The following is a 142,112-nucleotide window of genomic DNA, read 5'->3' on the forward strand; positions in this document are numbered from 1 at the left end:
TCCTGATGTAAAATCCTTTAAAACTCACCTTCCATCCTTTACGCGGTTTTGCTTGTACGTGACAGAAATCCGTCCTTATTGTGAAAACTCAACGGCGGCGTCGTGACGGTGAATGATGGCTCTGTTTGAAATCATAACATTTCTTTAATAAATGAAGTACGGGGTTGCACAGAAAGAAAAAAAAGGGTGAGATGTGATTAAATACTCCGCTCCCCTTGTTAATTAGATTCCTTCAGGTGTTAACTGGAAAAGCCAAAGCCTCCAAAAAAATGCACCGGCGCCGGTGTATGAATGGAGACAGTGACTGTAAAGAGAGGGTAGTTGTCTTGTGGAAGGTTTTGTGGGGGGAGTGGGGGGGTGATTGGAGGTGAGGGTGGCGGTGGTGAGGCTTATGAGGCCTTGATCACAGGAGGATTTGGAGGATTTTCTTTGCAGCCGACGCAGAGAAATCCAACATCTCCATTCGGGTGACCTTTAGAAACTGGAACCTGCACAAGTCACTTTAATATAACATCATCGATCTGCGTGATTAACATTTGTTCCCATGATTGAGGAACTGCGGTTTAGTCGAGTCTGATTTTTGACAGCCCCCACCCCCCCCTACTACCACCACTCACAAAGAGAGCAGGGCTCACCAACCCGTTGCCAAAATTATAAAGACGATCTCCGGGGGCTTAAGTGGATCGCTGCTCCGCTTTGGTGACAAACACATGGAGGCTGCGCCGCCACACAAATCTGTACAGGAAGGATTTAGTTGTTTCTATATTGGATGGGTTTTATTTTTTACTTTTTGGATGAATTTCATATCAGGACAAGAAAATCCGGCGGTCACATTGTTCTGAGCTCGGACACACAAGAATCCAGGGGTATGAAATAATAAATAGATGTGTCCTTTGAGGTGGAAAAGCATCAACTACCTTTGAATATTGAATACCGGCTCTGCAAGAAGGCGACTATTTTTACCCGCCCCTGTGTTGTGTGCATGCATCCAAACAAGCTCTGGATATTCTCCTCAATGCAATGAAGTGTGTTTAATTCTGATCTCTGAGCAGCTTTTGGTAAACGTCAAACGTTTGCAATGCATTTGAATTGAGTTGTCTCTGCCATTCGACAGCCAGGGGGCGATGTGATGGGATGTCCGATAGAGTTTATTGTGGATTTTAATATTAATGTTAAATTAATATTATATTATATTAATGCTGGAGTTGGTGAACCCTAAACTCTCCCAGACACCCCAGGTCTTCTGCATGAGTAACCCTTCGGTCTGACATAGGGGTGAAATGGAGCGGGGCGGCGAACATCATCCAGTCGTCTCGCTTGGTCGGGAAAAAGTCCCAGAATTTCTACTTTGTAATTATGCATGGATTTCTTTTTCTTTTTTTTTTTCTGAGCAAACTTCCGAAAAAGGACCCCTAACATCTACTAGAACAAATTCCGTCCTGAATTAAGTTTGTTTTCCGCCCTTGATTTTTCTCACTTACGTCGCTGTTTTAGTATTTCTTAATTTCACAGGTTTTACTCAAAAATTTTTTTGGACTTTTAATTATTGATGACAACCAACCAGAAGTGGATGAGTTCAGGACAAGTTAAACACCTCAGGGCTGAAAGGAAATAATCAGTTTTTCTCAACACTTTGAAAGCCCACACAGGCCTAGAAGTCAGCTAATTAACTGTTTGATTTAGATAAAGCAAATTATTTACAAAAAAAACCCTAAAAAAAAAATCCATATTTTCTATTTGACTTAACATTTGAAACTAGCAAGAATTATTTTTCCACCATTCAAAAAAGTATTTTCTCATAAACTTTCCTTTGACATTACCGTGACGATATTTTTAGCGCCAACTCAACTCTTACCTCGAAAGCGAGTCGACTTCTAGTGAAATTGGAACGTTTCCACACAACGCCATCTCCTGTGACTTCTATTTATATGTTTCAGCAACATATAATATTTAGCATCAAAGGTTTTTTGTCAGCATATTCTGATTATTTTACTGGGTTGTGCATTTGATTATGCCAGGGTGAGAGGGGAGTGGGACTATTCTTTCTCGCACATAAAAGAAAATATTAATAACCATCTCACTGTTGGTCACTTAGCATGCTGTTATGAGCTTTGAATACGTCCCTAGGTATCTGAGCCAAATGCGGCGCGAAAGCAGATAAACTAACAGAATTCACGACATCCGGAGAGCGCTTCCAATAAGACACCTCTTTAACTCAGGTTTTCAATTTCTGTGAAGGATCAACTTCTAAAAAACGGGGTAAACGCCGTCGGCGAGTCCACCCATCCATCTCCTCACCTCTTCCTTGTTTGTCTTATAAAGCAGGTTGCATCAGGCAGCCCCTGAAAGCAATCAAGCTCCATCTATGAAATGTTGGTTTTATCTAAGCCCTTCCATTTACCAAAGACCTGTACAGCCAGTAGAGGTAAAATAGACCCCCGCCAGCTAGAAATGGCACAAGGAGTCACCTCGCCCACGCTCGAATAGGGAGATTTCTTTTCTACCGTTTCTTCTGCAGCATTTTATGAAGACGACAAAGTGGGAAAATAGATTACAAATTCAAATTGCATTAAATACTTTTCTGTTTGTATTCCCAATCTTAATTTTCTGTTTTTGTCGTCGAGCACGGGTGAGGCGGTAAAAGATCCGTGAAATACAGATGATGGGATTCGAAAATCGAACACATCTGGACGTCTCATACTTTGTGCTTTGTGCTACTGTACTGTCTGATGTACTGCCTGTGTTGTACTGCCTGTGTTGTACTGCCTGTGTTGTCCTGCCTGTTGTACTGCCTGTTGTACTGCCTCTTTACCGTGGGTCAGAGAGGACTGCAATTTCATCTGTACTGTATGTTGTGCATATATGGTACGCTGACTTTGTCTTTTGACTTTAACATCATTAGGGGATGTGCTCATTTTGAATTTGGTGTTTTCAGATGTACTTTAACAAGTTCCTGTTAGAGAATTGACTTCATATTGGGTCAATGGAGTTTAAAGACCTATGAGATGCCGTCCTTTCGAGCTTCCTTCATAGGTTGTGTCCATGGTGACGCCATCATCCCATCAAATCCACCTGAAAAGCCGTTCTATGAATACCGTGTTAACGTAAAGCTGGAAAGAAAAGTATCTCTACCATGTAGTTTGCCTGTGAGAGCAAAAGCGTCAGTCCAGTGTGAGAAAATGACCCAAAATCAGCATTGGTGAACGCTGCAATCCTGATTGGGAGACGTCGCTCGAGGGAGGGCAGGGGGGGGGGGGCATTGAGTCAGATTTATGTGAAATGATTTAGGAGGATGTGCTACATTTTGGCGTCTACATATCCATTTATGTAATTAACTAGGAGTGCACCCCGTTAGCGACAACGGTTAATAAGTTCCGGTGGGAACGGAGGCAGGCAGGTGAACCCGTGGCCCTGGAGATGTTAAACACAGATGAATAGATGCCACCGCGCGCACACACCCCTGTAAATCAGATAAGATGAGCAGCAGAACGGGACGCAAATGGACCTTGCGGTGAAAACTCAATATCACATAAATGGAGCGGCCTCTCATAGATATTGGAAACGGGTAACCTTGCCACCGCACGCTCACCTTTTCTATTGCTCACACACCAACTGCACATTTATGGGTTTTACCATCTTCAGGTCCACTTTAGCCTTCAAAAACCTTTACATGTGCAGGACGGCTGTAATGACCAGGTCGGTTAAAATGAATGAATAATTTTAATAGCTTGGTGGTAGCAAAGACAGCAGGGATGATATTTCATGCAGTCACGTGTGGTATTTCTAGCCAAAAGGAGTTATCAGGCGAGGCTTTTGCGGCATTATAGGGGGAAGGGGGGGGGCAGAAAGTAAGAAAATGCAAGGTTACATGTTTGATTTTCATCTGGAGAGAGGGCGCTGACCTCCTGACCTCTTTTGCACCGCCGTGAAAATAAAAAATCTTTATAGATGGATGGATTTCACAGCAGGTTTTTACGGAGATTCAATGCATCTGTTTGAATGAATGACCCATTTAAATCGTAGACTTTGTAGTTCCTTCTTGTCAATCCTTGACTGCTGTTTCTAGCTTTGACTGAATCTCCAATGGATTCTTCGGCGTACGCCAAGTTTCTCTCACTTACTCTACCTGAGATGTTTCATTATACCAGCGACATCAAAGCCACACCAGACAGAAAAGCAGCTTTGTGGAGGGGATGCGGAGTTTGGAATTTTTGTCTTAAATACATTTGGGTTTCTGTCACAACAGACATAGACAGACAAAAGAAAAAAAAAAAAACACCGTCGTCTTAATCCGAATTTGACTTTGGAGCTAAAAGTAGAAAAAAAAAATCCAGGTAGCGCTGCAAAACTTTCCTTTCCTGTCTCTTTGCGGTTGTCCGATAAAAGCTTTCAGGGAGCGCAAACATTAGTCACCACGACGACGGGGCTTTAAGTGTTTCTGCCTCGTGTCAAATTAGGCAATACCACCTTAATTATTGGTCTCTGGAAACCTGCTCCTAACATTTGGAATCCTGGTTATTTATAAAGGTTAATCAATATTTAATTTTGCCCCAAATCCACCCTGACACAGAATATTCGAGAAATATTTTGCTGACAAACTAATGTTGGCGATCGATGCTTCCAAATCCGTAATAATAATAAGTGACCTGGTTGATGTTTTGACTTCTCTATTCTCTCCGAACCCCAACACCCTGTCATATATCATTAGGAAGTTGTCTACACCCAAATGCACCAGAGAGAATAGACAATAATTAGACTGTCTGATGCCAAAAATATCCATTTAGATTCATAATGAAAGAAAACAGTGTTGAAGACGCCACAGGTCATGTTTCATAGAATTACACTCCTAATTTAAATACACATTTTAATTCAATTTTAGTGCCAAAAATGACCTCCAGTGAGTTCTTCCCGTCGCCGTCGGAACACGGCGATCTGGCGGTGTCGTTGCGCGGTTATCAAACTCGTTTTTATGACCTTTAAAATGACAGAGAAACTTCAGACAGGGTAGCTACCATCCTTTACATTGCGGTAATAATCAAATAAAATCCCATAATAAGCCTTTAACAATGCACTTATGGCGAGAGTGTCTCCCGTTTATGTTGGCCTTAATTGAATAGAGTTATGGTCTCTCAGATCCGGGGGTCTAGAATAGCTGCACTGGACACTTTTATGAAGTGGGGGTGATGAAAATGGACATGTGGGGAAGGAATGCTTTTCATGGTGTTTTTTATTTTATGAGCTTTTTTTTTTTTTTTTAGGAACCCAACCCTGCCCTTTTTTTTTTTTTTTTTACTTCACCCGGTTCATGCCTATGATCTAAATTATGGAACCCCCGGTGTTTTGCCTTTTAGCGGTTCTCTTGTACATCACAGCTGCAAAAGAAGAAGCGAGCTTGGATCACCCGGTTGCTGTCACCGAGGACTTTACTGCATAGCGGATGAAAAAAAAAAAAAAAAGAAAAGACTTTTTTTTGATAGCAATGTCACCTTGGTGGAATACCAGAGTTCAGGATTCCTCCGCTTCACGTTGTGTTTCGAGCGTTTTTTGATGCGGCGTGTCGTGCGAGGCGTGTCGTGCGAGGTGTGTCCTGCGAGGCGTCGGTTCGGCGTCGTCTCGTCCATTCTAGGAATAAAGAAAAGGTTGGTTTTTTTTTTTCTGGCTTCAAATGTTGAAGTCGCTCATCATTTAAGCAGCAGTCAGATGAGACTCCCTCCCCAATGACCACTGATGTAGAACAAGAAGCATCTTCTAAGTTATGTGCTCTTATTTTTGGGAACCTGATTAGCATATACTCTCCCACTGCACAAGTCCCTTCGGTGGTGTTTGGATGATTTGCTCGTCGACACAGATTTGCAGACCCCCTCCCCCCCCCCACACACACACACAACCTAAAACAAGAGTCCGGTCGCCATCCTCCAGCTGGCCTCCCTCTCCCTCCGTCCTCCGATTGGCTCGTCTGCAGCTCTGCAGCGGTAATTAACGGCGGCGTTGCATCTTGGGAGATGCTGCGAGCGATGTCAGAAAAATTAGGAGGTGGAATAATGAGGGTTGAGGGACATGTTCCGGAGGTCTGCAGCACTGCGTTAGAATCAAAGGATTTCCACAACTAATTGGAGAGGGGTTAAATTGCTCGGCCGGTCTCGACTGTGGCCAGAGCTCTCCGCACAAACCTGCCCCCGAGATGCCGACGCCTCCCTTTTAACTCCGATTCTGTGTTCATTTCCATAACAGTGTTTTCTCTCTTCGGTAGGTGAGGATCTCGGTAGTGATGGGAGGACTTTTTGCTCCGTTCAGGGTGAAGTCGAACTCTAGATCAGGGGTGTCAGACTCATTTTCACCGAGGGCCACATCAGCATAATGGCTGTCCTCAAAGGGCCAGATGTAACTTATAAATGTAACTCAATTTAATGTAATAAATAACTAAATTTAACTACAGAACTCCATCAATCAAGGATCAAACTATTCAAGAGAATAAAGAAAAATAACATCAAACACAAGTTAGGACATTAAAGTTGCTCAAAATGAGTGGGATTGCGGGAAATGTAGTTTTGACCTTTTTATTTTTAGACTGACCTTTTATGCTCTCGCGGGCCACATGAAATAACGTGGAGGGCCACATTTGGCCCCCGGGGCCTTGAGTTTGACACATGTGGTCCAGATCTTTTGAAGTGCCACCAGTTACCTCAATGCTTTCGGAGGCAGGGGGCTTCCATCTGGGCGCAGACACGCGCCGCATCAGGCTAATCGGCTAATCACAAGGCAGCAGTGGTTGTTTAATTACACGTTTAAGGGAAGCACCAAATCAAATTGTGTGTTTTTCAAATGCACAGGATCAACAAGGCATCGTATTAGCAGACCAGTGGTTTTACACCCTGCATCAGAGTGATATATTATGATTACACAACTACAGCTACAACCATTTGGCAGCACACGATCATTGACCGCAGTGATAGATGACTAATTAAACATAATAGCATTAAACAAAATGTGATCATTATAACATAACCAGCCATAAATAGCATGATGGCGGATGAATGCTAACAGTTAGGGGGCATTCGATCACGGTAGGAATTTAATATAAGCTCATTTTCCCTCCGTACGATTCGCTCCGGAATGGAAAAAAAAATAGTTAACAGACATTTAGAAAATCAAATTTGAGAAATTTATATGAGGTGTAAAGGATATGCAAATACGTGGAGGTGCTTTCACGTCAAACCCATCAGAGATATCGGAATACAATCAAACATTAGAAGACAATCTTCTTCTAAAAATATTATTTATCATCACACTTCCACTCAGATGCTGCTGACTCATATTTGTGGTGTGATTCACCTCCGGAAGTTATTTTTAGCATCAACATCGTCCGCTTTCGGCATCGGAGTATAAGTATTTTGTCAGTCTTGTTAAAAATTCAATATTTCCATTCAAAAAAAAAAAAAAAAAAAGACAACCGTGTCCCTCATACACATCATCCGTCTCCATCTCCATTGCGCTCGGCTACTTAAAGCGAAGATGGAACACGAAGCTGGTGTGAAATAAGCTTCATCAGCTGCTGGTGTTGGCCTCCACCTCCAGATGGACTTTCAGGTCACGTACAGAAATAATGTTGTTGTTTGTTTGTTTGTTTTTTTCCCATAAAAAGGTGGACTTTTTGACTTTTGCTCAGCGCCACTCGCGCCTTCAAGGGTTCATTATAAAAGTAACCTCGGCGTCTTCATGTTCTGTGGAAGGCATCTGTTGATTATTGATTTGGTAAACCCGACTGAACTAATCATAACAGTGGGAAGTTGTTTGTGTTTCCAACGCACTGCTGGATGTTGCTAAAGTAGAAAAAAAAAAAAAGCAGATTATAATTATTATTGCAGGCTAAAAATAATCCTAAATGATGAGACCTCTTCATCGCTGCTGGATAAATGTCATCTATTCAGGTATAGATCAGTCTAGTGCTCTTTGGTAATTGCTTTTCTATCTTGGAAAGAAATTATAACCACAATCTTTACACATATTTTGCAGCTATTTGCTGTTTTGCATCGTAATTTTCACGATTGATCTTCCCTTAAAAATATTAGATCTGTCAGAAAAAAATACATCATCAGAACACATGACAAATCAGCCCAGCCTCCTTTTATAGATATTCCTAAGGTCTCCATCTATGACTCACCAACTCCCCCTTCCTCCCCTCAACCCCTCCCTGAATGAATCACTTAATTGGTGATAGTCTAGAAGACTATTTGCTGGTTCGTCTTCAAATCTGATTGATTTTTTTTCTGGGCTTTTAAAACAGCTCCTGGTTCCTGTTGGTTGCTGTTCGTCACTCAGCCATCTTTATTTAATTTAATTTTTTCTTCTTTTCCGTGTTCCCAGAATAAAATAAGTAGAGAAAGGTCTTTCCAGAACTCCGTCCGACTGGAAACATTTGCTGTTTTTTTTCTGATTCTTCGGCTTCAGGACATCTTTATTCGCTCATCAAGTCTTCTTTTTTTGCAGATTTATTCAGTTGTTCTTGTGCAGTAGCTGAGGGTTGTGAGCGTGGGTGGAAGTATTTGTGATATAATGTAGTTTTATTTTATTTTACATTACCTCCACACATTATTTTGTGGATTTCACTGTTTGTCCATTTGCTGGTTTGTTAACAACTGGTTTTAATGGGTGAGGAGGGTCTCTGAATGGCAACTAGATTGGAATTGGATTGTTTATTTGGTGAGGTTTGACCTTTCAGTTCATTTTTTCCATTACCTAGTTTTTATTATTAGAATTGTTACGTAAAAAACCGACATGATAGATGCTGAATTTAGTTTTTAATCAATATTAAAGGAATGTGCTCTAAGCGATCTTCTGGCCCCCTTTGAAAACTTGACGCTCCCTCTCAAGGGTCCGTCCATTTAGAAAATCCATATTCGATTGAGAGCGCGTGACCTCCATGTGTGATCGTAGAAAAATCAATTTTAAAACACACCGGGCTTCATCCATGACTATTTAATAACCCTAAATGAGACTTGAGAAATAAGATAAGAACGGTTTGAAGGAATCTTTGCATAGATGTCCCTCCTTTAAGCCTCAGTTTTAACTTTAAATCCAGATTATGATGGAAATGCGTATTTCTGCCACTGTTTTCCACCCCAACTCGCAGACACCTGTAATCCCAGATTGGAATCATCACATCACATTTGGTCAGGAAGCTGAAAAGAGGATACGATAAAGTTGTTTTTTTCTCTTAGGCGTATTGGAGGAAGGGAAATACTCTGTTTTTGTTTTTTTTTTCCTTTTTCTTACGGCTCCATGAAAAGCAGCGATCCATCGGTCGCCTGCGGAGCAGCTGATTCTACGTTCTGGTGACTAACTTTTCACTTTGAATTCCATCTTTTGGAAAGATTGCTTCAAGTCCGCAGTCGCTCATCCTCTTTTGGGTTTAGATTGCTAACACAATAATATAAAAAAAAACACATTTTCAGACTGAGTCTGTTGTATTAGATATTAAAAAGCACCTTGGAAATAGAACTCCTCGTGTTTGACTTTACTAGCTCTGCTGCTGCTATTGTTAGCCTCATCTTATTATTATTGTTTTTATCTGTGTGGGTGCGAACGTCTGTTGTTGTCGTCAGTCATTAACACGAGGCACAATGGGTCCTGATAGATGACAGAAACAAATTAATTTACAAATGATATTAGAATTTGATTTGTTGAGAAGACCTCATCCCTTTAATCTCCTCATTGAACTGAAAAAAAAAAAAAAAAAAAGCATCGTGAGCTGGAAAAGGAGCAAATCAACACGGATGAGCAGGAGGTTTATTTATGCCATAGATGCACGAGACGCTCATCAAAGCTCTCAAATATCAAATGTGCGATGTCAAAACGGTCGATTTCTCTGTGGCGTGAGGCTTTAATTTGAAAAAGATTCACATAGCCAGAGGAAAAAACATCCTGGTATGGGCGCTTTTATGCTTTACATCAAAAAAAAAAAAAAGTATCAACATCAAAAAATTCATTATTTTGTTGTTCAAATGAGGAAGAACTGAAGCTAAAATGTACTTTTAATGCACTAATTCATCAAGTCAATCCTCAAAATGTCATGAAACTCCATTATAACTGACTCAGTCTTTCTTTTCAGCCTCTCTTCTGCCAATTATGTTCCGGTCCAGGCGGTATGGCTGATATAGGAGGGAGGCCATAGCTTAGCTCTGTCCCATAGGGAGGGGGCCAGGTCTATAAGGCTGATGCTACCTTTCTCTTTTGTCACATTTTCTCTTTTTCAATCAATGAGGCGTTCAATGAGGGCCGCTTTTTTTCTTCTTCTTCTTCTTTTCCTCATCCTGATAGCTTTGCATGGAGTCCAGGAGATGGGATTTAATGGGATATAAGATTGTATTCAGAGGACTGCATGGTAACACGAATAACGACCGTATTTCCTTGAAAATAGAATATTAACGCCGGTAATACCCGAAGCAGTGATTTCATCGAGATGTAAAGCCTCACGATCATTCCTGCAAATTAGAAAGAAAAAAAATGATGGTAATATAATTATAAGGGGCTTAACTTTGGACTAGTTTTACGTCAAACCTGATGGAACAAGTGTAAAATAGAGCTTTATTAGTTAGATTAAAGCCTGAACATCTTTTGTTTTCATTCTTTTGTGCTGAATGTCAATTTTACATGCTAGATTCTTTTTCCTATTTGACCTGTGAACGTCTGATGGAAGGGAACATTGTTAAAGAAGCCCATTATCACACTGTCCTTGGACTCTGGATATTGCAGTTTCTATATTACGAACAGATTAGATGAGTAACATGTGAAAGGCGTTCCCTTCCAGTAATGGATTCATAGAATTATCACCGAATTCGTCAGTCTCCCTCGGCTCTTTGGAGAGTTTCAGTTGATTTTCTGTTCCGATGCTTTAATTCAAACTCGTAAGCCGCTTCATTTATTGCTTTCAGCGCAAACACTCTCAAAATCCAGGCTACACCTGCCCGGCATTCAAAGCAACTGAATTGCTGGTAAAATAGTTTGTTGAGTGGCCAAACGTGTCCCTCATAGAACGATGGAGACCAAAATCTAGGTATAAATAAGAAACTTAGTATATCAGGGAAACAAATCATGACTTCATGAAGTCAAACTTTCTTTTTTAAGCTTTAATTTGAAGCGGCGATGATTTCGTAGAGTTCCATCGAATTTAAAACTGCTCAAATTCACAGACAGTTGTGGACTAATCATCTTTGATTGATTGATTATTGCATGTGCCGCCACATTTACGGTCACTTTCATCACTTAGTCCTTGAATCAGGCTAATGCGGGCACTTGCTAATGAAATATTCATTATATGTCAGGTCATTTCTCAATGGTTTCTCGGTAACTGTGTTTTTGCACAGTAAACTATGATCTGTTTAATCCCACAAAAAAAAAACAAAAAAAAAATGACTGAGTGGTCCGTCTCGTTTCATATTAGTGTAAAATCATAACCATCCTTCATTGGGACGTTAAATGTTTCTCAAATGCCAGAGAAACTCAGACGCCACCAGAATTTGCAGAGACAAAAACAGCAATTTAGTTCGCCGCATGATGAGCATTAGAGTTTTTTATTTTTTTTAATCCATTAAGACAGAATGAAGAATGCAAGAAAAAAAAAAGAAGAAACACGGCGGCATCAGCAGTAACTCAAATCTGCATTCAGTCCCGATAATGAAATTTGAACGCGAGCCCTTGAGAGACGAGGGATTCCCCTTCTGCCAACAGATGTTTGCGAAATGAAAGAGTTTTTTGAACGAGAGGCCAACTAGGGGGGGGGGGGCTGGGGGGAGAGGGGGGCAAGAAAACAAACCACAACGTAATCTAGTGAAGGAGAGAAAAACGTTTGGATTCTCTCCGCGTCCGTGAGGCGTGGGGGTAAGATGACAATGGATGGGCCCTGATTTCTACATTGTAAATGTGCAACCCCCCACCACCACCACCACCACAACCACAGCAGAGGAGCGCTGCATCAGGATCAAGACTTAAACAATGTCGCCTCGCCTTTATCTCGTCGCAACACTCTCCAACAAACCTGCTGGAATTGACTGTCGGTCTGTTATTCCCACAAAGCCTTGAATTACAAGCAGCTCGCTCTCATTCAAGTGCAACTTCATTACCGCTTGAAATATGCTCCCATCCCAGCGTACGTAGCTATCATATTCCCTGGCCTTTCCAACACATGCACTCGCACACACGCATTGGCATTCCTTCTTTCTGGAGAAGAAATCCCTGAAAATGTGACTTTACGATAACCCCGGATGACCAACTTTGACTTTGATAGGAAAAAAAAAAATTTAAGAAAATCAAGCGACTCAAAAGAAATGGCTTGAAAATGGATGCAATCTTCCATCGTCCTCTGTTGGAATCCAACCCAAAGAACACCTGTTAAAGACCTTTACTTTATTGGACTGAAGCTGTCACATCTGATAAAGCTCAGAGTAAACGAATGGGCGACCCAGGGACAACCGAGGTGGGAGGGGGAGGGGGGGGGAGATTGGTTCCTGCCAAACTTGTCTGACTCTGAAATGCACCTTTCACTTTGTCGGACGATTGTTTCCGAGCTCGGATTTGAAAAAGAGGTCACGACCTTCGGAGGCGACAGACTTCACGTTTACCCACGATATCATAGTTGTTAAAAAAAAATCATCTGGGAATGATAGACTTTGCCTCAATCGGGGGAGCATCTTTTTTTTTTTCCTCCAACACCTTGGACTTTAATGATGGCCGTGAAACAGCGAGCGAACGTGCGACGACTTCCAGTGCAGAAACGGGGGATGAACACATTAGCCTGTGCTGACAGATGAGTCTTAATTGTTACCTCTGGCAAATGGGACTTAACATAAGAGAGGAAAAGCTCTCCTCCCAACACTCCGTTTGATGCAATGTGACGATGACCTTGCTGCAATGCACCCCTCCGCAAGATCCTTAAGAGTTTATCTTGACAGACTCCCAAAGACCGTCTCTCAGGTGTGGCGCTGATAGACCAATTCATTTAACTCTGTCAGGATCTGGTGCGTTGGAGGCTGCCGCTTGATGAATTCCTATTGTTCCTCTGCCTGTCTGGCTGTTTGCGCTCCTCCAGGCAATATTACTGTTTCAATAGCCTTTAAACTATTACCACGTGAAAAAAAAATGGCACAATTTTTCAACTAGAATTGTCCCTTTCTGTCTTACATTTGATTCCATGGAAACAATAACAGTGTGCACTGCTGGATAAATGAAATGTGGATGGGTTGAATGCGTCAGTGCTTATTAAATTAGATCGGAGGTGTTATGTGTACTTGTAGCATCACTGATTCAAACACAGAAAACTCAAGTCGTATCTTTTCACCATACCGCATAAATTTAATGTACTGCCGTGGCTCACGTCTCAAAGCCTGAACACTCCCGGCTAATAAAAAGAGCCTTGTGGCCAATTTGTCGGAGTAATAATTCAATGTTTGTGGAAATATGGAATAAATAAATAAAGAGGCTTCCAGGTGATGGTCTTAGCTTAGCATAAAAACAAAGAAAACAGCTTTCCTGGCATTGTTCGATGATTAAAAGCTCTACATCGAGCCTAATCCTGACCCTTAAAGGTTAGCGAAGCTAACCACATAAGGTTTAATCTGCAGAAAGTATTAGATCACTCTTCTGCGGTCTTGGAAGTCCTCCATTCTGCAACATATTCTGTCTGTGGTAAAAGCTAATATCATCTGTATTCGTATATTTGAAACCCTGCTCAAATATCCGCATCCAGAACTTTCAGCGTCCTTGAATGCCCCCGTATCTCCAGGGCGCGTCATCATTTTTACACTGGATGTTGACTCGAGCAAGGTTTAGTGAGATAAACACAGCCTTTCAGCTCACATGGCGACAGCATGGTTGTCACCCTTGTACTTGATAGCGAAAGAGCGCTATTAAAGAAAGTGTTTGAGCAAGATTTCTTAAATCCGCCATTCGAATTCGACCCTGCACGTTAAAGCGTCCATATGGCAGCCAGATGTGTCACGCGACTTTTAAATCCAACATGCACAGACGATATGAAAGTGTTAAACTTAACGCCGTATTTCTTTTTTAGAAAGGATCCCAGATGGATGAGAGGAACAAACGATGTGAAAACTGACATGTCCCATTTTCTCTTTTCGAGCCTCTCCCACTCTGATGTTCAATTTCCTCTTAATATTTACGCATAAAAAAGAAAACCTGCCCTTACGTCTCAGTAAAGACTTTTCCAGACAGCTAAATTTAATCTGAGAAGTGAGACGTCACATTTTCTCATTTTGCCATCGCCCTTTCCTTGTATTTCGCAAACTAATCACCAGAAGAGGTTGCATGAGACTGTGCACACTCATTTCAAGCAGCTGGATGTCTCATTGCCCAGCGGGGAGTGTGTGAGTGGGCCCGTCAAGATTGGGAGTGGGCATGTAGGTGTTAGATGAGCCATTGATCCTTCCCAGCACGCTCCCCCACCAGGCGATTCCTCCACTGGCTCAACACCCCCACCCCAACGCCATTGACTTTCTGCCACGATGTTCCCTCCTGTCATGGCAGGACCTGACACGTAATGATCGCCTGATGGAGTAATGTCACATTTATCATTTGTCAGCCGGTGTGACGAGGCATAATCTGAGAGGCGAGCATAGGCCGGAGCGAAAGGCAAACAATATAAGTCAAATAGAGGAGCTGCACTCTAAGTGACACTGGAAGTAATTCAAGATAACGTCTCTGAAACGACCGCACAGGAATGCCTTCCTCAGGTACACCAGATGGAGGAGAATTGATCACAAGTTAAATTTCAAAGGGTAAAAGGTTAATGTCATCCCATAAACACTTTTCTGGGGTGGCGGTAGCTCAGTCCACTGGGTCTTGGGTTGGGGGACAAGAGGGCGGCTGGTTTAAGACCAAGACGCAACCAAGACGGAGCTGCCCACCGCTCTACCGTTCACTATAGAGATATCTGCATGTTTACACACCCCTTGTGTGTGTTTGTTTCAGGGCCTTAGCTTACTTAGCTATCGCTGTGTGAAACCAAAAATCCACTTTTGACACAAAACCAAGGAGAAATGTAGTCGGTGAAAGCAGTAAGGTCCTCAGGCTGCAGGACAATCTTGTGTTTTCTTCTACATTTTATTCTACGGGTGAAGCCATAATTCACCAATTCAACATTCTGCTGTATTGAAGAAGATCTGACATCAGCGGGAAAGTCTATAAACTCCTTTGGAAACAGCTTACAGGGGAAATAAATCAAGTGAGCCGTCGAATAAATTCCTCCCAAGTTTCCTTAGAATGACTCCAGTGGAGCCGTTCTCTTCTGGTGGTCAGATAGAATTCCGCTCCGAGTCACTTCGCTGTTGGTCTCAGAGCTGGAAGCTGTTCGTCTTTTTTGTAGTCGGTGGGTTTCACCAACTTGTGAGGTTAATAAGTTTCTACTGACTGGATTCAAGCATCTCAAGTAACTCTGCACATCCCTGGTCGTGCTAAAATAAAAGCGTTCCAATAGCAAACGAGGAGGCAAAAGTATTTCACCACCTTTTATTTTGACACTTCCAGATCAAGCGACAAAGTATTAACAGGCCTAATATCTCACCGGACCAGCTGTCTGAAAAGTAGAGGAAAGAATAATTAATAATGCATCATTTGGAATCATTTTTGGGATGTATGTGTGTTTCTTGACAAAACCATAATTGTATGTTTAACACAAAGCAGCGTCGAGTTCGAACACCTGAAACAAAAAGTCTTACTCTCTGTGGTAATTTGCATACTATTTGGTGACTACAAAAACATCCCAAGTGTGCTTTAGTGCCTTAAGCAAACGCTCTGACTCGCATCTGAAGGGGAAAATCTGCGCCGTAAGTTAAAATAGTGACTTCAAGGTCGAATAATTACTCGTCCCTCCGTGTTGCATATCATTGTACAAAAAAAAAAAAAACCTGTCGAACACATTTGACCGAGAAGAGGAAGAAGAAGAAAAGGGAAAAAACAATATAGAAGGACACTGAAAGAGATGTGTTAATTTACAAAAGGCTTGAGGAAGAGTTAATTAAGCCAGCTGTGGGAATGGGAGAAAGTGCTGAGTCCTGGAGACACAAAATATTTATTCATCAGCCTATTAAAGTTTAATTCCCCCCCCCCTCCCTCCCTTATTTTTAAATGGATGCAGAATGGAGAAAAGCTTTGAACATTTGACCTTATATGTAAAAGTGTAGGGTGAGTCTTCAGAGCCTGGGGGATTGTTTTAATCATTAAGAACCAGAGAATTAAAAAAAAAAAAAAAAAAAAAAGGAACTTGCTCAATGCTCTACCGGAGCGGACTTACATATATTATTCAAATCAGATTATTGCAGCATTTGATTATTCCCTCTCCATTTCCTGTATAAAAATTACAATCGCGATGGACCGCCCAGGTGAGGAAACAGAATCTGACAGTCGGCGCAGGTGACCTCCTTCTGGAGGTTCTATAATAATCTGAGACAAATGGATTCACGACACATCGCTGACAGATTAAAGATTCCAGCAACCCATCTGTCGGAACTCTACTCCTCATATCCATAACTCTTCTCTCTACTCTAGGTAGGGGCCCTCTTCCGATTTAGGGACGGGGGGCTCCAGCTGGGGGAGGAAAACGGCCGTGCGCTTGATTTGTCTGCAGCCTAATTATATGGCAACAAACGAGTTGCCAATCATGAGAATATATTGTCTGGTTTTATCTCAGGAACTCATCAAGTCAACCCAATTAAAAGCTGCAATGAGAAAGACATTGGCAGCGAACAGGGCTTTCATTCAGTTAATTCATGATTGCCAATTAAAATAGAATAGCGTACAAAGTTGTAAAGCTGTCAGGGGGGCCATGCTAAATTACCCTTTTCCACTTTGAATGATGGATGTGTTCATTGCTATCCCCTTATCTTATTTATTCTCTGGGCAGAGTGGGGTGGAGCAGGTTGTGGGTGGTGAAAAAGCGGGAACGGCCTAAAGAGGGTGTCGCTAATGAAGATGGTTCCTTCCTTTGGAAGACCGAGAGAAGAAGATTGTTTTGGTTTCCGAAGGTAAAAAAAAAAAAAAAGGTAATTAAATCACGTACAGTATCCTGGATCCATGTAGACGGCTCAATTTTCCGATGTGATGTTTTACATAAATGAAATGAAAGACTCTGAGTTCAATTGCAATTCAGGGCGGTATTGTTATTTCTTCATTACAGGTGTTTTGTTTTTTTTTTCCCCAGGAAATGCCTCCAGAATTAGCACACATATCTACTGCATAAATAGTTATTTTTCAGGGACCTGTTTGTCAGTGCAGCCCTTAAAAATACAATGTAAATGTGTCTACAAGACTTACAAGCGAAGGCACCTTATCCTTGTTGTGTCTTCTGCACCATTACCCACTGTTGCTGTACTATTGATGGTGTAATTAAAAAGTGTCAGGTTGAAACGTGTCACTTTTTTTTTTTTTTTTTTTTAAAGGCTGAAATTGATAGCCCACATTAATTTTCACTTTCTCAAAATGACCTTTAATTTCGCTCGCCAAACGCCCAGCTTGCTACTACACCGGCGCACCTTCCCCCAACGTTGAGTCAATATGTCAAGTCAGGCTTCGGCAATACGTGGAAGGAGTCGTTTTTCAGAGATGGGCGTTTAATCTCAAATTGAAGCCGCTCTTAGATTTCATATATCCTTATTAAAATGACAAACCGACGTCTTCCAACAAAGACGAGACCTTTTTAACGTTAAGATAACCCTCCCTTCTCAGAACACTTCCTTTCACAATTTGCTCACTTCTGCTTCATTCCGCGCAGTCCGGCTTTCATATCCGTCGCTTGGGACTATCTCCTTTTTGAAAGCCAAACACCTCCCAGATCCAAGGAAGTGTCACTATGGAGAGCTTTTTTTCCTAGAAACAGCTGGTGGAGAAAGTGATAGTTTCCATTTGGGGCTCCACTAGTCGAGAATTCGCTCTCATCCCCCGCGAGATGTGCTCCGCGGGTCAAGTTCTTTGCAACAGATTAAAAGAGTGTGTCACCGATGTCGTCCGGTCAGGGAATCAATGGCGTGGCGTATGAAATGAAAGCTGTGACGGCTTGTGGACGACCACATCAGCTCCTGTCACCCGTACGTCTACTCGGAGCATTCTCTTCATCCTGGCAGCTGCTGGGACCTGAGGGGGGTCCTGTCAGCCGGGGCCAGCGTTGGCCTGACACACTCCTGAACCATGGAAGGTCCTTTGGGGATCTTTTCTTGAAAAAGGCTTACAGGGCTTCAAACACTCACCACATCAGCTCAATCAACTTGTGCCACTCTGTGCTGAGCTTCTCCACCGGACCGGCAGCACAGGAGGAATTTTCTCATTTTCCGAATGTAGACTTGTCCTCGCATGAAAAATGAAAGTTTGAAAAGTTAGAAATTGGAAAATGAAGTGAAAATGGCCGAGCAACACTTGAAATTATCTGTTTTTTTCTGTTCTCTTCCGTCTTTGTCTGTTTGTGCTTGGGAACAAACATCTCTTGGTATTCAATCCAAACAAAGCTTATTTGCTAACACTTGTCTCCCATTATATTATCGACCTTGTGATGCTTTGTGCTCTTGTGCAGCACTCGCAGGTTATGATGATAATGGCTGAATGTAACGGGAAGACAAAGCAAGGTTTCTTATTTCTGCTTGAGTACTATTGATCTTTTCCAGCTGAAATTAAAAAGATTTCCAAGCATTCAAACTTACAGGTCGCTAACATTAGCGCTGCCTCTTGCTTAAGAAAACCGTTCATTTCTGTCTTTCTTTTCCGAATCAAATAGGAACAAGAAGAATGTAAAGGTCTTAAATATGAACGCAATGCCAGAAGCGTGGAGAATACATCGATGAAGAGTCAAGTGCAGAGATGAATTAAAATCTGACGACAGTAATCCCTTGTGCATTCGTGCATCAACGCTCGAAACTTAACCTCATCGTGAATTTTTGGTGGGTGGTCACGTGATACCGTACGCGCATTCTATTGGCTGACGGCATCCGGAAGTGCGCTCCGTTTCGTGAGTGTCGGACTTACGTGAGACACAAATGTGCTTTAAACAGGCTATAAAATAGAGGATAGAAGGTGGTTTAATAGCAGTATGGGGAGGGTTCATAAACGTTTAAATTACCATAAATAATAAGATAGTTTGCCGCTCTATCGTGGAATTCGTTAATCGCGTGTGATTCCTGGAACACGTTACCCGCGAGGAAATTGGATTTAGGATTTTGATTCCTGCAACTTCAAAACACTTCCTGGTGTTTAAGGATGTTGATTTACCCTTCTGTTGGGCCAATAACTTAAATTATATTTTGGAAACGACCCCCAAACCAGAAGTAGGCAAAGCCTGCTAACACGAAGTACGACAAAACATGTTAACTGGCAAATGAATTGGCCAAACATGTAAAATATATGTTTGAGTTTATAAGTATTCATGCTTTTAAACATCAAAAATGGAGTCTTGGGTATGTGGATGAAACTTGGTCATGTGAAACACACTATTCACAAAAGTACATTCGGTATCTGATAAAAGAATCCGATTTGGAAGAAAGCCATAATCGAAATTGTCTTTCAGGTTTGGAAAACAAAAGAAATGACATTAGCTGCCCGACTAAGTCACAGCGTAATTGTACAATCAGTGTACCGCAGTCTAAAGCCCATGTCTGTGCAGGACATTAACAACCTGCAAATGACAGCTTTGACAGCTTCATCCTCGACTCTTGAGCAACACAAGTAGTTTTATGCTGTTCAACCTGAAAGTCCATTAAGGCAAGCACTAAGAAACAGCATCATTCCAACAAATTGAGCTATTACACAGCTGACAGCAAATATTTGTCCTTGTTTTCTTATTTTAAGCACGATCTGCTCCGGCTATAAAGTCTATTTGTACTTTATCCACAACGGCTTGCTTTAAAAAATTCACTTCCTCTCTTCAAGAAGAGAGTAAAAAAAAGAAGTAGCATGCTCAATAAAAAAAGCCTTTGTTATCCGGTGTACTCGGTCGTCTCGTGCCCTCTCCTGCTCCCATTTGGCAATCGCTGGTTGATCGGATCTGTTCTGCGAACGATGTTCATTTTCCTCTCTCTAGATTGGAGACTCACCTCTGTCACCGGCAGGACGTCTGAGCCAACGAGGGAACGCCGGATTTGACTTGACAGGACTCATTTGATTTTCAGGATCAGGATACTTACCCTGACACAAGCACCACCTGGGTGCTTTTTGTTTTGTTTGTTTTTTGCAGAGCTGCTTGTGTTCACCGGGTGTCTTGCAAGAACAGTGCGAAAAAAAAACAAAAAAGGTGTAGCTTGTTTCCTTGTTACATGGTCGCCAGAAAACATGAGGGCTTGTTGAAGCACAGAGAATGCAGATGCTTGCGGTGTGGGAAATAGGAATGTGGAAAGAAGAAGAGTGAGCAGATGAAGGGATAGGGGGATAACAAGCTCTCTGCCAACCAGGCAACCATGAGTGCTATTGCTCTGCTGGATTGAATGCAACAGGCCTGGCTTTTTCAGGCTGACTACTGGAGCATATGAACACACATCTTCCTCCACCATGGGAGGGAAGACTGTTATGACAAAGCCTTAGCCTCTTTTTTTTCTCTTTTACTGTCCCTTCCTGCTCTTTTTCTTTGTCTCTGTCTCATCTTGTCCTCATTTCTGTCTTGTTTGTGCTTCTTCTTTCTTTCCTTCTCCCTTTCTTTCTTCATCATTGTGTATAACACAAGGTGACATCCTTTTCCTTCCCTTTCAAAATGGAAAGAAAAGCACCTTTTGTGGTGTGCAGTCTAGCAATGCTTGCTGTCAAAAGCTCGGAACATTCGCCACCTTTCGGGGCAACCCTAATTGAAAACTCTGGCTCTGCAGGTACAACATATGAACCTGAATTTTTTTTTAAGGTTCCAAAAGAATTCAGCAGCGTTCTGATATGCATCCACAAGAAATTTTCCTACAAAAAAAAAAAAAAAAAAGATTGTATGGCAATATGAAGGCATGCTTTCGAAAGAGATCCTCATCGAGGTAGGTAACTTTTTTGTGATATAAGACACTAGGTATTCGAAAGTTTGTGTTAGCAAACACTTTCGTAGATGGCGGCAGCTGTTGTCCCTTTGGCTATATGAAAGTTAATGAATGATATATATATATATATATATATATATATATAAATTTAGAGAACATAGTGGACTATTGAGAGGGACTGCTGTTAGCTTTTCTGGCTGCTGAATGAAATTTTGCTCAAAATAAACCCATACAACCAGGACTAGAAATCTCAAAGTGGCCAATTTAGCATGTAAAGTAGTACCTTGACATACGAGCGACTCGACGTACAAGTTTTTTGAGATACAAGTCATCACTCGGTCTGTATTTTTGTTCGACATACGAGCAAAGATCCGCGTTAGGAGTAATGCTTCGTGACAGCACCACTACTTTGGTGGATGGATACAACATCAGTGAGACCGGATCTCCTTCTTTACCACGTGTTGGCGGATGGATACAACATCAGTGAGACCGGATCTCGTTCTTTACCACGTGTTGGCGGATGGATACAACATCAGTGAGACCGGATCTCGTTCTCGTTGGTAGAGTAAAGACGTAGCTCGTGTGTTCTCCTGACTTTTGGATTTCTTTTCATTTCTTATCATTGTTTACATAACTAATATATAATTAATTATACACAGGTAAAGTCTGCATGTCTATTGGTTGATAAATAATGCCTTTTTTGGGCCTTTTTCAGAAGGCTGGAATGGATTAAACTGATTTTAATCATTTTAAATGTGGTAAATGTCTTACGAGTTCAGTCATAGAACAGATTAAACTCGTATCTCACGGTATTTTTGTACTCTGAACTCAAATCCTTACCTTCCACTGTGTATTACAATGCCCTACGTACCATAGCACTTGTGTTACACACACTTATTTCCCTATTGCAGAGACTTTGCAGGTGAAGATGTGAGTGTGAACTGAGAGCTGCCACAGTGTGACACACAGACCATTGAACGGCGGCGAGTCGGCGCGTCATTAGGATGCGGATCAGGACGCCGTCTCAGTCGACTCAAACCGAGGTGAATGAACATGTCTGTCTGCAGCGAGACATTTCTCTTTCAGAACATGCCGTGACGAGTCTGGGGGGAATCTTGCCCGAGGATGACCTCCATACTCACCGGTTATCCATCTCAAGTATTTAACCAGATTTTGTTAGTCTTTGTATCGATATTCGTGAGGAAAGAATGAATCTGGTTTTACTTCTAGACTTCCCGCAGAAGCGATATCTCCTGGTGTCATATTAGACATGCCACAAGTTCATGATAAACTCTCACTAGCATTGATTATTTGCACAGATCCGGAGGAGCGTCCTTGAAGAATGTCTCTGCAGAGTTGGCAGCTAGTGTCACCAACCGCCATGTCATAATTTTGCCTGCGTGCAAAATTGCATCTGCAAGCATGACAACATTTTCGCACATTCCCGTATATCAATGACGATTAAGACGAGTTATATACGAGGGCCGGAAGCAAAAGTACTACTGCAGAATAAAAGAAGAGGCGTTGATAAAAACCTGTTACCTTAAATTATTCCAAACGTAACTGTCTGCAAGACAAGTTTTAAGATGCAACTCAGCAGGATTGCCATTCCTCCCCCGTAATCTATTGAACCCCCCCGGGGACCAGAGGGGAAGGTATGGGGCTAAATTAGTGTAATCTGAATATGGGTTTTTTGAAGGTGGCGGTTTCAGCTGGAGAGGGATTGTATCCGCCTCCAGCTTCAGCGGCCTGACGAACAATGAGGATATGACCACGTGAATCAATAGAGTCAATCCCCCATGATTAGGTCATCCATTAGTTCACTTGATCTTTCGACCCTCTTACATTGCGTCTGATGAAAATGTAATTGCTCAATACTTGTTGAATGATTAGTTCAAATCCCCAATGCTCAGAGGAGGAGTCGGAATGTTTTTGATGCAGTCTATGCAAATAAGTCCCGGCTTTTGTATTTTGGTCGTGATGCCAGAGTCGAGGGGGGACGTAAACTCCCCGGCCTTGTCCCCTAGAACATCAAGGCCCCTCTCCTCTCTCTGATCCACGGCTCTCTGCAGCATCACGGGCGCGGAATGCATCGCGTGTTCCATACATAACTCACACCGGGGCCGAGAAACGTCGCTACAGAAAAGAAAAATCCATCTTTAAAAAGAAAGAAAGAAAAATAAACGGTAAAATAAAATAAAAACAATCAAAGCGACGTTTTAAATTTGTGTGTGCAAATGTCTCGATGCAATTACGGAGCAGAGAATGAGTCAGCAATGAATTAGAACAGCCACTAAATGGATTTCAGTCGGATGATAAATCAGGATCCGCACTGTCAAGATCGCGGTGTAAAAAAGGTCACCGGCTTTGAATCATTGCTCTGCCGGCACTGAAGAACACGAAGGCCGGGTCAGTGTGGCGAATTCTATTTTCATAAAGTAAAAAAATAAAAGAAAAACAGGATTAGAATTAATTAAACTGCAACTCTAAGAACATTATCTGTAGCCCTGAATCACGCGTGACTGGTTCACTGTTGTTGTGGCGACTCATGTTCAGCGTTTTGTCGGCGCGGCGCTGATCTAAAAAACAGAATATGTGTTATGACAGCTCTTTAGTCGCGAGTATAGCCTTATTATTTTTATTTTTAATGTCCACTGGGGAAAACAGAGCCTTGTTTAGAGCTGAAGCCGCCCAGTCGACCGTCTGAATGACAGTAAGAGTGGTAACTAGAATGGTGATGTCATTCAGCAGGTCAAAAATTGACCAGCAATTAAACATGACTCATCCGCTTATTTGCCATCACGAATATTGACCTGTTGTTTATCGATGCGCGCCGTTTCCAGGGAGACGGAGGGGGAACAGTCGCATTAATTCAGTCGTTAGCAACTAAGAAGGGATGAAAACATCTTCAAATAGCAACAGACAACTTTTCAGAAAATGGATGTGTTGATTTTATAATTCCTCCTTTTTATATGCGCTCTATAGTGCAGTAGAGGAGTGATCTACAGGAATGAAGGCACCAAAAAAAAAATCAAGTTTTACTCACTTTAAAATGAAAGTTTTACTCACTTTAATTATTTGTTGCGTCGATTATAATACCTGAATAAATATGTGATTGAATTCCTAGAAAGCTATCTTCACATTAGCCTCTAGCATTAGCGCACTGACATAATGTTTGACTCTGGTGCAGTTTTCAAAACATAAAAAGGAATTTTTAAATCTGATTTCATTTCGCATTAATCAAATCAGATTTAAATAAATGAATAAACACACTTTTAATGACACTCTCTTCTCCCGTCCACACGTATGCAAATTCCACTTGTTATTAAATGAATAGATAACTTTTGAAATTAATGGAAAGTCAGGTTTATATATTTTTTTATTATTTTCGAACAATTTTAATTTGTTAACTTTCAATTGATGAAAATGGGATGTGATGTGGGATCAAATATCTTCATCCAGTTGATTCTGATTCAGTGTGTGAGGATGATGATGGAGGTTTTCTCCTATGTTTTTACAAAAGAGGGATGATGAATATTTTACTCTGATCTTCTTTAATCATCAGTATAAATGTCGCCATAAAGCAACGTTGAAAAAGAACACCACCCCTAAAGATCTGTTATTTCATGCACCGGAAACCCACGTTTGGTTTGATTTAGGTAAAAGATCATGTTTTTACCTCAAAAATGCCATTTTTATATGGTTTCCATGGCGATAACTGGAAACTCTCAGGGGTTGTCATTCAAAATATCCATTTTAGTTGACGTGGAGACAGCTGGAACCTTTTCTGGGGTGACATTCAAAATATTACCTTTTTTTTTTTGGTGACAATGAGAGTAATGAAATATCCCAGCGGCACCTGGAACTAGTTTCTGTGTCAGTTGCAGCTGGTCTGGAGACCCCAGATGTAATTTAATCCAGAAGTATCCAGATTATCATATATGTATAGACTATTAACATTGCATTATGGGCTGTTATGAAGTCCTCAGAGGTGCTGGATTCTGCTTCTGTTTACGATCAAAACCCCCCACCGGTCAAGCGGTGCTTCACTGGCACCACATAACGTTTGTCCAGGTGAGTGGAGGTCACAGCATCCTGATGAAGAGGTTGGGCTGGAGAGGGTGGAGGAGATGTAATGGAGGCATGGCGGTTAAATGGCGGGGGCTGGCTGTGGGATCCGGTGGGGGTGGGGGAGTGGGGCGTGGGCCACACCACCTCAGGCATCTCCTGACCGCCCTTGATTGATGGAGAGCAGCTGATGAGCCGGGCTCCCAATGTGACTCTCCAATTAAATAACTCTCACCGCTGAACTGCAGCCCCCCCCCCCCTCCACCTCCTGCTACACGCCTCCCTCTTCTCCTCCCTTTCACCTCTCTTTTATCACACACCCTCCTCTCTCTTCTCCTCCCTTTAAGTTCTTCCCCAGCTCAGTTTGTGCTCTCCTGCCTTTTATCTTCTTGGCTTTGTCCTCCCCTTAACTTCTCCTCCCCATCACTGCTTTCCCTTTGCCTCAAACATTACTCCTCTTCTTATCTCACCAGAATTTACCGTAGCTTCATTTCACCCCCTTTCCTCTAATTTCTCTTTTACTTAACTGCTCTTCCAGGTATGACAGACAGAGGCTGCTCTTTCTGTTAGTTTGGGTCAGCGCTCCCCCCTTTTCTAAATGACAGGAGACAAAAGGACAGGCGCACTTGTGATTCATTCTGTCTCAAAAGTGTGCAGTTGACATGGAGACAAAAAAAACAAAAAACCAAAAAACCAGAGGAGAATCCTTCAGTGACACATGATGAGGGGTGTGTTAAAATGTCAGATCTATTGTTTTCAGCTGTGAAAACAGGCATGAAGAGAGTGCAAACAAGGCACAATGAGGGGTGGATTCTGGGCAAATGCGCGCGTCATAAGCTGCGGATACTGGCGCTGTGCTTTATGTTTGCTGTCACTAATTAGAATGTAACCGATGCTGATTGGGTTCAAAGGTCTGGAGGAGCCAGACTCCTGCTGCATTCTTCTGTCAGGAGTACAGTTTGGAGCTAATTGGATGAAAAACAAATGAAACTACAGACCAGACATCCGCTAGAAAAAAAAGAAAAAAAACTTTGTTTTTTAAGAGTCAGTCTGGAGCAGATGTCCGACAGAACCTTGAATAAAACTATACACAAATATGGAGTATCTCCTTTAATATGTGACTTGCAAGATTTAATTAGATCTCGCGGTAAAGGCGGGGGGGGGGGGATTAAACTTCCCCTCATTGGTCAAATAATCTTGTATTGATTTTCCTCTCACCAGCGAGGCAATCATTTAACAGTACACATGCCATCTGCCGCCAGGAAACTTGGCAGCTTTGAAAAATCAGTTTGTATTTTTTTCACTCTGCCAAAAAAAAAAACAACGCTGCGTGTGTTCCTGGCTTCCTCCTCACCAACTTATTTTTGGTCAAACTCTTTCGTCAGCCTCTCTCCACTCCAGTTTGGCGCGGCTTTGGCGCACACCCTGAGCGGTGTTCCGATTCTCGCTGCTTTCACCGCTGCTGCGCGTCCCTTGTTGCCTATAGGAGAGAGAGAGAGAGAGAGAGAGAGAGGAAGGGAGATAGATGCATACCCTAAACCCTGCAGCCGGGGTTCCCTGCATGGAGGCAGCACTGCGCAGGATACGGAGACAGAGATAGAGAGAGAGAGAGGGAGAGAGAGAACGAGAGTGGATCAGACCTGCCGCGTCCCTGCCAAGGGTGAGAGCGTTTTACGCGCGATCCAGAAGCCGATCTTTTCCAGGTTTATCCTCCACCAGGACTATTTTTTTTTTTTTACCATGAAAACTTTATCATCTTGCTTCTACCTGGTCTGTTTGCATCTACGTGGTGCGTAAAGAGGGATAGACCTAACTTTTACCCCCAGACACCATCTGGCAGCGGTGAACTTATTCCACCTTCATTCTCTTTTTTTTTGGTGAGTATTCACAGAACGCTTTGGGAAGGCAAAGAGAAGACGATTGCGTTTTATTTGTCACGCCTGATCCATTCCCACATCGCGTCTCAGTTTAATCTATGTTCTACTTTGGTATTCTGTGCGGGTTTTTTTTTTTTTGTCCCGTCGCTTTTTGCGGTAATTAGTATTCCACGGACACAGGTTTCCTGCGGCGGCCGCTCAGAGATGTTTTACTGTCGGTGCTGCCCGATTGCCATCATGTGTTGTTGGTTTTTTATTTATTTAGCACCATCATCCGTCCTCCTCCGCCTCATTTTTCACCATCCCGAAGTTGTTATGATGCCTAATCGATCTGCGTTAATGACGCTGCCGCTGCTTGCTCCTCTCCCCTCTCTTACCGGACGATCGTCTCTCATCGATTCGGGAACAGGTGCGCCCTGCGAACTTTTTTTTTCTTTTCTTTTTCCCCTGCTTTGTACGGGTTGACAGCTAATGCGCAATGACTGATACTTTAACAGGAGAGTCAAATCAGGCGGGTCACATTGGTGCGCAGGAAAGGGGAAAAAAAACGCGCGGGGAGTTGATGATTTACGCAGCACAGAGTCCATTTTAGAGAATACTGTCCTCCTGTATTGTATTTTATTTAATTTATTTTTTTAACTTGAGACTGAAAAGTTCAAGTAGGCGGGATTTGGAAAATGAACTTGGCGTTTTTATTCAATCGAATTACGCATGAATAATTTTGATCTGCCATATTTCAAATATCCCTGCACGTGTTTGGTGGTCATTCATGAATTCTAACAGCTGCAGTGGGAATAAGTGAAGCATGTTCCGCTCGTTTAAGGAGACAGAAATATTGCACGTGGATCGATGGACAATAAAATAACTTCTAAAGATGGTAATGCGGCGTTCATATTCCAGCCAAACGCGTCGCCGCTTATGAAATCTCTGATTTTTGTGCCTGTGACACTTCTGTATCGAGAGGGTAATGCAGCATGATAAAATATGTCTTTTCACAGCCAACCAGCAGCATTTATTAGTGATGTGTGGCAGAAGACTGGAGGAATATTTATGTGGCTGTGAACTGGTCTCCAGGTTGTCCGTTTTAAGACATTTAATAGGCAAGATTCCAAAACATATTCAAGTAAAAACCTCTTTAACGCGCAGCTCCTCCTTTTATTGCTCATTATAATCATGAATTAGATAAGGTTGAATTTCAGATTTAAACTTCAACCTTTTTTAAATTTTATTTTAGTGGGCTAAACAGTGAGTTCCTGCAGAGATGAAACCATAAAAGCTTCCTTTTCTTTGTTGCTTCCTGTCTTTTCCTTGAAGTGAGCGGAATTTTGAAGTCAGGTTCAAATTTATGAGGATGTGAGATGAATTCAAACGAATGCTCATCAGGAATCAGTCGGTGACGAGAACTCTTTTTCATCCACTCTTAGGTTCAACCTCCAGTGTTGATCAGACACTCACTCAAATGTGAGTGTCCTTGAAAAACCCTCCTGCTCCAGGACCTCTGTGGGTCTTTATCGGACCCCTTCCACTGATTTCAACCGGAAAGAGTCAAACGTAAAGAGGAAAATCAAGAAAAAAATCATTCAAGTGCACGTTAGTATTAAATAAAAAACTATTTATGTGACATTTTTTTATCCCAAAATCCAAATATATGCCGGTTTCCTTCGGCGAAATCCTAAACAATTTAGTAAAAATGTGTCATAAAAGTTAAAGGACACCATGAAAACCGTCTCAAATCATAATAAACTTAAGTTCTCAGCAGTTTATGCATTCTGGCCCAGGAGTGAAGCCACTCAGAACATACACAATGATTGAGGAGAATATGGATCAGAGGAAGCGTGTGATTGGTTACTGAGCGCTGTAGCTCTGGTAATCCTGTTGTGAGACTGGCAAATGGGATTAGAACACTGTGTGTAATAGAAACAGAGCCGGGGGATGACTTGGAGGCTTTATATTCACGGCTTTATCTCACATTTTCACTTAATTCAGTGTCATCACTTTGACACCGCTCAAACAAAGAGTCTGCTTCTCTCTACAGAAACTCAAATATAGACTTTGAGTATTTTTTCTTGAGAGGCTGGTTTTTGCTCAACTGGTGAGTGTGGAGAGGATGTTCCAACGCTGATATTTGAATCTTTTCATGAAAAAAAAACACCAGCCTGACTTTCCTCCTTCCGGGGTGGAACTTCCAGCTGACATCTTTGGAGCGTTTGGCGCCAAAGCATCACCGTTGCCCTAAGGCTGAGGCATAATGGGCAGTTTGATATCCAGTAGTTAAAGCACAATGGCTGTTTTCTCAGCTTGCCCTTCTCTCCTTCATTTTATGTCAGTCATCATCCTTGGAGGGGACCAGGGCCTGGCTTTTCGCCGCCGTACAGGAAGAAGAGAGATAATCCATCACAACAGAGACGATGGAGAGTCTCCTTCTGTTTCTGAGTCACTTAATTGTCCCTGAGTGGACTTTTTTTTGTTTTTTTCTCGTGACAACAGGAAGAAGAAGAATCAGACGTTGTCACGAGGAAACAACCATCCTCTCCTTGTCTTTTGTTTGTTGCGTTTGTCTTAATTCGCAGTTGATTTCAAACCGATTTTGACACTTATGCTTTGTAATTAAAAAAATTTATATATATATATATATATATATATATATATATATATATATATATATATATATATATATATATATATATATATATATATATATATATATATATAATAAAATGGCTTCAATCCCCAGCAGGAAGCGCTTTAAAATTCAAACAAGTCAACTTGATAATAAATCAAATCAGTCACATCCAATTACAAGCTTCTACCTGCTTCGTCTGCTGCGCCCACGGCTACGTTAGCGTTAGCTCCTCTCTCAGTCTGATGCTCATCTTTTATCATATTTTGGATTTAGCAAAAAAAAAAAAAAAAAGAGAAGCATGGGCTCCAACTGACCCCGAAAAAGTCTTCAACCTGACTTCAGCTGGTCCCTCCCTGCAGCCAGATCTGCTCCACTTCCCATCCCTACCAGAAAAATGATCACACACGCACACACACACACACACACACACACACACACACACACACACACACACACACACACACACACACACACACATACAGTAACCGAGAGTGTTGGATCCGTGCACGCTCTGGCGTTGGGCTCTTGGCATGTTGAAAGCATGAGCAGATCTTTAATGACTGTCCTCGCTGCTTTAACGCCTCCTTGGATAAAGTTTTTTTTACCTTGAAGGGGTTTGTGTGCATGCATGACCAGAGAAGAAGCAGAAGAAGAAAAAACCTGCAGAAATGATGAAAATAGATCCTCAGATGTTCTCGCTAACATCTAGGTGTCTGCAGAGGTGACAATTGCAGCGATATGATTTATTTCCTTGTTAATTATTAGCGCTTGGATAATGACTTTGCCGTGCAAAGTACAACAAATCACTTTCACAGGATGTGTGGTGCGCTGTTTTGTGTGGTTTTTTTTTGCTAGGGGGAGGAAACAGAGGAAGTAGAATAAATATTTTAAAAAAAAAAGAAAAAAACTGAAGAATCTGTGGGTGGGAAGAAATAGGTCATTTCATGCCAAAGCAATTACCTTCCTCATCCAGGGCCCTGCCAATACTCACCATGGAGGACAGGGAAAGAGAGGTCATGGAGAAAATAAATATACGGTCAAACATCTCGCTTTTTCTAAGCAGCTGCTTTCGGAGGACCTCCTGAAGCTGAAAATGCCATTTCTGATTTTGTATCCTTCCAAAAATGCTGCTTAAATTTCCCAGCGAGCTTTGCGGCGCCTCTACGTGCATTCGGTCAGTTGAAAACGCGTGAAGGAAGTCGCTGAACGAACTTTGCGTGATTCGCCCCGACGTCTCGTGACGATCCAGGAAGCGATCGGCAAACGTCCGTCAGAAGCCGATGCGTCTCCCCCCCCCCACGCCGTTGACAATTCTGTCTTTTCTGGCATCTTGGGTGATCTGTCACAGTCCACCCCCCCCCCCCACATACTCCAGTCCTTCCACCACCACCACCCACACCATCGCATACAATCAGGCCGGCAAACAGTCTGCAAGGAGTAGAGGTCAGGAGCTCTCGGGCCACGGCGCTGCTGACAGTTCAGATTTATTTTTAATCTGGGCGACTAGCGCTCGCCACACAGATCATGTGGCTTGTTAGCATTGAGTGGTGAGCCCCCCCACCCCACTCCCGCCACCATGATCATACCACCATCTCCTACAAAGAAAATGTGACAAAATAATGACCTTGGCGAGGTAAAGCCCAGATAATTGGGCGCCAAACCCGAATGGCGTTTTTCTTTTTTTTCTTTTGTTTTGATTGTTATTCCGTGCAGCTTCTGTTGTGAAATCTCTTTGCTTGTGTGCATCGAAAAGTCCAGGTCATTTTCCCCTCATCATACCCTGATTAACAGTTTGACCTCCCCCCCGGGGCCGTCCTTTAGCTCGCGCGTTGAGCTCGTGAATGTAAGAGGACATTATGTCGGCGTCTGCACCGTGTTTACCATCCATTCATTTTTCACCAATTTCCTTATGATTGGTGAAAACTGTCATTATCATTGCATCAGCAAGCACATTACTTGCTGTCTAAAGTGACTAGCGGTCACAGAGGCAATTTTGCTGACGGTACTTTTTCCTCTTCTCTCCTCTTCGTCTTTGTCTCTCCACTCCCTCCCCACCACCACCCCCTTCCTCTCTCTCTCACTTTGTTCTGATAGGTGCCAATTACAGCGCCCGTGTTAAAGCCTGCCCGGCCTCCGCTGACCCTGTTAGCTGGCTTTAATGTCAACTCCTCGGCTCCAAAAAAGGAGGGAATTACCCCACTATTAGTCTCCAGCCACGAAACAAGAAGAGCAACACAGCAAAAATGCAGAGCTCGACTCTTTTCAACCAGTGTGCGCAAGGTCTGAGTGCTCTTGCGTTCTGGTGAAAACACAGGGTCACGACTGTGTGGATAAAACCCTGAGGGTTTTGACATTTCAGCCTTCCCCCGTCTTTTTATAGTTTGCGCTCCTCTTCTGGCCTCAGCACTTTTTTGGGAGGGAGCCCAGATGATGGGGTGGTGTTGCTCAGGCATATGCAGAGCCCTGGCTCTCCTGGCTCTGCTGTTTCCCTCGTGGGAGAGGGGATGCTGGGGGCTGAATCCCGGTTCTGGGAAGCTGGAGAAGTCCCAGCAATCTGATCCAGACCCCTGGGAGGTCCTGCAGAGGCACAGGCGCAGCTGGGTATGGAACCAGTTCTTTGTACTGGAGGAGTACACAGGAATAGAACCCCTCTACGTCGGCAAGGTAAGCAGTCTGTGACCGTTAATTAATTTGTGTTTGCACAACTTCATCCTGTTGTTTCACACACACACACACACACACACACACACACACACACACACACACACACACACACACACACACACACTAAAAAAAATCACACCTTCTTAAAAAAAAAGATATGACTCATGCAGAATCTTGAAACTAGAGATTCAGCCGTTCTCTATTTTTCCAGACCTGGCCTACTGCACCTGCACAGCAATACACATATTAATACCCACTTACCATAACGACCTACACAATCTGGGGCACTGCAGTGTTCTGCAGATTGTGCATACTCCTTAACACCCTATGTAAAATGTTAAATTAAAGGAGAAAACACAGACAGTGTGGGAAAGTTATTCCGCTTTTTTTTTTTCTTCCCCTAGCCAGGCTGAAGCGCATACAAATGAAAAAAAGTTGTATTACTGAGGAAGGTGTGCAACTTAACAAGGTAATTTGCATTGCAATAATTTTTACAGAAAGGGGTAGATATTGCTCAAATGTGTCTTTTTTAAAGTCAATTTTCTGCCAAGGTACAATGGGATCCATCAAAGTAATGCATGCTTTTGTCAGATAAATAAGTTTAAAACCCTCCCAATGACAAAAGTGGCAAAGTTAATGCGAGAGTTTGCAGACAAAGTGACTACTCGTGCATTTTTTTTACATTTTTTTTTTTGTGAGGTAACGCTGATTTTCTATTAAGGATCGCATTACCTCATCAGATGAAGTACTCAAATACTTCACCTTTGGGAAAGTTGAAATAACACAGCTGTAAAACCCTCATTTACAAAATATACTTTTTAAGAGCTGAAGTGAACATAATTGTGACAATTTATCATGAAGTTAGCGTTTATAAGCGATGTAATAAAGCAGATATAGACGTTTTAAATCTTTGTCGATGTCTGTTTTAATGTGTGTAGATTTAAAAAGCAGGAAGTTACCCCATTTCAAGTACAATTTGACGTTTTATTTGAGTAAAACTCCAGTCAAATGTTCGTAAAGCATCAGAGAATCAGTCAGAAAACTTAAGTTGCCCTCGGTAACTCGCTCCCATCATTTACTAGAGGAAGTTGTAGCACCTTTATGCTAGCTGCTTATCGTAACTCCTTACGATAAGCTTTGTTTCGTTGAAGCGTGGAGGACGAGTCGAGTCTCAGCCTGAGGAAACAATGGTGTCTGTGTGATCCGACAGCGGATGCTTCTGCTAGCCGCTGCCAGTCGGCGGCGTGCTGAAGAGGCGGCGTCTGGGGAGGGTGTTTCCTTTTGGTACAGGTTGGCCTCTGCGCGAGACGCCTCACCCTCCCAATATCTCCCACGCTTGGTAGACGGCGCTCTGCTTGTGCAACTCTCAGCGGAGATGACGTGTGTGATGATTGGCTGGTGAAAATGATGCTTGCACCAGAGCGGTATCGATTAAGACTTCTTTAAAAACGAGTTTAAAGGTCTTTTGGATGCACTCTGATCTGGTTTATGATACTGTGCTGCTTTTTCAGTTGCAAAACCCGTAAGATGATGCACTCTCGCACTTATTGCAGGGAAAAAGTGATTGTTTTTAATCACAGTGTTTGTTGTACACGATCCAGTTTCCACCGACACTGTGTAAATGGACCGATCCTGCACGGGAAAGATGGCTCTGGTATGAGCAGCGGAGGCCAGATGGATCCAGGATCGGTCTCCAGATCCCTGTTATCTCAGAGAATTTTCTGGTCTTATTATTAAATTAGTTTTCATCTTTCCGCTCATCTGCAGCATAATCATTCTCATCTGCATGTATTTGCCGGGTCTGCTCTCACAAGCCCATTTCCTTGCTTGTCTCTGAACCGGATTAGCTTCTCCAGCTGGAATTAGGATACATTTTGACTGTCCTATTGTTCTCCTCAGGTTTTTCCTGAGGGATGCTGGGTGAAAGCATCTAAATCAGAATGAACCTGTTTGTGACACTCTTGGAGTTCGGATAAAGGTCATTCCTCACCCTTGTGCCCCCAGTAAATGGTTTTTTATGCATATTTCTAGACATCTGCCATATCTGACGATGGGAGCAAATATTTTGTTTTCTTATTAAAATATGTTCTTTTCTCATGTTCAAGACTTACAAGAGAAGACCACACAGTAGCCTGGAATTTCAAGTGCTTTTCTTTTACATATGCTTGTGTCTGATTGCTTTTCTTAGCGAATCCCGCTGGATGTGAACAGGCTGATTACTTATTCATAGATGTGTAGAGATCTGCTTATCCACGAGGAATATACGCAAACTCATTTGCAACCTCTTGTCTAACAGGTAGTCTTTTTTTTTTATTTTCCCACCCATACACGTATTGATTGATCATTTGTTGCAGTTGGCGTACGTGTGCTTGGCAACAGGCATGTAAAAAAGTCTTAACTCGTTGACCTCACGCCTATGAGCTCAATCAAACCATCCCAGATATGTGAGAAAATCAGATTCATTTACTTTTCGAAGCAGTCTGTCGTGGAACTCGAGATGCTGTCACATTATTTGTTCCCTTAGATCGCAGTTGTCACAGTATGTGTTTTCAGTCTCACAAAGACGCGCTGGAAAAAAACGAGTCCGGGCAGGATACCTTGAGCTTGTGACTCAGTACAAGCGACATGGAAGGTCAGGCCATGTCGAGAGAATGACCTTAACCAGAATCAATTCCTTTTGTAGCTTCTAGAAAATAAAAAAAAAGGACGAAAAAGAAAATGCATTCACCCAAAGTTACGCTACTCTTTCATACTCTGCTTTGGAATTTCAAGTAGGCGGCAAAAGCAAAAACACCGGCGTGACATGATCTGTTACTGCTTTTCTTCGATTATATCTGGTTCATCTAATATGACAAAGACGAGGATTCTGTGCCCAAACAAAGGCGCAGTTGCAACAGTTTGGTGATTTCTTTTGTTGGAAGTAAAGGAGAAAATGATATAGTTGGGAGAAAATGGGAAGTCATCATTTTGGCCTGACTGCTCTCTTTGCATCTGCAGTCTGCCTGGCGTTAATTCGTTCTGTCAGATTCTGAATTTCACAACCAAATGTCTCATTATGCCTTGGCACCGTGCCTCGGGTAGCTGGACTGGAATCGGCTGCAGTCACATCAAGCCAGAGGAAACATGTTAAAAACCTTAAATTGCACATCCACCGCTGCAAATATTTGAAGAAGCGAGGATGCTGGAGCAACTTCACGAACTTCATTTATATTGGCTGTGTTCAAGTGGCTAAATAGTTGGACTTGCTAATTTGTGGGTAGTGTTGAATTAGCAGTATTTGCTAGGGTTGCACTTTTGACCTTTGTACGCCAACTTTCCTGCCAAAAACTTTCTTTTCCTTTCTTTTTGTGATGCTGGAGAGAAAGACATTTTTAAAATCTGGACAGAGCGCTGTTTGTCATGATGAAAAGTTCAGGAGCAAAGAGTGAATGTCACCTTTATTTCAATCAGGAGAGACAAATGAGCGAAGGGATAATTGTCTATTACAGAATAATTATTAGTCACAGAGTCTTTGGTACTCTATCTCTTCAGGGAAACATGATGAGTCTCCCTTCATTGGAGGCCGGTCACCCATTGTGGCGGTGGTGGCTGATGATTCCACCGAGACTGATGAAAGTTCGTGTCCTATATTGTGACCGGATGATATCTGAATAGACCACCCAAGATACTTAAGACTAAGCATGCATGAGGTGTGAATGATGGGATTGCATGAGGAATAAATGAGGTTTAAGAGTGCAAAGGGATCGTCTTTAAAACAGTCATGTGACCAGACATCAGTGGGATGGACGGGTCAGGTAGCTCCTAACTCCTGATATGGTCCAGAACATCTCATAAATCACTTTTAAAGGAATAAAGCTTGTCTCGTTGACTGAAACAGTGTCTTGAAAAGAGATGCAACACCTTCTCTTCTTTGTTGAGCGTATTTATTTCAGTGTTCGCCAGGCGTCCTCATGAGCAGCCATTATGACTAATGTGTGACCTGGCAGAGAGAACCTGTGTTGTGCCTGACAGTTATTCAGTTTAATAATCAAACAATATGCATCATGGGCATCAGGCGTAGTCCCACAGATAATTGCAGTGGAAGCGACATGACAAGCCGCTATGCAAACGACTTCATTAGCATTCCGTGAGATGTTCTCTGTCAAATGGGTTAGAATCATAGAGCATAGGGCGCCGCTGCAAAAGGTCGGTCTCGATAGCATCTCGCATTCGCTGGTGCCGCAAACACGTCGGCGCAGCTGGGCGAGAGCGAGCGGTGTGTTGAGCCGGGGAGGAGCTTGATTCGAGCTGACAGGGGGGACATCATACACGCCGCACCAGGGGACAGGAACTCTCAGAGGGTGGAACTCGTGAGGCATCCTGGGGACCTCTGGGATGGTGGGAAAGCCTTCATCTGAGCCAAGGAATCAAAAAGGATTACAGCAGTGGTATGAACCACTGGAGGGTCCTTATCAGCGGGGTTATGCAAAGGACTGAAGAGGCTCATTGTTTACCCATCTCACATGCATCATGCAGAGGATGCATGGCTCCAGCAGCAGTGTGTGTGGGGGTGGGGGGTGGGGGTGTCATATAAAGGCCATAAGGAGGAAAATACCACCATTTATGACTCATTCAGGGGCTCAACAAAAATGTCTCACAACTACAATTGCAGGTCGGCTTCTATAAAGATGTCCATTACTGGTTCAGCAAATTATTTTTGTAGCATAAACCTCACCAGGAAGTGTCTGAAGGTGACAACATTAGACAACGGTTTTTGAGTATCGTCATTAGGTAAAGTTTTCATTTGAGATATCTGTAGTTGTGTGATTGGATGATGGATCTTGGGTCGTTTTTCTGCAACACATTCTAAAGGTAGAGATATTACAATTTCCTGTTTGTTAACAGGAAGTAATGCTCCAAACTGTTTCCTGGGTCCGTGCAGCTCCTACCCAACCAATAAAACTAATGTGACTGCAAAAGAACTAGCTTCCATTGTAATAGTTAATGACTGCAACTTTGAAAAGCACAATTTATTTATCACTGACTGAACATTGTGCAATATTATTGCAGAGCTATAGGCGTTTAATGGCCTGGTTGAAACAAGCAGCATTGCCAAGATACATCTTGCTGCTCAGGCGTCGTTTTAAGTCGCCCTACACCAACAGGTGTTTTTAAATCAGCTGATCAGACCTCCAGTCAGCTGGACGCCAGGCCCTAGGCTATATAATAAGAATGTCAACAGCATAAAACCTGCCAAGAAAGCATCAGCCTGGTGAAGAAGATGTCAGTCCAGGACAGTTTTTATATATGCCTGCACAGTCCTGAGAAAGGTCCAAACAGGCAGCGTCAGTAAAAGCACCTGAGCGCGTCTGTAGCAGCTTGCAGTCGCTCCGACCCATAAACCCTAAAGCCAAAATGCGCTGGAGTGGGTAGTTTAAGCTTCACTTTCAATTTGATAAATCTGTCAAATTAAAAAACGTTGTTCTACCGAAACAGCGCAACATTTCACTCACGGTTATCCGTTGTTCACAACCTCTCCACTCAAAAAATAAATCAGCGAAGGCAGTCGGTTCTGTGTTGTTCAGTGATTTACTTCTGCTATGTTTGCATTTATTATAGAAGCTGTTGGTATTTTTTGGCAAATTTAAGTTATTACTTAGCATAGATTTACTCTCCCCTTGTCTCGACCCTTAGCTTCATTCTTTAAAATTATGACAGTCTGTTGATGGCTTGGTAAACATTAGCTTGGCATTAAGTCACACTGTGCAAGAGGAAGCGCTTCTTATAGCTAATAATATCATTTTGTAATGAAATATTGAAGGGTATGGTAGACAGTGGGGTTGTGAGACAGTCTGAAGTCGCCTGTTTTTATTTTTTGGTTTCCTATCTGCATTCTCTTTTATTTTTTTGTTTCTTTTGTCTGAATATGGATTTGTTGAAGTTTCCTGAAGTGCTGACACATCAAGTTTTTCTACACCCCCCCCCCCCAAACAGGTCCGATTGTGAATAATTCAAGAGGGTCTTCAGCCTGCGCTGAGAGTATAGACGTACCATGAATATCCACATACAAGTTACACTTTCACATCTCTCTATTCTTTCTTTACAAAGTGGATAACAGGTGGCCCGGAGACTGTTGAGTTTGGTATCAAGCGTTCTTTTCCATTCCGATGAATAATGTAAGCCTGGCAGTTCATGTATCGCAGAGAAGCCGGTTCGACTGGCTGCCACTTTTTTTTTTTTTTTTTCCCTCCCAGTGTTTAAAGAAGAGTCCACTTGCTACTCGTGAAATATTAAAATCTATTTGGGTTGTCAGGAAAAGCTGGGTAAGAACGCGGAACGAGCGGAGAAGGACGTTTGAATGTAAACTCTTCTTTCATTGGCTCGCTAATTGCATCTGGCGTGGACCAGAGAAGATGCTGCAGGCGTTACAAATATTCCCTGGGAGATTTTGAGGCTTCCAGTCTCTGTTATCCTTTCTTTTTTCGCTACAGATACCTTCGGGGGGGGGGGGGTTCTCATTGTGTCAGTTGTGTTTTTGGGATTGATTTGTTCTATATCACCCCCTCCCCTATCGCTTTACGGGATCTAAAGGTTTAAAGTCTATCAAGCCTCCGCTGATTGAACAACACATCGAAGCTTTGAGTGATCAGATTATTCCCCACTTTCTGCAAGTCGTCTAATTTAAATTGAGAAGTTTGGCTCACCAGTGGAGGGGGGGGGGGGATGATGTAATTAACAGAGCTAGATTTAGGATGGACAAACCCAATTATGTGTTACAGTATAACCTCACTGGTCTCCAGGTTGGAGAGCAGCACTCTGCAGCGGTGATTCACAACCAGTATTTGCACCCCAGGGGCAACAGAAGCTGGAGTGACTCAGCGAATTGGAGAGTAGGGGCAAAAATACTGATGTGACAAAAAATAATGCATATACTTTAGATTATTATGTGTTTCTAGGAGGGAATTAAACACGTTGGTAGTTTCACATGTGTCAAACACCACCTAATGCAATCAGGAATGCATGCGCTTAGCTGGCATGGAAGGTGGAAGCACATGGTTGAAATCTTTCCCGCTCTTTTCCATAGCATGACTTCAGATTTTAGCAAACCTTCAGAAACAAGACCAGACTTCTATAACTTGTATTTCCACTTGATCAGCATTGAAGACACCATGGTTAGTTGAAATTAAATGTTAACATTTGCATGGTAGCATGCTCTGAGGAACCACATGTCATAGCTGGCTAGTACGATCAACATGAGGCTGTGCTAGTAGCCCTGCTAGGCTAAACATTAGCACATCATTCATTCATTCATTCATTCATTCAAATCGTTGCACACAATTCACCGATATTTGATACATGCTTTATAAAAGTGTCCGTCTAATTTTTCAAAACTAATTTTCACACTTTTAGGCACATTTTAATTGAACCAATTTTTGGATTGTGATATTACTCAGCTGTGATAGAGGTTATGGTCCATCCCCATCGGCACAAATTGAGTTTTTCTCACAGGGAGGGTATCCGTGTCCTTGGACTCAAATTTTCTAGTTTTGGAAATGAGAGAGGAAATTGTATAAATGAGTTATCCAACTTTCTCACCTTAACCTGATTACTCTTGGTAATCTGCTTTTATGTGTGTGTGTGTGTGTGTGTGTGTGTGTGTGTGTGTGTGTGTGTGTGTGTGTGTGTGTGTGTGTGTGTGTGTGTGTGTGTGTGTTAGAATTGTAGCTTTGCTTAAGTAACCTGAAGCCTTCTACCTCTATCCCCTCCAGTAAACCCCCCCCATACACACACACACAGACACACACACACATACACATACACACACACACACACACACACACACACACACACATACACACACACACACACACACACACGCGCGTGCAAACCTACACTTTCTATCCACCCAACCCCCATATTTTACATTTACCATCCAATGGATGAAGGACCCTAATATGCTAAAACCAGGCATGCATTGGCCACCTCTCGCTGTAATTAAATTCAGTCATAATGAATCATAGCCCCTAATCCTGAAACAGGCTACATTTCCACAGGGAGGAGAAATGACCTACATGTAATGGAAAGGCTCTTAGAGCAGTCTTTCTACTACAGCTTTCTTACTTGGCATCCTTTCTGAAAGCCTGACAAACACACACAACCCTCACTTTGAGCTGCGTTGAAAGTAACTGACTCGCGCGGTAAGCTTATTTCCATATCGATGCTGTTTATTTATACGTATCACACGGGGCGTAGTAAACAGAAATCAGGTAGCAGCTTCAAAAGATTTATTCCGTGTCATGTGCAAGTATTTCTTAATAATGTGGGCACCTCTTTTTTTTTTTTTTTGGTTCATCCTGGTTTCAGTCGATGTTTGTGACTTGAATAGCAATATGATGTGCGATGGCTCATTGCTCCGGAGAAGAATCTGTGCATGGAGGCAATTAGGATATTGTATGAGCCAGTCATCAGACTAATGTTGGTGATTCACAATGGTGCCTCTGCACCTTTGCTCTTGAAGGTGTATTTTATCATTTGCAGACCATGTTGGTTGCAGCCCAAGATACTGTCGCTGATTCATTGTGCAAGAAAAAAACACTTGGCAGCAGAGAACACAGAGATAATGTGTACTGTGTTTTTTTTTTGTTGCTTTGTATGGCCACAGATACAAGAAGAAATAGTGCATGCGGTTGCACAGATGTGTCTTAATTACGTTTTCTATCTTTGTTTTGCATGTTTGAGTTATTGAGTTGAATTTATTATAGTCTTTTTTTTCCGTTTAATTGCACATACTCACTAATTGCATCATAGACTGTACACTTTTAGCGTGTAAGGGAAGCTTTTATTCTTGTCTAATAACGGGCATCTGCTATCAATCATGTGTGACTGGAAAACAGTTCTTATTGTAGCAGATTAAAAGGTAATTCTGGCAAATAATATATCCGCTCCTTCACTTCATGTCTCCCAGAAAACAGGACACCTTTATTTTTCTTGATTTGAGCTGAAAACCTCACACCAAATTTGAATAACAATTCTATTATCTAGAGTCTGCCTTCAATGTGATCAGACTTCGATAAGCAAATTACTTAGGCGGGGCGAGAACTCTCCTGGTCAAAGGGTAGTTGGATCGGCCAACACGATTTTCACAGAGACAACTACGGTTCATTAAGTTTGAGACTAATTTGTTTGGCTTTCGCACCATTTCCAGACATCCAGAGATTCTCTGAGGAAACGGATTTTCCGATCTGCCGTGCGCTCGATTGATTGCGATCTTTGCTTAATGAGTGTTAACGTTTTTGCTGCAGCTCAACTTGGGTGACGGTCCGACCAGACTGGCATCATTTCCCAGGTTCCACATGTTTCCCTTGATCACATAGGGGTCAAGACTGAACCGTCACACCAGGAATAAATGGTGTCTTGGAGTCGATGCTATGCTAGGACCTTGGAGAGACTATGCTTTGGTCTTCATTGAGGGTGCAGGTGGGGCCTTAAAACCTTACTTTCTTTACTGAACAATACTGGCCCCTCTCACATGTGTCATTTTGGACTCATCGGAGCCCAAGGCTGATTCTTAAAAAAAATAATCAAAGTAACTCTATTGGAAATATCTGCTGGATGAATCAATTCTGTTTCATTTCATTCTCTTACCCCACAGCATTCATTTAATTTCAGGGACAACTGGGATAAGTGGGTCTGAGGTGTTGCTGAAAATATTTTGTTATCATTTTTCTTTCTCATACAGGCTCAATTTTTTTTATTATGACCAGTTAAAAAAATCAGGGACAGATTTCTTTGTGTAAAGTCATTTGAATTTCCTTTCATATGTCATACAGTTTGTGCTACAAAATCATTCCTCTTCCTTCCATTGTCTCATATTTCTGCTTTTTGCCAAACTATGAATTCAGATTTTTGCTTATTAATTACTTGCATTAATTGGTTAAGGTAAAGGACAACAAAGTAAGTGTGCAGATGCAATTTTTTTTTGGAAAATTTCAGCCCGTAGAATTCCATTTAAGGGATCTTTACAAAGATATTCTGCTCCTGGAACCCATTCATTTTGTATGGATGAGATGATTTTATTGTCTGATGGGGTCACATTACACCAAGGGGCCGAGGTTACGCAGAGACGAGGGGATGATTGAGAGATGTTCTGGGCTATGATCTAACGTTGCATTCACTTTAGCTCCAGATATATCTCAGAATAATGAATGGACTGAAGAAGATGATTCAGTCTTTTTCTTGGTGCAAGCCTAAATGGATTTTCCTACTGTAGGGACTGTGTACACATCAAACGTCTTCCATACCAAAGGTCTTCTGTTGATGGGTTTTAATAAGATACTTCCTACTTGAAGTAGGACTCCTTATTTGGCTTGCTAAGAGTACCTTTGGATCATAGCAGTGCAGGTGGTAGAGTAGAAGTGCCATTAGTCATGTTTTCTTTCTCCTTTGCACATGTTTTTGTCTGCATTTTGTTTGCAGATGGGTTTCTTCATCCTTCTCTGATGCATTAAAGGAAGGCTGGAGCCACAGGTCTCAGTGTTCATGGTTTACTGTACACACATGCATGAGGTTGGTGTGCAGGAGCCTCACACTGAATGGAAGGTGAATGAAAAGCCGGGACAATGCGTTGAAGTAATTTTTCTTACTGTGAAGTAAAGGTTGAAGAAGGTCCAGATAATCACGTGATGAAACTCATAAATGCAGACCTTGAACACCTCACGGCTCTGGTTGTGTATTTCCTACGCTTAGACTTTTTTTTAGAACTTCTAAAACTGAATTTCAATTAATTCCTCTTTGAGAGCTTGACTTTGTTTCCAGATGGAGGCAACGGGAAGACCTGGAACGAAGCCGAAACTTGTCACGTCGGGTAGTATTTCATTTTGAGTTAGGGTTTTCCCCCTTTCAAGGTTCAGAAACATGACGTTCCCTTATGCATTTGATCCAGGACTTTATGGCGGTTCTCATTCGTTTCAACTCGTGATATAAACCATAACCAATCAGCACGTCTGACGCTGACACTGAACAATATATTTCAAATCCTGTATGACAGAAATATTTCAAGCCAAGACAAGAGATGAAGCAAAACCCACAAGAAAACAGAAGAGATTTAGATTTTTTTTTAATCAAGTGGTAAAAAAAATATTTTCCATTTTCAGTCTCTAAATGTAGTCTTTTAATTATAATTACTTTTCTTATGTTTGACAGTAAAGGAAATAACTTTGGGTCGTTTGGCTAAAAATGTTCCATAATTGACAGGAACGATGAAGACTGTCAAACTCTGAGATCTTTTAAGTTTTAATGATCGGTTGATTAGTGGATGAATTGATCAAGAGATAAATAATTATCATCTGTTTTGATAACTTTAATAAACTTGCAAATGCAAGAAAAATGTCCATCAAATATGATGATTTCTTCTCGCCACTTTATATTTCTGGACACTGAGATAAATTTGGCTTCTGAATGAGATGTATGATGTTGCCGAGAAACTTTTGATTGACAATATTATTGCAGCTAATAAAAAAAAAACAAAGAAAACACAAGGCAGGCATTAGCTAATGAGAATATTATTATATCCGGTCCTACAAACACATTCCAGGTGAAAATCTTACCTTCAACATTGTGAGTGAAACTTTTCAGCGATGAATATAGTTGTCTTGGAGTTGATTACTTGAGATGTTATACAGATAATTAAAGCAAGAATTAAACCACAAGGTCTAAGAAAAAAAAAAACCCCATCTCCGTCTTGTTTGGAATTACCTGCGACAGAAGCTCGATCTGATTTGATGCAGCTTTTTAATTGCTTTGCTTTGTCGATGTGATTCTCTTTACAAATAAGTAGTTATGCTGCATTAAACTGATGAAACAGAAACAACAAATGTTTGTTGAACCAAATCAGTTTATCAGCCGAGAACAGAAACGGGTTCCTGCAGAGATATGAACATTTTTATGATGCTTCTCTGGACCGGATGACAAATTATTGCACATTCCTGTTTAGATTGTACATATCTGTTTATTGTGCATTTTAGAGTTAGTGTATTAAGTCTAGTTTTTGCTTTTTGCACCCTCTATTTCCTTTTTTTGTGCACCAATCCTGTCTTTTTGCGCCAATACTGCTGCTTTACGTGTCTTCAATTGCTCCTTGGGGACAAATAAAGTTTTTTTTTTAAATTAAACTGAATTCAAATCTCAGGATATTTGGTGTAGACAAATTCCGACACCCCCCCCCCCCATCCTCCAACTCCTGCGTGCAGCAGCAACTATGTGGGCATCGACGAAACGTCCCAAGAATTAATCGATTACTTTTCTGTCTGTGCCAAAACTATTATTTACTGAAAGCATAATTATCTCCGCTGTACAGCCCTTATTGATGGGGTGGGGGGGTAGGGGGGGTTGGAGGGGGGGTTGGCTGTATGTTTCTATAATCTCCACTCCTGTCAAAAACAGCCGAGAAACTGGACTTGATTTTCAGTATTTTTCACACATCTAAAAATAAGAGATGTGGAGAGGAGTGCGGAGCACAGCATGATGTAGTGCATGTGTCACACGGTAGTTATTTAAGAGACCGACGTCAACACGTTGATGTATTATGCTAGCTATGCATCAGCCAGTTCCAACTGCAAGCTATAGGCTTTCATTATAATTAGCTATGAACTGTAACGCTCCTGGATAAGTGCTTTGTCGGGTCATTTACGTCTGTTCCCAGAGATGATCAGATCTACTTTACATGGCATTGTATCAATTAAAGTGCATCATGTAAGGTTGCACGCTTTGCAAAGAGCTGTCGGGGAGCATTTGCATATTTACTGTAAGTGATGGCCGCCGGCCAAATACGTGAAATATGTAAAAAGCCACATTGTGAATTTTATCATCATTTCCGAAACTGTGAAAATATGCTGATTTCCTGCCACGTTAATCGTTTAAAAAAAATGTATTTTCCAAGATTTATTTTGGGAAATCACCCCCTGTTTAGAAATTTAGATGAGATGCTCAGATGAACTTTTTAAAGGTGAAAAACTTTAGCTGCAAATGTCAAGAGAACGTCACGGCTGTGCCTCCGCCCACGCAAACGCAGCTCACACAACAGCTTCAGGTATGTTTGGCCGTCCGTTTTGGACACAATGCGGGAAAATCATTAAGCGCAAAACGAGGAACACCAGGCCAGCAGAGATTAAATGGATGAGGCCATTTGACAGCGTCGAGCATTAATAATGGATGATGGAGCCTATGCTTTTGTTTGACCTCTATGTCGGATAAACAACGTGCATAAATAAACAAATATGATCTTATAACACATCCCCCCCACGTATGGATTCTACATGTCAGTTCCTTGGACACGAGGGGCAAACATGTTGCACCTTTAACCTGCTCCGGTTACATGTGTCAAATATAATTAGTACAGAATTAGAATAATAACCTCATGACGGACGCGTTGCATCTGATTACATGAAGAATAATGTGCTGAATTCGCCCACGCCGCGCCGGCTGCACGGGCGGTGAGTTGCGGCATCAGCAGTTTGTGCGGGCGTCGTATCGGACCGTGGTGCTGAAGAGGAGGCTGAGCTGGAAGGCAACCCCCCCCCCCAAAAAAAAGATGATTGGAAATAAGGGGGGAAAAAAGTTTCACCAATAGTTTGAAATATCGATTAATTTGAAATATGCCAAAGCGAATGATTAATTCTCCATGATCAAAATGCTTTTGTTGCATAAATGTAAACAGAAATCCCAAAATCTGGTGCCAAATTTTGATCTTGAAGGTGTTTAAACAATTGTATTGACAAATTATTTTGGCTATAAAGATGGATATAATCAACATTAATCACTTCATTATTGGCTGACAAATAAACCAGATCCTGACTACATTTCCGATAAGCTACAGTTAGCAGTAAGGATTGATTTGTGCAATTGTTGAATGCACAACAAAAATAGATATTGCTAACAAAGTTTCTGATCATAAACTCTCTGTTTTGTTTGGAATGTTATGGATTAATTCAGTGATAATACATCAATAATAGACGATACTTGCTCTTACAGTTTCATGGGTTATTACAATTATGAAGATTTCCTTTTCTTTATGACTTTTTCTATGTAAAACAAATGCTTTCTATCGAGACAGTGGAATTTTTTTCTTTGTAAATGTCTAAACAAAATTCCATTCGTGTATTGATGTTGTTTTATTTTGTATTACGTGCAGAGGAAGGCGCGCGGCGGTCATGTCGGTCCGGTTTTGATTTGTCGGGGTCGCGACATCATCGTGTCTGACAAACTTCTCCAGACTCTTCAGCTTGTTGGCCTCCGGGGCTTTTCGGCAGACGGTGGCACAAACAGCTGAGATGTCCTGCGTACTCCAGCGCTGTCTGGGGTACTTCAGGCAGCGCCGCCGTGACAGGAACAACATATTGGTTTTCCTCAAGTGGCAGGCGGAATCAAAGTTGACTCGCTATTGACAGCGAGATTCCAAAATGTCATGTGAGGTCTGGCTGGAGCACGACTTATAAACCTCCCACATTGTGCTGAGTAGATGGCAGATGGTGGAAAAATTCCATGTCGCCTCATCATAACAGAGTTAGTCATGCGAGGATTTAAATATTTTTTATTGTGCTTGTTTTGATTTCATGCACTTCCATATTAGAAGTGTGTGCATAAATATATATCATAAAGATGAGTATTTTTACCGACTTATTATTCATTTTGAGCAACTTAAACGCAACCTGATGGGAATTGTGGGGTAAATATAGCAGGAGGCATATGTTGCTTAAGGGTAAGAATTTATTTCAGTGTGAATTAATGATGAAAAAAAAAAAAAAAAAAGCATCGCAACAGTAGAAATGAAGCTTAAATCTCAAATGCCACCCAGGAAAGGGTGCACATCAGGCTCAACTTCTCCTGTTACCTATCCCATCCCATCCCATCCCCATCCGTCCTACTGAGCGTTGTTAGCGCTGCTTTTTGAAGTGGAGGAACATTCAGCTATTCTAATCCTGAAGCACAAGCACACATCAAACGGAGGAGGAACTGCACACTCATAACTCTGATGCAATCTTTTTCAGTTGAAGTTCTGTGGTTCAACATTTCCTCGCATTGCCGTCTGCGGAATACTTCAGAGCAATGAGTGTGCACCCCCCCACCCCCCTTGCAAGAGCTGCATATCATAACTGCAGCGAAAGCAAAGTCCTTGTCGGGGATGGGAAGCGGCGATTGAGCTGATGGTCTATGTAGGGAATTTCAGATGTCGCTGTCCAAGAGGAACGTTTTCAAGGTCCCCCCTGGTGGGAGTTAAATGAGGTACGCAGTCCCTTCGTGGGGGTGTCACAGTCTCCTTCTAGTAGGATGTGATGGGAAAACAGGCACCCAGGAGCCCGAATCACAACCAATGTGACTCAGGCTGTGGCCTTTCTGCTCACATGGGACGCGTTCTGAAAAAGCCAGTCCTGGTTGACGGTTGAGAGTTCAGAATGTTTCTGCTAGAGAAAGTCAAGAGAAGAGATTCTGTCCAACCAGACTGCACCGCATTAGCTTTCGCCTAAAGAAAGAAAAATCCATTATCAAGACTGTTGTGCAGGTATTTGGTCATAAACCAAACCATTGGAGGAGAGGAAACATTAAGGGATCAGAGTTATTACACTTCATCCCGACGGCAAAAGCTGAAGTCTCTGCCAAATTTCACAGCAATTAATCGAAAAGTTTTTTTGGGATATTACAAAAAAAAAAAAAACAAAGAAAAAAAAGTCTTTCTTCTTCCGGTACGACAAACGCTTCTGGAATTGAATGAAATCCTTCCAATAGTTGTTGAAATTGTGTTTGGAGTGGCGTGGTACACCCTGAGGAACGTACCATCGGATTTCAGGGGTGATCCAGATAAATCTGTGACTAGTTTTGTGACTTTTACAAATTGGCGGAGCGACGATTGCTAGCACGCTTAAAGAGAAGTAAACACTTACTTTTCATTCTATCTTTCATTCTGCATTTGCCTCACTGTTGGCTCACCCATGTCTAAGCAGTTATTGTTAAATCTCTCTGCTAACACGCGGTCTCCTGTCGGCTTATTGGCCTAAAAGAAGGAGAAACTTCAAGGGTTCATCACAAAACCTCTTCACGCCCAAGCTATGACTTTTATCAAAGGCCACCTTCAATAAATGTCAGGCTCCAACCGTCGGTAAACAGGTTTAGCTCTGATCAAATTCCAGGGGGACGGTATACATGGTGAGGTTGCCATGTCTGTAGGATTACCAGGGTCCCACTTCGGAAATGGCGCATTAAACAAATGGATCGTTTCCCCACTGGTGGAGTCAGTATTTATTTCCATCACTGAGAAGGCCTGCCCTTTCACTTCACGTCACGCTCATCCAAACGCCGAGCACCCTCATCACCACATGCCATGACACGTTTCGTCGCGGTAAGGAAAGTGCAGCTCTGGAAGAGGAGGCTGCAGACGGCGATGCTGGAAAATGTTGATCTATGGACTCTATAATAAAGAGATTGCATCAGAGTTAATAGTGTGCAGCTCTTCCTCCGTTTGATGTGCGCTCGTGCTTCAGGATTAGAATCAATGAAATCTCCTCCAGTTGAAAACCAGCGCTAACAACAGTCACACGGGAAAAGAAAAACTGGGGGCTCAAACCCTCAAAGCCAACAGGACGCCCCAAAGAGCAGTTATCCAATAGAGCCACAACTGGTTGAGACTGGTTGAGACTTGGGGCAGAGTGATTCATGGGTAATTACATGATGGTTATCACCCTCCTGATCCACGCTTCCAATATTTAGACCGTTCAATGCCCTTGTCGAGGGCATCTGGAGTGATGTACACTGTACAGAACCGGTTTATAATCAAAACTCGGATCGAGTTCCATTTAACTTACTACAAGTGAAGAGAAGTGAAAAAACTGAATGAGTTTCAAGTTCTGAGCTGAATGTTTCAGGAGCATTAAGACAATGAAAAAATGTCTTACACGCTTCATTCCATGGATAGCTACATTTCGAGATTGCAGATCAAGCAAAAAGACAAATAATAAAGGTGTAAAATATGAAAAAAATGTAACACAATATTGAGAACTTTTAGCACAAATGGCAAGCAAAAAATATGTCGATGCATAACTTTTATCTCAACGAATTGCAGAGTCGAGCAAAAAGAGCCATTCCATTTTTGTAGATTAATATGTTTGAAACCCCCACCCCTCTGGTTGGAACCTTCCGCAGTTACTGTTGCAGTTCTTTTGGAGGTTGGTGGTTCATTTTATGTACATGTAGGCCATCATAATGCAGTTGTTTAATTGATATCTTTACAGTTTCCACTCGATTCCTCTGTGTTACAGTGATATGATCCTCTTTATAGCCTCGAGTTTTAACAAAGCTTCTGGGCCCTTTTCATGGGACGGCCAATAGGGAGCGGCTGCAAGACAGATGGAAAGCAGCCACTTTGGACAGACTTGGCATTTTTTCTTGGCAGAGTGTAGTCTTTTAAAGTTGTACAGTATTTTAACTTCATGCAAGCGGCCACAGGAAGTGGCCTGTTGTTAGCGAGCCTGCTAATCACAAGGGAGAAGCGTTGGAGGTTTTACTTGACGCAGCTGGCACGATATGACAACAGCAGCTATGAAGACACTCTACTGGGGTGTTGTGACCCCAGGATGGAAACGCGTCGGTTCCTTTCTGAACATCCTGTTCTTTGATATCATTTCTGCCTTTTTGGCGAGTATTTGACTCGATTGTACAAACTTTAAGTTGCTTCAGATAACAGATTGCCGCAAATCGATGTTTCCTTTTTAAATGGACACTTGTGCTCAATAGGACTCAGGAGAGAATCAATTCAGAGACATTCACACTGGAGGGAAAGGAGCGAACGAGTTGGGTCTATAGCGAGACGCAAGAATCCGCAACAAAAGAAGGAGACACTTTGAACCTTTGCCAAATGTAAGGTTTGTCTGAACATTTTTTATAGCATCTCTCAATAGGCTCTTGGGTTTATTACCACTACTTCAGTATGAATAAAGTCATTATTCTTTTAATATGGACTTGCTTTAACTTGTTTTTCGGCTTTAAACTTTCATACCAGCCTCCAGATATGAGAGCGGTCTCTTCATGCAGCGTTTCAAGACCTCTTGCACACTTGCGGATAATCTAGTTACAGATCATAATCCAGATCTGGAAGCTTAAAATATAGATTTGGAGGAGACCAGGTCTGTTTAATACGCAGCTGAGATAATAGAGCTTCAGCCATTCAAATGGATTCTTATGATAAAACACATCAAAAACTTTTATCGACAGGATCTGACCTCACGTTCGTCAATGTTGCCAAAGTGCTTCCCGGTTTTGTTTGGCGGTTGAAAAATATAGTTATTAGTCTGACGGAGTGTTAACAGTTGTTTTTGTACGACGGTATACCAAGATGATACTTTGTATTGACACAAGCTCAAATAGAAATAGATTTCTTTCCTTGCTGTTCACTTCTTCATTTAGATTGGCCCATCAATAGGCTCATTCTAGCCTGTGCTCACATGAAAGCAAAACCGGCGCCACACACGATGACATCTAAGAAGCCTTTTTTTTTTTTTCTGACAAAAGAGCTTTGATTCTGTCACCCATAATGCTTTGAAAGAGATGCCTATTCCTGTCTTCCATTTATATGCATCTCTGTGATGAGGGCATCTGAGTGCCACACACACACACACACACACAGACAAGCAGACGCAAAATAAAAAAAATGAAGTGAAAGCTCACCCTGATTGCTTGTGTGATTACTTTCATTGATGTGGATGACAAATGGGCATGGTGGCAAGACTGGCGAGCCAGAAGAGGCAGCGGGGGCAGCAGATTGAAAGGCTCGGGAAGCCTGCCTGCACGCCTTTAATTAATATGTCCGTGTCAACGGGGGCGGTCCGCACACCGTCACATTGTAGTCAGATAAATCAGGAAGTGTTTGCGGCATTTGAAACCCATTCAAAGACTTATGTTGGGATGTTCAGCTTCTAAGTCTGTATGGGATGTGTGGTATTTTTAGAGGTGCGCTATTCGTAGCACTCAGGCGGGCACCGCTGCCTCCACTTAGCGCTGGTGCCTCAACATCAGGATGGAAATTTGGCTGATGCCTTTAATGGCTGTAATGTATTTGCTTTTCCATCACTTTTTTAACCCCTGATAGGTTTCATTTGACCATTTTATAAATCGCATATACATCAACAAAATCAATTTGGCGATGATTCGCACGGCCGTATTTAATGATTTACTTGGACGCCTACTGAGATTTCAGTCTGAATGATCAGATATTGTTTTCTATCTATAGGAGAGACAAAAAACAAAACAATAACGCAATGTAGCTTCAAATAGGTTCTGACTAATTAATTAAAGATGTCTGCAATGAAATCATCACATTGATTCATGCTTTTTATTACGCCGACCGGATTCACATTGTAGACCTTCACAATGCATCCCCAGTCATCCAAACTTTCATTTTGAGACAACTCTAATTACTTTTGGAATCGTTAGAATTAATGATCGAGCTGAATGGAAAATCTAATTAGTGAAATGATGACAAGGAGAACCAGACACGGGTATCCAAATAGCGCTGATTATATTCTCCATACAGCTGAATTGTTATTTCTTATTTAATCGGAATGTAATTACAGATCTGGAATTGAAGTTTTGACTACTGTATACACCGTGTGAACGTTCACTGGTCATAATTTGGAATCGGGTGTGAGGTTTATGCTTTAACTGTAACTTTCATGCATTTCTAACTTTTGTCTCCGGGACATATCTGACAAAATATTCCTCTCTCAATTCTAACAGGCACGATCGTCCAATATCTACAGGTAATATATCAATCAGACTGTATTTCATTCACGCTCTCCCATCATGCCTTTGATAAAAAATGCATGTAAGCGTCAACATTTTTTCCCTGTGATCTTGACTAAAATGGACTAAAAGGCCCATTTCTGTGAAACCCCACCCCCCCACACTCGTTCCCTCCACATGGAAACAGAGCTATTATCTCTCGCCCGTTACGACTCAGCCGGCAGGTGCAGACGCGAAGCCGGCGCTGTATGATGGTGACAGAGTGCATAAATGGCATTCGGAATTGTTGAAAAAATCATTCCTGACTTTGATTGAAAGCCGATTCTCTTATGTGAACAGTCACCACATCAGAGGGAGAGCGCTGAACCCTGCCTCATCCCCGCCGAAAAAAAACTGCCTCCCTGCATTTTCATGTTCATCCTCTGAAGAAAAAGCTATCTGCACCGGCTTTGTACCTGCTGTCAAACCATCACACGCGTCTATTTGTGTAGATTTAACCGTCTGTTAAGCAGCCTTTTGGAAACAGCTTATTCAGAACAGAAATGAGATTTTCTGCTTATTTAATTTTTTGGGTTCCTTTTTTTGTTTGTTTGTTTGTTTGGGTTTTTTTGCTATAAATCACCAGAAGTGTGCAGTTTTTTACGCCTACGAGGTTTCGCTTCATCTGCTGTCACTGACGGCGTAACTGTTTCTTCTTCTTTTACCTCCGACTGTCAGTTCAAATGATTTTTTACGTCTTTACCCCCTTTAACAGACAATCCTGGACTCTCAAAGTTGAAAATGTTTTCTTACACCTCGACTTTGACTGACGCCTCGTTGCGGGGCTCAGAGATTTTCCTAGTTCTAGACAGAGATCAGAGCAGATCTGACTGTACCTGCGCTTACTGATAAAGAGTACAATATTTTCCGCACCATAAGGCGTACCTAAAAGCCTTTAATGTTCTCAAAAACTTACATATATATGAAAAAGTTATAAAAAAGGCCATTCACTTAAGGTGCGCCTTATAGTCCAGTGCGCCTTATAGTGCAGAAAATAAGGCGCACTGGACTACAATGTTCAAATAATGCTAATTCTACCAAAGATGACAGGTTTTTTTTCTCTCTGTAGATAATTTAGTCATATTTTAAGTTTTTTTTTTTTTTTTGCAATCATCCACACCACCATGAACTTTTAAACTGTTCCTCTTTGCAAAATATCTGCCCATTTGCTTTGTAGGTGGTGCAAAACTTAGCAGAGCAGACTGCCACACGCGTCTGTAGTAAATGACAAGAGTCTCCAAAATGTGTTAAAGTGACAAACATGACAGGAAAACATTTTCCTCCATCTGTACCAAATCTCTGCATGTGCGCTTTCAAATGTTTCCATCCAAGTACATTTAAAAAAAAAAACCACACACACACAAATCGATTGCAGATAGATCAGAAAAATCTCAAATTAAAAGAATACACAAGTCTTTTTCTTGGCTGCAGGCATCTGTTTAATTTACCACACAAATAAGTTCACACTTAGATGAACAACAGTGTGTTTGTGCTGCAGTGACTCACATGGCCCTTAACTAAAATAAATGTGTCATGCAATATCTTTGTGTTGCTCAGGTGCGTCCTTATGGAATTTATGACTCAGAATTAGCGTCACTCTTTAAAAAAGAAAAGGCATTCGAAGTGCCTTTCAAAATAAAAGTCAGACCACCTGCTTACTTTTTGTCAAAGGGTTTGATAAGAACAGAAACAAAGCTTTGAAGACCTTAAGATAAGAATAAGAACGAGGAATAGTAATAAAATGGTATAATAAAAGGAATATTAAGAGATTTATTAAGGATAAGTCTATGAGCACACATGGTGTGTGTGTGTGTGTGTGTGTGTGTGTGTGTGTGTGTGTGTGTGTGTGTGTGTGTGTGTGTGTGTGTGTGTGTGTGTGTGTGTGTGTGTGTGTGTGTGTGTGTGTGTGTGTGTGTGTGTGTGTGTGTGTACACCACTGTGTGGTAGCTAATAGCTTCTCCATGGTGATGCTGACTCTCCACCCTCCCAACCTGGAATGATAGAGGAGCATCGCTATGGCTACTCACCAGAGTGAATGGATGAAAAGCCAAGCATGTCGAGAGCTCATGTCGGTGACAGCTGCACCGAGGCCCCGTCTGCATATTTAGACTTTTTTTTTTTCTTCCTTTAGCGCAGAATCACCATCCACAAACCATCCACCTCTATTTGAGCTTCACGCGTGTTTCGTTTTACGATTCTGACCTCAGAATCGGACAACCGAGATATTAATGAGCATCCGGGGTATCCAGTTCATTTCAGATGGGTAAATAGGAGCAGGGAAGGGTTACAACGTGGAGTTTTTTCTCATGCAGCTGGGAAATTTATTAACGGGGGAAAACCGTGTCGGCGCAGCCTCATCAGCGTCAGACCTTTTTTGTTTTTTGGGGTTGCTTGTCGAAACACGCTGCGCCGCTTCGCTCGACCCCTACAATTCAAACCGCTCTGCGAAATACCTGGAGGGCGCCTGTTGATTAAGGACTCTTGAGCGGCATCAGCTCAGGCTGTTTTTGGTGCACTGGATCCAGTATCGCTCAGAGTTTCGCCTGTAGGTACTGGGCCGTTTGCTATCCGTTCTGGATTGTGCACAGGACCGTTGAATAGAAGGGTTTGTCATCTCCTGGAGAAAGACACAAATACAATGCTCCACAACATGCATCTGGGGGTTGGAGTGCTTTTTATTTTTGGTTTATTTTTTTTATTTTTTACTCGAGGCCTCTCTAGTTTTTTTTGTTTTTTTTTGTTGGGGGAGCCAAATGGGTGCAAAAGAGGAACAAAACAGAAACTGGGAGGTTTTTTTTTTGTGTGGCGGTGAATGACACAAAAAAATGGAAATTCAAGTGTGAGAAACCATTTGAGTAGATTGTGTAGCGGTTGTGTTGATAGGACGAGCATGAATCGGTGTGTTGTAAGGGTTTCTTTTGTCCCCCCCCCCCCTCCATTCCCTCCCTCCTTTAGCTACAAGGTAAACAAGCAAACACAAAGCTAACAGGCTGCTCCCCAGAGAACCGCCTGCATACAAAGTGATGATAAGTGTCAGCACTGATTTTCAGAAGGGTTTGTGTTCAGATCCCACCCCTCCTTCCCCAATCCCTGGGAGCGCCTTTGAGCCACGCCGCCGCAATGCACGCCGGCGTTGCTGCCGCTGCCGCTGCTGCTGCTGCTCGCCTCAAGGGTAGCAAAGAAAATAATTATTGAAGAGTCTTTACATTTTTTTATTTTTTTATTTTTTATTTGCAAGTGAAGCAACCGCGGCGCTCCGGTAAAAAAGTAATCAGAGTTGAAACTTCAAACATCGGCTTGAAAATGAGAAGTGACTGTTTTAAAATGGGCGAGATTAATGAGAGGGAAAACGTATTTGACCAGCCTATGCTTTTAATAAGCCCCCGCCAAAGATATACATATTTAATGCATTACAGCGCTGGGAGAACTTAGAGGTGGAATAGCCGGGTTGTGGTTGTCAGATAGTGGGAAATGAAGCAAACCAAACACCTCAGTGGAAAAGACCACAGAGTGTGTTTGACCTCTGACCTGGAGCGGAGGCTTTGTGGCCTGTTGCTTTTGTCCTCCTCCATGGCATTTCACTGGAAACAAACTTTCACGGATGGCTAGCTCAAGATTAAATGTTGACTCTTCCACGACTGACAATTTACCTCAAGTTTGCTCCTGACAGCAGGAGATGTTGAATAAACACTACGAGCACCATAAGAGAGGGGGTGGGGGGGTTGCATGCTGAGCCTTGAGGACACAACCAATGCAATCATTATGCCCCTAATGCAGCATCCATCAGCAGGCTGATGGATTCCATTAATAAAAGACCTTTGGTGTTGTATACTCTGTTCGGCATGTACTCCTTCACTGCGACCAATATAATATTGACCTAATCATTCCCCCCCACCCCTGCGGTGCTGATGCGGAACCTGAAATACCATTGTTATTTATCCCATAATGAGATGTTGACATTTACAGATAAATTGAAGGAAGAGTTGCAGCAGCACTCCTGTGTGAGAGTATATATATATATATATATATATATTTTTTTTTTTAAATCTATAAATATAAAAAAAAAATCTGATAAATAGAATTTGGACATTGAGCTAAAGTAATTGAAAAGATATTCTTTTTTTTTTAGTAAAAATAAAATTGTTTTTACATGAATTGCATCATAAGGAAATTCAGAATCCTGTAGTCAAATTCAAACGTTAGCCCGCCGGTTCTCACTGGTGTGATTAAGCCCGGTTATCTCAACAGGAGATCATGCAGTGGTTAAAAAAAAAAAGCAAACAGGGAAGGTCTCCGGGACCCAAATGTCACATCGTCCGAGCCTGAGACGTGTCGGTGAAATTGGATTTACATTACCGCTCACCCCGGCGAAGGGTAGGGAGGTAGTTAAAAAGCAGAGGGTGGAGGAAATTCACCTTGAAATGGAAAGGACTCTGTCTGTCACGGGTAGCATGCCTCCTCAGCGTCACTCCAGTTCAGGAACGGAACCTCAGTCGCCTGACAAGAACATTCCGAGAGAACTTATGTGGTTTCCATCCGCCTCCTGGAAGACTCCATCAGCTTGAAACCACTGCACAGAAATTGTTGAAGCCATTGAAGGTCCAATTTACATGGGTTCGTTCGCTTGAATAATGTGGTTGTTGTATCGACCCTGAAGAGTCTTGAAGGGCCCCTGCATTGTGGCCATTTGAGCAAAAGCAAAGGCTGTTTGTTATTTCTGCAGCAGCTTCATAGAAGATATTATTCTGCTTTAAATTTGTCGACAGTTCTGTTTATTTTCTCAGAAAAAGAGCAGAGAATAGAATGTTAGCCTCGGAAATGAGGAGAGTAGCACAAAGTGTCCCCGCAACTTCTGGGAAATCTAATTTCCTTTTAAATATCTGATACCTGGTTTGAGAGAAGAAAAAAAAAAGGAATTCATCTTTGTTTTAACACACAAAAGCCAAAATTGAAACACATGTTTTCAATTGTTTTTATTTGTAGCCCAAAATGGAGAAGAGAAATTTAGAGTTTCTGTTTTACATAAAGACAAATACAATCAGTACGAAACAGAAATGTGAAGGGTGACATCTTCTTCTTTTCCTTTCGATTTTCCCTTCAGGGGTCGCCACAGCGAATCAGTTGCCTCCATCTAGCCCTGTCCTTTGAATCCTCTTCTCTCACACCAACTACCTTCATGTCTTCCCTCATTACATCCATAAACCTCCTCTTTGGTCTTCCTCTAGGCCTCCTGCCTGGCAGTTCAAAACTCAGCATCCTTCTACCAATATATTCACTATCTCTCCTCTGGACATGTCCAAACCATCTCAGTCTGGCCTCTCTGACTTTATCTCCAAAACCTCTAACATGTGCTGTCCCTCTGATGTACTCATTCCTGATCCTATCCTTCCTGGTCACTCCCAGAGAGAACCTCAGCATCTTCATCTCTGCTACCTCCAGCTCTGTCTCCTGTCTTTTCTTCAGTGACACTGTCTCTAGACCAAACAACATCGCTGGTCTCACCACAGTTTTGTACACCTTTCCTTTCATTTTAGCTGAAACTCTTCTATCACACATCACACCTGACACTTTTCTCCACCTGTTCCATCCTGCCTGGACACGCTTCTTCACCTCTTTTCCACACTCTCCATTGCTCTGGACTGTTGACCTTAAGTACTTAAAATCCTCCACATGCTGGGTGACAGATGTTTTCTCAGAGTTGCTTCTTCTCTTGATACCACGTTTGGTTGTCCCTGGTAGAGTTTCAGGGTCCTGACTGTAGAGTCCTCAGTGTTTCAGCGTTACTCCTGCTCTCCCATTGACAAACCGGCACACCTTGAGTTGTACGTGAACGAGGGTCAGCAGTGCAGCGCTGAGAGACTCGAGTGCCACTGTAAGATTGCAATGTTTACACTCTACTTTAAACTTTATGGAGCCCATTTGTCGCGGTGCAATAGGCTAAAGCGAGCTCGCCTTGGGAGAAGGGAAGAGGTGCTTCATTTTTTTAACCGACAGACATCCATCTGGCTACCCCACCTGGCCCTTCCTGATTTTATTGGTTTTAGCAGCGACAACATTCAAAACACTCAGAAGATTGAGCGCGCCGTTGAGGTGTTGATATGACACGTCCAGAAATGAGAGTTTTAGTCCCGACACTTTTAACATCAACTAATGAGGGGAAAAAAAAGTCAATGAAATCTGGTAAAAGCTCGCTCCGCCTGCCTTCAGTTAATTGAGGTGTTTTGTCATGTTGGAGGTGACGGATTAAAGACCGGCCATCTCTGCTCTGCTAAATGCTGACAGCTGAAAATGGTCTGTCTGCCCATCTTTGAATAACAACGGCGGCCTTCCCTTCAGATATATGGGTATATGTTCTGTGATCGCTCTGATGTTGGGCACATCCAAGCGGTTGATGGCCATCAGACAGTTTTCACTTCAAACGGGATCATTCGAGGTTGGATCCTCGCTTCAAGTCGTCTTTTTTTAGACTCCTTCAAGGATGGGTTTCAGATTGTACTTTGAGGAGGGAGGGTCTTAAAATCACGGCTTATTCTTTTAAGACTGAAGCATGACTGTACGCAAAAGGTTATCACAGGTACAAATGTAGTTTGCCTGACTCCTGTGTCAACCCGGTACGTCTTTTACGAAACATCTAATAATATTCCAGTCGGCTCCATCACTGCAGCCTTCGTGCTTTGAACCGAGAAAAGATTTGAAGTCATGAGCTGAACCATTATTTGGTGCACCGCTAATTTTAGAGAACAATGGGTTACACAGACATTAAAAATGACTAATCTAACAGAGTAGTTTTCCGTATATGACCTCAGCTCATGCTATTAATTCCCAGATGAAGAAAAAAACAAAAAACCTGTAGGATCTGTTTCTATCAGGAGTAGACGGTGAACTCAGAGCTGCATTTTTGCATTTAAATGCTCCGTTCTGTTGAATATTCCAGCCTTCATGCTCCAAAAATGCCACGTAATACAGATGTGTCAGTGAGAAAGTGCAGAGGACGTTCTCATCTAGTAAACCGTTGGTGCTCCTGTTATTCAGAGAATTGATGAAAAGAAGCACAACATGAAAAAAGTCCAGCTTTCATGCATTTGGAAATTGGAATCTTCATTCCGGGCAAACAAGAGTCTTCACCTGACATCATTGTCATTCGAACAAAGACCGCGTACCAAAACTGAAAAAGGGTCTCCGCTAGGGCAGAGTTATCTCTTTTGTAAAATAGATTTCCAGATAGAAAGTAAGTGAAATACAAATTCAGTCGCTCGCCATCCTTTTATTGATTCAATAATAGCTCCTTTCCGTGTGATGAGCTAGTTATTGCTGAAGGTTTGGATTGAAAATTCCTAGTTTAATCATTTTTAATGACCATTACTATTGGTAACTGGCGGTTGCATCGCTCTGAGTGGAGCCCATTCTATTCCATTATTTTAAGCAAATTGCAAATCGCGATGGGACGGCGTTGCATAATTAATTCATGCACAAATGGCGCAGGCTTTGATCCTCTGATCCGATTCGCATTTTTATGCGGTAAACATGGTGTGTTTGTCACGTGCGGTTTTGCACACATGTCAAATTATTGAATATTTAATGCATTATTTGCATGTTTTAATGTTCTGTTATATGAGATACTTACAAATTGAACTAAATACTGCCCACTTTGAATTCCGGTTTAATCAATTTTGCACTGAATGCATAATGTGAAGTGTCATCCTCATGGCATTATTATTATTGAGTAATTACTATGGTACCCCATTGGGTTTGAGGGCCTCCAATCAAACATCAGTGCTAATGGGTTTTTTTTTCTATAAAAGATTATCCACTTTCTAATACCCCCATCTTTATCCCCATGTTCTCATCTTCTTTTTTCTTCCAACAGCTCCATTCAGACGTGGACAAAGGAGACGGAAAGGTGAAGTATGTGTTATCCGGCGAGGGCGCCACCTCCATCTTCACCATTGATGAGAATACGGGAGACATCCACGCCACAAAACGCCTCGATCGAGAGGCGCAAGCCTACTACACCCTCCAAGCTCAAGCCGTGGACAGACTCACCAATTTACCCGTGGAGCCCAGGTCGGAATTTGTGGTCAAGGTCCAGGACATCAATGACAATGAGCCCAAGTTTGTGGATGGGCCGTACGTGGCGGGGGTACCAGAGATGTCACCCTTAGGTAAGCGTCCCTGTTTGTCCAAAAAAAAAAAAAACCCCAAAGATTCCAATTTTATTTCTCCGATTTTTTTCTTTCCATTGCTCATACTCTCTCTTTGACTCGCCCTTGCTCCGACATTTGGGATTGATAATTTTCCACCTCACTGAATTTGTCTTCATCTCTCAACCGTCGGGTCATGGGGACAATCAGGAAGCTTGAAATATTAATTTGAAACCACAGTGTTTGCTTTTGTGAGACTCACTTCATTCCAATCACATTGGGCCCCAATTTCACCTGAACAGAATAGAGTTCATTTGAGACGGAGCATCCAGATTTTGTTGGCTTCTTAATATTTCCCACTACTCCGATTTTTGATTGATTGGACCTTGGAATTTGAAGTGTGTCGATGGACATAGACTCAAAACTCAAAGATGAGTGTAAAAGTGTTAAATGTGATGAAAACATTAAATTTAACAGCAATTTCGGGTTTAGTTGATATATCTATATATCTCTATATAGGTATACAGTATATAGATATAGATATAAATGTATAGTCATATTTTTGATGTAAATAAAGACTCCACCAATTAAAAAAAATTCTATTTGTATATTTATAGTATGATCCTGGAGGGCCGTCATGTCCGAATCTGTGTTCTCTAACGGACTGCTTCTTGCTGCACATCCCAACCACTTCCTGTACGGTTGGAATAGGTCACGCACAAGCGCCAAATGTTAGAAAATGCAAATGAGCGACAACAACAATGTCGCAGGTGCACGAGTGAGAGAAAGTGACCTCCTTTCTGATTAGCTGTGACACGCGTGCTCTTTATATGGAAATTAACATGTCATTCAAAAATATTCCATCACTTTACCAAAGCTGGTTTAGGTTATTGTTGTATTTTCATAATTTAATTTCAACTTTTTCGGTTATCGGGAAATGTGTGGCATTGACCATTAAATGCTGTCATTTTGTTATTTCGAGGTGTTTTCGAGTCAGAATCAGTTTATTTTGATTTGAAGGCATGCTGTCATTTACATATTCATCATCACCAAGTACGGCGGCGCAGACCTCAAGGTGTACAAATGTTTGTGAACAAAGCAAACTTTAGGAGAGTTCAGGTCAGAATCAGACTTAAGAAAGGCGTCATCTTCGTATCGAATGCTAACAGATTAGCCAGTGCTAACAAGAGCTCGAGCTAAAGGGAGTCAGAGTTAACTTTGTTTTAAATGTCACTTAAAATAAATGCAAGAAAAAACGTCTGATGCAATTTTCACTTGGTTTAAAAGTGCTAACACAATGATTTAGACAACTGTGCAGATTTAAATTGAAATTTATTTTCAGGACATGTTTGTTAGTCCACTGCAATCACATAATACTTACTCTAAAACAAAAACAGTATAATTCTATACTTTTGATCCCACATCTTCTTACAGACATGGCTTAATTTGTTTTGCTGTTTCATTCGGTCGTTTGAATTAAAATTCGTTATCAGATTGAGACACAATAATCGGTTCACTTTCAATCTTTTAAAGACAGGAAATGGAGGTAAATCAGTCTAATTTTCATTTCATTTTACTTTTTCCCTCAAATCAGTGAACTGCTAATAATATATATTCTACTTGATTAAACTTATTCTGGTAGTAGTCCTCTCAAATGTAAAGGTATTTCTTTGTCTACAGAAGCCAAAGGTCGGTGTTGTTGCCATCTTCACTTTTACCTACAACATATTTAACTCTTTGAGATCAAGAACATGACTTTAATTATGAGTGAAAAGAGTGAAAACGGCCCCAGCCATGGTCGTGATAAACGCTACAAAGCTTCATAGCATGGTGGAGTTGATTATAACTGCTTTAAATGTCAGGGTTTTCCTGAAGATGAAAAGACTTCCTCACGCCGTCGAGCTCTGAGAACTCCAAAAAGCCCGATGAGAGCGCTGGCATCACCTCAATCGTGTGTGTGTGTGTGTGTGTGTGTGTGTATGTGTGTGTGTGTGGGGAGGTGGATGGGGGGGGCGCCATGTCGACGGAAATAAAAAGAAAACAAAGGTGTTCATGGCTTTTTGGAGCCACTGGAGTGAAAATGGAAATGTCAGCTCGGCGGCGTAGCAGCGGTGGGAGTCGCTCCGGTGGAAGCGGCGCTTTTGCTTTGCGTACTACACAGGCACGCAGATCTGTGAAGGATTACACAGTTGGCTGTCGATGGGGGGGTGGGGGGGTACAGAGCTCAAGCTTAAGGAACCAGAGGATTAGACTACAAGGGCTCCGAGTCTTGTGCCCGACCCGAGATAAGACGGCGAGTCAGACGGAGGATGCCTTCGCACCGCCATCGCCGGGACTCCGGGGTCACCGTTGTTTTATTTTGTTCCCCCGCCAATTCCCAGCAAAAGGTCTCCATCGTCACATGTCGAGAAAGGAACGTCGGTTAAGTATCTTCTCAAAGCAATTATAAGCACGATAAAGGGAGCTGGAAGAACAGAGCACCTCTCGTCCTCAATAATTCTGTTATAGATGTCTTTAAATCATTAACGGTGGCGGCGCCGCACTCCTGATAAATGGGTTCAATTTAGAGGAAAATCGTGAATTAAATTAATTAAAGTCAATTAGAGGCTATGCTCGGACCGATACGCGTGGAGATCTTATGGCCCGGAAGATCTCTGGAGGGTTTTTGTCATAATCCCGACAGGGACGTCAAATAAAAGACGAGAGCGGCGTGACAGTCGGAGGTGTGACGGCGGCGAGCGTCGCCACAGCGAAGGGGCCGAAAGCGGCCATGTGATGGCTCATTACAAGCGTAGAGAATGTAATGTCAACCCAAGGCCACGGCTCCTGAATTTACTACTCAGCAGTTCCTAAACCCACGCTGTCATCGTTCCCGTCTAATTCATGAGAGTGGAGATCAAGGATGGGATGGTCGTTTGATTCTGGAAATGAAAAAAAAAAGGTGTTCTGGTTTTAGGGGAAAGTCCATTCGCGTCATCGTTGATTTTCATCAGCGTTGAAGGTTCCGTGTCATGTTTATTCCCCCCCCTTTGCATTATGGGTTATATTTATAGACTCTCCGGTCACTTTATTAGGGTTAGCTGTACAGCGTCTGACGCGGTGAAGCACAGCAGCGCTGTCCTAACAGCTTACTGTGATTTTGGATGACGTGTGTTTTTTCATTCATGACATGTTTACCCCCCCTGGGGCCACCCAGTGAACCCCCCCCCCCCCAACCACACATACACACACACACTGAAAGGGAGCTCATTGGATTGTTTGATTAGTCTAGTAGCTCTGTAATAAATCTGTGTATTCACTAGTAGTATACTATATAGCATGAATACATAACTATTACTATTTATAGTATTATTTATATTAGTATTCATGATTATATTATGTAATATATTATTTTTATTGATCAATTATTTATGACACCTGTTGCCTCACCTTAACCCCCTTTGCTTATTTATCACTTTTCAATTCAGCGACATTATTGTCTCTGCTCCCGTTTCTCCGTTACTTTTCTATAAGGCGAAATAAAAGCAGCCCCCGCCCTCGCACGGGATGTGTAAAAACAACTGTAAACTGTGTTATCGAACCGTGCATAAAGAGCTGACTCAGTGAAAGTCACCAATAGCGGATTGGTGATTTACAGACTGTGGAGGGTCTACGACAGGTTCCCCGCGCTCAGAAATCTTTGGCAGAGGGAAAGCATTCATCAGAGATAAAAGAATTGTGTTTAAATATGAATTAGTTTAATACATCTTGATGCCGTTTCATCTTTAGGTCACGGTCTCTGAATCAGAATCCCCTCAAATAAAACTTCCTATATTTTTTTTTACCGATTTGTATTTAAATATGATCCCAGGCTACACTTTATTAAATCGAAAAATGATTCAATGATTTGATCTATTTGGTTGTAAAGTATTAGAAATACATTTAAATCTGATGCAGTTCTATGGCACCTGTGATGTTGGTATGGAAACATACTTGAATTATACATCTGTAACAGTGTGAAACAACATAATTGGCCTTATAAAAGTTGTAGTAGTAGTAAGTTTATGGCAGAAAAGTCGTATTAGATTGCACAGGCAGATCCAGTAATTGCACCACGAATGTTAAAAACATCAAATCAAACATACAAGAACAGTAGGTAGTCGGTAACTTTCTTCAGAAGTGTTGTATATAATTCTCTCCCTTGTAAATAAATGTGGCTCAAACTCTTCGCAATAAATCCCACGTATCTGAAAAAGTGGGGAGCAGGTTTGAATAAAATCAATCTAATCAACATCTCTGAATGCTCATGAAGGCATTGCAGAAGATTTTTAAAGTGTTTGTTTGGGTTTTTTTCCCAGCTATGTCGCACTTAAATTTGCAAAATTGCGTGTTTGATTAAATTTGTAACTTTGCATGCACAAGACGGCAGTTTTAAGTTTCTAAAACATTTCTAAAAGTCACATTTTTTTGGTGGCCTTTCTCTAAAACAAACATCTGATGAATTTGCATTGTGAATGTGCGTCGGGAAACGCATATTGCTCTTGACAGTTTGGACGCAATTGTGTATGCAAGCGGGCGGAGAATACCTGTCTCCCATTCAGATTAAGCACGCCACATTTATTTTCATTACTGGCAGATGACAGTTGTTCACCCAAGATGCAAAAAATGATTAGGAAACCTGTTTTGTTGCAAGGCTGCTGGGAATAAATAAATAAATAAATAAATAAATAAAACCCTGCAAAGATCGGATTCATCACATCAATGAGGATGGACAATATTTAAAGGGAGGGAAATGGAAGCCCGGAGGAGCAGAAAGAATCTATTTTACCTCATATTCGTATAATATTGTTCGAGGAGGATTTGTCGGACAAACCCAAGGAAGAACCTCAAAAAAAAATAAATAAATAAAAAAACCTTTAATAGCTTTGCTCCACCAGAGTCCATATTGAAAGTTTATTTACAGCCTCATCTGGCGAGCGCTGAGAGAAGCGATTTTAACTATCAACCTGTAATAGAGATTTAGACATGGGCTGAGTTCTCTTTCATATAGCTGACCTTGGTGTCTTAAACTACCTGTAATATAACCTGTCATGACTAAGAGGTGATGATATAATCTAGGTGTCCTTCTGCGACGGGATGGTGATAACTTCTCCAGCTTTTTTTTTTTTTTTCCCCTTCTATTCTATTATATATTGTTAATATTGTACACATCCAGGGCCAGAGCCTGTTAATTCTGCTTTATGGCCAGGATGGAGGAAGGAATCTAATCTTCAATTTCTGTGATCGTTTAATTCTGTAAAAGCCTGTAAAACACATCTCGCGTTAAAAACTGAGATTTTTATAGAGCGTTTTCTTCAAAGTAAAATACTGTAAGACAGCACTTCCTGTCTGACGCAGCCATGCATGGACCAGACTGCGTCATCGAGCCACTTATATAAGAAAAAGACACTAAAAAGGTGTGTTTTTTTTTATTGATGATAGTTGTATAGTTGATTTCCACGTTCAGACATAACCTGCAAAAACAGGATTGTAATTTTTTCCCCGCAATTTTTCAATTAAATGCCTTTTCCTCCCGGGTGGATATCAATTCTTTGACAAAGATTACTTCGCCTGTAAACAATAAGCCGACCCAGTGGGAGCAGCAAGACTCATTTATAACATAATAAATGATCTATTGAAATTGATTTGCAATGATTGCCGCTGATTATGTTTTCTCTGTTGAAGTCCTCGGGAAAAAAGCTTTTTGCACATTACCTTTCCACGAGCCGCGGCTGTCAGCTGAAGTCACGTCAGCGGCGTTCAGCCGGTGAAAAGAGACGTGTCTTTGTTTGTGCCTCGGAGGAAGAGTGGGAAGAGGACAATGCAGCGCGGCACGAAGCAACAGCCGTTGTCAGCAGGGTTCCCAGCTGAGTGTGGAGACAAATTTCCTTCTTGCAAACTGGGAGGAACTTTTGGGAATCGAGGGGGGCCACTGCTGGGCAGTCAAACAAAATCAGGTTTTACGTCTTTCAAATTACAGGCTCGGTAATCTAAGATGCATCATAAAGGGTAATCAGATTACTTTGCTTTCAGTCAGATCTACCATCACTGGTTGTCTGTTAGCCTGTGCGTTAGCTGCTTAGCATTCCGGTTGACAAACATAAAATTTAACTCAGGTTTTTAGCTCCATTAGCCTTTACAGCTAAATTTTCCTGTAAGCTTTTTGATTCATTTTGACTTTAATTTTCTCTGTATTGGAAATATATTTAATGAACCCTCCCCATACTGATACTAAACCACCTTCTATCTGTATTACCTTTTCCCACTCTCTTATTGACTGTTTAAAGCACTTTTGTTTCTAATGTAAGTCCGAGATTCAAGGAGCGTATCGTCGTCAGCCATCAGCCAGTAGAATGCTCGTACGATATCACATGACTACCTACTAAAAGTCCGCGATGAGGTGAAGTCGCAAAGTGTAGAGAGAAATTTGGCTTTTGGTCAGTGGAATGAGGGGGAGTTTCTATGCAAATTTTATGTGCAGCAGAGAGATGTAATATTAAAGTCATCTAAGCATTAACACTAAATTTACATGTAAATTAAGGCGAAAATCTGCTATGAAATCTACTTGATTTATTAAATGAGAGATTTTCATAATAAAATGTCAAAGCGATAATCCGGTGTCTGGATTAGTTTTTGTCTTTTATGATCATTTTACACATCGTAATAATGCCTCAGAATGATAATTAACGGAGTTGATCAAATATTTCATATGATAAATGAAAGAAAATGAAGAAAGCCCTTAATTTAGTTTGAGTCCTTCATTTTAAATGAGTGCAGAAATTGAAAGAAGTTTTTCTATGGTGTGTTTTCATGGATAAATAAGGGTTTGTTTGTTGTATTTGAGTTATACATGCTGTATATAGGTCACACTGAATGCATTCTAGGGCTTTATGAATAGAATAATTGTGTTCTTTGGGTTAAATGTAATCAGAACAGAAGTGGAAGTCGTTCATGGAACAATAGATCAGTCTTTGTGCGAAAGCGCTTCAAGTTTTCCCAGCATTATAAACAAACGGCACACCGGATGTATGTGCAGTAAAATTTAGTTGTCATAGTAACATTTTCAGCTCTCCACAAATAAAAAGTTTGTGGCCTCTTAATCAGAAGCTGGATTTGTTGCCATCTGTGCATATTAATTATTTCTACTTAGAAATAAAACAGAACAGTAATTTAAAAAAAAGTCAGAAAAAATCCAAGGGAACAATTTTCCAACTACAATAAAAAAAAGTCTGCCGTACAGCTTTTTTTTCGTGTGAGAAGTCAAAGTGAGGCATAATTAGTGCGACACAACGCGGCTCTGTCCTCTCGTGTCATCGCTGGAGGACGAATTCAAAGTCTTTGAATCTTCAAATAAACCTAAACAACTTCGCTTTTTTTTTTTGACACAAGTGTGACACAAGATGCATAATAATTCCTGGCTTTGTCTTTTCCTTTTTTTGGGGGGGGGGTTGTTTGTACAACTTTAAACGCCGCAGACTGGTAGCTGAGCCCATTTGGCTGTTAAATTAGTACAAACAGATTGAAGTTCTTGGAAAATACGCTCTTGGGGATCCGCAGGATGAAAATGAAACGATGGCAAAACAACTATGTCTAAAGGCTAGGAACTCCACTTTTATCCCGTGTGGCATCGCCTCCAACTATGGAAGGTGTTATTTGCTTTTCTACGTCTGAAGCCGAGAGCCTGCACCCAACACATGTCAGATTTTTTGGTGCTGCCGGAGGGATCAGTGGCAAATTGCCTTTAACTCAGGCGTGTTGTGTAAAAAAGCACAACATAATAGAAAACTTAAGTAAACACCAGCTCCAACAAGAGCAAGACAGTGTGATGACTAATGACTAATGAGATTATTTATCGCTTCAGAAGTTGCATTTTTTTTATTATTGTTTCCTCCCATTTTCCCCCCTTCAAGCGGAGTTGGTCACACAGCCTGTTGATGTGATGACTATTTCCACATTTAGCTCAGTCTTGACATGGTTTCTGGATGTTGTCTTGGAAACTAATGAAGGGCTGTCTGCCCACAGGAACAATGGTAGTGCAAGTGGCAGCCACTGATGCAGATGACCCGACATATGGGAACAGCGCCAGGGTGGTTTACAGCATCATCCACGGACAGCCCTACTTCTCAGTGGAGCCCAAGACAGGTTGGTGCAACATATGTTAGACTAAAGGGATTTAATCCACAGATATCACCGCTGTGGGTTCAAAATCGCTATGGCGAATGGGAATGTCTGCCATTAACGCAACCGATGCAGTTGTGCAACAAAGTTGGAGCATTTTGTTTCTTTTAAATAGCAGATATCTGTATTTATGTTTTTATTTACAGTACATGCCTACATATTTGGAGAAAAATGGGAACTGTTACAGTATTTTCTGCACTATAAGGCACACCTAAAAGCCTTTAATGTTCTCCAAAACTGACAGTGCGCCTTATATATGAAAACAGCTTTAAAATAGGCCATTCATTGAGTTCTCAAAAGAGTTCTCAATTCTCAGCTGTAACTTCAATCCACTGCACCTTATATGTGAGTTGTTATTATTATTATTTTTAAATGGGTCATTCATTGAAGGTGTGCCTTATGATCCAGTGTGCCTTATGGTGCGGAAAATACTGTAATCAATCAGAAATCTATCTTTCTTTATCTCCATGACAAAAGAAGAACATTAGAAACTAGTACAGACCCATCAATGATTATATTTTCTGATTAAACTCCAATAAAATGTGGATCCAGAAACAGAACATTCTACACATAAAAGTCATATTTTTGCTTAAAAAAAAAAAAAAAAAAGTTGTATTACATTTCAAAAATGTAGTTTGAGTAAAATGTTTACTTTTTGTTTTACCCTTGTGATAAAGTTACTGAAAAATCCATCTGTCACTAAAAAAAAAAAAAAAAGGATTGTAAACCCAACTGTAGTGTACACAAAGCTTGCTACCATTAGCTTACATTAAGCTACTGGTGCTACAGATTGGTTATTGCTAAAGTTGCAGCGTTTTCCCATTACTTGCGCTGCAAAACGCCCCAAACTTCGGCGCCCGGATGGCCGATGATAAAAACACCAATGACACTTTTATTTTGTCAAAGCACTGAGTTTTAAAGGACGCATCTGGCAGCATTGTTGCCCGGTGCAATAAAACAGTAATCAAATTAGAAAACAGTTAAGCCGGAGAAAAGGGGGGGGCTAAAGCGAAGCGCCGGATGAGATCCGTGGCAGGTTGTTGATTTGTTGTGCAGCACCCGTCCTCGCTGCATCTCATCGCTGCTTCATTAGCCACTGCCCTGCCGAGCCTACGCCACCTCATGTGAGGTACTCTTGCGAGAAAGCAGAGAAATACGAGCTGTCTCGTAATATTAGGCTTCATCCTTGCACAAGCTTGGGTTTTTACCAACATCACTATGTTGTTGGGTTTGGGGTTTTTTTTGCTTTCTAGAGCACCCCTTCACTAATGAATGCTCCATCTGATGCTTTCATTAAGGATCATTTCCATGTTTGCATGTTTTTGGGGCGAACACTTCCCATGTTTTACACACGCTAAATGAATAAATTCCTCATGGATTCCTCTCAAAACTCCGCTGGGATTCCTCCAAGGATCCAAATCTATGATTTTCTTGGAAATTAAGACTTCTCCGGTTAATTAATGCATTAAAACACTGAAGTCTCCTTAATTTGAGTTTGGTTCTTCCTGTTTATGACACAACAAATTTGTGGATGTAGAAAAACGTGGGTTTTTTTTTTTAGTAGTAGTCGTCTTGTAAGCTAAAAATAATAGACAATTTTGCCTAAAACAGCCCAGCTAAAGTCCAGATATACAGTTTGAAACACACAAACTGTGTAAATATATGTGTAATTCAAACTTCTGCATCTTTATTCTTTAATGAGCTGAAACCAATGTCTTTGTCAAAGCTCCATTTGATGTTTCCGACATAACATAACTCTACTGGTCTTCAGTCACTCCTGAGGGAAATCTCTTCTTTTATCAGCGTTTGAGGCTACATTTTTATTCACCAGCTAGATGCTAACTTCATCTGTCATTAGCTGGGGTGATGGTTTGAATCCTTTTTTTTTTTTTTTTTTGCTCAACTCCTACTTTGAATTAGCGCAGAAAATGAAAAATGAGTGGAGAGAAAAACTTTTCGGGGGAAAAAAAAAAAAAAAAAGTGCGGAAAAGCTGCTCCGCTCACAGACGGCTACTTTTTCAATAGGGCAAAAGCTGGTTTATTAACCTGTCAAAAAAGAAACACACACACACACACTTGCACACACACACACACACACACACACACACACACACACACACACACACACACACAGCCAATGCTCAGCCAATGCCGCGGCCTCCTGCTGCCCATCACCGCCTCGCCGCGACTGATTATACTCGGCTCTCTTTCCATCCACGCAGAAAGTGATTGGATCTCTTGGTTGAGGTGCAATATGAGTGTCAGAAATGAATAGCATGAACGCCAGCAAGGCGTATTCGACTCCGTGAGGGAGCCGATGCAGGGAAGCATGGAGACCCGTTCTCTTGTTTGACAGGGCTAACCTTAATAACAACCTCGTGTGAAACTTCCGTGTCAAAAGGGGAAATCCTTGCAGGCTTTACGCCGCCGCATCGTTGCTCCTTACAAAGTCTCTCTAGATTTGCAGAAGTTTATGATAGATTTCTCTTTAGTGGGTTTTTTTTTTTTTTTTTCCACCCCACTTTTCCTTGAAAAAGTAGGAGACACGACTGTAATTGAGAGAAATATTAGGACGCGTTCCCTCGCTTACCTTCGCCTTCATCTTAATTTAGTTACCTTTCAAGAAAAACTACCTTTGGGAAATAAGAATTTATGCTAGAGGAAAATGCTCAGCTGGTTCTTTTTTAAAAAAAAAAAAAAGCTCTCACGGTGTCATTAGCTTTTAACACCCCACTTACCAACATTTGTATTTATTATTCTGTTTGCAGTTTTTAAAAAAATATTTTTTAAGTGCTGCCTCTTCTGTCACTGCTCAGATAACGTGCCCCGATTTCTCTTTATTTCTGGGGCAATTAAAAGTCTGATCATGAAAAAGTAAAAAGAAGAAGGAGGGCCTCATTGATTTTTGTGTCAAGCAGAAAATTCCAAACCGGGGGACGGGCGACATTTTTTGTTCGCTCACAACCCCCCACCCCCACCCCCACTCCCGTCCTGGATGTTCGACGATCTCTATCAAAGTTTGCGAGCGCGCCCGAACCCATCGATGAGTCTCAAGTGAGGCTTCACGACACCGATGCCAATTAGAGCAAGAGCAGACATTTACTTAAGTGATGTTCAAACAGCATGTCTGCCCCATAAAGTCCCCATTACTCCCATGTCATGTTCTTTTTTTTTTTCTTCAGACCCATTCAGCTCGATGACTGGAGCTCATTCTTTCACAGCCTTTGCTGATGACATGCTTTTCATTAAGCTAAGTGGAAATTTTTAAATGCCAAGGTTGGTATTTCAAAAAGCTTTAATGGGTTATCATTGCGTACTGTAAATGGTGTGTGTTCTCATATAGCAGACTATGTCACCAGCCAGAGTTCATTCACACTACATGCCATTCCATAAACACACACAGGAATCATCCAGCATTCCGAAGCAGAACTCTTCAGAAGACAGGCTACCATCACATAGTCTTATATATATTTTATTTCTTTCAGATTTCAGGTTTTTTTTGGTGACGTTTATGGATGTGTGGAATAAAAATGTCAGTCACCAAACAAAATGCTCTCCTATAGACCTTCTGCTTCTTTAGGTTGGGTCTGTTTTTGTCTCAAAATCCAACATCCGCTTCTGCATTTTAACTCAGAAGCACTACTTTGTGATCTTTTTTTTTTAAAAGACTTCTTTGTTTAATAATTTTAATATCATATGCAGAACATTTTACCACAGCTGACTTTTCTACAGCCAGAGGTTTTGAGGTTTTAATAGAGCTACACACAATAAATGTAACATGAAGTTAGTTTTCCTTCTATAATTATATATAACAGGGAGAGAACACATTTATCTGTGATGTGATTCTTTCACACCATCAACAAAATACACTGATGCACAGCGTTGTAGCACAAATATTCCGTATTTTTAAAGCACTTTTCTTGTTTGTAAATGTTATAATAGAAAGTTTTTGTGACCTTTTCCTGAATCACCTCAAGCACTTTGTTAAAAATCAAGTAATTTGCCTGATTTCTGCCCACATCCTTTTTTTTTTTTTTTTTTTTTACCTGACCGGCCACTTTTTCTGCATTTCATTTGGATGATTATTAATGATTGGGTTCATTTTTGTGAGATAAAGGACCTCCTGGCTTTTCCGAATGAGCCTAAATCATCCACATGAGGCACTTCGTCACTATTAACAAAGGTTTTGTAGGTTTATTTTAATAAAATATGGGCAAAAACTCATTTCGTGTCAGATGAGTTAGCATGAGCTAACATTAGCACCACGCGTTACCAGGGGTGAGGCTGCAGCTGAAGACCTCTTTTCCAAGGGAGGTGTCCCAGGTGTTAAACATCATGTCCACCCCCCTTCATCAGCTGCAGCCATTTTATTTTTAGCATACTGTCAATTCAATGCATCTTACGGAAACACTCTAGGGGTGTGTGGTGGTTGGGGGGTGTGTTTGGGGGTGACAGTTGTGCTTCTCTCTTTGCAAGTTACTAATTAGTCCCATTTGAAGCCCACGCCTGGGCCATCGCGGAGGGTGACTTTGACAAAGTGCTCGGGCTGAAATACACTCTAAGCTCTGCACCGCCATGCTGCAACAGCGATTAAGTGGCGGAGGGCTAATAGTCGTGGGGGGGTGGGGGGTGGGCGTGTGCAACCCGGTGTTAGGTGGGTAGCATCTTGGCTCCTTTTTCGTCTAACAAGTCTCTTTACTCCGGTTCTTAATCCTAAATTGAATCTACAAGGTGCCCTTGGGGGGTGGGGGGGAGAGAAAAAAAAAAGTACTTAATCCTGAATAGCTTAAATAACTTCCATACAACGCGTAATGTTGGGGGGGGGGGAGAAACCATAAGCTGCCGCGCCTAAAGGTGCTCTGTTAATACAGTGTTTTGTAATATATATTGATTGATAGCTTGTAGTTTAGTTTTGAAGGTGACGCTTGGAATGGTAATGCCGTTAAGCCCCCCCCCCCCTTCGCATTCTTAATTGATGGCGAGCTCAAGGAGATTTTGAACAGCTGCCTCCAAGCTCCGCACACCTTGGCGACGCGGCGAGTCCTCTAAAGACAATTAGCGCACGCATTAGCACCGCTAAGCATGTGTGCATGCTCACCGAGCTCAATGTGCAGGAGCTGCAAGAGCAGAATTTCGTTAGTAGAGAAACACCAGGTGCCTGAATGAGAGGATTAATTACATTCTAAAGGGGGTGTTTTAGCTCGCCTCTCAAAGCGCTGTGACGTCTGAATCTGACAGGTACTGAGATGTGAGAAGGGGCCGGACAGACTGAGCTTTTTTGTCTTTTTCTCAGCCTGAGAATCTAATTAAACCGAATGCACTCGATTAAAGGGGGGAAATCCAGGTCTCGGCGTAATCCCGCCGGCTCATCGTGCCGAAAACGTCGAGTTTGGGGCAGGAGACGGATCGTATAGCGATGGAGATGTGAGAATCGGCCTTTCCTGGAGTCTTGTGTGCTTTTCTTTCCCTCCACATCTTTTGTCGCTTCGCCTGCACCAGATCTGTGCACTAAATCGAGAACATTATAGCTGAAGGCTGGCTATAAATCTGGCTGCCTCCTGTAATGTTGAGGGTGTGGGGGTGTGGGGGGGGGAAGAGATGCAATTTTTCAATTCCAATCACAAACAACTCGTGCACCTGGACTTGTGGGGCAGAGGAAACACGCTTCCTTTCAATGTTATCCTTTGCAAATGAATAGATACGGAGCTGCGTCAGGATGTTTGATGTAATCACAACACGTACTTCTATAACGCTTCATAATGGAGCCTTTTCACGCTCGGTGGATCCCTGGGTAGCCACGGTGACCCCGTGATTGGAGCGTGATGCCTCAGTGTCACTCGGTAATAAACGACCCCGAGCTGGAGGTTTTTATTCCCTGTTTGTATGGCCTGTTTTTTGTATTATGGGATCCATTCCTTGTAAGTGGGCAGCCTGAGGCTTCGGAGAGAATCACACAGCGCTCCCTTCATGTTTAAGTGTTCATCACCTTCATCACCTCTCGTAGCTTGCATGCAAAGGCCAGAGGGTTTTCCTCCAAAGTTCTTATTTCCCACACCCAAGACAAATGTCAAGTATCTAGCAGGGGTTCTAGCAGGGGGAGCGCGGCCCCACCACCACTCCGTCTGCCGCCAGTGGTGTGGAGACAGCTAGATAAATGCACGGGGCGAGAACACGTCTGGCTCGCACCGGAGGCGAAGAGTCGCAGCACAATGCGAGGGCCGTGCCACGATAGCGACAGGAGGATTTTAATCATCTCCCTCTCCCCAGGAATGACACTGGCGCTACACGGGGTAACAGAGATAGAGAGCGAAGAGGAGATGAGGAGGGTGGTGGTGGTGGTGGTGGTGGGGCGGGGGGGTGGCGCTGGCACCGAGCAGACAAACAACAGCCTTGCAACATCGCCGGGTGGATTAGCGATGTCGCTCGGTGAGAAGTGTGCGTGCTCCCGGCCCGGGCGGGAGGAGAAACACGTCGCCGGTTGGGTTTTTTTTTTTCTTTTTCTTTATTTCCTGCCGGGGTGGAATCAGGATTCATGGCATCATTAACCACAACCAATATCTCTCTGGGTCCAACACACCAAGCTGATATTAAACAAGTATATCAATTGAGTGTGAGGCCCTTTCACCATCCAACATCTTTTTCTCGAGCCGTCCGTCCCATTATCCGGCTTCCACCTCCTCAGCTTTTTTTTTTTTTTTTTTTTTTTAAAAGATGTCTCTTTCAGGTGCGAGACGCGAAGCGAGCTTTGTCCCTATGGCGACGGTCGTATGAAGTAGAGAAGAGAAAAGCTTTCGGCTTTTTGTTTGTGTCCGCTGAGCATTATGGGAGAAGACTTGAAGTAACCTTTTTTTTTTCTTTTCTTTCTGAAAACAACTCAGTAAACAGGGTTTGCAGGTGTCACGGCAGGCGGACACCGGGAGCGGTGGTTTGGTGCTCTCTAATTGGCTGCGAAAGTTACAAACAGTGAAAGAAGTATAACAGTGATGAATGGGTGAGATGGAGCACAGATGAAAAGGAGACAACAGAAGAGATGGGGAGATATCCATGAAGTCTGAAATCTCGACATTAAAGCGTTATCTGTGGAAAAAAAAGTTGTGACTCCGTCGTCGAGGTCAATCTAGACTGTTTTCCTATGACAGTGACCCACTGTTTTGATGCAGAACAGACATGGCATGTTTTGCAGAAGATTATTGCTTTATTGACCACCCCTCATCTCACTGTAAAGCCCACCGGCAGGGACTTTATTTTTTTTTTTTTTTTTTTGAGGAAAGAGGTGGACAAGTTGGGATAATTTAGCTAACTGGGCCATTTAGTCTGAGCAGCCAATAACAGTTTTTAGCTGGAGGGACTGTGATGACATTAATAAAGGATGGCAGAGGGAGAGAAAATTAAGCACTTAATGGAATTGTTTATTTTCAAGTACAATCACGGTCAGAAGGCTTCTTTCATTTTCTTTTTTGTCGACCCGCCTTTCTGGAGTTGTTTGTCCTTCGTTTCTTTTTGCCCCCCCCCCCCCCCCCCCCACCGATCGAGTTTAATTACAAACGCCACGTGAGCGTGTCAGTGTGCACACGCCGTCGCTCGAGCTGCTCTCGTGAAGCGACTCGCGAGGAAAGCCTCGCTCGGGGCGAAGCAAAAAAAACAAAAAACGAGGGCCTGATTAGGCAGACGGTGACGGGGGTCGGGATGGGTTTTTTTTGGGTTTTTTTGGACGGCGAAGACTTTAGATGAAAAGAAAAGAAGAATCACGGCAGGAAGTCAGTTGGAGCAGAACAGGGATGGAGGTAGCGGGCCATTAGCGTGATAATAATTAACATATGTTAGAGATATCCTTCCATAGTGTGCAAATCTGTGCCAAGATAGACCCATCCTACACTTCGATTAACAAAATCTGGATCTGCATCAAAAACACACAATAGATCTTACCTATCTAATTATATTTTCCAGGCTACAGGCGGACACTCACAACCTCATTACTTCGGTTACTATTAATACACTGTAGATGCATTGTTCTAAACACCATACGTAAGCATTGGATCAGGTTCTGCCCCCTCCATAAAGCAGTTTTGTGTATTCAGGGAAATTTAAACACAAATTCAAGTCTTTTGCCAATTTTTTTTTTTTTTTAAATTTTCCGGAAATGTGTTTTTTACATACACCAACAAACGTTTAGATGCGAACACACAACTTCCTTCATGGAGATAATTCATTCAGGAAATGGAGCTTCCTTGAAAACACAATACTGTTTTTCTTTTGTAGCATCCAATTTCAGAATCTAAGCATTTACTGGTGTAGATTAGTCAAAGATATGAAGGGAAAAATGTAAAAAAAAAAAAAAAACCCAAACACATTTAGACTACAATAATGGATGTAGCCTACAGCGATCCAAATCATGCACAAGCAAATTAGACCAATGCATTGCTGGACATTCTCAGTATGACATTAAGTGACATTACATACATAGTTTTGGACACAATAATTCAAATCTATGTAGGCCAACACAAGCCTGAGTGACTATAAGGTACTAAAAACACACGGATGCATACATTGAAATAATTTAAATGATTGCACCGAGGTATTTATTGGCAAGCGTCTAGCTCTGTTTTCAGTTTTACATCTAGAAAGAAAACCTTCTTTTACTCTTGCTAAAAAGTCCATGAAGTCTTCGTTCTGAACTTAAAACCAACAAGATCCTTGTCGAGGGGCAGCTGGTTGAGAATTCTCTCGTAATCTTGTAATCAGCACACAAGTGTTTTGTTTTTTTTATTCCTCATGAGAGTTGACCTCAATTATATGTTGAATTTCTCTATAATTTAAAAGATTATGAGAAATTCTTCAGGTGCCAACTCTAAGAAAAAGATGCTCTTTGATCTGCTTCATCTCACCACGATTGTGATAAAATGATTCATTTATGCAGGAATTGTACGCCGCGTCTTCGTGCCATTCCTAATGAGTAATCTCTCGTATTCTATAGGAATGTTTAATAAACGTCATTAAATGAATGAAACGCATTGTATGTAACTCATTAAGTTTGATTGCTTTTGAACGATAGCACGATTTCCCATGCATTTAGATGCAAACGTGTTAATTTTCCTGGAATTATCATGGCGAGATGAAGTTGTGATTAGAAAGACGTCATTAATGATAATATTTCTCTTCAAGCCTTATGCCATTTCCTGCTTGTGCAACACGCCAGCTGTTTAGAGCGGCGTTTATGCTCAGGTGCCAACAGACAGCTGCGGGAAGTCTTTTGATGCCAGCTTCTGATCGTTTGCTGATACAAATCAATTATGACAGGGGGACAGACAGATAATGCCTCAGCTCCGGGGTAAAATGTTCTTTTGCATGGTCACACTTTTCTAATGCCTTAAATTTAACTTCTTCAACTTCATCATATGTCAGCCTGCTGATCCGTTCAGAGCTACAGCAGATTTGAGGGTTAAAAAAACCCTTTACACTCTTTTAATTACTTACTCATGGAATTAAATTTTTTAGACCATCCATTCTGACATTAATAGATTCCTCCAGGACTTGATTGTTGCACCTGACAAACTGGAAGTTGAATTATTTCCATGGCTAGAAGAGTGAATTTGTCTTTCATGAACCTCTTGCGTGGTTTCTGTTGAAGGCTTTTCATCTTTCTTTTTTTTTGGTATGAAATACCAAAACAGAGATTCTCAACTCATGGTTTCTAACTGCTTAAAAGAAATTAGAACATTTCTGAATTCTTCTTTCAAAATAAAATTCCAAAAACGAAAGGAATTGAGCAAAAAACTGACAGAACATGTTTAAATCATCTCTCTTAGACACAGAGTTAAACAAATACATAAAATAAATATTACTGACAAATTAGAATGAATAAGAAACCATAACAAAAAAAGTAAAGAATGACAAATATTGGTTTTAAAAGTAATGGATACAAATTTAAAGTTGTTTGCTAAATGGATAAACGGTGGATGAAGCTAAACACAACTTCCTCTTATTTGCAGGGAAAAGTCAACAGCAGTCCTTCCTCCCACTCATGATCGTGTTTGGATTTGAACGGTTGGGTTATTACCAGATGGGTCTGTGGTTGTGAAACCGGAGGAGGGACAGGCGGAGAGGACCAAATGAATCCATATTGAATAATAATCACAAAATAACCATATGTTAAACTTAATGTTGTTGTTGCAGATTTGCTAGTATCCCAACTCCTAAGAATTCCATGACCCAAGGGGAAAAAATGTGTGTTGTACAAACAAAGAGAAGAAAGCATGGAGTCAAACCGGTCCTGGTCTCTTATTCCCTTGTGGTCGACTTGTATCGTTATGTTTGTGTATGTTGGCATCACAAAGATGAAAATGAGGCATATTGTCCAGCAAATGTTTCAAGGTTTATCACCGTATGATAGCAATGCAATATTTTTCAATGGACATGAACTGACAAATTGCGCTTGGAGTAGCGTCTATGCTCGGGGGTCAAGACAACATTTGACCTATTCATCAATTTCACAACCCTTGCAAACATGCATTTACGTCACCATCACTCCCGAACAAAGTGCATTATATGAACAAGGCTATAAAGATCAACTATGAGAGCGCTTCCTGAGCAGATTTGCAAAATTAGCTTCTAGAGTTAGCAGTTTTTGATATCATGCTACAATCTAGCATGTGCTTTCATAGAATGGCGGTCACCACAAATGGATGACCCCTAGGATGACCCCTGCACCAATTGCTGTGCTCAAATGTGCAAAAATGAACTGATGATCTTTTGGGTGATGATGGCGTCAGTAGCAACATGACCAAACCAGACGTACTTCCTCATAAAGACATAATTGTAGGTTATCCACTTGTGTGTTTAGTGTAATTAACATCCCATTTAAATCTACTGCAAATGAACGCATTTGAAACATGTCAAGTGGTGTTAATTACTCGTTGCTTGAGTTAATCTGTCGCTTCCACATCATCGTCCCTCTGCAGGAGTCATCAGAACAGCTCTTCCCAACATGGACCGGGAGACCAGGGACCAGTATGTTCTGGTCATCCAGGCCAAAGACATGGTGGGCCAGATGGGAGGCCTGTCTGGCACCACATCCGTGACTGTAACGCTAACTGATGTCAATGACAACCCACCTCAGTTCACCCACAGTAAGCCTTTCACTTTTGATTTTTCTCTGCAGGATCAGCAGCTACTTAGCAATCAGTATAAAATCCAAGCCCTTTGCTTCACTTCCATGCTTTTTTTTTGTTCAAGTTGAATAGATCTATTATCGCCGGGAGACCTCTCAGAGAACCAAATTACGGAATGCTTTGTACTAGTGGTGCATGAAAAAAAAGTGGACTGCTCGTGCATGTAAGAATGTAAGAAAAGAAGTTATTTAAAAATATCCTACTTTCTCTCATACCTGTAAGAACTTTGTTCTTGTTTTATTCCTTGCAATATTTGACTCAGCTGATCAAAATTGTGTTCAAAGAAAACACTTTCATTAAATCCTGATCTTGTCTGTTATGTTAACTGGATTTCCTAACATTTGTATTTATATTTTTTGTGAACATCCAGACTCTTATGACCAAATTACTAAAAAACGTCCATCGTTGCAAGGTGTGCATCTTCCCGCTGTAGTCTTCATCAGAGCCGAGGGCTGCTATTTTTCCCTTGGATACCAGGATCAATCAGCCTCCGTTTTTTTGTTGTCAGCCTATTTCATGGGCTGCTAATGGGTTCCGGGCCAAGCTTTAGGATTCAAAGGCATGCAGCGCTTCTCATGATAATCCGAAAGCGCTCGGCAATCGGTTTACCACTGATAGCCCAACCGCTGTCTGGCTGGTGCACTCAACATTGGACTGCCATGAAGCAGAGTCAATTTGCTGGCCCCCGGGGGGAAAAGAAAGGTTCAAGTTTGCACAACAAGTCATCAATGCAGTTTTAACCCAGTGCTGTCACACTGGGGAAGAAAGAGACTTGGAGGAGTTTGCGGGTTTTTGCTCCCGCTGTCGCGCTGCCAGGGTCATGGGTCACAATCGATAGACCGATGAGGAGTATCGGAGCTGAAGGAGTCGGGGAGCTGGAGTTAGTCCTTGGAAGGAACGAGGGGGGAGGGAGCCAAGGTTAGATGCATGAGAGGACAGGCTACGGCAGGAGGTGTGGGGAGGAGGGAAAAAAAAAAAAAAAAAACGGAGGGAGGAAAGCAATTCTTTGGTCTTTTAAAGAGCTGCTATTCCATGGCAAATTAAAAAGCCATTATAAAGATTACATGGCGGCAAACAATGTCAGGCAGATTAGCATTTAGACAGTGGCTGAGGGAGACACTGTTAGGAACACAGAAAGGTCTGGTAATGAGCTCCGCCATGGTTATTGGGGGAGATTATGATTATGAATATGATTCCGTTCTTTATTCTTATAAGAGTACTTTAAATCCAAAAGGGTCACACAAAAGCTCAAGGAACACAATAGAGAGGTTCAGAGTAATAGAATCTTCAAGTGGACATTTCATCCCATAAAGAGCACAGAATGGATATAATCCTGAGTCTACTTTTTTTTTCTCTAGTTTGGCGCACGATTTAGGCAGTTCTTTATTTTGCTAAATACTTTCCCCCGTGACTGTAAAAAGAACTTCAAGAAATGCGGCAATAAATTAGCATTTTCTTTTTTTAATTGCATATTTTTACTTTTCTATCGCCTTCCCCCGTCGCCATATCTGTAGTACAAAGTGAAAGAAAAAGTGATTTATTCTCTGTTTGTCACCGCTGCTGCCTGTCTGCTATGCAACATGAATTTATTGAGGGAGCCATGCAGTAGAATCAAAGCAGAAGAGATATAACAGGAGCTGAACTGCTTGAAGGTGAGTCGGTGGTGAAATAAGCACATCCATTATCAGCATCTGCCTCTGTTCTTCCTCCTCCAGAGAACTATCAGTATACGGTGTTGGAATCTCTACCCGTGAAATCTGTGGTGGCCAAAATCAAAGCGGCCGATGCCGATATAGGTTCCAACGCCGAGATGGACTACAGGATCATGGACAGCGACGGGCCTGGCATGTTCAACATCACGACAGATGAGAATACACAAGATGGGATCATTATCCTTCTGAGGGTACTGAAAAAAAACATATTTATTCTCAACACATCAGTGGCTTTCCAGAGGAGAAAATTGGAACTATTTGGAGCATCTAGCGTGGCATTGGAGTATACCGATTATTCCTGTCTCCTTGAAATTATGTTTATAACTACTTGTAATTTGAGACGGCACAAAGCAAGTTGTGTTTGTGTCATAGTCAGAGAAAATAAGGCTGATTTCACTGAAGGCGGCTTTGAATTTGTGTTGCACACCGGAGGAACATAGAGGTGGTTGTTAACCATGATTTGAGGCCTGTGGAAAGGTTTAGGCCACAAAAAAAAAACCACTTGACATATACTGTCAGACAATATTTTAGTGATATATATACATGTGGACATACTTGATGCTTACATTTATTCATTTTGTGTAGCTGGACAAAGCTTAGAGTAAACTCTATACAGCCCATTGCTTCTCCGTGGAATTTGAGAATCCACAGATTCTTACAAACTCCATTAAATTCAATCTTTTCATTCCTATCTATAACTTGTGAACTGCTTTTGTACGAGAAATTTGCCAAAAACATCTTGAGGAATGAATAAGTCTCGAACCTCAAGGTTAACATTTTTTGAAACTGAATTATTGAATTAAATTTGTAAAGCATAAATAGTCATAAATAGTCCAAAACCCACTATGAATACATCCTTTTATAATCCATGGTTGATGTGTAGCCCATTCTATGGCAAATACACCATCTATTACAAAGTATGAATGGTAGTGGTGTAGTCTATGACTGAACATAGACATTGCAGGGTGATTATACACCATCAGCTGTAAATATTTGTCAGAGCGCCGATCTGCTTTAATTTGCAGCAGAAAATGTATTATTAACTCCCAGCTGACTAACTAAGAACTACAGCATCCAGCTGTTTCAGGAAGTCAGCTGAGATTAGCCTGTAAAGCATTAATAATTTTCTGGCTTATTTTTAAATATTTACAGTACCTTGTAGGGATGGATGAGCATGTGAGAGCACGGATATTCGAAAATGTGTTGTTCCCTTCAGAGCGACGCCGCAGCGTTTCCCCCCGCGCACACAAGAAGATCGATAATGGGTTCTGTTGTTTCTGGTGCAATAACTTCCATTAACAACCTGCGTTAATGCACTCTCCCATGTCTGATATATGTAGCACAGTGTGTTTATTAATTTTTGCGCGATTGCCATGTTGAGATTTTCTGTCTTGAGTCGACATCTTTTTATATTATCTGAGACCAAAGGTGGTCAAAACGGTTGTTCTGTGCGATTCTATTTGTTTGCCTCTATAGTCATTTTGTCCTCCTTTTTCCTTTTCATTCTTTTGAATGTGTCTCCCCGTCTTTGCAATAAGTGATTACCACCAATGACAAATTAACACATTGATTGATCTAACTAACAAAACAACATAATTTCACAAATAAACCAAAGTTATTGAGGGTATATAGACACTCGAGCATCTAAAAACACTTTATCTTACCATGGGAGCCAAGGCGCTATAAATAATCCAATTTACATCCACCTATGTAAATAAATAAAACCGAGCCACTTATTCGCTTCTGCAGGAAAATCCTCGGCACAAATGCTCCCTCACTTTTTTGATGCACTGGAGCTCACGGTTCATACATCAACATTTCAGGGCTTCAGAGGATTTGAAATGGTCTCCTCGGGCCGTGTGGATGTGACACTTCATTGCTGCAGCTCTTTTTGTAGTACAGATGGGAGCCTCTGTTGGACATAAGCAATTCTTGTGAAACGGGTCAATTTGAACCATTTGTTTGACACCAAACTCAGACAATTACAACATTGAAGAGACTCACTGACAATGAAGGAATCGAATCAATGTTCTGCTCCCAGAATATTATATGTTGCAGTGGGGAGTTGCCTTAAAACCACAACGTGTCTGCCTTTAGATCGATAGTATTGCTTTAGCAGCACTAAATAACTTTAATGCATTGGCAAATGGCTCAAAGTCTGACTCTGTGCTAAACTATTGGGGGCTTTAGAATCAACATGTTTAATTAGGATCAATATCTCAGCGTTGTATAAATGACTAAGGATTACTTACACATGCTCCTCTTTTACCCTCGCTGACTCCATAGCTGTCGGTTTAGCAGTAAAATCTATCCAACAAAAAAACTGAACATCTTTTGACACCTCAAAACCCCACATTTCATACGTCGACAATAAAAGTGAACATCTCTCACATATGTTGATGTATTCTCCCTGTCTGCCTGTCTCCTCCAGCCTCTAGACTTTGAAACAAAGAGCAGCTTTTCTCTGCGAATCGAAGCCACAAACAGAAATATTGACTCCAACTTCTTGAGTCTGGGCCCGTTTAGCGACACGACATCCGTCAAGGTGACGGTGGAAGACGTGAACGAGCCGCCTGTCTTTTCCGTGCCACTTAACAAGATGGTCGTTTCAGAAGACGCCAAAGTTGGCACCTCGATCGGAAGAGTCTCCGCTCATGACCCGGACACCTCCAGCAATCCCATCAGGTACTAACACTCAAGCAAATACAGATAATAAATCTTGTAGTCACCCCCAAAAAATGATCCGTCTTTCCCCGACACGCTCCCTTCCATCATTCATAATTCACTTAAAAGTCTTAAAATCTCCCCAGAGTTGCTTCTTAAAGAATCTGAACAATGAATCCCAATAAAGCCTAATCTATTAAAAGACTAAATGGGTAATCCATTCAACTTTTCCACATTGTCTACAATCTGCGGACCCTCCAAAGTCCCTGTGTGACTTTCACAAGGCTGTGCCAGATGGCAGGAGTGCTACGGAGTGCAGCATTAGCAAAATGGAAAATGCCATCTTGAACAAGAGAAGTGCATTTCAGCAGGAGGGTCAAGCTCAGCACTTATGTTGTGGCATTTATGGCTCAAAAAAAAACAAGCTCCGACACCACCCCGTCTGTGGAGTGCCACCCTTGGGGAGTCCCACCTTTTATGCATTAATTGAATAAATATTGTACAGTATTCATGCTTGCTCTGTTTTGGATTGTTAGTAATCTTAATCATAAAATCAAATTACTCGTCCATTGTAGCTGTAAATTGCCTGTTTTTGCCCTTGTGACTGTTATCAGTGTCTGCAATATATTTCACTACATCAGTTGAAATTAAAATTATTGTGGAACTAATGCAGCCACAAGAGTCAAATTACATTGCAATAATACCCTTTGGATGTAGGTTAATTGAAGATGTAATTTTCTGTAGAATTATGTGTTGCTGCATATTGAATGGGTCTGATCCGTGTGGTGTGCTGGGGGGGACAAGTAGACAGCCTTCAGTTTTATCAAAAGTTAAGCTTTATTTTCATCGCGCTTTAAGTTTGTCCGCTGCATTTCTGAATTCAAAGCAATGTCTGGACTTGTGTTAATTGTATTCACACACTAGAAAAGGTGTGAACGCCATTTGTCAGTGATTGAGTTCTTTCTGTATCTGTTGGATATCTCCCATGATTGTTACTCAGTGTGATGGAAGCAAACTACAATCAAACCAGTAAAATGTCAAATCAATATCACTATATAAAAGCAATTTTAAAACAAATATTGTGGGTAATGTGCGGGGTTTTTTTTTTTTTTTTCTTTGCAGGTACTCTATTGACAGAAATACAGATTTGGAGCGTTTTTTTAACGTTGATGCTCTCAGCGGAGTCATCAGCACAGCTAAGCCTCTGGACCGAGAAGCCAACTCCATCCATAACCTCACCATCTTTGCCATCGAGAGCCGTAAGTTCATTTATTAACAGCTTTCCTGATTACCAGTTGTCCGATCATACACAAACTACCACTATTACACGTCATATTTCAAGGTTTGTGTTTCTTAATATATTGAAGCGATGTCAACTTGGTAAGGTATTAACCAATGCGGCTAATTATCACACTAGCCGGTGCGCTAATAAGGATTATTACTAAGGCCAAGCAGTAATTACTAATGAGTGTACAGGCAAACCTCAGTTTCCAACCATAGTTCATTCCGGAAGGCTGTTCGAATAGCGATTTGTTCCAAATACATTTTAATCCCTTCCAAGACGCTAGAAAACTACCTTTTTTTCAACATAATGTTATTTCATAATGTCATTTATATGTCAAATTGTATAATAATAAAACATATCAAAGAAATGTAAAAGAAAGAAGCAAACACGAGAGAGAAAGAAAAAAAAACATGGACGTAATCAGGTTAGCCTAAAGTACGAGTTACCGTCGTCTTTTGGACAGAAGTTTACGGTACTGTAACTCGTACCATAGGCAATGGAACGCAAATTAAGTGAAAAATTATTGAATACAGTAAACTAAAATAAGTAATCGCTTGTTTTCTCGTTCGACTTCCAAATTTGTTCGACTTCTAAGACTAAAAAAATCCCGAATTTTTTGGTCGAATTCCGATTTGTTCGATGTCCAAAGCGTTCAAAAACTAAGGTTTGCTTGTATTAGCTAGTAAATACTGCCTGGCAATCTGAAGGGTTACGGGTAAATTTAAAAAGCCCCTGTCTCTAGTCTTCTCCTGGATGCCATAGGCTAATTTTAGCATCTCACATCTTATTTCAACCTAATTCTTAACAGTTACACTTTGTAAACACGAGAAACTGTCAGCAAATCGGGGCTATTCTATTCTATTATCTCCATGTCCTCTATCAATCATGTCTCGGTGACAGTGATGACTTTTACGTCTTCATGTTACCCTTTTCAGGAGCTGATTATGGACGTAGCCATCAAATGCATAAATGTTTGCTCTCCTTTTTTTTTTTTTACAACAATGTTCATTTTAAAACAAGTAGTCAAGAAGAGGAAAACCAAAATAAATCCAATTTAACAATAACTGTCCACCCATTACTGCAGCTAGATAAAGGAAGTCCTGTATTCTATCTGTCCTGATGTCCTCTTCTAATCTCCTGTAGTCTTCTGTTCTGTGAATACGACAGTGATTGCTGTCACGGAATGTTAATTCACCCACACGGCGGTCATCTTGACCCCCATGTGTCCCTGAGCCACGGGGACGAGATGCTGACTAAGGGTGGGCGATCTCACCCACGGGCGATCTATGTTAATGCGTTGTGAAGAAGTGGCCGCCTGCATTTTTATCCACCCCCCCCCAGCCTCCACGGACGCCAGCCAAGCGCCTTTGTTATTCCCGATCCTTTCCATCATTTCATCGCCGTCGCGCGAACGCGAAGGACAACAATCATCAACGCGCGACGCTGCCGAGCTCTCGAGACAGCCGCGTCGCATCGGCGTAACTTAAAAAAAGACAAGCAGCCTGTCAGGCTTGCAAGTCTTCAGACTGAACAACGTTTGAAAAGGGGTATTTGTATTTTTTATTTTATTTTTTTAAAAACCTTTTATCACTTTTTGTGCTTCAAAGATGTGTTTTTATTTACATCTAACGGCACGCAGTCTCTTGGTTGATTCCCCGAGTGTGAGCACTTGCCTGATATAGCAACAAAGAGAAGGCGGCGAATAATAAAAGCCATATGAAATGTCACAACAGTCCTTCATGCATGAGGTGCTTGGCTTCTGACACACGGCGACACTCGGGTGCTGTTTTCCAGCCGAAAACATCTCCGAGTTCATGGACTGGCGACGGAATGCACTTCCCCGCGTTGCCTCATGACAGTGCTCATAGTAAATAGCACCTTTGTAACCGGGGAGTTCGTGGGGCTCCGGGTGAAGGATGCTGCGCATCTTGAGCGAAGTTTTGCCCAGAGCGACGACCCCCCCCCCCCCGAGGCTTCCCGCGTCCTTCTTATCAACCATCAAATCAGCCGTTCCTGAATGTCAGCAGCGTCACCGCTGACCGGCGTGGCGGCGATGCCAGGGCGAATCATCATCTTCGCTCTCAAGATTGCGGTCATTTAGCCATCCGAGTGTGTCAGGAGGGACACACGGCGTGAAGAAGCCCCCCACTGTTTAAGATGGCTCGTCAGCCCACGTGCCCCCCCTACACCCCGGCTACGAGCCTACGACGAAACATAATCGACTTTAGGGTTAAGGACGCCAGCTGTTGGAAGCAAACACCAGATATTTCACTGCAGCAGCACCTACTTTCTCTGCGTCTCTGTGATTAATTAAAACATGTGATTAAAATCAATATTTCATCATTTGGGCCAAACTGCATCGATGCAAAGTTGAGGTAAAAATTATGCTTAAAGGAAAGTTGGCCAGTGCTCTCCTACGGGAACATTTCTCTTCTCTTCCAGACGACCCAACCCAGATCGGAAAAGGCATCTCTCTGATCACGGTGCTGGACATAAACGACAACGCCCCGGTGTTCGCCATCGACTACGAGACTCTCCTGTGTGAACACACCATGCCGGGACAGGTAAGACTCAGAAATGCCTCAGATTCTTTTTTCTCATATCCTCTTCCTGTCTTAAAGTTTGTAAAGTTACCTTCCGAAGCCATTAAAACCCCTTTTCTTGTTCCTCAAACGCAGCTCAAGGTCGTTACGGGGAGACGCCGTCATTAGTGTGACACATCCTTAAACTCTTAATGCACATATCGTAGGTGTTACTGTTCATTAGAGATGTTTCTCTCATTTCATACTGTCAAAGTAGAACCAAATTAATGACAAGCGCTCCAGTCTGTCTGTGGCCTTAATTGACAATACTATCAAGGTGTAATGTGTTACCTCGTGCTGGGATGGAGTGCTCAGATGTGGCATGAATCTCTGTTCTGAAGATCAGTGTAATTAGACAATCTCTACAGAGGGCAGTGGGGTAGAAAATGCTTCACAATATCCTGCATAAAGGGACCCTGGGAGATTTTTTTTTTTTTCAGGCTTGGGGATTTGATCCAGGGGAAAAAAAAAAAAAAGGAGCTGTAGCCATGCTTCGCATTTTCCCTGTTTAGCATTTGGCCTCATTGTTGCTAAATGACTTTTGTGTCTGCGATTCGTCTGCTCTTGGCATTTGGAAAATACAATCAGAGGCTCAGGGTAAAAGAGGCGTGTAAGACCTGAATCGGAACAATTGATCAGAATGAAGCATTGAAGCCGGAATGGCTATTAGGACCTTCTTTTTTTTTAAATATGTTATTTGCATTCATATTTTGCGGTTGTTTGTCAGCTTGGTCAAGAGAAGGAGGCGAGAGAAAGAAAGGATGATTATTTCATGCGGGCTTTGGTTCCTTTTTTGTGTTCGTTTGATCAAAATGAAGGCCTAAGAGCTGAGGTGGTTTTTTTGGGGGGGGGTTTTGTTTTGGTCTCACCTTTTTTTCATTTCGCACTTAAAATACGAGCACGACAAACACAATGGAGTTCAAGCTCACACAAAAACATGGAGTTTTCTGATATTTTTAGATTGAAATTTAATCAATTAGTTTAGCCTTAAGGTACAGGGGTGGGGGGGAGGATTTGTAGGAATAAACATTGCTTCTATTTTAGATGCCATCATTACTGAAGAATGCATTCTTCCAGAACTGAATGTCTATTTTCCCGTTAATGATGTTGCCACTTGAGATGATTGTCGTCTCACGGTGACATCAAATTTAGCACAATCCCGCAAACTATCTATCATCCATCAATACCGTCTTGACTTTCAAAAGTCGACACGTAATTTGTTCATTTCTTCCCCAGCAGCACCTGATAAATAATGTCACAGAGCCTATGACAATCCTGAAACAAAGTCATTCCCCGACAATCAAACAGGCCCCCAGGACATAAGCAACAGCCTCGGCCCCTGACAGCATCATCAGCAGGAAAAGGTACAGCAAATCTGTAATTACTCAGCTGAAGCAGACAGATTGCTTACTCAAAGCCAGTGATAGCTGAGCTGTGAGGTCCCCCCTTAGGTGTAGGAGCTCCACGCTGCTGGAAAAGCTGCTGGTTTGAGGTGGGGGGGGGGTGGGTGGTGGGGAGGCTTCCTCCTCCTCCTCCACTCAGCGAGAAGATGTGCTGCATTCCAATTCGAAAAGCGTGGCGGTCACTAGGCGAGGCGCCGCACCTATTAGCTGGTTTGAACATGTTAATGGTTGGAGACGCTATCGGGATTTTTAAAGAAGTGTGTTTGCGCTTGTGTGCAGAAACATTTTGACTTCCTTAAATGTGACAAAGACGTTTGAGTTTGATTAGCTTGGTAACTATTCAGCTAATTAGAATGGGAGGTTTTGCAAAACGATGGGTAATGCTATTTATATAACCCCCACACACATGCACACACACACACACACACACACACACAGACACACACTCAAAAATGTGCTTTTCTTCTTGCTCCTTTATTTGAATGATTCAATTCCGCTCTATAGAATAATGCATGTTCAGTTTTTGACAGTATGAGACTTCTAATCAAAAATATCTTTTCCTGCAAAAAAAAGAAAAAAGTACATCAGACGTGGTTTTTTTTTTGTGTTTTTTTTTTGTCCCCGCTACCGCTAAGCATTATAGGCATTGAACATAATGAGATCCATGTTCTCATCTTCATTTCTCACTAATTCCAATTTACATCCAGTCCCATTCAGATCAAGTCTTCTGTTATAAAGGCCACGCTGTAATTGCGTATCTTGTCTTGATTAATCAAAAAGCAGACAAAAAATGGAAATTTCATTATGGGATTTACAGCCAAAACAAAAAAAATACAGAGAGAGGTTGACATTTGGATGTAAAAACTCTGCTTGAATTACAACTAGCTGTTAGCATAGGGGGCTGGTTGGTGGTGGATGTGTAAAGCTGTCAGGTGTGAGCTCCAACAACCCCCCCCCCACCCAATTTCCTAATTAAATAAAATGCTCCTGTTGCTTCTGGTGTGTGTGTGTCCGGTTTTCACCGGCGAACACTTTGGCTGACTTCTTCTGCTTTTCCCTGTGAAGCTTTTGCGAAAACTTTCCTCGGCCACCCCACTGCCTGTCACGTCCGTGGGGTTTATTCGCAGCAGAGATGAAGATGAAATAATATTTTTGCCGGTCGGGTCCAGGGGTCGGCTCGGTAACGTAGATTAAAAGGGAGTGCAGGAAGGAACAACCTGCCATTTTTAAGGTCTAATTAAGGCCGACTCGTGGCACCGCTTCTCTCCGGAGATGCTACTTGTTACGGATCAGCGGCGCGTCTGTCTTCTGCCATAATATTAATTGAAATTATGACAGGATGGAGGTGGCGGAGGCGGCGAGGAGGGGGGGGGGGTGCAGGGTCACGTTGTACAATCACTTCAGTGTAACCATTACCTACATGAGTGGACTTGACATTTTGCTGCCCCCAGTGTGCTCCCTTACCCCCTCCCTTACCTCTCCATGAAGCATCCCAGAGGAGGCGCAGCATCCTCCAGAGGTCTGTGAATGTTTAGTAGTCAAGGAAATAGCTTTTTTTTTTTTTTTTTAAATGGGAGGCACGAATCCAACGGGAAGGGGGGGGGGGTTGTGGAGGGAGAGACACGAGGCGAAGAAGAAGAAGAAAAAAAATACAGATAACAGAAAAAATTATTGTGGTTTCTCTCGTAGAGGCAGTTTAGCTGCAAAAATCTTTCCCAAACATCATGCTTCTTTTATGAGTCGTAACGCACATATGAATCCGATAAACCCCTTAAATTCAGCGTGACTTTCATTTCTAAAGGATATCACTCATGTCCGTGGGGAATAAACATCCATTAAGCTGCTTTAGAAATCATAGAAAACAAGACTTTCCTTAAAAACTCTAGAGCTTCCCTGAGAGTTTTTTCTGCAATAAAAACTAATCCAGTAAAAGATATTTGCAAAATTCATGGGTACACTCCAAGCTGCGAACTACGAATTTATAACATTTTTGATTGTAATATTTTTAAAGCTGCCAATTTATATAAAGATCTGTTAAAAGTCAAGGTCGATGATGTGTCTCAGAGCAAGAGACAAAGTTATAATCGCTTTAAGTTCCCTAAATGTTTTACCCCACCATCCCCAGACTTGCCCTAGAGGTGAACAAAGCACTAATAGGCTTATCCAGACATACAACACATATTTTATTAGCTTGATTTTAATTTATAGTTGACTTTTGTATATTTTTCTTAAAAGGGATGGCTAAAATAGAATATTTCTACCCATTTTTAAAGTTATTAGGTTGGAAATCAACACCCCAACCCAATCACTGGTGTCCTCAAGTTGTTATGGAAACTTTAATATAATTATTACCACTAAATAAAGCCAAGAAAATCACCTAGAGCACAAATTATCCCTGTCCTACGGTGAAATTCTGGTGCGAAAAGGCAGAAAATCCAAAATTCAAATCTCAAAACTCAAAAAAACGTTTAGATCAAAAGTTCTTTAGTCACCATTTTGTAGCCACTGCTTGGATTTTCACATCAATCACACAAACATTAATAAACCTTCACGCCTTCATCTGTCACTTAAATAATCAGCTCATCATAGGTGTTGCGTCAAAAAAAAAAAAAAAACGGGCCGAAAACAGACACGCTAACGTGTCGGTAACGTGTAAATATTAGCGTGTGGCAGCATACTGTCGGCTCTATTAAAAGACTCGGAGCTCGCCGGGAGATCACTCCAACCTCGGACGCAACAGATCCCTGCAAAGATCTGGGTTGGGATCATCATGAAAAGGTGCCGGCCGGCGTGTTTTGTTGGCGTTAACACGTGTGTGCGTGTGATGACAGCGAGGTTGGGGATGTGTTAGTGGGTGATGTTGATCCGTCGGTGAACCCAGGGGTGTCAGATGTGGGGTGCTGATGTCTTAGGAAGCAGATTAGTGCGAAAACTGCAGGACCATCACTTCCTCTATCACCCCCACCACCACCACCACCCCCCAAACGACAGCTGTCTCGTCCCCGCCTGTTTGATGCGATGCTTATTTTTACCGTTCGGCTCTCGAAGCGGCCGGCTTGTGACTCATCCGGCTCGCTATCTAATAAAAACACTTTCAGGACGACGTGATATATCTTAGACTTGGTAGAGGAGCTGAAGAAATAGATTTTAAAGTGTCGTGTTTATACTGCTCGTGCAAAAAAAACCACAAAAAAAACGGGGGGGACTGGGGAAGCGTAACAAGCTCATTATCTCTGAGTTGTTCGGTTTCTCGGTCTAGCCATGCTACATTAGCTGACAATGCTTTTCCTCATTACGGCGGGGCCACATTTCTACCCGCTGGTCTCCGGTGGGAGCCGGAGACCCAACCGACACGCTCAGGGGAGCACAGATATCACAGGTGCAAAGGATTGTGGTCATTTTTAAATTCACCAACATACAGTGGTACCTCTACTTACGAAATTCATTGGTTCCAGAAGAAATTTTGTAAGTAGAAAATTTCGTAAGTAGAGACGCGTTTTCGGTGAAAATGCCCTAATCCGTTCCAAGCCCCCAAAAATCCTGACATAAATGTTTTATAAAGCATGAAAATGCATCAAAACATGTAACAAATACATGTTACGATTAGATTATTACACAATGAATGAGAGTTGTGCATAACGTAAAAAACAAAGAATAGAGTAAAAATGACGGTCATTTACCTTTTAACTGCTGTCCTCATTGTTTTTTGCCCTCTTTGGTTCATGCGCTCCTCACCATGAACAACAGAGTGAATTCCAGTCCTCCTTCTGAACTTCTCCAACCACCCACGCGATGCCTTAAACTCCTTAAACTTCCTTTTGTTTTAATAACGTGGTGATTGTAGATGCATTACGGCCATATTCTTTGGAGAGATCAACCAAACGCATCCCTTTCTCATGCTCTTCTACTATCTCTTGGTTTGTTTGTACGGACAAAAAAACTTCGCTTTCTTGGGGTCCATAGAGAATACTCAAAAAGTTAATATATTTACGTAAAATTATCAGAACACCTCATGGGTCGAGGGCCAAATGACGAGGACGCTGCATAGACACCTATCTAGCTACACACAGAGGTCCCTCTTAGCCAATGGGGTGCCAGGAAGATACTAGGTAATAGCCAATGGCAGAGCAGCTATGAGAATGTTGCGTTAGATGTGTTCTTTTGCTGGCATCCAGGTGGTGGGACGACGTCTGACGAGACACGCAATCCACGTCTCAAGACGAGCATTCGGTCTCAAAGTACAGACGGGGCGTTTTGGCTTGAGATTAAACGCAGGTGCTCTGATTATAGCTCATCCCTGACAGGCTGTAACAGTTTTCAGATCAGAGTATCACCTGATGTTTCACTGAAAAGTCTTGGAAAAATGAAGGAAATTAAATGCCTGAAGTTGGAAGGTTAGGTCAGTAAGTCGAGTTACATACGCAACTTCAGTCCACTGGATGTTAAACAAGAGACGAAACAACACAAGGAAGATAATGAGACCAAATATAGGAACGCAAATGTTTAATCTGACTGGCATTTTAATATGGACAAAGAGGAAATACATCACATTTACAGGAAGTATGACATCATACGCAATTATGACTCTATGACTTTACATTGAAAAGTTATTGAAATATCATATTTAACATTTAATCAATCAAAATCAAGCTCAAGACTTCCAGCCTTCACGTTTGTTTTATGAATACCTACTGTAGGAGCGCTGGAATCTGATGTCAAACACTTTTTCAACTTTCAGCTAAACTCCTTGTTTTGATTCAGTTTTTATTATGCATTGCAATTGATGATGATGATGATGATGCAATCATATAATGCAATTTCCTCTGGGATTAAATGCAATTTCCTCCGGGATTAATAAAGTATCTATCTATCTATCTATCTTAACTACCAAATAAAATTAAAAAAACACAGATAAAAATAGCATTCCGGATTTCTCATGCTATTCATCTGGCAGCTAATGCTAACGCATGTCACCTTTGCGGTTGACAATGCCTTTGTATCCTCATTTTATCACTTCATCGGAAGAATTACAGTCACTTTTTATCATTTATTCAATGATAATTAAGGTGGAATGAATTAAACGCAACACAATCTCACCTTTTTTTCTTTGCCTTTAAGTTTTTCTTTCTTTGTCTTTTGTTTTTTTTTACAGTCTCCCTGCTTTCAGGAACAGTTCAGTCGGTTTTTGTGCCTCATTCTCATCTAAATAATTTCTAAATATCGACATCAGTCATACCCGCCACAGATTTTGAATGCAACTTTTGTGCGGTGACATAAAATATGCAGTTTATGCATCGCCATTAGAGTAAATGTTGCTCTTTAACTTTACCGTCCTCCTCATCCTCAGCCTATAAAGTGGGAAACATTTGTCCTTCCACATCCTTCCTGATCTGACGTGCAGCCATGTGTAAACTCAAGAAACCTTTAATTCCGGGATTCATAGGCCTCCTCGGTCCTGCCTCCCGACAAGCACCAGTCTGCAGCTACTGTTAATGTCTCCCAGCTAGAATTTATGCCCACATCCAAGCCTCTCTCCTCCTGTCTGCACCAACCCATTAGAGAATTCCCCACCAAAGGTTCTGCGGAGCGCCTTGCATCAGAGCCGCTCTAATGAAAGGCATTATACATTACAAAGTGTTTGATTTAAGGATGATTTACAGTCCTTTCCCTTTTGCAGTGAGGGATGGGAGGCTTCCTAGAGATAAGCTTCCGAATCCATCTGCGATATTCAAAGGACATCAAAAAGGTTCAAATTGTGTATAGGAGGTGTCGCTGTAAGAACCACAAAGATAGGTTTTCTATCAGATGTGAAATTTCCATAACAGAGTGAGGAGGCTTGTGAGTTATTATGATCCCCGAATCAATGACAGCTTTCATGATATGCAGCTGAAGCGTGCACACACACACACACACACACACACACACACACACACACACACACACACACACACACACACACACACGCCACTTGTGTAGGTGCTGGCCTGTTGCGTCTACCTGTCACTGATGCGGCGTGACACAAACATCACTCCCGCCTGTACGAACAGAGATATCCCCAAATGTTCTTGAACTCCAGAACACAACCTTTCCTTTTCATTTTTCTGCCTCTCAGACATATTCTCCTCGTGTTGCCGCGCCAAAAAAGTAAACAAACACACACACACAAACACAAAAAAAAAAAAAAAATCTTTAAAAAAGCCGACCGTGTGATTAGTTTTGCTGATGAAAGAGGAACTATTTTAATTTGGTAAAGAAACAGTAAAATATTCATAAATTTTCACCCCGCCTGCCAGGTTTAATAATTGGCAGGATGTCATTTACCACCTACACCAACCTCTAATACCTGACAGCTTGTAACCAGCAGCATTTAATCACAGCTGACAACTGATAATCCACGTCTGGGCTCTGATGGATCATTGGCTTTTATTTATTTATTTTTCTCTCTCCTTCCTCACCCTTTTTTATGTTTTTATTTCTTTATTTTAGTTTGTTTTTGTCTCATAGCGAGACGAGATGCAGGGTTGTTGTTTTTTTTTTCTTTTGGCAGGGGGGAGATAGTGCGAAAGCGAGAGGAGTAGGGGGTGGGGGGGGCGATGTGATAATTTAGTGTGAATTGCTTTTAAGAAACTCTTGGATCCCGTCCACGGGTGTGAGTTGTCACAGGGTTGACTTTCTAGATTGCCTACAAAGGCTTCAGGAGGCTTCATCTAAATTTATAAGGACACTGCTGCAGTAACACTCACTTTGATGGCCGTGGCTATCATTTGTCGTCCATATGGCATGTGTGTGTGCATGTGTGTGTGTGTGTGTGTGTGTGATACGCTTCTCCTGTATGAAGTGTACTGAGCGAGATTGCTAAGTGTCGCCGCGCAGAAGGCGCCACAATTAAAGCTCAACATTTTTTTGTGAGTTTTTTTTTATTTATTTATTTTTTTGCATCTTTCTCTGAAAACCGATAACTCGATTTCCAGATATTACATTTTTAGGAATTAAAAAAAAAAAAAAATTCATTGCAACTCACGCTGGTGGGTGTAAATAAATCAGTTCATGTGGTAATTTGATTTCCTGACTTATTTATAATCGTCAATGCTGCCATGTAATGAAGGGAGTACAGAGGCAAAATAAAGTGGCCAAAACAAATGGCGGCGCTCCTGTTTAACGCCCAGACATGCGTGTTTGTCTTGCATGGCCCGAGGCGAGAGCGCTTCTTATCATGACTCATTTTCATACATGTAATAATGAAGTGGGAATGCCTGGCTGCATAGCATCTGCATTTAGTTTGAGCTAACGGCGTTCGGCGGACTGACCTCATTATATGCTGGTTAATGCCTTGTACATGCAAGTGTATGTTATGTATTAGAGCAAGAACAAAGTGTGTATTATTCATTAACCCTTTAACGCAGCTGGGCTGAACTCTAGTTGAACCGTCTCTAGAATTATGAATTAGTTGTTAGAATCAGACCTTGGAGTAGAAAATTCACCCGTAGCAATTTGTTTGTGTGCTTTTTTTCTTTCAAAGGCAGCTTTTTATTTCTACTCACTGGAGTTTTGTTTTTAGAGGACTTCTTGGGGTTGAAGGATGCATACGCATCCCCCAGTCTAAAGGCTGATGAACGTATCCTTGACTGATCACAAGAAATGTGCATTCATGGCTAGAAAAGCTTAAACAGCTATGGAGGAACACATTACCTGTTTAGAAACTGTCAGCAGAGTAAATGAAATTATATTATAAAGCAGTGGTGTCAAACTCATTGTCACTGAGGGCCACATCAGAATAATAGCTGTTCTCAAAGGGCTAGATGTAACTTAGAAATGTAACTCAATGTACTATAAATGTAACTAATCCTCAATAAAGAGTAATAAACTATGAATTTATTACATATTCAAGTTACAAATATTACAGTTACACAGAAGAAATATGTTAGTTGCTTTGTTATAACATAAATCCTTTTAATTTGTCAGGTTATGAAACTCGAAGTGAATAACGTTGTCACAGTGAAAATGGGCTTAATGACTGCATTGTGGGAAATGTAGTTTCTGGTCAAAGCACGCTTTTTGAACTATTTATTTTGAGACACTCTGACCTTTTATGCTCTCGCGGGCCACACAAAGTGATGTGGAGGACCAAATGTATAATGGAAATAATGGAAATATGATAATAATAATGGAAATATTTTTCATTATTCATTATTATTCAGGGCCTTGAGTTTGACACATGTGTTATAGAGGATACAGTCACTTACGAGTGAATACTGATATTTACAATCATGACAATACATTTATACATCATAGTAATTGTGTTTCACTTAAATAGATAAGCAGAAGACAAATTCTGAATCTTGTATAAAGGGGTGTTGGGAGTCGACAGGAAGAGTGGTGGGAGGATAGATTGAGTCAGGAGAAAGATTAAAAGGTGATTTTTTTTTCTTTTTAACTTTATTTGTCAGTACTTTCCTTCCTTACAAACAAGTGCTATACCTGGTTTTGGTCTCGATCTACTTTTCTCAGGCTGCTGGAGATTATGCAACTCCTACACACATTTTGTCTCTAAAGCGTATGAGAAATACCGACTTTTATTCTGCCGTTCCATCACCTAGATGAAAATTTAATGGAACTTTACGAAGTTTAGGCATCAAATTATATGTTTACCTCTGCCAATGAGGCGTTGTTTTCATCCACAGCCATTTATTTATTTGTTGGTCGGTTGGCTTGTTAGCAGGATTGCCCAAGAACTACTCGACCTCGCCGTGTTTTGTCCTCTGGAAAGGCGCTCTGGAGGGCGCTTCATCACATTTTCTTCACCGGAAGGGCACCCAAGGGGGCACTTTGCCATGTTTTATCTATCATAGAAACATCCAAGAGGGCACTTTTGCAGCATTTTTTCCCCGAACATGGGCACACCAGGAGAAGAGATTGCCTACGGGTGACATTACTGAGACATGTGTCCATATTTTAGACACTGTATGACTTTTTATGAAGCTAATGGTTCATTCTTATAAATAAAATGGGTTTTACAATTGACTGGCCCGTGGAAATAAATGTGCAACTGTAATATTTTCTTATTTCATAATTACACACACATGCACGCTTGATGTGTTACAGTCATGGGACTGGGGAAAGAAAACACGCACTTTCCCAAAAGCGAGCACTTCATCCTTGAGAGGGTTCCAAGCTGTTGCCAAATAAGCACTTACTGTTCTTCATCAAGAGATAAATGATGAAAAACCACAGCTAAACATTGTGAAGGCAAATCTTTTCAATAAATCAGAATCAAGTTGATTTTCTCCTGTTCTCTCACACTTAGCCTTTTAAGAAAGATTTATGCCTCTATGCATAAATCTGAAAAAGAGTGAACAGCGATCCGAATATAAAGGCTCGACAACAATGTTCTCCTGAAACTGATACCGTATCTCCTACTGCCTGAACACATTACCTAATTTACAGCCTGAGTTAACACCTAATCAGCCAGCGAGATCGGATAAAGACCATCAAGCTAACTAATCTGGAACGTCTGTGTTGGTCTCTCTGGTGTTCTGGTTGTCCTCAGGTGATCCAGACCATCAGCGCCGTGGATAAAGATGAACCCGTGAGCGGACACAGGTTTTATTTCTCCCTGGCTGCATCGGTCGCCGGCAACCTCAACTTCACCCTGCGAGATAACAAAGGTGTTACTGCTATTCTGTTTTGTTTATCTGCAGTAAAAATTTCATGAATTTTGTTTTTTTGCCTAAATCCAGGTTATCTACAGGTCTTGAAAAGTCATACAAATCAAGGAATTCAGTTTCTTCCAAGCAGATATTAAAAACTTGGGGGTTTTTTTTAGTTGATTTAGAAAAGTTTTCGATATTTCCCAACGCTTGCTTTTGGCAGTCATGTTAGTTAGAATGTATTTATGGATATGAATTCAGAAGAGGCTGTTTAATCTTTCTTTGTGGAGGTTCAATCAGCACCATCTGACCTGTAGCAAGTACCGTCACCATGCTCAGTAGACGAGACGCTATTTCTTTTTGCCTGGATGGAAAAAAAGGAAGTTATGAATGTTTAATAACCGTGAAATATTATTCATCCGATCATAGAGAACAAATGCGTCTGATGCTAAAACTTTATTAACACTTGAATTAAAAAAAAATCTTGATGAATCTTTCATAATTCTCAAGTTTTAACGCAGTTACTTATGTATTCTTTTTGCTCATCTCTTCATGAAAAATATAAATAGGTAGACTTTATCACATTCTTTATCACATTCTTCAGTGATGTGTGCTTGGTTTTTAGATAAGGCAGTTAGTTAGCCTTCAAAAATCAGTCTTCTTCAGCAAGTATAATTTATTTTCCTGAAGCCCAGCCAGCTTTATAATTTGAAACTGAAAATTAAAAAAAGTAAAAAAAATTCTGATGGTAAGAAGTTAAACATGTTTCCAAAAACCAAAGTTTCACAAGCCTGTGTTCTTCCTCATGCTGCCGCTTAAAACTTTGTCATTAAGAATGTTTGTTATTTTAACAGAATGAACTTTCCATTCACATTAAATATTCATAACTGGTCTTCAAAACTAAGGACTAAGGGAATTGAGGACAGCAGTTAAGAAACTTCTTTCTTTAGCAAATAAAAAAAAAAGTCCATTTTCTCCCATTTGTCCTCCAAATAGATCTGTTAAATCCCCGGAGTCGCTCCAGTCGATTGGGAATCTCTGGTCTGAAACTTTAATTAATATCTTAAGATATTTACTTACAGTCACAGTTTAAAGCTGTCCTGTAGGCTGTTGCTTGCCTTTCTAAAGAGCCATCATTTATGATCAGAAACCATCTGAGGGGCTTTGTGATCGATCCCAGAAAAAAAGATATGGCTCTGTTTTCGGTCCTTAATTATCTCTTATTGATAGTAAGACACCAGATTTTGTTAAATTAAATTGAGAATCATAAGATGCATGATTGAATTACGTTTACAGAGCTCAATCAGTATGATCATAAAAGTTATTCCGTTGTGTTCCATGCGGTGTTAGGAGGTTTTATATTGAATGCCATGAACTCTGGACATACCTTAGACCAGCCATAGATTTAAATTCCAAAGATCTACATCCTTGTGAAACCTGGAAGTGTCAGGAATGCAAATATTAAATATAGAAAATATTTTAAATTTTGGATGATTTTGTGTTGTGATGTTTTTTTCATCATTTTATTCTGTTTTTTATCGTTTCAAATTTAAAATTCATTAATTTAACGAAGCGTTCTGGGACATTAACAGATAAATAACCCTAAACTAGTTAATTTTCAAACCTAATTCAAATTACTAGCTAGTCATAATAATTTTTTTGGTTTTTTTTGTAGATGCCTTAAACAAAGCATGTAGATGAATTCATGATCTTTACAGGTGCTGCTGTGATTTTTGCTGTTTTCCTGTGTTATCAGTCTTTGCTGGCCCTAACTTACTGCCTTCTACTCATTTCTCTCCAATGTAGGGCACCCAGCAATCAAATTCCAAAACGCCAAAATATTAAGACACAAATAATCACACAGAATTTGACTGATGTGGTAGTCATAAGAAAATAGTTCAATATTACTTTTGACTTGAAGAGAAAAAGCAAAGGAAAATCTACTTTTCAGTTGTGACCCTTCAATCTGAAAGCGTGAGTCTGCTATTTTTAGACGGCGCACAAACATGTCGTTCTCTGGCGGATTTTACCTCCAATCAAGCGTATTATTCGCCAACAGGTGGTCAAGATCAAGGATTGACACGGCAGCGTGTCGCATCATGAATCGTGTTAATGACACCATCTGTACAGCAATCACTGTTACAGAATAGATCAGCTCTGCTACCGATACACACAGATGATTGATCACGTCAAAGCCGATAACCATTAAATGTAGCTTTCTTTGACCTGTCAATGCTTATAATCTATTTCTGCAGACAACACGGCGTCCATATTGACCAGACGGGGCGGCTTCAGGAGACGGGAGCAGCCGGTGTATCGGCTGCCGGTGTTGATCGTGGATAGCGGAACCCCGGCTCTCAGCAGCATCAACACGCTTTCGGTTCGCGTGTGCGATTGCGACTCCGACGGCGTGGCCTTGTCTTGTGGAGCCGTGGCCTACACGGCAACGGGCCTCAGCACCGGCGCCCTCCTGGCTATTTTAGGCTGCATCATCACACTTCTGGGTAAGAGCCGTTGTGACCTCAGCGTCAAAGATGAAAGTCCATGTGATAACTAGCGGAACAGGTTTGTGTCGAGCTCAAAGGGCTGTGCAAAGCTTTGGCCTCCATCCCTGTTAGCTGGGAAGATGCTGTAATTGGAGCTTCAAGTCAACATGCTGGCCTGTTGATGCATTCACATTGTGGAATAAGTATTTAGACCTTTAACTAAGTATAAATAGAAATACCACCATGAAACAATTGTATTTGAGACTAGATATCATCTGCTTAACATAGGCATTTGTTGGAATGGATAATAATGATGAAATACATTCAAACACAAAGTTGACATTTAAAATTCTATGAGAAATAAAGCACTTTTCACTCCAGTATATTTATTTAATTATCACTATTTACATGGGGAAAAAAATTGGAACAATCACCAAAGGAGAAATAATAATTCCAATTTTTTTCATAGATAGCCCACAGCTCGTAAATGCTGAAGTTGCAATTAATGATAAAGTAATGTAAATGTCAGAAGCACGTTATCCCAAATCAGCTCCAATCAAAACCTAGAAAGAACCGATTCTCTGATCATGTGATCTCACTGAGGGGGTGAATTGATTCCAAATTTTGTCCCAACAGAACAGGAAAAATACATTTCTGCCTGGAAATTCAGTTAAAATGACAGACGACAGAAACCAAATCCTCTATATGTCAGAAATAACAAATTCTACTATGCAGCTGCCACTCAGCCTCTTATCACCCCACCATGGTATCACTCAATGTCCCGCCTACAAGACAGTCTGATTGGTTACTTGTCATATGCACAGTAATAGCCTATCAATACTGAAGGCTGCTGCGCCACATTGACACGTGGGAATTCCTGTGTTTTGTGTTGTTCTGATGATTAATATTTAGTTTGGTATCAGCTGTAGGGGGAAGAAAACAAACAATAAAACTTAATTGATTTCCAATTTTAAACAAATGAGCAATGCAGACACAGATTCAGAATACTGACCTCACGGAAAACCCTGTGAAGGAGGTTAAAAAAAAAAGGTCTGAATTTTAAGTTTAAGCTCATTAAAAGTAGTTACTGGTATTTTCTGAGCTCTCACCTTGACTTAAAAGGAAGCCCCCTCAAAAAACCTTCCAATATCTTAAAGTGATATACTCGGGACAATTATTACTAGAAGGGTACTAAATAGAGCACATACCTCCACCAAAGGCCCAACGGTCTCTTTTAATTAAATTAAAGTCTAATGGAAGTTCCAACATGACATGTGCACCACCAGAACGGCTGTCCTCAAGGTTCTGTTGAAGTAAATGAAGAAAAAAAAACCACACACTGATCCACCGCTTCATTCCGGTCCACTTTAAAATCGAATGTTTTCCACATCTCACAAATTTGAAATGTTTGTTATAACAGCAGGCAAACATATCTAAGTTTGGCTTGGAGCTTAAAAACCCATCACTCCCCGCAGATATGTTTATGTGAATATATGGGGGGGGGGGGTTGATGTGAAATGGAGTGGAGTGGGTGGTGGTGGAGCTGAAGGTGGAGAAGCAAATGCATGTGGAGCAGCAGCAGCAGCCTTGACAGGCAGAGGGAGAGATGGGAAATAGTTGCACCTTAAATCCAACCGCCAAACTGGGAGGGCGTTTTTGATGATGTTTGAGGAGAATGAGGCATGTCAGGTGCAAATGTCCATTTGCAGCAGTGCAGTTCATTCCCGGAGCCCGCTGTTCCACCAATGACAATCACTGTTGGTAGTTTTGTGTCACTGATACGAACCCCCATCTCAGCATAACGAAAGGAAGTCACAGAAATTCATGCTAATCCGTGGTGAGTGTGTGCAAAAAGTTGGAGAAAGTCCCTGCAATGTTAAAATTAGTGGGAAAAGAATCCGCAATCCAGATCGGCTTAAACATTCCATGTGTTCTTCCTTACGCTATGCCCAAAAGTGTCATCAAATCCATCTTATAATACTATAAGATGTTTAATATTTAATATATATTTATTTAGTAGACACAAATGTTGAGGGAAAACCTCCATGTTATAGGAAGTGAAACAACTTCCTGCTTCCACTCATTCATGTGGATCCCTCTCAAATTTTAGTAGACTCTTCCACACCACATGCTCAACCCCTTATGTTGAGTTCCATGAAAATCTGTTGGGTAGTTTTTGTATAATCCTGTTTAAAGTCACACAAACATGACCTCCTCGGTAGAAGTAATATAACGGTCCGGTTGGTATTGAAGGCGTTGTGTGGTTCTGAAACACTTCCTACCACTCCAGACAGCTGAATGTGTCAGAGAAGCTCCGCTAATACATCTGAAGGTCTTCTATATGTCAAACCTGGAGGGGGAGGGGGTTGAGGGTTCATCCGCTCACATTTCCTCTTCAGTAAATACATGTGACATGTGACTCAGCATCACTTAGAGAGGTATTTGTACCTTGGCTGAGTTTTATCTTGACCCATCGGATCATTGATCTCGTCTCTAGAAAGGAAACTTTAAATATTTATTTATCAGTATGTAATTTTCTCCTGCAGCCTTCTTCAAGTTTTTATTGATGATTATCCGTCAGTTCCAGTTATTAGTCAGTCGTAAAGATCGACGTCCTACTTAAAGTCAGCCTTTTTTCCGCGATAATTCTCCAGGTGTTACACCGTTCCGCCTCCAGCTACCTGATGGCTGCTGTTTTCCAGTGTACTTAAAAAGCTAAATTATGATATTCAGTGAAGGTCGTGGGGATAAGTACTGTATGGAATGCTGCATCTCAAGGTTAGCCAATCGTCTGCTTCTGTTTTCCATCGTAATAGTGAGGGATATTTGAATATTTTAGTAAATGACAAGCCTTTAACGTAACCTTAAAGATGCCGCAGCAGCAGCCAGCCGTCACCTACGCGCCGCATTATGACTCATAAAAGCCCAACAGACGACGGCGTCTAGTGAAACGCGTTACTGCACTTCATTGGAAGCCGAGTGGCGGCGCGTTCAATAACTGAAATTAAGTCTTTTGATGGGGGTCAAACTCCACCCCTCCCTCATCTCTCCTCCTTCCCTTGAAGTTTTTCCACTTTTTTACTGCAAGAGAATTTTTTTTTTTTTTTTGCGATGGATGATAACTTCAAGAGCAATGGGGGGAGGGAGACACGTGACCACACACACACACACACACACACACACTCCCACCCCCAAGCCGGGCATTGCTAATGAAAGCTGGCTGCATTCTGCAGCATGGACATAGACCACAGGCTCAGAACTAATGGTCTCCAGTTTAATATACCTCCAAGTTGCTTTGTATGTGGGTCTCCATCAGCCTCTTTTTGCTCTTCTTTTCTTACAACCCCTCCTCCCTCGCCTTCTATTAGCAGCCCGTGCGCGACCGCTCTGCCCAATCCCTTATTCTGATCTTCCTTGATGGTCTTCCATCAAGACATCTTTCAATCTCCCGGGTAGCAATTGAGGCCATGATTGCATGCGATTGTGTTGTTTTGGAAGCAGCGTCGGAAAGCCGAGAGGCGTCTCGCCGCTGTCATCCCGGGGTGTTGTCGGCTTTAAATTTCCCCCTCTATCTTCTCTGTCTTTTCCCCCTCCTTGATCAATGTCTCTCCGTCTCGTCAGGTGAAAGGAACTCACGTCCCTTCGCCAGAGACGTACTGATTCTAGTTATCTGGCGTTCATGACAGAATGTAATAACTACAATGTGCGGTGCAAGTGGAGAGCTCTCCGGAGCGCCGCTCGTCTACTTAGGATTCATCAGTTGTTGTCTGAGAGCTTCAATCACGTACTTTGATATAAAGGGGTGTCACTTCCGCCTGCCTGTCTCCAAAAACCAAACAGCGGCGCAGCTAGAATTAGCTGTAGCGTTTGTGCGCTCAGAGGCTAAGTGGTCATTAATCATAAGTTGATATTTTTAGATTTAATTACCGAGTTTGTCCTCGACCCCCCCCTCGTAGTTATATTCCTGAAAACGGCACTTTTTTTCTCTCTCTAAATGCAATTTAAAATAAAAAATAAAAAATTGTATCACTACAGTCGCTTCAAACTACTGACATGATCGTTATCTTGTTAGAATCCGGTGCCTTTTTTTTTTTTTTTCCCTCCCAGCAGAGGTCAGGTATCGCTCAATCCTCCAGAGGGCCAATTAGGACATTACATAGCTCTCTCATCCTCCAGACAGTTATTTCTGTCTCATCAGACTCATTCTATAAATCTTCACGTCCACTTGTTTTTCACTTTTACTGTCTACGAATCTCTCATGTTAGCTCTCCGTCTGTGTCTCTATTTATTCCTCCCCATTCAGCCGGCAGACAATTCTTTAATCTGAGAGCTTCGAACTTGCACAGGAATCTGTGTGTTACAAATCTGAAAAACTAGCCCATTGGTTGATGGGAATAAAATAAAATATATTTTAAAAAATTAAAAAAAAACAGAAGAGAATCAGTCCTTTTTTTTTTTATTAATTGAATTAATTAGGGAAGTTCTAGTCAGAAATTTAAAAAAAACAGGGTCCTGTTGGGTAATCAGGAGAAAAAAAATGGCCAACAGATGAATGCAGAATCAGAAAGTGTGTGAACAGATGCTCAGTAAGTTTGGAGAATAAATATACCTGCACTAGGACAGATCTGACAGGAAGTATAATAACAAGTAATAACTAATAGTAATTGGTAAAAATGAGATTTAAACTTTTATATATACCAGAAACCTTGTCCTTCGGTGGTGACGGTGCAGGTAGAGGTTTTCTGTCTTATCTTTAAGAACGTAAAACAGAATCGTCTTGCAGTCCCTTCATGTTAATACTATTCAGTGCATGCAGAACATTCTGTCTGGCTTTTTGTACCATTTGCCCGTGAAATATATTCTCGTGCTGTTTTTCTAAGCGCTGCACATACCGAACAGCTGGTCGATTTAATAAAGTTTTTAATCAAAAGCGAAACTGTGGCAGCGATTCAGATCTGTCCTGTCAAATGTACTATATAGATCCAGAATACTTATGTCCAAGCCTCAGATTTGTCTTTTATTAAGTTATTTAGCTCAGTGGAGGGAGTTTGATTCACTTTCCCTGATGCTGCCACTTATTTGGTTGCATCCTGTCCTTTAACAACGTTAACAACCACCGTGATTTAAAGCCCCTTTAAAAAATGGAGTATTTCTAATCAAAATAAATAATCAAAGGGAACTTTTGAAGGGGAAAAAACTTACATTTAACCACTTTATCAGCAAGAAAAAAAAACAATTTGATTGTCATATAACAGTTATATAACCAAATCTAATCTCTCTTCGGAGGATTTGCAGCTTTTAGCAAGCAAATAATTATGTAAATAGGATTTTGGAATCTTTAAACCGTTAAAAAGGATCTTTCTTAAAACGCTAGAATGACAGTTGTCAAAACACCAGCCCTCTTTCCATCCATCAATTCCAGATGGATACCTCTGCACCTGAATCTGCACTGCAACAATGAAACCAGTGTGTGGCTGACAAAAGATGAGCGAACAATCAGTCGCGGGTTTGAAACATGAAGCATGTGGACTAAAAAATACTCTAATGAGAAAGGTGCATTCGGTGATTCACGCCGGTATGAAAAGCGCAGCACAGAAAGCCCACATTGATTGCTCTAGATGGATCATTTAAACAATTCAATTACAGCAAAAGCCTCGGTAGTGCTAAATTGATCTGCTTTTCATTCAGGTTACATCATGGGTAAATGTATTATGAAGAGAAGCACTCCTGTAGCATCATGGCAGGGTGTTTGCTCAACTGTCTGGGCTGGAAATCATTCCTTACAGGACCCCTGGTACCTAAGTCGGAGGGACGATTTGTATTCTCGGCCATCCGCCTTCGCATCCGAGCAAGGATGTGATTGGATGTTTGCCCGCTTTCGGTGTGTGTGACGCATTGTGGCTGCCTTCTAGGCATTAAACCCTAAAGAGCTTTACTGGAAAGCACTGAGAATATTCTATTTCAATGTGCCACTTTGTAATTCACTTTGGAGAAGCCCCACGGAATCAAATAGAATTTAGAATCAATGGAGTTCCTACAATCAGAGGAAAGTGTCTTCCCCCAGAAAATGTGTGCCGTTCTGTCTTAAAGCGCTAAAAAAAAAGTGTCATGGATATTAGCAGAGGTTATTATACTGGAGGGGATTTCAGAAAGACTGTAGCAGCGCTAGAGTTTTTGTGAAACCCTGCAGAGTACCAGCAGTCACCAAATAGCCAACAGAGAGCAACTCATTCGTCTCCAGCAGCCTTTTCCATGTGACACTTGCTTCCCTTCCATCTCCTCTATTTGCTCCTTTATTAGGGGGGGGGGGGTGAAGTGGTGTTTGAATTTGGTTCCCGGGTCTCTACCTCTCCTGCCTGCAGTCGCTGCACGCCAGGAAGGGAAATACGGGACCCGGGGAGCGATATTTCACTGGCACCAGCTTGACATTGATTGATAGAGGATCATTAGACATTTGCCAGTTTGCTTGGGCGTGGAGTTATTTTCAGCAATAATGTATGGGGAGAAGGGAGCAAGGGTTTGGAGGACGGATCCTGGTGTAGGCTATACGCTTTTTCCGGGGTGGTTGGACTTTTGAAAGCCTGTATGGGAAGTCTGGAAGTAAAAAATGCAGATGGTCGAAGCCGAAGAAAGACGCAGTTGATCGATAGATATCGATAGTTAAACACAGATAGGATCATTGCATAAACCCTGACAGCTCTGTCAGATGCATTTAAACTCCTTTCGTTGACATCCTGTGTCAAGCATGTCCATTAAAATTGAATTCAAACTTCTTTTCGCGCCTGCCATCGAGGGAAATAGCGGGGGTTATGAGTTTGTTGTATGTCTAGCAGAATATCTACAAAAGGTGTCGATGGATTTGGATTAAATTTGGGCTGGATTCCACCCAGGCTCTCCTTTATTTCCCATTTCTGTCATTAAAGATTAAAAATTCCCCCTAATAAACAATTTAAGAAAGTGTAATAAAACCAACAATTAGCTCCTGAGTGCAGAGATATTAGAACGTTTACAAGATAATAAGGAATGTTGAGTCCTCGGCTGAAATAGAAGACTTGACATTTGTTGCCACCGACGTTTAACGTCAGACACTAAAAGACACTGATGTTAGATGGTTGTTCTTTGTGAGAAATACGACCGCTTTACAGCAGTTAATTAAAATAATTAGCGATGACAATGAAATCACCAAACACGCTAATGCAGCTTTCCATTTTCCAAAAAATCAAAAGCCTCTTCCTCAGGCTGGTGAAGGTGAAGATGACACCGTCAGAAGGTCGAATATTCTTTTTTTATTCTTCTTGTGGGAGGCCTTAAATCTCTCTTTGTTTTTCCTCCAAAACAGTTTTGTCCTCCCTCACTGGATAATTTATTCAGCTGTGTGAAGTCAGCCAAGTTCCCCTGGATCATAATGGAGAAAGCGTTTTAAATAAATGTGCCCCACCCCACCTTTAAAAATCTTCATTTAATTTAAAATATTTTATGATAACGTTGGCGGCGGCCGCATTGAGACAATATTGATAAAAAAAATGCTCGTTGGGCAATGTTGAAGGCATAAAAGTGATAGAATGTTGATTCAAAGGCAGTTTTTCAACATTTACGAGTGTCATCGCATCATTTTACTCATCGCTTTAACTACTTCCTGTATTTATTTGCTATTTCTGAACATTTTACACGTCTTACTCCGTCTCTCATCAGTGATGGTCCTCCTGATCGTGACGATGCGTCGGAGGAGGAAGGAGCCTCTGATTCTGGAGGAGGAACGAGATATCCGCGAGAACATCGTCCGCTACGACGACGAGGGAGGGGGAGAGGAGGACACCGAGGCCTTCGACATGGTCACCCTGCGTAACCTGAACGTCATCAGAGACCCCAACGTCCGGCGAGACGTCACGCCGGATACGCCGACCTTCTTTCATTACCCGTCAGCCACCCGCCCGGCGTATAAATCCCTGCCGGACAACGTTGTGTTTCGAGAGTTTATTTGGGAGCGACTTAAGGACGCTGACGTGGACCCGTCGGCTCCCCCCTACGACTCTCTTCAGACGTACGCTTTTGAAGGCAGCGGCTCCGTGGCGGAGTCGCTGAGCTCGCTGGAGTCACTAAGTACAGACTCAGATCACAACTATGACTATCTCAGCAACTGGGGACCTCGCTTCAAAAAGCTCGCCGACCTTTACGGCAACAGTGACGGCGCCGGTGTTTTCTCGTAGCCCCTTGAATGTCTCTGTCTAAACATTTGTGGGACCTGGGAAAGAAAAAAAAAAGTAATTTATTGTCGGAGAAAATGATTTTGTATGCCTCGGTGCATTGGAGGGGGAAAAGATTTAAAGACAAAGCAAGAGAGATGGAAAGAACAACACTTTGACTTCAAAAGGTTTTTGGGGTTTGTTTACCTCCTTACATGGATTTTTAAAAGTGTACCATGGCGTGTTTTGACACAGACATCAAACATGGCTCGACTGGAGGAAGAAACCTCGTGCGTTAAGAGACATTAAAGGTTTCAGATTTGGGCTCCGGTCCAAACCACTAACTGCCGAATGCACACAAGTCAGAGCATTTGTCCTTTCATTCCAGCGACGGACCCGGAACTCTGGCTTCAATGTGTTACTTTGCTATATTTGTGCTATAATAACAAACAAAGAGGAAAAGTTTCGAAAAGTCCCCGGCGCCTAATAAGTAGTCACATGACTCCTCGTGAGAAATGAATCAATGATTTTTGTTGTTTTTTTTTGTTGATTTTTTTTTTTTTCTAGAGGTTGGGGGGAACAGGGCGATTTTTTTTTTTTCAAAGACGGAGCCACGTTATTCATGAACTCTGTCGTAAATATCAACCCAATATGAAAAAATGCAGCACATCCCGTATGGACGAGTAGTCGATGTGTTGGGGGAAGTGACGTGGAGACATCTGCAAATAAAAAATAAAAATAAAAAAGAGTGACAGTCATGAGTTTGATGTCTCCAAAAACAGGAAAATGTACGATCTCTCGTACCCGCCTAACAATACATTCTGCAGATGTTGCAATGTAGTGTTTTGTCCGAGTCTGTTTTTTCTTCCGCCTTTCTACTTTCAAGTCCAATGTATAATTTCTGAGCTATAAAACTCAGTTTAGCTTTTGTATGATGCTGGGGGGGGGGGCATTTTGGGGGGGAGGGCAGGGCAGGGCTGGGAACTAGCCTGAAAAAGTGTTTGGTGAAGGATCACTCCTCGTCGTGTTAGATAGAAAGAATCAAGCCAACTATACTCTTGAGAAGTTTCTGAAGCCTTTACTGGGTGCAGTTGCAGTTTGTAAGTAAATGAGTTTTGCTTCTGTAGTTTTGCAGAGTCCAGCATATATCGTCATCGGAAAATTGTCCATGATATGTCTCTCGATGGTGAAAGGAAACACTGTATGATAATACTCATGCCATATTGTGCCGCTTTTGTTTTTTCCAGCGTAATCAATTTATGTTACAATTGAGTGTCAAGATGTAAAACTGATATATATATATATTATTTATTTTGAAGAAGCAGAATTGTGCAAATGATGTTTTTATCCTTTTGCTGAAAATAAAAATTGGCATTCAGTTCCTTAAAAGACTGACGGGATTATTTTTTCAGTCCTGTCTGAAGGCCTACGAGGTTAAAAATGAGGTCCTGAATCGTGTCTTGTTGACTTTGTTTATTTGGGGGGGGGGGTCTCAAGGAACCAGAGAAAAAGCTCGGGAGGGAGGAGAGAAGATTTTTTCAGATTTCTTTTGATGATGCTTTTGTAGTTGAAAGGCCCGATCGGCACAAAGGGGCCGATCCTCTGCTGAACCCTGTGTGATGACTGCGAGGCTCACAGTCGGTCATCTGAGGTTTTTTTTTTGGGGGGGGTGGGGGGGGTTGAGTGTCTGTAAGATTTCACTTATTGACAAATAAATGTCAATTTTTGAATAGAAGCAAAATTTGCGATACCATTTAAATTTTTATATATATTTTTTTGGAATATATTTTGACACAGACGTCAACAAAGCCTGACTAAATCCGCCGCCAGGAAGTCATAACTATATCGCCATCAGCTGCGTGTTTGTTCATCACTTGTCACTAGCAGCATTTCTATTTGTCACATCGCATTCAGTTGATATAAAATGGGCTAAATTTCTCTTCGGGAGGTGCAGCAGTTGGCAGCGGCGTGGCTCCTTGGTGCGACGGCTGCCAAGCAAGAGACTGCTGTTTGAGACCACTTCCAACAAACCGGCTCATTTCAGTGGCTGTTGGGACGTTGTGTCGCCTTCTTTGTGGCACCCAAAGGAAATAATTTTAGGGATGCATTGGCAGAATGTTTTTTTTGGCGAATGAAATGGATATTTTCAGCAAGATGTCTTCCTTTTTTATAAAATGTCCATCAACGTCAATCTCTGAGCAATTTTAGTTGGACACGGAGCTGTTTTGTTTCTGTTTGTAAGGCAGACATGAGACAGGAAGTTGATCATTATTTGGATGACGTGTGGTGGCACACTAATGAGAACAAAAAAACAAGGCAAAATTTATGGTCTTTATTTTTATAGTGTTGATCTTGACCCATAAGGTCAGATTTAATTTTCTAAAAATTCAGAAAAAAAAAAAATCCGAATGACATCCCACTGTTTTATCCATGTTATCATTTGTTACTCTCAACAGAAACGGTGTAAATCTGACTCTGTTTATGTATATTTGTGTTTAAAAGTAGCTGACAAGCGTCTCTTAGCTGCTGGTGAGTCTCGACAGCCCTCAGAGCTTCATGAATACAAGTGACAGTATAATTCACACTGATGCAAGAGACTGCAATGAACTTGTTATGAAGCTTTACTTGGTAAATATGTCGTCTCCTTACAGGTATTGACACAGATTCCAATGCTTTGAACCTGGCAAAAACAAAACATCTGAGGTTTTATTAAGTGTAAGTCAGGAGTAACCAAGTTCGCTGTGTGAGCTCATTAAGATGCCATTCGCACGAACCGACTGGATGTTACCATGGTAGCCTCTTGTGTAGCTACCCCAAAGACCAATTGTGAAGTTAGTCAAATAGACGGGCTCTTGTGGAAATGAGTAGACGGGAAACTTCTGGAGTGGAACTGGAGGACATTTATAATCAGTTCAACGAGAACAATAGATTAGCTCCCCTTAACAGTCATCAAAAGAATCAGAAGAACAGGAAACCTGGGAAATAAAAGCTCAAACTAACTAAGTAACTAAGTAAGTAAGTAACAAAGTAACTAACTGAAGACAAATATCATATTCTTTGCAAAGATAATAAAAAACCAGTAGCACATTCCATTCATTGCACAAACATATATGTAAGCCAATATAGTATAGTGTATTAAAATATAGCATTGTACCGTATGGCATAGTATCACATCATATCATATCGCAACATATTACATCATATTACATCATTTTAATATTATATCATAGCATAGCATAGCACAGCATAGCATGATATGAGACGATTGTGGACGATGTTCATGATTCCGGCAAGTGCAACATAATACATTCCAGAAGCATCTCCAGCAAAAAGGCTCCCCACTTTGTTCTGCTTAAAATACACTTATCTGTTTCCATTGGACACCGTGTCAAGCTGCACAGAGCAGATTGAGCTGAGACATCACACACGAGACTGGTTTAGAGAATCTGGTCACCTTTCAAAGTAAAGCAGCATGCATATAAAATATCAACACAGATAAAGAATGACTCTAACCATGAGGATGAAGGAAACAAATCAACAAAGCAGGCAGAGCAAATCAACGAAAAATGGACAGGCATCTAAGAATGTGTTGAGCGACATTAAATCTTTCTATTTGCTTGGACTCGCCACAGTTTCTGGCGATAGTCGATGAGATTCTCTTTCTGCCCGAGCAGACTGATAGCAGCACGAACAAAGACATCTGATGTAAACTCTAGCAACGATAACCACGACCAGATGTTGATTTTGATTGAGCAGCTGTCAATCAAAATCAACAGAAAGTGCCTTAAATGCCTGCCTCCCAGGGGTACTTATGAGCAATCAGCGGCCCTCTGCTATCAAGGGCTCAATCTGGACCTGGGATGATTACTCTTGTTGCTCCTGGCGCCTCGGATCTGAAGGCCCCGGGCCGCGACAGATACTTCACTCAATTCTTATCATAACCATGCATCATCAACAAATTGCCCTGACAAAGACGTGGCCCTTTCCAAAGACTCTCTGTGAGATGAGGAACATGCTTTTCCCTCAGATTGCCTGCTGGAGCATCGCTAATAGAGTTTGACCTCTTGGCCGCCTGTTAAAGAAATCATTCTCTGCAGCAGCCTAGAAGCTTCGTGTGCACAGGTGTTTGAGATCATTTATCATACAGGAGCTCCTCTATTGATTATATGTATCTATAAAAACGGCAAGTTGGTAGTTTCTTTAATTATGTGATTTTTTTTTTTAAAGAAAGGCAAGGTTATCAAGAACGTGTGATGCATTTTATGTTAAACTTTTAATGCACTAACTAACCAGTTGTAATCAGAGGCATCTTCACATGTAGGTGGTGAATCAAGAGAAAAATCCATTATAGATATGAGTTAAAAAATAAGCTTTAGTTTTATCTTTTTGCCAAAGTTTATGACATTTACCTCTGGAATAAGTTGGCCTCCTCTCCAGCACAGAGGGTGAGAAATATGTTGAAATATAAGCTTAACTCTGAGCCAACTAGGGACTTAGTCCTTGCATATTTATGCATGTGGGTGAATATTTATTTCTCCGATTACCCAGCATGAAGCAAAACTCCAAAGACAGTCTGTCTGGATATTTATTTTTTTATTTTATTTTTATTTATTTATTTTTTGCACTTGCATTGAACAAAAGAAAAAAAAAATGCTGGGTGCCTGTTGGTGGCAGAGAAATAGGCCCTTTGCTCGGGCAACAACTGGACGACCCCTTGCTGGTCCTTTGAAAACGAGAAAAGGGGGGAAAGGAAGATCAAAGGCTCGTGCAGCACCATGTTTTATTCCCTGTCTCTCTCAGCGGCGCTCACAGTTAGCAATGCCTTCAGGAAGAGAAATGTCAGACCTGGGGTTTGTGTGCGCTATAGTTCCACACAAATTAGGCTGGTCCCAGACCTGGGCAATATAAATAATGCTCACAAGGGGTATGCTAGTGAGGGGAGAGTGCAACAGCTTGCTCCTTGAGCACCGAGGGAATTCAGAGAGTGGGAAAGTAGGTCAAACCGGCAAGATTAGGGAAATAGGGTGTAAAGGAAGGGGAAATGTGGGGTAATGACTGCAAAATAACTAAAGATGGGTACATAATTGACACGTCTGGCCAAGAGTTGTTATGTTTGATGGGAGGAAATATGAACTGTGTTCATCAGGACGAGCAACTCACTCAGCTCTGTCAGTTTGCCCTTATCAGAAAGGTCAAAAACAACGAGATCAATTTCAGAACAATTCGACTTTCAATCACAATCCGCTCATGTTAGAGACAAAGCTTGCATTTTATGCAGGCATAGCACATAATATTTTTGCGAGCAATGTCTCTACCGTTTAACGCAGGGGTCTCTAAACTTTTTTTCTGTAAGGGCCACATAACTTTTCACTTCTCTGATGGGATGACGGGGTCATTTTGTGACAGAAATTGCAGGGGTGCCCAAATATACACATCTTCCAGAAAGCCACACATAACCAAATATTAATAACCCTTTCCTGGATCTGAAGAGACAAAAGTCATGAAATAAATAATAACTATTAATTAAATAAATTACACTATTTACGAAATATATAGTAACCAAATAACCCTCTCTGGATCTTCACAGAAAAAAAGGCCTTAAATATTCAGACCAACCAAAACACCGAAAAAAAAGAAATTTTTCGACTGACTGACCAACCGTCCAGAAAAAAACAACCGACCGGCCGACTGACTGAAAAAAAAAATTATTTCGAGCAGCTGAACTGAAAAAAACAAAACATTTAGACCAACTGGCTGGCAGCCTGAAAAAAAAAATTTTTTAGACCAACGGACAGGAAAGTTTTTTTTAAACTGACCAAATGGGAAAAAAAAATACTTTTTTTGACTGACCGACTGACAGACCACCAAAAAAAACTTTTGTGACTAGCCAACCGACTAGAAAGAAAAAACACTTTTTATACCGACCGACCGGAAAAAAAAACATTTTCTTGGACCGAGTGAACGGCCAAATTTTTTTTAGAAAAAAACGTTTTAGACAGACCAACGGAAAAACAAAAACTTTTTTGACCAACCAACCAAAATAAAACCGACTGACCGACCAACAAAAAACATTTTTTGACCAACCGACCGAAAAAAAATTTTTAGACCGGCCGACTGAAGAAACGTTTTTTAGACCGACCGAAAACAAAGAGTTTTAGTCCGACTGACCAAATACTAAATTTTTTAGACGGACCGAAAAAATTATTTTTTAGACCAGCTGACCATAAAAAATTCTTTTAGACCGAGGAACCCACCGACCGAAAAAAAATTTTTTAAAACTACCTGACTGACCCCAAAAAAAATTTTTTTAGACCGACCAACCAACAAACCAAAATTTAAAAACAATTTTAGACAGATCAATTGACTGAAAAAACATTTTTTTGGGCTGCTCAGTCAGTCTAAAAAATTTTTTTTCAGTCGGTCGGTCGAACATATATTTTTTTCAGTTAATCCGTTGGTCAGTTGGTTAGTCTAAAACACATTTTTTTGGGCCAGTCAGTCGGTCTACAAGAAATTTTTGGGGGTTACTTGGCTGGGTGTGTTTCGGTCGGTTGGTCAAAAAAAATCTTTTTTGTTGTTTGGTTGGTCAGTTGGTCGGTCAAAAAAAATTTTTTTCAGTTGGCGGGGCTAAAAAATGTTTTCGCTCAGTCAATCCAAAAAGTGGTTTTCCGCAAATCGGTCAGTAAATCGGTTGGTCTAAAAAAAATTTTTGGGTCGGTGGATCTACAAAATTGGTTGGTTAGGGGTTAGGGTTAGGGGGTTAGGGTTACAATTAGGGTTAGGGATTAGGGGTTAGGGTTAAGGGTCTGGGTTAAGGGTCATGGTAAGGGTTAGGGTAGGGTTAGGGGTTAGGGTTAGGAGTTAGGGTTGGGGTTAGGGTTGGGGTTAAGTTTAGGGGTTAGAGTTAGGGGGTTAGGGTCCGGGGTTAGGGTTAGGCGTTAGGGTTAGGGGGTTAGGGTTACGGAAACATTTTTTTTCGATTGGCCGGTCTAAAAACCCTTTTTGTTCAGCCGATCTGGAAAAAAAATTTTCAGTTGGTCAGTGGATCTAAAAAAATTTTTTCAGTCGGTTGGTCCAAAATATATTTTTTCCGTTGATCCGTCGGTCGATTTAAAAAATGTTTTTGGTCAGTTGGTTAGTGTTAGGGTTAAGGGTTAGGATTAGGGTTAAGGTTTATTGGTCAGTGGATCTAACCAAATTTTTTCAGTCGGTTGGTCGAAAATATACTTTTTCTGTGGATTCGTTGGTCAGTTGGTTGGTGTAAAACCAAAATTTGGGCTTGTCAGTCAATCGGTCTAAAACAGTTTTTTGGTTTGTCGGTCAAAAAAAATTTTCTTCGGTCAGTTGGTCCAAAAAAATTTTCTCGATCAGCCAGTCATATAAAACATTTTTTCAGTTGGTCGGTCGAAAATATATTTTCTTCCACTGATCCGTCGGTCGATCTAAAAAATGGTTTTTTTTGGTCGGTTGGTTAGGGTTAGGGTTAAGGGTTAGGATTAGGGTTAGGGTTAGGGTTAGGGGGTTAGGGTTAGGGAAAAAAAATATTTTTGGTCGGCCAGTCTAAAAACACTTTTTTTCGGTGGGTTGGTTGGTCGGTGTAAAAGAAATATTTTTCAGTCGGTCGGTCTAAAAAACTTTTTTGGTATGTGGATCTAAAAAAAATTTTTTTCAGTCGGCCGGTCTAAAATATTTATTTTGTAAGCCGTTTTGAAAAATATTTTTTCAGTCGGCCGGTCTAAAAAACTGTTTTGGTCAGCCGATCTAAAAAAAATTTTCAGTCACTTGGTCCAAAAAATTTTTTTTAGATCACCCAGTTATTTTCCCATTTCTAGCAGGCCCCAAAATAGTGTAGAGGTAATATCGGTACCTTACAACTTGAGATCGAGAGTTCAAACCCCAACTGGACCACATCTCTTTTAAACATTCTTCTAACCAAAGTTTTCCTTATATCTGCATCTCCCAACAGTCACCACCAAGAAGCTATATAGCTCAATGCTTTAAACACAAGCTTTGTAGTCAGGGGAGAAGGGTTCAAGTCTTGCTCTATACGTGCCACGTCACCTCATCCTCCCTGAACTCTGTGGCGCGTTTTTATTGTGGACCTTACTAACTATTATTTTATTCCAATGTTTTTAACTCTTTCCTGCTCTGTTTTCTTTTTTTCAGTCGGTTGGTCCAAAATATATTTTTTCCGTTGATCCGTCGGTCGATTTAAAAAATGTTTTTGGTCGGTTGGTTAGTGTTAGGGTTAAGGGTTAGGATTAGGGTTAAGGTTTATTGGTCAGTGGATCTAAAAAAATTTTTTCAGTCGGTTGGTCCAAAATATATTTTTTCCGTTGATCCGTCGGTCGATTTAAAAAATGTTTTTGGTCAGTTGGTTAGTGTTAGGGTTAAGGGTTAGGATTAGGGTTAAGGTTTATTGGTCAGTGGATCTAACCAAATTTTTTCAGTCGGTTGGTCGAAAATATACTTTTTCTGTGGATTCGTTGGTCAGTTGGTTGGTGTAAAACCAAAATTTGGGCTTGTCAGTCAATCGGTCTAAAACAGTTTTTTGGTTTGTCGGTCAAAAAAAATTTTCTTCGGTCAGTTGGTCCAAAAAAATTTTCTCGATCAGCCAGTCATATAAAACATTTTTTCAGTTGGTCGGTCGAAAATATATTTTCTTCCACTGATCCGTCGGTCGATCTAAAAAATGGTTTTTTTTGGTCGGTTGGTTAGGGTTAGGGTTAAGGGTTAGGATTAGGGTTAGGGTTAGGGTTAGGGGGTTAGGGTTAGGGAAAAAAAATATTTTTGGTCGGCCAGTCTAAAAACACTTTTTTTCGGTGGGTTGGTTGGTCGGTGTAAAAGAAATATTTTTCAGTCGGTCGGTCTAAAAAACTTTTTTGGTATGTGGATCTAAAAAAAATTTTTTTCAGTCGGCCGGTCTAAAATATTTATTTTGTAAGCCGTTTTGAAAAATATTTTTTCAGTCGGCCGGTCTAAAAAACTGTTTTGGTCAGCCGATCTAAAAAAAATTTTCAGTCACTTGGTCCAAAAAATTTTTTTTAGATCACCCAGTTATTTTCCCATTTCTAGCAGGCCCCAAAATAGTGTAGAGGTAATATCGGTACCTTACAACTTGAGATCGAGAGTTCAAACCCCAACTGGACCACATCTCTTTTAAACATTCTTCTAACCAAAGTTTTCCTTATATCTGCATCTCCCAACAGTCACCACCAAGAAGCTATATAGCTCAATGCTTTAAACACAAGCTTTGTAGTCAGGGGAGAAGGGTTCAAGTCTTGCTCTATACGTGCCACGTCACCTCATCCTCCCTGAACTCTGTGGCGCGTTTTTATTGTGGACCTTACTAACTATTATTTTATTCCAATGTTTTTAACTCTTTCCTGCTCTGTTTTCTTTTTTTCAGTCGGTTGGTCCAAAATATATTTTTTCCGTTGATCCGTCGGTCGATTTAAAAAATGTTTTTGGTCGGTTGGTTAGTGTTAGGGTTAAGGGTTAGGATTAGGGTTAAGGTTTATTGGTCAGTGGATCTAAAAAAATTTTTTCAGTCGGTTGGTCGAAAATATACTTTTTCTGTGGATTCGTTGGTCAGTTGGTTGGTGTAAAACCAAATTTTGGGCTTGTCAGTCAATCGGTCTAAAACAGTTTTTTGGTTTGTCGGTCAAAAAAAATTTTCTTCAGTCGGTTGGTCCAAAAAAATTTTCTCGATCAGCCAGTCATATAAAACATTTTTTCAGTTGGTCGGTCGAAAATGTATTTTCTTCCACTGATCCGTCGGTCGATCTAAAAAATGTTTTTTTTTGGTCGGTTGGTTAGGGTTAGGGTTAAGGGTTAGGATTAGGGTTAGGGTTAGGGGGTTAGGGTTAGGGAAAAAAAATATTTTTGGTCGGCCAGTCTAAAAACACTTTTTTTCGGTGGGTTGGTTGGTCGGTGTAAAAGAAATATTTTTCAGTCGGTCGGTCTAAAAAACTTTTTTGGTATGTGGATCTAAAAAAATTTTTTTGTCAGTCGGCCGGTCTAAAATATTTATTTTGTCAGCCGTTTTGAAAAATATTTTTTCAGTCGGCCGGTCTAAAAAACTGTTTTGGTCAGCCGATCTAAAAAAAATTTTCAGTCACTTGGTCCAAAAAATTTTTTTTAGATCACCCAGTTATTTCCCCATTGTTAGCAGGCCCCAAAATGGTGTAGAGGTAATATCGGTACCTTACAACTTGAGATCGAGAGTTCAAACCCCAACTGGACCACATCTCTTTTAAACATTCTTCTAACCAAAGTTTTCCTTATATCTGCATCTCCCAACAGTCACCACCAAGAAGCTTTATAGCTCAATGCTTTAAACACAAGCTTTGTAGTCAGGGGAGAAGGGTTCAAGTCTTGCTCTATACATGCCACGTCACCTCATCCTCCCTGAACACTGTGGCGTGTTTTTATTGTGGACCTTACTAACTATTATTTTATTCCAATGTTTTTAACTCTTTCCTGCTCTGTTTTCTTTTTTTCAGTCGGTTGGTCCAAAATATATTTTTTCCGTTGATCCGTCGGTCGATTTAAAAAATGTTTTTGGTCGGTTGGTTAGTGTTAGGGTTAAGGGTTAGGATTAGGGTTAAGGTTTATTGGTCAGTGGATCTAAAAAATTTTTTCAGTCGGTTGGTCGAAAATATACTTTTTCTGTGGATTCGTTGGTCAGTTGGTTGGTGTAAAACCAAATTTTGGGCTTGTCAGTCAAATCGGTCTAAAACAGTTTTTTGGTTTGTCGGTCAAAAAAAATTTTCTTCAGTCGGTTGGTCCAAAAAAATTTTCTTGATCAGCCGGTCATATAAAACATTTTTTCAGTTGGTCGGTCGAAAATATATTTTCTTCCACTGATCCGTCGGCCGATCTAAAAAATGTTTTTTTTTGGTCGGTTGGTTAGGGTTAGGGTTAAGGGTTAGGATTAGGGTTAGGGTTAGGGGGTTAGGGTTAGGGAAAAAAAATATTTTTGGTCGGCCAGTCTAAAAACACTTTTTTTTCGGTGGGTTGGTTGGTCGGTGTAAAAGAAATATTTTTCAGTCGGTCGGTCTAAAGAACTTTTTTGGTATGTGGATCTAAAAAAAATTTTTTTCAGTGGGCCGGTCTAAAAAATTTATTTTGTCAGCCGTTTTGAAAAATATTTTTTCAGTCGGCCGGTCTAAAAAACTGTTTTGGTCAGCCGATCTAAAAAAAATTTTCAGTCACTTGGTCCAAAAAATTTTTTTAGATCACCCAGTTATTTTCCCATTGTTAGCAGGCCCCAAAATGGTGTAGAGGTAATATCGGTACCTTACAACTTGAGATCGAGAGTTCAAACACCAACTGGACCACATCTCTTTTAAACATTCTTCTAACCAAAGTTTTCCTTATATCTGCATCTCCCAACAGTCACCACCAAGAAGCTATATAGCTCAATGCTTTAAACACAAGCTTTGTAGTCAGGGGAGCAGGGTTCAAGTCTTGCTCTATACGTGCCACGTCACCTCATCCTCCCTGAACACTGTGGCGTGTTTTTATTGTGGACCTTACTAACTATTATTTTATTCCAATGTTTTTAACTCTTTCCTGCTCTGTTTTCTTTTTTTCAGTCGGTTGGTCCAAAATATATTTTTTCCGTTGATCCGTCGGTCGATTTAAAAAATGTTTTTGGTCGGTTGGTTAGTGTTAGGGTTAAGGGTTAGGATTAGGGTTAAGGTTTATTGGTCAGTGGATCTAAAAAAATTTTTTCAGTCGGTTGGTCGAAAATATACTTTTTCTGTGGATTCGTTGGTCAGTTGGTTGGTGTAAAACCAAATTTTGGGCTTGTCAGTCAATCGGTCTAAAACAGTTTTTTGGTTTGTCGGTCAAAAAAGAATTTTCTTCAGTCGGTTGGTCCAAAAAATTTTTCTCGATCAGCCGGTCATATAAAACATTTTTTCAGTCGGTCGGTCGAAAATATATTTTCTTCCACTGATCCGTCGGTCGATCTAAAAAATTTTTTTTTTTTGGTCGGTTGGTTAGGGTTAGGGTTAAGGGTTAGGATTAGGGTTAGGTTTAGGGTTAGGGTTAGGGTTAGGGGGTTAGGGTTAGGGAAAAAAAATATTTTTGGTCGGCCAGTCTAAAAACACTTTTTTTTCGGTGGGTTGGTTGGTCGGTGTAAAAGAAATATTTTTCAGTCGGTCGGTCTAAAAAACTTTTTTGGTATGTGGATCTAAAAAAAATGTTTTCTTCGATCAGCCGGTCTAAAAAATTTTTTTCAGTCGGTCGGTCGAAAATATATCTTTTCCATTGATCTGTCGGTCGATCTAATAAATTGTTTTTTTTGGTTGGTTGGTTAGGGTTAGGGTTAGGGTTAAGGGTTAGGATTAGGATTAGGGTTAGGGTTAAGGTTAGGGTTAGGGTTAGGGGTTAGGGTTAGGAGTTAGGGTCAGGATAAGGGTTAAGGTTTGGGTTTAGAGTAGGGTTGGGGTTAGGGGTTAGTGTTAGGGTTAGGGGGTTAGGATTAGGGAAAAAATTGTTTTCGGTCGGCCAGTCTAAAAACACTTTTTTGGGTGGGTTGGTTGGTTGGTGTAAAAGAAATATTTTTCAGTCGGCCGGTCTAAAAAATTTCTTTCGTCAGCCGTTCTGAAAAATATTTTTTCAGTCGGCCGGTCTAAAAAACTGTTTTGGTCAGCAGATCTAAAAAAAATTTTCAGTCGCTTGGTCCAAAAAAATTTTTTAGATCAGCCAGTTATTTTCCCATTGTTAACAGGCCCCAAAATGGTGTAGAGGTAATATCGGTACCTTACAACTTGAGATCGAGAGTTCAAACCCCAACTGGACCACATCTCTTTTAAACATTCTTCTAACCAATGTTTTCCTTATATCTGCATCTCCCCACAGTCACCACCAAGAAGCTATATAGCTCAATGCTTTAAACACAAGCTTTGTAGTCAGGGGAGCAGGGTTCAAGTCTTGCTCTATACGTGCCACATCACCTCTATCATCCTCCCTGAACTCTGTGGTGTGTTTTTATTGTGGACCTTACTAACTATTATTTTATTCCAATGTTTTTAACTCTTTCCTGCTCCGTTTTCTTTTTTTCAGTCGGTTGGTCCAAAATATATTTTTTCCGTTGATCCGTCGGTCGATTTAAAAAATGTTTTTGGTCAGTTGGTTAGTGTTAGGGTTAAGGGTTAGAATTAGGGTTAAGGTTTATTGGTCAGTGGATCTAAAAAATTTTTTTCAGTCGGTTGGTCGAAAATATACTTTTTCTGTGGATTCGGTGGTCAGTTGGTTGGTGTAAAACCAAATTTTGGGCTTGTCAGTCAATCGGTCTAAAACAGTTTTTTGGTTTGTCGGTCAAAAAAAATTTTCTTCAGTCGGTTGGTCCAAAAAAATTTTCTCGATCAGCCGGTCATATAAAACATTTTTTCAGTTGGTCGGTCGAAAATATATTTTCTTCCACTGATCCGTCGGTCGATCTAAAAAATGTTTTTTTTTTGGTCGGTTGGTTAGGGTTAGGGTTAAGGGTTAGGATTAGAAATAGGGTTAGGGTTAGGGGGTTAGGGTTAGGGAAAAAAATTATTTTTGGTCGGCCAGTCTAAAAACACTTTTTTTTCGGTGGGTTGGTTGGTCGGTGTAAAAGAAATATTTTTCAGTCGGTCGGTCTAAAAAACTTTTTTGGTATGTGGATCTAAAAAAATTTTTTTTTCAGTCGGCCGGTCTAAAAAACTTTTTTGGTCAGCCGATCTGAAAAAAAATGTTTTCTTCGATCAGCCGGTCTAAAAAAAATGTTTTCAGTCGGCCGGTCTAAAAAAGTTTTTTGGTCAGTGGATCTAAAAAATGTTTTTTCAGTCGGCCGGTCTAAAAAACTTTTTTGGTCAGTGGATCTAAAAGATGTTTCTTCAGTCGGTTGGTCTAAAAAATTTTTTTTTCAATCAGCTGATCTAAAAAAATTTTTTCAGTCCGCCGGTCTAAAAAACTTTTTTGGTCAACTGATCTAAAAAAAAATTTTTTTTTCGATCAGCCGGTCAAAAAAATTTTTTTTCAGGCGGTCGGTCGAAAATATATTTTTTCCATTGATCCGTCGGTCGATCTAAAAAATGTTTCTTTTTGGTCGGTTGGTTAGGGTTAGGGTTAAGGGTTAGGATTAGGGTTAGGGTTAGGGTTAGGGGGTTAGGGTTAGGGAAAAAAATATTTTTGGTCGGCCAGTCTAAAAACACTTTTTTTTCGGTGGGTTGGTTGGTCGGTGTAAAAGAAATATTTTTCAGTCAGTCGGTCTAAAAAACTTTTTTGGTATGTGGATCTAAAAAAAATTTTTTTCAGTCGGCCGGTCTAAAAAACTTTTCTGGTCAGCCGATCTGAAAAAAAATGTTTTCTTCGATCAGCCGGTCTAAAAAATTTTTTTCAGTCGGTCGGTCGAAAATATATCTTTTCCATTGATCTGTCGGTCGATCTAATAAATTGTTTTTTTGGTTGGTTGGTTAGGGTTAGGGTTAAGGGTTAGGATTAGGAGTAGGATTAGGATTAGGATTAGGATTAGGATTAGGGTTAGGGTTAAGGTTAGGGTTGGGGTTAGGGGTTAGTGTTAGGGTTAGGGGTTTAGGATTAGGGAAAAAATTGTTTTCGGTCGGCCAGTCTAAAAACACTTTTTTGGTTGGTTTGATTGGTTGGTGTAAAAGAAATATTTTTCAGTCGGCCGGTCTAAAAAATTTTTTTCGTCAGCCGTTCTGAAAAATATTTTTTCAGTCGGCCGGTCTAAAAAACTGTTTTGGTCAGCCGATCTAAAAAAAATTTTCAGTCACTTGGTCCAAAAAAATTTTTTAGATCAGCCAGTTGTTTTCCCATTGTTAACAGGCCCCAAAATGGTGTAGAGGTAATATCGGTACCTTACAACTTGAGATCGAGAGTTCAAACCCCAACTGGACCACATCTCTTTTAAACATTCTTCTAACCAAAGTTTTCCTTATATCTGCATCTCCCAACAGTCACCACCAAGAAGCTATATAGCTTAATGCTTTAAACACAAGCTTTGTAGTCAGGGGAGCAGGGTTCAAGTCTTGCTCTATACGTACCACATCACCTCTATCATCCTCCCTGAACTCTGTGGTGTGTTTTTATTGTGGACCTTACTAACTATTATTTTATTCCAATGTTTTTAACTCTTTCCTGCTCCGTTTTCTTTTTTTCAGTCGGTTGGTCCAAAATATATTTTTTCCGTTGATCCGTCGGTCGATTTAAAAAATGTTTTTGGTCAGTTGGTTAGTGTTAGGGTTAAGGGTTAGGATTAGGGTTAAGGTTTATTGGTCAGTGGATCTAAAAAAATTTTTTCAGTCGGTTGGTCGAAAATATACTTTTTCTGTGGATTTGTTGGTCAGTTGGTTGGTGTAAAACCAAATTTTGGGCTTGTCAGTCAATCGGTCTAAAACAGTTTTTTGGTTTGTCGGTCAAAAAAAATTTTCTTCAGTCGGTTGGTCCAAAAAAATTTTCTCGATCAGCCGGTCATATAAAACATTTTTTCAGTTGGTCGGTCGAAAATATATTTTCTTCCACTGATCCGTCGGTCGATCTAAAAAATGTTTTTTTTTGGTCGGTTGGTTAGGGTTAGGGTTAAGGGTTAGGATTAGGGTTAGGGTTTGGGTTAGGGGGTTAGGGTTAGGGAAAAAAATTATTTTTGGTCGGCCAGTCTAAAAACACTTTTTTTTCAGTCGGTTGGTCTAAAAAAATTTTTTTTCAATCAGCCGATCTAAAAAAATTTTTTCAGTCCGCCGGTCTAAAAAACTTTTTTGGTCAACTGAACTAAAAAAAAATTTTTTTTTCGATCAGCCGGTCTAAAAAATTTTTTTTCAGGCTGTCGGTCGAAAATATATTTTTTCCATTGATCCGTCGGTTGATATATAAAAAATTGTTTGTTTTGGTTGGTTGGTTACGGTTAGGGTTAGGGTTAGGGTTAAGGGTTAGGGTTAGGGTTAAGGTTAGGGTTAGGGTTAGGGGTTAGGGTTAGGGGTTAGGGTCAGGATAAGGGTTAAGATTTGGGTTTAGAGTAGGGTTGGGGTTAGGGGTTAGAGTTAGGGGGTTAGGGTTAGGGAAAATTTTTTTTCGGTCGGCCAGTCTAAAAACACTTTTTTTGGGTGGGTTGGTTGGTTGGTGTAAAAGAAATATTTTTCAGTCGGCTGGTCTAAAAAACTTTTTTTGTCAGCCGATCTAAAAAAATTTTTTTTCAGATGGCCAGTCTAAAAAACTTTTTTGGTCAGCCAATCCAAAAAAATGTTTTTCAGTCGGCCGGTCTAAAAAACTTTTTTGGTAAGCCGATCTAACAAAAATGTTTTTTTTCTATCAGCTGGTCTAAAAAAATTTTTTTCAGTCGGTCAGTCGAAAATATATTTTTTCCATTGATCCGTCGGTCAATCTAAAAAATCTTTTTTTTTGGTCGATTGGTTAAGGTTAGGGTTAGGGTTAAGGGTTAGGATTAGGGTTAGGGTTAGGGTTAAGGGTTAGGATTAGGGCTAGGGTTAGGGGTTAGGGTTAAGGGTTAAGGGTTAAGGGTTAAGGGTTAGGGGTTAGGGTTGGGGTTAAGGTCAGGGTAAGGGTTAGGGTTTGGGGTTAGAGTAGGGTTGGGGTTAGAGGTTAAGGTTAGGGTTAGGGGTTTAGGGTTAGGGAAAAAAATTGTTTTCGGTTGGCCAGTCTAAAAAAACACTTTTTTTGGGTGGGTTGGTTGGTTGGTGTAAAATAAATATTTTCCAGTTGGCTGGTCTAAAAAACTGTTTTGGTCAGCCGATCTAAAATTTTTTTTTTTTCGATCAGCCAGTCTAAAAAAATTTAAGAAACTGTTTTTTTTGGTCGGTTGGTTAGGGTTAGGGTTAAGGGTTAGGGTTAGGGTTAGGATTAGGGTTAGGGTTAAGGTTAGGGGTTAGGGTTAAGGGTTAGGGTTTGGGGTTAGAGTAGGGTTGGGGTTTGGGGTTAGGGTTAGGGGGTTAGGGTTAGGGAAAAAAATTATTTTTGGTCGGCCAGTCTAAAAACACTTTTTTTTCGGTGGGTTGGTTGGTCGGTGTAAAAGAAATATTTTTCAGTTGGCCGGTCTAAAAAACTTTTTTGGTCAGCCGATCTGAAAAAAAATGTTTTCTTCGATCAGCCGGTCTAAAAAAATTTTTTCAGTCGGCCGGTCTAAAAAAGTTTTTTGGTCAGTGGATCTAAAAAATGTTTTTTCAGTCGGTCGGTCTAAAAAACTTTTTTGGTCAGTGGATCTAAAAGATGTTTCTTCAGTCGGTTGGTCTAAAAAAATTTTTTTTCAATCAGCTGATCTAAATAAACTTTTTCAGTCCGCCGGTCTAAAAAACTTTTTTGGTCAACTGATCTAAAAAAAAAATTTTTTTTCGATCAGCCGGTCTAAACAATTTTTTTTCAGGCGGTCGGTCGAAAATATATTTTTTCCATTGATCCGTCGGTCGATCTATAAAAAATTGTTTGTTTTGGTTGGTTGGTTACAGTTAGGGTTAGGGTTAGGGTTAAGGGTTAGGGTTAGGGTTAGGGTTAGGGTTAGGGGTTAGGGTTAGGGTTAGGGTTAGGGTTAGGGTTAGGGGTTAGGGTTAGGGGAAATTTTTTTTCGGTCAGCCAGTCTAAAAACACTTTTTTTGGGTGGGTTGGTTGGTTGGTGTAAAAGAAATATTTTTCAGTCGGCCGGTCTAAAAAACTTTTTTTGTCAGCCGATCTAAAAAAATTTTTTTTCAGATGGCCGGTCTAAAAAAGTTTTTTGGTCAGCCAATCTAAATAAAATGTTTTTCAGTCGGCCGGTCTAAAAAAGTTTTTTGGTCAGCCGATCTAAAAAAAATTTTTTTTTTCGATCAGCAGGTCTAAAAAATTTTTTTCAGTCGTTCGGTCGAAAATATATATTTTTTCCGTTGATCCGTCGGTCGATTTAAAAAATGTTTTTGGTCGGTTGGTTAGTGTTAGGGTTAAGGGTTAGGATTAGGGTTAAGGTTTATTGGTCAGTGGATCTAAAAAAATTTTTTCAGTCGGTTGGTCGAAAATATACTTTTTCTGTGGATTCGTTGGTCAGTTGGTTGGTGTAAAACCAAATTTTGGGCTTGTCAGACAATCGGTCTAAAACAGTTTTTTGGTTTGTCGGTCAAAAAAGAATTTTCTTAGGTCGGTTGGTCCAAAAAATTTTTCTCGATCAGCCGGTCATATAAAACATTTTTTCAGTTGGTCGGTCGAAAATATATTTTCTTCCACTGATCCGTCGGTCGATCTAAAAAATGTTTTTTTTTGGTCGGTTGGATAGGGTTAGGTTTAAGGGTTAGGATTAGGGTTAGGGTTAGGGTTAGGGGGTTAGGGTTAGGGAAAAAAAATATTTTTGGTCGGCCAGTCTAAAAACACTTTTTTTTCGGTGGGTTGGTTGGTCGGTGTAAAAGAAATATTTTTCAGTCGGTCGGTCTAAAAAACTTTTTTGGTATGTGGATCTAAAAAAAATTTTTTTCAGTCGGCAGGTCTAAAAAACTTTTTTGGTCAGCCGATCTGAAAAAAAATGTTTTCTTCGATCAGCCGGTCTAAAAAATTTTTTTCAGTCGGTCGGTCGAAAATATATCTTTTCCATTGATCTGTCGGTCGATCTAAAAATTTTTTTTTTTTGGTCGGTTGGTTAGAATTAGGGTTAAGGGTTAGGATTAGGGTTAGGGTTTAGGGTTAGGGGTTAGGGTTAGGGGTTAAGGTCAGGGTAAGGGTTAGGGTTTGGGGTTAGAGTAGGGATTGGGGTTAGAGGTTAGGGTTAGGGTTAGGGTTAGGGGTTTAGGGTTAGGGAAAAAAATTTTTTTCGGTTGGCCAGTCTAAAAAAACACTTTTTTTGGGTGGGTATGTTGGTTGGTATAAAAGAAATATTTTTCAGTCGGCCGGTCTAAAAATCTGTTTTGGTCAGCCGATCTAAAAAAAATTTTTTTTTTTGATCAGCTGGTCTAAAAAATTTTTTTTCATACGGCGGGTCTAAAAAACGTTTTTGGTCAGCTGATCTAAAAAAAATTTTTTTCAGTCAGTTGGTCCAAAAAAATGTTTTCAGTCGGTCGAAAATATATCTTTTCCATTGATCCGTCGGTCGATCAAAGAAATTGGTTTTTTTGGTCACTTAGTTAGGGTTAAGGGTTAAGGTTAGCATTAGGGTTAGTGTTAGGGTTAGGGGTTAGGGTTAGGGTTAAGGGTTAGGGTTAGGATTAGGGTTAGTGTTAGGGTTAGGGGTTAGGGTTAGGGTTAAGGGTTAGGATTAGGGTTAGTGTTAGGGTTAGGGGTTAGGGTTAAGGGTTAGGGTTAGGATTAGGGTTAGGGTTTGGGGTTAGAGTAGGGTTGGGGTTTGGGGTTAGGGTTATGGTTAGGGGTTAGGGTAAGGGTTAGGGGGTTAGGGTTAAGGAAAAAAATGTTTTCGGTCGGCCAGTCTAAAAACACTTTTTTTCGGTGGGTTGGTTGGTCGGTGTAAAAGAAATAATTTTCAGTCAGCTGATCTAAAAAAAATTTTTTTTTTCGATCAGCCGGTCTAAAAAATTATTTTCAGTTGGCCGGTCTCAAAAACTTTTTTGGTCAACCAATCTAAAAAAAATCTTTTCAGTCGGTTGGTCCAAAAAAATTTTTTTTCAATCAGCTGGTCTAAAAAGTTTTTTTCAGTCGGTCGGTCGAAAATACATTTTAGGTTTAAGGTTAGGGGCTAGGGGGTTAGGGTTAGGGAAAAAATCGTTTTCGGTCGGCCAGTCTAAAAAACACTTTTTTTCGGTGGGTTGGTCGGTCGGTCTAAAGAAATTTTTTTTTGGTTGGTTAGTGTAAAAAAATTTTTTTTTCGGTCAGCCCGTCTAAAACAAATTTTTATGGTCAGTCGGTCAAAAAACAGTTTTTCTGTTGATCGGTCAGTCTGTTTGTCTAAAAAACTTTTTTTTGTAGTTTGGTCTAACATTTTTTTTTTTCAGTCGGTTGGTCGACCTAAATATTTTTTTCCAGTCAGCCGGTCCAAAAGATTTTTTTTTCGGATGGAGGGAGATGGGTGAAGTGCTTCTTCACTTATTCCAATACAAGCGCTAGTTTCACCTCAAATGGTTTTATGTGAGAATATATGTCATAAATGAGTTTCCCCTGGACTCGTAGCTGCAAGTTAAAGCTGTTCAACATTTCTGTTACGTCTGTTAAAAATGCAAGATACCCTTTCCATTCTGGATCGATCAGCTCTGGGATAGTTTTGTCAAGGTGGGAGGGGGCGTGGCATTTTCTGGTACTGTTCAGGGGGCCATGCCAAATGTAGAAGTGGGCCGCGTCCGACCCGTTGGCAGTAATTTTGAGACCACTGGTTCAACATTTTGATCATCAAGCCAAAAACAAACCTCATTACATCATCCTATCTCAGCCCCATCTCATCGTCTCATGCAAAATACAGTAAGAACGAGTCTTGGGTCCACTCTAAAAACATCCCGGGTCTCATTCATTTTGGATCACGTTTCAAACGATGTTGACCGAAACATCAAGTTTAGAGACTACAGTGATGAATTAACGTAATTAGAAAATGATGCACCGGTGCGCTCTTCAGCGATGATTGGCAAAAACATGTCAGGGCGGCATCAGTATTAATGAACCGTAATCGACGTCGGCCTAATTAGCGACACGTTGTACTTTTCCCTACTTTTATCATCATTAGACAAGCCCGGTTTAGTAGAGCGCTGAATGTGTACGTGTTTGTTTATCATGTAGACACGGAAAACAGTTACATGCTACAACAGCCTTGGTGGTGGTGGGGTGTTTCCGTAGGCCTGCGGCTGCCATCACATTGGGGGGGGTGAGAGCTACAGGGTTAATTAGATCTCAAAAGACTCCGGTGGAAGGAAACATGTTTAAGTAAAGAGCAAGACATCATCATTGTGTTGCCATGTTTTTGTTTTTTTTGTTTTCTTATAAATAGCTGCATTATACTTTCAAATCAGCGTAACTAATAAATGATCCATGAACGAGGACATTACAGGCCATCAGCGATTTAACCCGCCACACATTTACGGGTCGCCGTTCCTCCAATCCCTTTGGTCGGTGCTGCAGAGCGTCGAGGAGATCCAATCAGAACCAGTCGTACAAAACAATCGCCCAATGGAGCGGGCGTAACATCGTGTGCTTCAGGTAAAACCTGCACAGACTACATTTGTAGTTATGCTTATTCATTTATGTTTATTTTACTTAGTCTGGTTTCCTGTTCCTGTGTAAACACCAAAAGCAGAGTCACATTCCTTCTATATATGCATACTGTATCATTGCAGGTGATTCTGATTCTGACTCTAGTCCTGGTTTTAGTTCCTTTATATGTTATGTTCAGATTCTGATTCTACTTCTGGTTGATTATGATTCTGGTTCTGAATGTAATTTTGAGTCTGATTCTGATTGTGGATTTGGATATGATTCTGAATCTGTCTGTGGTTCTTACTCTTGTTCTGGTTCTGGTTCTATTCTGGACTGATTTTTGCTCCAACTCTGATGCTGGTTCTGGATCTGATTATGACTCTGGCTCTGGTTCTGGTTTGATTCCGGTTCTAGTTCTGATTCGGGTCTGGTTCTGGTTCTGGTTCTGGTTCCGACTCATGCTGGTTTTGGCACTGATTATGACTCTGGTTCTGGTTCTGGTTCTGGCACGGATTATAACTCTGGTTCTGGTTTGGTTCTGGTTCTGGTTCTGGTTCTGGTTCAGTTGTAGTTTTAACTCTGATGCTGGTTCTGGTACTAATTATGACTCTGGCTCTGTTTCTGGTTCGGTTCTGGTTTATTCTACACTGATTCTTGTTTTAACTCTGACTCTGGTTCTAGCTTCGGTTCTGTTCCGGTCTGATTCCTGTACTGACCCTGATGCTGCTTCTGGACTACCTTCTGACCATGGTTCTGGTTTGGTTATGTAACAATTCTTGTTTAGACTACAATCCTGGTTCTGGATCTGATTCTGATTCTGACTCAGAGTCTGGCACTGTTTCTGGTTGTGGTCTGATTCTTGTTCCGAATCTGACGCTGGTTCTGAATCACATCCTGACCCTGATTCTGCTGTCTTCTAATTTGGATTCTGAACCGTTTGGACTCCTGGATCCGGTACCTCTGAGCCCCAGACAGAAAGAAGAAGTTTTCTGAGTCTCGAGATGATTCCCCGTCGCTGATCTTTGTTTGTCTGACATAATTGATGAAACTCTCCATCCATCTCGTCTGCTGTCATCCACACATTTACATATTAGTACACGAAGCCGACGAGCACACAGTCGAGTCCCTGCTTAATAATTCACCGCCTGTTTTTCCCCTCTCTCTTTTTTATCATTTCAAGGTGCGAGTATGCCGGGTTGATTTTCCTAATAAAAGTGAATGCTACTATGAGAGGGTGGAATTATCCTGGTCATATTTAATTGAGTTTGACCAGGTCCCTGCTTTATGTCGGTCTAATCTCCCTGCAGCAACTGTAGTCTCTCTCCCTGGGAGACGGCGGAGGCCGATAAACTTTGAAGCCTGTGCTGAGAACCTGCTCGCTGCACTCTCTGCATTATTCATGATGCAGGGACTAGAGCATCTTCAAATGGCCTGTCATTTCCTTTTACCCTCCATCACAATGGCCATATGCTGCCGACGCAAGAGGGGCGCATGGGGAAAAGCAATCTCCAGCTAAGCCTAGAAACAGGAACACATACATAGAACAGATATATCCACAGGTAAACCGACACAAAGGGATCCGTACACAAGAGGAAGCTTGGAAATTTGAAAAAAAAAAAATTACAGTGGCGTATTTCTATCTTGTGCCATCCAAAAGTAACCTCCTCCCACTTCCTCCACCTTACGCAGTTAGTGCTGCCTAAGTAAACATGATGATATTCCCATATTCCTGCCAAACCAGAGTTAGTGTCGGAAAAAAAAAGTTATGAAAGGACAAACAAGAGGAACAATCAAAAGTTTTCAGCAATATTTTCAAAGACCCATCCAAGTTTTTGTGACATTTCTGGAAAGGTAAGAGCTGCTCCAGCATAATTGTTCTCGTAGGAACTGAAATCCCTCGCTTCATTCCATTTCTTTTCTTTTTTTCCCCCCAAGCTAAGCAAACAAGGAGGCGTAGTTGTTGTTGTTGTTGGAGTCTAAGTTGCATGGTCTCCTACTTCTCCTCTCAGATCCGTGCCATTTTTGTCAGCCAACCGTGAATCCTCCCGGCCAACGTTACACACCTGATCCGTGTTTACGGAGTGTGTTTTTGCGTGACAGAACCACACACACACACACACGGCGCGTTCCTAGGAGGTAATTGGGATTGCCGTCATTTGGCCTCCCTAATGGCTGCCATTCGGCGTTAACATATCATTAGCTCTTTCTGGGACCGTTCACTCAGAAAATTAGAGGCCTCCATAGACACCCCCCCCACCACCAGCACCACCACCCCTTCCAACCTCAGCTCCATCAATATGGCAAAACCAGTTGACACTTTCCTCATCGTCGATGTCAGGGAGGGGGAAGCTGGAAATGAAAGGGAGGCGTGGGAGAAACAGCGGGATTTCTGCTGGTTCTTGATTTCACGATTTGATATAAAACTCCATGTGCAGCCAACTGGGATGCGATTCTGCTTCCACACGGAATATAATTGACATTGTTTTCTCCGACCTTCACCTTGAACTAATTTTTTTTTTTTTTTTTTTTTTAAAAGATGCTGACAGATTGCAGAGCGTGATAAAATTGCATATATGGTTCCCGAGGGCGGACGTGAATTCTCCTAAAATAACACCGGCCTTAAAGTGATCCGTTACATACCAGCGTGAAAACGACGTCCTTGTTGAATGGAGTACATGAACTGTGCTGCCTTGATACCTAATGACAAAACATCTGGTCTATTGTTCCTCTACTGTTATGGAATCGCTGCAGCTCTAACATTTAGTCTTCGTTAATACCTTGTTTTGACACCTTTAATGGTGTTAAATCTAACTTGTTTTTGTTGTTGTCTCACACACTAAATAGGTAGCTGCTGTAAAGCAAATCCGGCCTGCTCTGGGGTAATTAGAGGTTAAAATACAAATGAGCGATGCCATAAAAAATCTCCCAACTTGAGCGGTGGTTCGGGTCGCTGTGGTTTAGTCGATGTTTATTTCATCTTTTCTCTACCGCTCTTGTTTGCATGTAATTATTTGTGGTGTGAGTAGAAAGTGCTGCTTGTAGTAAATAAAAGAAGTCGACAACAACACTTTTTTTTTTTTTCGCCAGAAAATGAAATAGAGAGATCTAGATTGTGTGGTTGAGGGTTTTTTGTGGCTTTATTTCTTTGCACGGAGATTTTTATTGAGTAAACAGGACAGGAAAATACCACAAATACAATAAATAAGCACATAAAGTAAAAGGTTAATGAATATATTACACATATTGACTCCACATCTAGCCTTTCATCCTTTATAAATACATTCTCTTCATAATTTTCTACATCACCGTAAAGTAATAAATGTTTTGCAGGTTTTAGCATCATAAAAAGTGATAATTTTCTCTTTTCTAATACAGTAAATTAAAATTTTCTTCAGGCTTGGTGGAGAATTCAAACACATTTTCAGGCAGCTGATGGAACCGTCCGGCGGACGTGTTTTTGGGGCTCCTGGGGGACCCGTGAACACATGCAAGAAAGCGAGTTAAGAAAAAAAAAATTCCTCGGACCATCATTACAAAGTTGCTGTTCTGTGGTAAAAAAGCTGTCTGATTCCTGCTGCTGTGTGTTTCAAATCCGGCAGACAGAAGGCTGCTGATCCAATTCCCTGCATCCTGCAGGACACAGATCTGCATTTCCTCAGCACTTTGATGAAGCAGCAGGCAAGCTGTCCACCCCCATTAACAGCCCCTCTGATTTTACACCACGCTCTGACAGCTCCAGTGTGCGTGGCTCGGCTGGCGTGTGTGTCTGCGGGTGCATGTAATAAATATGTTTGAGTGCATATGCCTGTGATGTACATCTGGGGATATGTGTGTGTTTATATTGCGTTACAAGCGAGGAGCTGGAGGTCTCACGACCAGGAAAGTCTGTCTTTATTTTTAGAAAATGTGGACAACGTAGAGTCTGCTGGGAGACACACAAAAAATGGATATATGTATTGGACTCTACATCACAGCCGGCAGTGAACAGCATAACTCTTCACGGGTTATGGTACTTCTTCCACTCCAGAATGAGTCGAGATGGAGATAGGAAGTGGGGTGAGGAATTAGTAATAAGAGGGTAACAATCTGGGAATTTAAACGTTCTTTATTTTGGGTGTGTAGAAGAACTTTAAGGCCTTACTATGAATTTTTATTACATTTTATAATATATCAAACATGCATGATCATAGTAATGCCAACCCATTGAATCAAACTGTTTGTCCATCAGCATTTTGTTGATTCTAATCACACGTCTCACAGGTAAGGTTTCTCCTCGGAGGTCTCAAAGGGTTAACTGACGAAATTACTATAATTTGTTCTTATATTTTCATTTTTACAAGCAACTGTTTACTCACTATCCCTTCATTTTTCACAGTAATGACTCATTTTTCATGTTCTGTGATACACAATGCATATTTATGAAGCAAAAATTATTGTTTCACTTTCCAGTAGAGAGAGTAATTACTTTTTCATTTTCAGAGAAAATCTCAGCGACTAAGTCACGGTGAGGCATCGGCATTTGGACCTGGACTCCTACTGCAGTTAAAGGTTGAAGTTTTTACCTTAGCAACACGAGGCAGAATGTACTAAAACAGTTTTTAACATCATCCCTAGTTGTGCTGGCAGAGCATCAATCCAGCCATGCTGGCGAAACCATTCCTGGAAGAAGACACTTGCTGGAATGACTTCGTGACAGGTGCAGGAACAGAGGCCTTCCTACATTCCCTGGCGTTGGTGTTTCTTTTGCGTCGGTTGTTTTTGCAGGAGGCAAAATCTAAAAGATTCTGCACAACAACTCCAGAGGGCAAGTAAAACTGTAGGGCTTTGACATTATATTTTCTTCCTTTTTGTTTGCTAAGATGTGCAAGATCCTTACCTGGTTTAGTGTGTGGCAGTTGTTAACAGGTGAAATGCGGATGCAGGTTGGGGACCAAAGACTCACAAAACACCCATAAAAGATACACCTACCTTTACCGTAAGAAAATATCTCTAGCTCCGACTTCCAGTCGTTCAGCGGTCCGTGGTCAATATTGTTTTTGCTCTAAAAGGTTCTTGTGAGATTTCATGAAACCTTCAAAACAGGAAGTGGTGACTCAGAACGAGGATCTAGTGTTGTTGAGACTACCAGCACCTTGAAGACAAGGACTGTCCAGGGCAGAGGAGGATTACGGTTTCCTGCTACCACAAAGGTCTTAAAGAGACATCAGGATCATCAAATCATCACCACATCAGGTGTACTCAGAATGCTTCCTTTTCATCCCAAATTTTCTCAAAGTCTTATTTTTTCTTTTTTAAAAAAACGCTCTGTCTCAACATGAGGCAAGGCCAAGAGCAGTAATGTGTACCAACCACAATCCAGTAATATTTTCTAGGTCACATTTTTTTAACAAACAGCACTGGTGGCTCAGGCTCAGGGGTCTTCTAAATGCCACGCCGGTTTGTCACATCTATACACAACACACATCTTTAAGGGCAGGATGGGAAACAATGGTCAAACAACTTTTGTTTTGTTCTATTTCCTCAATGACGTTTGTGCGAACATCGGTGAAATGTGATAAATTGGGCAGAAATTGTTGCCTGGGTTAAGAAGCGCTTGTAATGTGGCTAAAATTGCGTGCCCTTTTAGGCAAGGGGAACAAACCTCCTCAATGTCATCGTGCTCTCCCCCCACATGTTGAGTGTGGTGTTGAGTGTTTGCCATGCAGAACAAGATCTGCAGGCCTGTTTAGTATTCATCCACTTGAGTTTCCTAAAGGTTACCAAACCTAATTAGACATTTATGCAGGATGTTCAAAGGTCCCTCCGTTATTAATGATGTGCTACTTCTGAGGACTGCATCGATGGCTTTTTTTTTCTGACTCCAAGAGCACACTCCTCACAATATGCGCATACACAATGGGGACATCCAAAATGCTAGAAGAGACCGGTGCCTGGCTGGTAGTGATTACTTAAAATGCTTGTTTAGAATACGATGCTCACACTGTATACATTACATTGTTATGCTGTCTTTGCCTACAGGTCAGAGACAGGCTGTCCTACGTGAGTCAACTGCAACAGAAAATGTGACAAACCTTATTCTGGTGAAGCCTCCTTCACAATAGATTCACAATTTCAACTCCATTAGTGCATAAACATGTGCATTTCAGTGAGATAATGATGACTTTATTATAAATGAGTTATGCTGATTATTTTTTAAAAGTAATTTGATAATAATAATCGAAAACTAAGGGATATTTAATTTGCTATAATGAGCAAATCTTAAGAGCAATTTAAAGATATAAAAGGGATTTTGACATTTTCAAGATTTCCACAGTGTTTGAATGTATAATGCCATTTTATTATTTCATTATTATTTATTAGCATTAATGCTTAATTTCAGCTCATCTCATGGAACATTGTGCTGTTTGAATATTATAAAACTCTTCTGATGACTGGGTTCAGGGGACTCATTACACCGCTGTGTCATCAGCATAAAGGCAAAATTGAACACTTTTCGAGTTGTTCACAAATTATACAACACTTCAGGGTAGAACTCAGCCTACTTTGCAGAGGCTCATGGCCAAAATATTGAAAGGAGGGGGGAAGCAAAGATGTTTTGGAACAGGACAGCACTTTAATTTGCTTCCATTTAAGAGACATTGTCGAGATTTCTGATCCACTTCCGAAATGGTAATCTGTTGTGATTTTCTTATCATGTCTTTGTGTTTATTTCTTAAAAGTCCAAGAGAGGGGTCTGTCAGCAGCAGAATTTGAGAAGAAATGAAACAGCTTACGTGATCTGACGTTAGTTGTTGAAGTTGTTTAAAGCACAGAGAACAAACAAGTAAGAAGTAGAGGAATTGAAAGAGCTCAAGGTTGGCGAGGTGTCCTTTTCAAAGTGCTGAGAGACTTCCTCCATCTTTACCGGACAGGCTAGCTTTGGAATCACATCAGACAAAAAAAAGAAAAAAAGAAAAAACATCCCACCAAAGCCAGATGATACCTCCATCCTCTGGTTCCTCTTTAACAGGATTAGCTAAATCTGATTGGCAAACTTATTATCAGTAATGTAGTCATGTTTACATCCAGTCTCAGCAGGTCCAAAGGTAGATGTAGTTGACAAGATACTCCAAATACAATTTTATTACCATTTATTATTTACATTCGGACTTTAATCAGTTATGAATCACATCTCATTAGTGGCATGCGGGGGTCATCGCCGTGTCAAAGTCTCCTGAAAGTCCTGTGGGTCATGAAGTGCAGACGCTGACAAAAACCCTCTCGCCGCTTCACAGATTTCTGTGTCTTTTTTCTGAGGAGACTTCACTAATCATCTGTGAACGTGCGACGCTCGGCACGTGTGTGCGCGCACAGTACCGCGATTGCGCGCGTCTGATGGCGGCATGCGTGTTTGATAATAATAAGGCAAGTGAAAATGAAGAGGAGCTAAACTGTGTAAGTCATTTCTCATTTCCTTGCTTCAGCGCCTGTCAGAAGAAAAAAGCCCTGCATTTTTGAACGATGGCTCAGACAACAAAAAGTGAACAACAAACCCTTCGGCTTAGAGGAGGGAGGGATAGAAAGAAAGAAGGGAATAAAGAAAGACAACAAACACATCAAATGACAAAAAACAGATCTTTTACAAGGAGGACTGACCAAAACAGGAAAGAAAGAAATAAAAACCCCATTAATAATCCCTCTGAACACAAAACATAATAGAGAGAGAGAAAAAAAAACCCCATCCATACAGTTGGTACTTGTGTAGTTTTGGAAGGACCTTTCAACGGGCTGCTTTAATGTCAGAACATCAATCTTTTAGCAGCGCAGGGCCCTGACAGCAACTGAAAGTAATCTCTTCTTTATTAATGGGACTTTTCACTTTGGACCCGAGGCCTTTGGTATTCTATAATAGTAGCTTCATACTACAGACCTGAGGTAAGAACAATATGAAATCTGATCAAGTGGATGTGTTATGTATGATAAGTGGGAAGTATTTCTTTCTAAATTCAGCGGTGCCCTTTCAGGAGACTAAGAAAAAAGGATTAGGTGTTGAGGAGCGGAGCTCAACCTTAAAAGTGCTCTCGGTGTATTGATCCAAAGACAAAAAAAATCTCACGTCAAACATGTTATTCGCTGCCTTCTGTTATAAAAAAAACCCCAAAAAAACGACCGGTTAATTCCGTTTGTATTCGCCGTCAGTTTGACTAATTCAGTAATCTCACCTGAGGACTTTCTCAACGGCCTTGTTATTTATGTAATAGCAGCTGAAGTGTCTCCGAAAGGTTGAAACAATACAAGATGATTTAAGTGTTTGTGTGCCTTTTTTAATAAGGATGCTGAATCGTTTTTGACAAGTGGTTTCGAGTTGAAAAGAACAACAACAAATCGGCGTTTCCATCACATACAGTAAGAAACCGAGTGAGTTCATAAGATGTTTAATTAGCAACCGGCAAGCAATCTTTAATGGATCCAGGCATTGTTATCTTTCATGCAACCTTGTAAGTTGCACAGGGTTAGCTAGCCGGATCTGAATAGTGAATAGCATCAAATAGAAGACCAGCAGGAAATTGCAGAACTGCTCTCGCTGCTGAGTGCACTTTGTGGGTGATGATGACAGCGTTGATGGGGAGTCTTCATTTGAATGACGACCTCTCTCCCATTCAGATTGCCACTCATGTTTGCTGCTCTCTGCTCACTTTCTGAATGAATTAGCAGTCTGACTCGTCAAAGGAAGCGGCAGGGCAATGTTGTCAAAGGGATGATGGGTGATGAGCAACGAGACACACACGCAAACGCAGACATAAGGTGTTTTCATGTGTCTTTTTTTGTTCGTGAGTCATTGCGATCTTTGTTCACAAGCTGAGAATGGCCAAAGTCATTCAATTCATTCGTCCAATCAGGAGAGATTACGGTAGAATGAGACGTTTAACAGAACACGGCAGGTTGTGATTGGATAAGATTGAAATAAAGCTCGGAATAGCAAAAAAAAAGTGTTTGTGATTTAGAGAAACATGCAAACAGATGGACTTCCTGACTGAATCTAGACTCACCGATTCACCAACATGATGTTATTAAAGCGAATGAGATTTAATTTCTACTCATTTTTGAACGGATTAGACTCATGGATTAGCAGCGACTGGCGTGTTTTTTGGAAAGATTATCTGAATTGATGTGCTGTTATGTTTTACAGTGTGATTCTATTAATATTACCACAGAACTCAAAGCGAAACTCGCTCCGGGACGTGAACCCACTGCTTCATCAGACATGACAGCTGTGCCACCACACCATTCATCTGGGCTCTAATAACGCTACGCCAGCACAAGCATGTTAATTGCCTGCACACGCACACCGAAAGTAAAATCTCACCATTATCCTGCAGAGCTCTACAGAAATGCTTCTTTCTAGGTTTTTACTTTTCAAACGCACTACTTCGCAACCGCCGCTGCTATGCTAGAAACGTTTTTCGGGTGGCGTTGTCTTTGCAGCCCTTGTTTCTTGCAATAAGTCCTAATTCTGACCTTCACCTGGTTATCCAAACGACCAGGTGTGCAGAACGAAAATAGAAGAAAAAAGAAAAAGACAAACTGTCGATTTGCAATGTAAAATAGTTCCTTCAGCCTGAAACAAAATTCACTTTGAGCATGAATAGTCTTGATAACAATCCAGTCGCCTCCGGCATGGTGTCAAACTATCAGCCGTCTTGTAAACGGTGCCGAACATTACCCCCACACACACACATCCACCCCACCCCAAAACAGCCACCAATTAGCCTGATGTGCAGCTGATCATGCATGGCATTATTACTTATTAATTTAATTTTAAAGTCTGACATTCCCAGAGTGTCTTCACAAATGAGGGGAAACTCATTAACGGACCAAAACAAGTCAAAGTTCACAAAAAAGAAATTTCAGAATGTGTTCCCTTAAAGGGTAAAATATTGAAGTTTGCATAATATTTTAACAGTTCTGCTGTCAGATTTCACTCCAGAACACATTCAAGGGTGATTTGTGTGTTAATGCGTCTGGACTATGAAATGTTATAACATTAGAATGTTTCCAGTGATGTTTCATATTGATTGTTGTGATCTTTACGCCAACTGGCTTCATTCCTTCCTTCTAGATATTAAACATCTGTCCTGTTTAATTTATTACAACCTGCCGCCAATCATTAGTCCATTTAATAATTGATTACATGAGCATATACAGAATACAAAGATGCATCACTCAAGTTTTTCATCAGTCTTTCATTAAATAGTCTTATTGTGTACAAGTTCCTTTAATTTCTGGGGTCAGATTTGTCAGAAAAGACTCGAAAAATCAGGTAGAATTTGATTCAAATTAAAAAAAATAAAAACAACATTGAACATTTTATTTAAACAGCATCCCTGCTCACTTTGGATATCTTTAATTAAATCTGCTGACAGTACAGGATACCTCAAAACATACTGAGATTTTCAGAATCGCCACAATCTTAGACAAACATCTTAATCTTGGTTCCCTATAATTACGTTCACATTACACGACAGGGATTTGATTTCTCTTCAACCAAAGCTTAAGGCGCACACATTACTAATGATTATTCTTCTCTCCCTTTTTTTTTTTTTTAAATGGGACTCAAAACTCCTATCAGGCATCTTTTCAATCAGCCCTCTGCCTGCCAAATGAGAGGCCCTCTCAAAGACCCTCCGGTGATCAATGCGTGGTGGGGGGGTTGGGGGGCTTTGTGATGACTCCTGCGCCATGTTTGGAAAGAGGACCTGAATTTATAACCTGTGCCGGAGAGCAGAGGACAGAGACAGTTGACAAAGTGAAATCCTTCACATCGCTCTAATGGTTATAATTACACAAAGAAAAGAGCTGTTAGGTTAAATTACCCGTGATATTCACCATGGGTAATGACAGAATTTCAGAAGGTTAAATGACACCAAGAGCTGAATGACTTTTGACATTAAGGGTTCTTTTGAAGAGGGAATTAGAACAGAGCTTTTATGGGCAAATCCAATATGGTACATGCCGGACCACAAAGATTGGTTTTGAAAAAAGGACCATTGTGAACAAGTCTGTCTTTAGGAGCCATTGTGAGACAATGATTCAGTCTCAAAACGCCACTTGGATAGATTATTGCCAACAGTGAAAGCTATTTGAAGTTCAGTTTGAGTTACAGTGATGTCTGGAAATCCTTACAAGTCACCAGGACAGATTCAAAGGATTTGTTTTTGGTGGTTTCTTCATTTTGAAGGTTTTTTTTTGTTTTTTGTTTTTTGTCTAAATTTCTGTGTGAATTACTTTCAAATTTATTTTTATCGGTGAGAACTTTATACTCTCCGGTTCTAATGCTGACCTTCGCAGACAGCAAACAGCCCAATTAGTGGATGAGAAGGTGAAGAGGGCTGGACCTCATCCCAACGCAATTACCTCAAGTCACCCCTTGAGCAGCCGCCCACACATCTAATCATGTAGTGTTTGCCAACAACACTATAAATGACCACGTAGAATGAAGACCTGGGCATGTAATATTACTTTCTTTATTCGCAGC

At 41.1% G+C, this 142,112-nt stretch overlaps 1 protein-coding gene across 1 annotated transcript; it reads left to right on the plus strand.

Moving 5' to 3' along the window:
• The first annotated feature begins 31,991 nt into the window (after positions 1-31,991).
• LOC137614175 (cadherin-7-like) lies at positions 31,992-110,421 on the plus strand. Its single transcript, XM_068343801.1, has 11 exons — positions 31,992-32,228; positions 59,899-60,193; positions 68,213-68,332; positions 79,327-79,494; positions 81,252-81,439; positions 83,680-83,933; positions 85,035-85,171; positions 87,640-87,761; positions 98,730-98,847; positions 101,085-101,333; positions 109,008-110,421. The coding sequence occupies exons 1-11, from the start codon at positions 31,992-31,994 to the stop codon at positions 109,520-109,522; spliced, it is 2,403 nt and encodes an 800-aa protein (XP_068199902.1). The 3' UTR covers positions 109,523-110,421.
• Positions 110,422-142,112: the final 31,691 nt, after the last annotated feature.

The sequence above is a fragment of the Antennarius striatus genome, chromosome 20 (assembly GCF_040054535.1).
Source record: "Antennarius striatus isolate MH-2024 chromosome 20, ASM4005453v1, whole genome shotgun sequence".
Taxonomy (NCBI): domain Eukaryota; kingdom Metazoa; phylum Chordata; class Actinopteri; order Lophiiformes; family Antennariidae; genus Antennarius; species Antennarius striatus.

Bases quoted from the DNA above. Each gene is read 5' to 3' on its own strand.
- LOC137614175 (XM_068343801.1), top strand. From the start codon at position 31,992: ATGATGGGGTGGTGTTGCTCAGGCATATGCAGAGCCCTGGCTCTCCTG. The intron at 79,495-81,251 runs GTAAGCCTTTCA...TTCCTCCTCCAG, and splicing joins CCCACCTCAGTTCACCCACA to AGAACTATCAGTATACGGTG. The intron at 101,334-109,007 runs GTAAGAGCCGTT...GTCTCTCATCAG, and splicing joins CTGCATCATCACACTTCTGG to TGATGGTCCTCCTGATCGTG.